This window comes from Myodes glareolus, chromosome X (assembly GCF_982192425.1).
Source record: "Myodes glareolus chromosome X, mMyoGla1.1, whole genome shotgun sequence".
Classification (NCBI taxonomy): Eukaryota; Metazoa; Chordata; class Mammalia; order Rodentia; family Cricetidae; genus Myodes; species Myodes glareolus.
The window spans coordinates 144504029-144648207 of NC_142053.1; the positions used below are offsets into that span (position 1 = coordinate 144504029).

At 38.6% G+C, this 144179-nt stretch overlaps 3 protein-coding genes and 1 pseudogene across 3 annotated transcripts; 1 reads left to right on the forward strand and 3 right to left on the reverse strand.

The window, feature by feature from the left end:
- Positions 1-3721: 3721 nt before the first annotated feature.
- On the reverse strand, positions 3722-79790 carry Znf182 (zinc finger protein 182). Its single transcript, XM_085685071.2, has 5 exons — positions 79625-79790; positions 78414-78468; positions 11754-11880; positions 11444-11578; positions 3722-6470 (listed from the first exon to the last, which is right to left on the reverse strand). The coding sequence occupies exons 1-5, from the start codon at positions 79636-79638 to the stop codon at positions 4828-4830; spliced, it is 1974 nt and encodes a 657-aa protein (XP_085541197.1). The 5' UTR covers positions 79639-79790; the 3' UTR covers positions 3722-4827.
- A 7100-nt stretch (positions 79791-86890) lies between these two features.
- Positions 86891-88768, forward strand: Spaca5 (sperm acrosome associated 5). The gene is made up of 4 exons (XM_048461330.1): positions 86891-87104; positions 87546-87704; positions 88406-88484; positions 88590-88768. Exons 1-4 carry the CDS (start codon positions 86960-86962, stop codon positions 88687-88689), a joined length of 483 nt encoding a protein of 160 aa, XP_048317287.1. The 5' UTR covers positions 86891-86959; the 3' UTR covers positions 88690-88768.
- A 538-nt stretch (positions 88769-89306) lies between these two features.
- Positions 89307-105513, reverse strand: LOC125417801 (uncharacterized). The gene is given in 6 exon segments (XM_085685072.2): positions 89307-91383; positions 91385-92348; positions 92933-93025; positions 93248-93374; positions 104443-104501; positions 104967-105513. Coding segments are annotated over 5 exon segments (1908 nt in total). The 5' UTR covers positions 104458-104501; positions 104967-105513; the 3' UTR covers positions 89307-90674.
- Positions 105514-107722: 2209 nt separating this feature from the next.
- On the reverse strand, positions 107723-108486 carry LOC125417833 (small ribosomal subunit protein eS6 pseudogene; annotated as a pseudogene).
- Between the last annotated feature and the right edge of the window lie 35693 nt (positions 108487-144179).

Here is a 144179-nt window from a genome sequence, read left to right on the forward strand (position 1 = left end):
GCTTGCTACAGGCAGGCTATTAGAACAAAGGGACTTCCTTCCCTTTGCACTCACCACCTGTCCTGACCCGCGGTGCCCACCCCAGCTGAGATGAAGGAATTTAAGCCCCGAAAAAGGGAGAGAGGATGGGAGGGGTTCGAGGCCGAAAGCTGGGATGGCGTAGCAGGAGAGAGGGATTAGCTGGGGGAAGCTGCCCCTTTGGAGTAGCCAGGGAGATAAGGATGGCGGGAATATTGTGTGTTCCCTAACCGGACTTGTATGGCGGTCAACACACTTACCCCTCCACAGGATCAGAGCCCCTTGCTGGTCAGAAGACTCCCTGCCTGCGGTCTTAGCTTGCTGCAGGCCGGCTATCAGAAGAAAGGGACTCCCGTCCCTTTGCACTCACCGCCTGCCCCGGCCCGCAGTCCCCACCCCGGCTGAGATGGAGGAATTTAAGCCCTGAAAAAGGGAGAGAGGAGGCGAGGGGTTCGAGGCCGAAAGCTGGGATGGCATAGCAGGAGAGAGGGATTAGCTGGGGGAAGCTGCCCCTTTGGAGTAGCCAGGGAGATAAGGATGGCGGGAATATTGTGTGTTCCCTAACTGGACTTGTATGGTGGTCAACACACTTACCCCTCCACAGGATCAGAGCCCCTTGCTGGTCAGAAGACTCCCTGCCTGCGGTCTTAGCTTGCTGCAGGCCGGCTATCAGAACAAAGGGACTCCCGTCCCTTTGCACTCACTGCCTGCCCCGGCCCCCGGAGCCCACCCTGGCTGAGATGGAGGAATTTAAGCCCCGAAGAAGGGAGAGAGGAGGGGAGGGGTTCGAGGCCGAAAGCTGGGATGGCGTAGCAGGAGAGAGGGATTAGCTGGGGGAAGCTGCCCCTTTGGAGTAGCCAGGAAGATAAGGATGGCGGGAATATTGTGTGTACCTAACCGGACTAGTATGGCGGTCAACACACTTACCCCTCCACAGGATCAGAGCCCCTTGCTGGTCAGAAGACTCTCTGCCTGCGGTCTTAGCTTGCTGCAGGCCGGCTATCAGAAGAAAGGGACTCCCGTCCCTTTGCACTCACCGCCTGCCCCGGCCCGCGGTGCCCACCCTGGCTGAGATGGAGGAATTTAAGCCCCGAAAAAGGGAGAGAGGAGGGGAGGGGTTCGAGGCCGAAAGCTGGGATGGCGTAGCAGGAGAGAGGGATTAGCTGGGGGAAGCTGCCCCTTTGGAGTAGCCAGGGAGATAAGGATGGCGGGAATATTGTGTGTACCTAACCGGACTTGTATGGCGGTCAACACACTTACCCCTCCACAGGATCAGAGCCCCTTGCTGGTCAGAAGACTCCCTGCCTGCGGTCTTAGCTTGCTGCAGGCCGGCTATCAGAACCACCATAGATCTTTGTTACCTATGAATATTCATCATTCTTCCACTCCAGTAGTCTGTCCATTTTGATGGGAACCACATCTAGCAAGATCATTTGCTATACCTTGCCTTCCATCACTTCAAATATAATCTACTTGTCCATTCACCTGATGTAGGTGGGTCTTCTGTATTTCTGTTGTTTTCATTGGTTAATCAATAAAGAAACTGTTTGGCCTGATAGGTCAGAACATAGGTGGGTGGAGCAGACAGAACAGAATGCTGGGAAGAAGGCAATGAGGCAGTTGCCATGACTCTCCTCTCCAAGATGGATGCAGGTTAAGATTCTTCCTGGTAAGCAACCACCTTGTGGTGCTACACAGATTACTAAATATGGGTTAAAGCAAGATGTGAGAACTAGCCAATAAGAGGCTGAAACTAATGGGCCAGGCAGTGTTTATATGAATAGTTTCCATGTAATTATTTCAGGGGCAAAGCTAGCCAGGTTGCCAGGAGCTGGGTGGGACGAAAAGCAGCCCGCCGTTCCTTCTACATTCACCCTCAAATACTACCTGTGTTTACGTATGCTCAACAATTCTCAAGTACCTTAGTCCATTGGTTATTTTACATTTACTCTCCTTTTCCCTATTTACTCCCCAACTCTGACTTTACTGGTGCTTCATTACCCTCCTCTCCCTCCCTCTAACTTCAGCACATTTGCATCCTGCAGTTCATCCTCATCCTATCCTCTTCAGTCTATGCCCTATTCACCTCAATTTGCCCACATGTAGCTGGAGCAAGCTGCCATCTTTGGCATAGAAAGTGTACATGATTCATAGGAACTGGTATAAGCTGAGCCCTAACTTTAATTCAGAATAACCTTTAATGGAGATGATTTTCTATTGGTTAAAAAAATCAAGTAGCTATTTCCAGTTCTCTTGGATATCTTTTCTGTAGACTGTACCAGGAACAAGCTAATCAGTGCTACATTTCCTCTACCTGCAATTGGACATGTCCATGTGATTTACAGAGCTAAGAAGATAAAGTAAGGATGAGGATGCACCAGAGTGTGAGAGTACTTCACATGTTTGAGCTCCAGCACTGAAATAACACCTCCATCCAACATAAGCCTACTGCTCACTTTTTTCAGAAATAAAAAAAAGAGGCTGGAAAGATAGCCCAGTTGTTAAGAACATTCTTACAGGGGACCCAAGCTTAGCAAATATTTATACATTAAATAGTGTTTGATTGGGTCTATGGAGTTTGAGCAACAATTATTGAAAGCAGTTGTAATGAAGTTTCTAAATGCAATTTAGAAATCTGTATCAAAGTAATTTAACTTCTAGGGTTTGACTCTGGAAAATAAATACAGACATGCATCAACAAAAATAATCTGGGTGACTCTCTGGCTTCAATATGCATACATATATGCAAATGAGCACATGCTTGCATGTATGTGCATGTGCACACATGTATACACACACACACACACACATACTTTTATTTATTTTTAGTGAGCTCTACATTTTTCTCTGCTCCCCTCCCCTTCAACCCTCTCCCAAGGTTCCCATGCTCCCAATTTACTCAGGCGATCTTGTCTTTTTCTACTTCTCATGTAGATTATATCTATGTATGTCTCTCTTAGGGTCCTCATTGTTGTCTAGGTTCTCTGGGATTGTGATTTCTGGGCTGGTTTTCTTTGATTTATGTCTAAAAACCACACACACTCTCTTAAAAAAGGTGATTAGAAAGGCACAGACAGACTCTCAAGTCTAATTCATCTGTTTTGATAAGTATAAACCCTGCTGGTCTCCAGGTTTTACATAGCTTGGGTTTCTTACTAATGCTACCAATGAATAGCCATATTAGCAAGAGGGCTACAAATACAGTAATTCACAAACAAGGTATCTTTTTCTGTAGTGAATGTTGTTATACTGCTGTCATGGATCTCAATTTCATTCTGATCTTGGAAAATCCATGTCGCTAGCACTAGTGACATATTTGGAGCAAGTTATTCTGCTTCCTATTGAATTGGTGTTTTATGCTTCTTGTAAAAAGTGTTTATATATGTGGTCATTTAAATAATTTTAAGATTTGAAAAAGTACCAATGAACTTTAATAAAGTAACTTCCCACGGGTGTTACTGTGTACCCTAAATATGTTCCAGTTTCAGTTATTTTAGGCTTATGTAATATGGTCTGGTGATCTTAGAATCACTTTACTTCATGTTTAGGAAAAAAAGGCCTACATATCTTGGGAATTGATTGAATAATTTGCTTCTTTGTTTTGTGGTTATTCAATTTATTCACTGAAAATAAACTTCATTGAGCTTATATACATTATGTGTTATGGATTCTGTATCTAGAGTTAACTATTAAAGGAACAAAATACAGTTTTCAAGATTTATTTTTCAAAAAGGTAGTATATCCTCACTGTACAACTTTCTAAAGCTATGAGAGAATACACAGGTGTCTCCATGTTTCATCTCCCTAGTCACCTACTGCCTCATTCCCTTCAATAAGATAATAATGGTAATCAGATTTTCATATTCCTTTCCAGAAACAGCTTACACATAAATCAGTTATGTACTTACCATTTTCTCATTTTTATATACAAACGGTAGAACATCATACTCACTGCACCCTGCTTTTCCTATCTAATGATGTAACTTGGTGACTACCCCAAATTTCTGCAGAAATAATATCTATGTTCTTTTTTCCTCTTGAGTTTGTGGTATGAATATGTCAGTTTCAGGAAGCAAAAATGCCATTTTGACAGCTTCTAATATTTTGTTTTCAAACAACACATCAACAAATAACATCTGTGTTTTGATCATTTTATACACGTGAGTAAAATGTATCCCTAGAAATGGAAATGCATTTGTAAATTTGATTGCTTTTAAATGCTTTTCTTTGAATGAGAACAGTTGGACTTGCTGTTTGCCAGAGGTTCTTAAGGTGGAATATGCCAGGGTCACACTCTACACAGAGCAGTTTTCTAAACAACTGAGATACCCCTTACCTTATGTTACTTCTTTCAGACTTTACTTTCCTTAAATCACCAAACAAGACCAACTATATCCCGTTATTTTCCTTCCCCATCTTCAGCTGTCCTTCAAATCTGTTAGATTACTTTCTGTAAATATAAACTCTGTCTCCCCGTTTCTCCCCAGCCCTCCTGTGGTCTTTGTCACAGCTGTCTCTGGTCATTCACCTTAGAGTGTATTTTAATTCTCAGAGGAGAGTTCTTAACTATGCTGACTCACTTCTGAAGCTCTGAAATCTCTTGCACTGGTGTCTTATTGCCTTTCATTCTAACAGCCCTATGGTTACAGTGGTTTCCAAAGAAATTACACATCTGCTTCTTTTTCCATGTGCATTAGGGTGAAAACAGATGAAAAGAAATGCTGAATTTATCCTAATGATTAGAGTAGAATTCAGGTACCATTTAAATATTAAATTAACACATCTTTCCTTTGGGGCATATGATAGACACTATTGCTTTGTTCCATATTGCATATTGAGTTTTGACTTGTGAGTGAGGCCTCTTCCATGGGGTTCCTTTCCTGTATGGGTTCTCTGATGTACAATAAGGTTGGATTTCTGGGTAAAGGCTTTCTCACATTCTGCACACTTATAAGGCTTCTCTCCAGTGTGAGTTCTTTGATGTACAGTGAATGTGGATTTTTCCCTGAATGCTTTGCCACATTCTGTGCATTCATAGGGCTTTTCTCCTGTATGTGTTCTCTGATGGATGATGAGCTGTGACTTCTGGCTAAAAGCTTTCCAGCACACAAGGCATTCATAGGGTTTCTCTCCTGTGTGGATCCTCTGATGGATAATGAGCTTTGATTTTTCTCGGAATGCTTTCCCACATTCATTACATTTATAGGGTTTTTCTTCAGTATGAGTTCTTTGATGTATAATGAGATAGGACTTCTGAGAAAATGCCTTTTCACATTCATTGCATTCATAGGGTTTCTCTCCAGTGTGACCTCGCTGATGTAGCATGAGATAGGATTTCTGAGAGAAGGCTTTCTCACATTCATTACATTCAAATGGTTTCTCTCCTGAATGAGTTCTTTGATGCACACCTAGATTTGACTTTTGGGTGAAAGTTTTCCCACACACATCACATTTGTAGGGCTTCTCACCAGTGTGAGTTCTTTGGTGCACAATAAGGGTTGACTTTTCATTGAAAGACTTCCCACATTCAGTACATTTATGAGGTTTCTCTCCAGTGTGTGTTCTTTGATGTATAATGAGGGCTGACTTATCACTGAATGTTTTCTTACACTCATTACATTCATGAGGCTTCTTTCCTGTGTGAGTGCTATGGTGTATTATTAGGTCAAGTTTCTGTATGAAAGATTCCCCACACTTGGTACATTCATAGGTTTTCTCTCCTGTGTGGGTTTTTTGATGGACAATGAGGTTTGACTTCTGAGTGAAGGCTTTCCCACACTCATTACATTCATAAGGTTTCTCTCCTGTATGAGTTCTATAATGTATGATGACAGTTGACTTTTCTCTGAAGGCTTTGCCACATTCTGGACATGCAAAGGGTCTTTCTCCTGTATGAGTTCTGAGGTGTATAATGAGCTGAGACTTTTGGCTAAAAGCTTTCCCACATTCGGTACATTCAAATGGTTTCTCTCCTGTATGAGTTCTCCAATGTACAATGAGGTGTGACTTTTTGCTGAAGGTTTTCTGACATGTAGTACACTCAAAAGGCTTCTCTCCATTTTTAATTCTCTGATGAAGGCTAAGACCTTTCTTTTGCCTGAGGGTTTTCTCATATTCTTCATATCCATAGGGTTTCACTATGAAATTAGGTTTTTCATATTCTGTATGGAAGAATAATTTTGCACATCCAGTATCATGTTTATTTTCTGTAGAGCTTCTACCAAGTAGGCTTAAATGGTCCATGATATTATTTCCAAATGATTCCAATTCAGGGGATTTTTGCATTGCAACACCAAGGTTTGTGTTCAGATGAAATGTGTTTCCAAATTCAGTATAGTTCTGGCAACTCTTGGTATCTATTTTATCATCAGGAAACCCAACTTGCATCAACAAATAATTATTTTGTTGATCCAGATATTGTCTCTCAAATGGTTCATTAACTTGGCAGACTTCTAGAAAAAAAGCACAGTAAAATATATACATATATACACACACACATACACACACACACATACACACACACACATACACACACACACATACACACACACATACATATACACACACTTGTCATTATGGGGATTAGACTTTTTCCAGAAATGCCATGACCTCAACTATTACTGCCATACTGCTACTGACCACCTGAGATGCAGATTTAGCAGATCCTAGGTTGGGCTTGACTCTAATTGTATCCTTTGTTTTTGAGACAGGGTTTCTCTGTTGCTTTGGAGCCTTTCTTGGAACTAGTTCTTGTAGATCAGTCTGTCTTCAAACTCACAGAGATCTGTCTGCCTCTGCCTCCAGAGTGCTGGTATTATGGGCATGAATCACCACCACTTGGCTTCTAAGTGTATCTTATAAGAGCTTTCCCCATGATTCAGATGAGACTGTCACATCATTTTATCAGAGTACCAATGGAGAGAGACCTTTTAGTCATGTCCTGCCTTTTTTATGATCAAGAAAAATTTCCCATAACATCTCTCATCATTAATTCTTAGTTATATGAACTTATTTTTGAGATAGGGTCTCCTTATGTAGACCTGGGTGGCCTGGAACCACCATGTAGACTAGGTTTACTTTGAACTCATAAAAATCCACATTTTTGTAACATTTTATATAATCAACAATCAATAGACCAAGATCTATACCAGTGCAAAGTATTCATATCTATATCATATCCCCCTTTAAATGTAAACAAACATCTATAAACAATATTTGGGAATTTGGATATAGTTCTCTCTAAACCGATTCCTGCTTTTTGTTAGATGAAGTATTGGGAGGGGGTTCATGGAGACATTCTGGGGGGGTCTTGAGCCATCAAACCACATTAGTCTGGAAGGAATCCACAGGTTCTCATCCTCTGTGGAAACAAATGTAATGTAGAACCTCTTTTCCAAAGTAAGATATACTTAGACCTAAATTTTGAAGTCAAGATACCTTTAATACATATATATTGGTTTAGCTTAACAGCTCATAAAATGAAATGTCTCTTTGTACTTAACTCATTCACAGTCAAAAATTTAAAGAAAACACAATAATAAACATAATCCAGACTCTCTGTATATATTCCATCTTTATGTGGCTTATTTTTTTCACTCTATTACTTGTTTTTACAAGTTTAATATTTATTTTATTATCTTTACTCCTTTAACCTATGACTGTTTCTACTCTTTTGTATTGTAACACTCTATTCTCCTTTTCCTCTCTCTCAAGTCTATGTACATTTATCTAACACTGTGACACATTCAGAGGATTATTTTTGTCTGAATCTGTCTTTATTGCATATCTGTAATTATTTTCTGACTAGGAGTGCTATTTTTTAAAGTGCTAAGCAGGCAAGTCTAGGACCAATTCCATGGTTTTAACTGTTGGCTCTGCTCAGTTCAACATGGCGGAGGTCCGTTCACAAGATGTGTCTCATTGTCATGAAAGTCCGTCCTTCATAAATAATAATAATAATAATAGATGCTATAGAGATTTGTATTTCTGTGGATCTTGCTCTGTTGATACAAATTTAAGGTCAATTTTGTTATATGTATATTTCTGTTCTTGATTAAGGTATTGTGTTTGTGCAGCTCATTTAAAAATGTAATGTATAATTAAGGAATACCGGTTAATAGATAGTCATCTATAATAGTCAAGCTTGTAGTCATGTTAGTTAGGTTTTCTAGATGTACAAAGATATATTTCAGTTGGATAGTCTTCAAATCTTTCAAAGACTAGCAGAATATGGCATTTAAAATGTTTTAAGAACTTGGGACTTTTCATGACAATGCAACACATCTGCTCCTGGTAGCACCAATCTACTTCAAGAGGAATACGGGCATTGAAGAGGCTCCTTATGGAATTTGCTAGCCGTTTTGGCAAGAAACTGCACTTGTCTGAACTGCTTTATAGTATGTTGTATGAACTGGACATGCAGGACCCATAGACAAATGACTGCTGAAGTTGCCTAAAAGAAGGTGAGACTGTCTTTCAGGGTTCCTGCTTCATAAAAGAGTCTGCCAGATATTCTGCAGGACACAAAAGAAAGTAACTGACAAACCGCCAATATAGGTGGACCTGTCTTTGAAATTTCCTGCTTTATAGAAAAGTCGGCCAGATAGTATGGGCCTGTAGGCTGAAGATGGGTGCCCCAATGTTACAGAAGAACCTTGGGTGTGACTGTCCAGGCAGCGAGAGGTCTCTGTCAATTCTAGAGTTTTGGAAGTTGCTTACAATGTACTTCCTGTTAACTTAGGTAATATTATATCCTTTTGGGGTCTTTGATGGAGATAGTTATAATTATAGTTTTCCTTAGTGGTGACAAAACATAAAGTAGATATAAATATTGTAACTGTAATTCTTGCCTGATAACTGTTTTATGTGATTTTACTATGTTAAAGTTAAAACCTTCCTTTTTATTTAGACAGAAAAAGGGAGGTTTTGTGGGATTCCCCTCTGTATGCTGTGAATGCCTTTGGCTAATAAAGAAACTGCTTGTCCTATGACAGAACAGAATAGAGCTAGGTGGGAAAACTAAACTGAATGCTGGGAGACAGAAGGCGGAGTTAATGAGATGCCATGTAACTGCCACAGGAGATAGACGCTGGAACTTTGCCCAGTAAGCCACAGCCATGTGACGATGCACAGATTAATAGAAGTGGATTAATTTAAGATATAAGAGCTAGCTAGCAATATGCTTAAGTGATTGGCCAAGCAGTGATTTCATTAATATATTCATTAATATAGTTTCTGAGTGATTATTTTGGGTCTGGGTAGCCGGAAAACAAACAAGCAGCCTCCGACTACAGTCCAGGAAGATGTCCTGTGGCCCTCTGGTTATTTCTGGTTAACTGGGGTAAAGTCACCAGTTGTTTTCTGGTCTGCCTTGTATCTGTGTTTTCACACCCTGTTGACACTGGGGACCAAGTCAAACTTGGGGTGGTCCAGCATCTTGGCACCGTCAGCAGGGCTCCAAAGCCTAGGATGCATAACAAAGCCTTATAGTACATTGGGTGCCCAACTTAGAGTTTGGAAAGGCCCGATATGTGAATGTTAGGTAGTCCAGAGGTTTTCAAAAAGGCAACTAAATCAGCCTTCTGTCTTTAAATTCTCTTGGTCAGACTGGTGAAACATCTGTGAGATATCAATTGTTACTGTTGTCTTTTTTATTTTTGTCTTGTGTTATGTGTCTGGTATTTCTGTATATTATGACTTGGGATGGGTGATGTGGAGCTTGGTGGCTAATTTGCAGCATTTCCACTAGTCAAAGCTGGAATAGTTCAACTCATAAAAATAGCAAGACACCTCACTGAAAACAGGAACAAGATAAGGTTGTCCACTCTCTACATATCTATTCAATATAGTACTTGAGGTTCTAGCTAGAGCAATAAGAGATACCATTTGGTATCTCAATCATACCACAAGAACATGTGCTCAACTATGTTCAAAGCAGCATTGTTTGTCACAGCTTGAACCTGGAACCAACCTAAATGCCCTTTGACTAAAAAATGGATAAAGAAAATGTGGTACATTTACACAGAGTACTACACAGTGGAGAAAAATGACATCCTGGAATTTGCAGGCAAGTGGATAGATCTAGAAAACATCATATTGAATGAGGTAACCCAGACCCAGAAAGACAAATATATGGCTTTTAGACAAAAAGCAAAGAAAACCAGCCTACAATTCAGAACCCCAGAGAACCTAGACAACAATGAGGACACTAAGAGAGACATACATGGATCTAATCTACATGGAAATTAGAAAAAGACAAGATCTTCTGAGAAAATTGGGAGCATGGGGATCATGGAAAAGGGTATAAAAGGAGGGGGGAAGGAAGGAGAGGAGTGGAGAAAAATATATAGCTCAATAAAAACAATAAAAAATATACCAAAGCAATTTCTTATGACAAAATGTTTGGCCTATCACAGTGAGTCATACCTATCATTAGCACTGTTGAGGCTGAGGCAGGAGGTTATAAGCTTGAAGCATACCTGGGCAAAACATTGAGCACCTGCCACAAAAGGGAATTAAGACTGCTTATATCTATAGAGCTATAAATGCTACACAGAAAAGTATTCAGATGCAGCTACATAGTTCTTGGGTATTTACCCAAAGAACTCCAAATCAACATATCATACATATCACAGAGATCTGTGGAATATTCCTTTACACTCTATGAATATATGTCACTGTGGCTGGTTTAATAAAGAAGTTGACTCTGCTGTAGCTAGGCAGGATGAGGTTAGGCAGGAGAACCAGACCAAGAAGAAGAGGAAGGGAGAAGTCTCGGGAGTCATGAGGAGATGCAGAGAAAACAGGATATGAACTTGCCATGTTGAGAAAATGTACCTAGTCATGTGGCAGATCAAAGATAAGAAATATGGGTTAATTTAAGTTATAAGAGCTAGTTATTGATAACTATTGGCTGAGCGTCTATAATTAATAAAGAATCTCGGTGTGGTTATTTGGGAAGTGATCGGCAGGACAGAAAATTTCCACCTACAGAGAGACTTGTACATCAATGTCTACTGTAGCACTACTTAAAATAGTTAAATTAAGTTAAATTAAAGAAAATTTACCTTGCCCAACATAGAAGTAGGTAAAGAAAATAATGGTATATATGCACAACAGATTTCTTTTCAGTTATAAACAATGAAATCTATCTCCATCCATCACCAGATGAGGGTTCTATGGTGATATGCAAGATATTGATCAGTGTGGCTATAGGATAGGGCCAGTTCAGGTGCCCTCTCCTCAGCTGTTCAAGGAGCAAGCTGGGGACATCTCCTTGGGCACCTGGGAACCTCTCTAAAACAGAGACAACTGTGCATGACAAACCTGATGGAAATAATTAGGAAGGAAAAAGAGAAGGAAGCCATTCCAGAATCTGATCTAGCTTACAAGAAAAACAGGATAGAGGGCTGCATTAAGATATTACCTGGAAAGCTCCAAACAGAAATTTTCCTGTCTTCTGGCTCTGGTTCTTCTACTTCCAGCTTAATAATGAGATCTGGTTTAGTAACCTGCTGTTCTGAGGTTGATAAATGATATATACCTCCTTGGTCTTCAGATCCTGAAACAGAAGAAGTTACACTTTGTGGTCAGTACAGGGGACCTACCACTTCACACAAACAATTCAACCAATATTTTTCCTTTCCTTTAAGGAAAGAAAATTTGAAATCAAGCAAGCAAAGTCCCCTACACTAGATACAATAACTATCAAAAATTACTTGAAGAAGTCATCTTACCCACAGAGACAAGGTTGCTGTAGGTCTCAAGCATCACATCTCTGTATAGGGTCCTCTGTGGATGGTTCAGGTATTGCCACTCCTCCTGGGTGAAATCCACAGCTACATCCTCAAATGTTACTAGTTCCTGTAATAGGAAGTTTCTTTTATTCTAAAATGCTGACCACTGGGGGATAAGGATATGAGGAAACTTGTAATTGAGCTCCTAGTTCATCAAGATGCCTCCTTCACAACACTCTAATAGCCTATTTTGAAGGAGAATCACAAATCATGAGAGAAAATGATTGCATTAAGTGATAAAATATTTAAGACAATACAATATTATCATAAGGATAGGTATCTAGGACAACAGAATCCAAGTGTGTACAGGGGTTAGAGAGATGGTTCAATATTTAAGAATGCTTGCTGCTCCTCCAGAAGACTTGAGTTTGGTTGTTAGCACAAAAATCAAATGGCTCATAATAGTCTATAACTAGCCATGTCTTCTTGTGGCCTCCATGGGTACCTTCACATACACGGCACACACAGACTACTCATAAGTTAAAAATAAATCTTTAAAAAAATTAAATATGTATAGACACCAGACTTAATGTTGGCACAATAACAGTAAGAAGGAGCTCTTCAATAAATGCAAGTGGATTATTGGATACTTATGTGAGACAAACAAAACTGAACTTCCCTTGCCTTCAGCTACAGATAAACCCCAAATTTAATGTGAGAAGTAGTAATGAGGTGTCTATAAAATGCCTGGAGGGCTTCTCATTTCCATTCTTCTGTCCATCTGTAACCACTTCATCTCCAACCACTTTTTCTGACCGAAAATCAGAGTACCCTGGCTGATCTGTAATCCAGTTAGCCAAAAGTTCTGCTCTGCAGGATTGAACCCAAGCTGAGGCCCTCAACATTAAAAGATATTGATAAATAATAATTAGATTATTGCCACAAACTCTGGAAGAACTTTACCTTAAATTCCTGAAACCCTCGTATAAATCCTGTACAATGACTCACTCAATGCAGATATACCCATTGGCTGTCTCTTTCTTTATCTTACTACCCACTGTGAAGGATTTCCTTAATAAATTATTGGGACAGATCACCTGCTTATCTGTCTCTTTAGTACTCTGATTTGTCTTATCTCCAAACACATTGGGAAATTCCCTTGTGGGAATTCCCCTGTTCAATTTTAGCTGGGGGTTTGGCAAGACAAAACAGTAATACAGGAAATTAAAAAAAAGCAACAAAATTTTCCAGAGGCCAAACTGTGAGACATGAAAAACTCTTCATAAAGAAAAAGATGTGCAAGTGTTATAAGATTTAAAGTATAACAGTGAAAAGGCAAGTCATATTCAGTTAAGTGAAAATTTAAGTCACACTGAGACATCACTATATACCATAATATATGTGTGCTGGTTAGGTTTTTCCAACGAGATACAAACTAGAGTCACCTATGGAGAGGAACCTCAATTGAGTAGTTACTGCCATATAATTTGACCTACAGGCACATCTGTGGTGTATTTTCTTAATTGCTAATTGATGCGGGAGGGCCCATACCACTGTGACAGCAACATCCCTAGGCAGTTGAGCCTGGGTATAAGAGAAAAGTAGCTGAGCAAAGCAGAAAGAGCAAGCCCATAAGGAATATTCTTTCATAGTCTCTGCTTCAGTTCATCCCTCCAGTTTCTTGAAAATTATTCCAACAAGTGATTTTAAAATAACTGCATCATAAAAAATACCCCATCAAAATGCATCACTGACCTAAAGGCAATATCTAAACCCGTAGTATTTGTAAGAAAGAAGTATGAGATAAAATCCCTTAAATCCTGATTAGCCAAGTATCACAAAAATTTCAGATACTCACTCTTAAAGATAATGAAAAGACAGGTCACAGAATAGAAGTAAATATTGCAGATCAGATATCTGATAACCTGAAAAGTACCATTAGACAATTGGAAAGTATACAACTCAAATAAGATATAAGAACAATCTGCAAATATAAAAGCAAGTATTAAAACAGAAGTGAAATATTTTACCAAACAAGACATATAAATGGCAAATAAATACATAAAAGGTTTCCAACATCATTAGTCATCAGGGAAATGCAAATTAAAACCACAATGAATGATATTCCATCACATATCTATTAGAATAGGAGACTTCACAATCAAGTAGTGTAGATATGGAGCCACTAGATCTCTGTTGTCACAGACATGAAGGTAGAAACAGTACAGGCCTTTGGGAACAGTTTTTCAACTGTCCATGAAATTAATAATAAACTATTAAACAACCCAGCAATAATGTTCCTAGGTATTTCACCCCAGTGAAATGAAAGCCACAAAGCCTCCAAAAGCTTATAAATGAACATTTATTTTTTAATCATCCAAACATGAAACAACCTAAGCACTTTTCAGTCAGCAAATGAACAAACTTGAATCCACATAATGTCAACAATAAAAATAAAGGAATTAATGATATAGGTGATAATACAGATAGCAAATGTACTGATATAAATGAAAGAAGCCAGGCTCAAGTAGCTATCTGTTGTATGATTCCACTTACATAACTAATGTGAATGTTAAAAAATGCAGAGACATAAAATATACCAGTGGTTAGAGGACCAGGTGCAGCAGAGGCTGACTACAAAGGGAGTAACAGAACTCTTGCCTCCATTGTGGTGGTGGTTATATAGCTATGGGTTAACAGAACTATACACTAAAAGGATCTATTTTGTTGTATGTAAATTATATCTTAGCTTATTAAAATTAAAAATAAAGAGCTTTCAAGTTGTCTAGAATAAATACGTTTGTATAAACCCAAATCTTTCCATATAGGGACTTAAGAAGTAGATCTGTAGCAGAGCACTAGTCTAGCATGTCCAAAGCATTGGGCTGAATCTTCAACATTTGGAAAAAAAACACAACTTATCAAAGATCCCTCAAATCTCTTCATAAACATACCAATAAACTTTACTGCTCATCAAAGCATACAGTACCACTCATAACCAACACTTTCAGTATAATGTATAAAACAAATTAGAGATTACTACAGAATGTTCTAATTACCTATAAACACCAAACTAACAAGCAAAAAAAAAAAATCAAAAAAACAAAAACAAAAAACCCCCAAACCTCCAGCTCAGTTGTCTTTTAGTATCTTTCCATGAACAGTTCAGGAGTACAAGAGGGGTCTGAAAAGCCAGAGTAGAGTGGGTAAATGAACTTAAGGTTCATCATTAAGAAAGATGCCCAGTGCCTTGCCATCTATGTACATGAGAAGTACCGAAAAACTGATCTACTATATAAAAAAAAACCCTGATAGTTGTAGGAAAAATGTGCAGGACCCAAGGTGACAATCATGAAAAGCATTACTTCTGAAGGTGAAAATGTAAACAAAGGAATAAAGAAGCATTTGACGTTTTGGTAGTGGCAGGACAAAAACAGAAGGGGAAAATTAGGGTCATGCACGTTATGGTTCAAATATGAAATGTACTTCATAATGCTCTGAACCTTTTTGCTCATTAGCTGGTGGCACTGTTTTGGGAGGTTTTGGGCTTTAGTAAATGGTTCATAGGGAAACTAGGTTACTAGCAAGTAGGGCTCTAATGGTTATGTGTGCTTCTGGTTCTGGTTCCTTGCCCAAAGACTAGTTTTGCCAAGAAGAAAACAAACTCCGAGTGGAGTGTCTTTGGTGCTCAACATTCTCTCAGGAATAGATCAGTGCTGTCAGGAACAGTCGTGTCTCATGCCAACAGAACCCCAAGTTATTTAAATGCTATATTCTCCAACTCTTTGAAGTGGTTGAAGATTACATATCTATGCAGAACGCAATCTCTATGTATCTAAAGAACATGATTAGTCTAACTATAAGTATGACAAACGTAGATGACTATTGACCTATAATTCTTAATACCTATATAATTTAAAGACTAAAACTTCATATTAGAATATTAAACAATCTTTAAACAACTGTGCAACAAATGAGGGAAATGACCTCAAAATATAAACAATGTATAAGTATCTTGATCAGAGGTAGAAATGAATATTGCAATATGATAAATATATCCTAAAATTATATCAATATACAAAATTATTTAAGTAGAGGTAGAAGTATGCATGCATACAATATGACAAAATAACTTTGCCTAGGTATATAAAAATTATAGATGAAAATAGGAACATATTCAATATTATTTAAGTTTTCATCAATATACAAGAATCTATACCAATATAAATGGCCTATAAATAATAGCTTACAAGTAGTTACTCTATTACTTATTATTAGTGTGAGTAAGCTCACACAAATCTATTATCCTATTCAATTTCCCTCCTCTTTTTCAAAGAGATTCCTGAGCTTAGATAATTTCCACACAACCCCAATCCTGTAACAGTTATAATCAATCCCTAAATGATGTCCCTAACCCTGAGGACAAACTTTATTGGGAGAGGTGATGTCACCTTCTAGAATTACTTCCAGCTGTCATGGAGTGATGTTCTCTCCATGGGATCCTGTGAAAGTAAAATGATGGTTAAGTTTCAAGATTACTATCTGACATAATTGCACATAATCTCTGAGTATTCAGTAGGGTTTTTCTGAGGTTCCTATTTGGAGTTCTGGCCAGAACGTTGTAAAAAATGTACCATTTCACCTAACCAAGTTGGAACCATCTTGAGCAGCTGGTACTCGAAACAGGTCTTATAGTAGCGCTATCAGTATCATGATGTCATATCAATCAGGTGGAGTTGCTGTGGGGCCCCATCTTCTTCCTGGAAACTTCAAAGATTATTGCAGGAAAATTAATTGTTCATTGTGGAAAACTGAAACATTATTTATACAGACATATATTCAATGAAAGGTATGCTAGAGACAAAAATAAGTATAAAGTAATTTTTTTCTAAATTATTTCTTCTTTCTGTCCCATACCATGTCTCCTGACATGAGACAGAAACTCTAAATTTTTATTTTAACAACATGTTTGGATTTAGAGAAGGAGAGAGCCATTGTCCAACTCCAAAGCCAGCTTTGATTTTTAAGTGAGTCATGACTATTATCTTAGTTAGTATTCAGAGATTCTTACCCTCAGATGACACGTCCTGACAAGTGATAATTCTCTTTGATTAGTGATCCTATCTGGATAATTATCTTTTTCTCTTTAGGGATCTAGATGTCCAGGGTCTCTTGACTTTCTGAAGATGAGTATTTTCCTGCCAAGACAAGAACAGAACCCTGCCCAAACACTTATGAGATTTCCTTACCACCTGATTGTTCGTCACCTCTGTGAGCCATCATTTCTCTTTCTCAAGAGATTTCTCCTTTTCAAAATGAATTTTTAGTAATTTTGATGGTATCCATAACTTTTCTTCTCCTGTTGAAATGAGAGCAAACCCCCCTTTCCAACGCAGTACATCTCCTGGTTTCCATTGTGAGGTCAACATATCCTTTAATTTAAATACACCGGCTGATTTAATTCAGAAGACTTTTCTATTATTGAATGTCTCTCTGCTGCTATTGTTCCTTTCTCATTAATGTTAAGAAAATTCAAGCTCAATAAAACATTATGTAATCTATTTCTGGGGGTGTTTTCCATCCCTTTCTGTTTGTTTAACATATCCTTTTTAGTTTGATTTTATCTTTCTGTAACTGTCTGACCTGTAGGATTGTGTGGTATACCTGTAATATGCTTTATATTATAATAAGCAAAAACCTGTTTCACTTTCCTAGAGACACATGCTGGACCATTATCTGTCTTTATTTGTGCAGGTATACCCAATGATGGCCATAATTTCTTTCTTTTTTTAAATTTTTTTTCTCAAAGTTTATTAAAATACAAAAGTCTCCATTTCCGCCCCTCCTCCCAACTCCCTCACACTCCCCCCACTCCCTACCCTCCTCCCTCTCCATCCCCAAGAGCAGTCAGGGTCTCCTGCCCTGTGGGTAGTTCAAGCTCCTCCCCCCTCCCTCTAGGTCCAGGCAGGTGAGCATCCAAACAGACTGGATCCCAGAAATCCAGTATATGCAGAGGAAACAAGTCCCAGTGTCATTGTCAATGGCTTTTCAGAAAGACTCCGGGCCAGCCACATTCAGAGAATCCGGCCTCATTCAGAGAATCTAGCTGGATCACGTGCTCGCTCAATCCCAGTCAACTGGCCTTGGTGAACTCTCATTAGATCAGTCCCCTTGTATCAGTGGGTGATCGCACCCCTCGCGGTCCTGATTTCCTTTTTCATGTTCTTCCTCCTTCTGCTCTTCATTTGGACCTTGGGGGACTCCGTCCGGTGCTCCAATGTGGGTCTCCGTCTGTATCGCCATCCATCGTCGGATGAAGGTTCCCTCTGATCTTGCCTTCCTTGCTCACGTTCTCTTTCCTTCTACTTCTCGTTTGGACCTAGGGAGTTAAGTCCAGTGTTCCAATGTGGGTCTCCGTCTCCATCTCCATCCATCGCCAGATGAAGTATCTATGGTGATAAGCAAAATAGTCATCAGTATGGTTATGGGCCAAGGCCAGTTCAGGCACCCTCTCCTCTGTCCAGAGAACAATCTGGGGATCTCTCCTTGGACCTGGGATCCCATTTACAGTCAAGTCTCTAGTAAACCCTAAACTGACTCCCTTAGTTGAGATATATTCTTCCCTGATCCCATATCTATCCTTCCTCCCTCCCCCCTTCCCAGCCCCCCGAGCATTCCCCCTTCCTCCCCTGCTCCCTTCTCTCTAACCCTTTCCCCTTCCAACTACCCTCCTACCCCCCCATACACCCAAGGTTACCTGGGACTCTTGTCTATTTCCAATCTCCAGGAGGAAAACTACCTGAATTTTCTTCAGGTTCACCCTCCTATCCAGCTTCTCTAGGATCACGAACAATAGGCTCAAAGACCTTTAATTATGATGGCCATAATTTCTAATAAATGTGTGATTACTGAATCAGCCTTTTCTGAGCTCAAAGCAGTTGTCCATTGAAAACCTGAATATGTGTCTATGCTGTGGTGCACATATTTTAATTTTCCAAATTCCTTAAAGTGGAACACATCCATCTACCAGATTTCATTCCTTTGAGTACCCTTTGGGTTTGTCCCTGCAGATATCAGTGTTTGGTTATAGAAAGAGCAAGTAGGGCATCTCTTTATAATCTTCTTAGCTTGTTACCATGTAATAGAAAACTCTTTTTTAAAAACCTTTGCTATTGACAAGATGTTTTTTTATAAAATTCTGAGGCCTTCAACAGATTTCCAATCAATAATCAATCAATTTCTGCATTACCTTGTGCTAGAGGACCTGGCAGACCCATACGGGATCAGACGTGTGTTATGTATATGGGACAGAGCCTATTCCTGATTATATCTTCATGATGTAGGAGGGTCATCTGTCTATGTGTTACTTTCATTGGTTAATAAAGAAACTGCTTTACCTGATAGGTCAGAACATAGGTGGGTGGAGTAGACAGAACAGAATGCTGGGAAGAAGGCAATGAGGCAGACACCATTGGTCTCCTCTCTGAGATGGACATGGGTTAGAATCTTCCCGGTAAGCCACGACCTTGTGGTGATATACAGATTATTAGAAATGGGTTAATTAAGATGTGAGAGGTAGCCAATAAGAGGCTAGATATAATGGGCCAGGCAGTGTTTAAAAGAATACAGCTTCCATGTAATTATTTCAGGTGTAAACTAGCTGGGAAGCTGGGATCCCGGCGGGAACACAGCCTGCTTCCCATTTTACTACATCTTAAACCTGCATAAATAATGAAATCAATTCTGTACCATCTGGTATATTTTCAGCAGTTTCAATATGCAAGACAACTCTTTTTGTGTATTGTGAATCAGTAAGTATAGTAAGAGGTTCTTTTTTTAAAAAATATTTTTTATGGTTTATTTAACTTTATTTTATGTGCATTGGTATGAAGGTGTCAGATCCCCTGCAACTGGATCTTCAGACAGTTGTGAGCTGCCATGTGGGTGCTGGAAATTGAACCCGGGTCCTCTGGAAGAGCAGTCAGTGCTCTTAACCACTGCGCCATCTCTCCAGCCCCCAAGAGGTTCTTTAAAATCCCTTAGTACTATGAGAATAGCATATAATTCTGCCTTTTGGACAGAATTATAAGGGCTTTGTCCCACCTTTCTTAAATCTTCTGATTTGTAATCTGCCTTTCCTGATTTACTTGTACCAGCACAGAATGTATGGGCCCAGTTATTGGTGCATCCCATATAATGTGGGGAAGTATCCAAGTAGTTCTCTTTATAAGGTTAATTCTATCACTTTTGAGATAATTGCTATTAATCTCTCCTAAAAAAATTAGCACAGGCTCTTTGCCAAGGTTCATTGTCTTCCCATAATTTTTAATTTCATCAGAAGTAAAAGGGACTATAATCTCTGCTGAGTATATACCTGTTAGTGAACAAAGTCTCAATTTTCCTTTTATAATTAATTAAGAGACTTTTTATCATAAGTTTTAAATTTTTTACTTCGTTTATGTGGTAATATTAAAAGATCCATTGTAAGATAATATCATCCCTTTATATTAAAATTCCTGTAGTGGATTCTGGAAGGCAATATGACATAAACGCAATTAAAATTTGAATTCACCCTATCCACATGTGCCTCCTGCAATTTTCTTCAATGACAATCAATTCCTTTTCCACTTAAACTGTTAATTCTCTGGGACTATTTAAGTCTTTGTCGCCATCTAAGGTTTTATTTAAATGAACTATTAGATCAGGTGTTATCGCAAGACCTGGTCATAGACTGGAAATGTCTCTTAACAATCTTTCAAAGTCATTAAGAGCCCACAATTGGTCTCTCCTAATTTGTGCCTTTTGTGTTCTAATTTTCTGTAAACCTATTTTATAACCTAGGTAATTGAAAGAACCTCCTCTGTATTTTTTCAGGAGTATTTGTAATCCCCATTTTGGCAAAACTTTCTTTATTTCTTCAAACATTCTTTCTAAAGTATCTATGTTTGAGTCAGATAGGAAAATGTCATCCATGTAACGGTAAATTATAGATTTAGATTTTTTTACATATTATTTATAATGGCTGACTTACAAAGTATTGGCATAGGGTGGGGCTAGTGAGCATTCCCTGAGAAAGGATGGTCCATTGGTATCTCCTAGTAGGCTGAAAATTATTATAAGTAGGCACTGTGAAGGCAAATTTTTCTCTGTCCTTTTCTTTTTAAAGGTAAAGAAACAATCTTTAAATCAATAAGTACAAGAGGCCATCCTTTTGGCAATAGAGAAGTCAGAGGAATTCCAGATTGTAGAGATTGAATTACATTGTTGATAGTTCTTAGATCTGTTACATTCTTCATTTACCAGATTTCTTTTCAACAACAAAAACAGGAGAATTCCAAGGGCTGGTTGATTCTTCAATATGATGAACATCTAATTGCTCTTCTATCAGCTGTTCTAGAGCCTACAGTTTGTCTTCTGTTAATGGCCACTGTTTAACCCATATTGGTTTCTCAGTTAATCATTTTAAAGGTAGTGCTGCTGTTGGTATCTCTAAAGGTTTGTTAGTTGCTTTGTGTTCTTGTACAGCCTGAATGTCTTGTGGCCTTTGTGTATAGTACCTTATAATATCTTTCCCAGAAATATAAGTTTCTGGGACTGCAGGAATGTTAATCTGGGTATTCTACTGATACAGCAGATCATGACCCCATAAATTCACTGAAAAATTAGCCACTATGGCCTCAGCCTTCCTCTCTGTCCTTCAGACCCTATGCATTCAACCCATCTCATGGTTTGTTTCACTTGAGATAGGGTTCCAATTTCTAGTAATTGAACATCTGTCTCTTGAAGAGGCCAATTTGGATGCCAAGGTTCTGAAATAATGGTACTCATGTGTGCACCTGTGTCTATCAAACTCACAATTACAGTGCCATTTATACACACTCTTAACTTTGGTCTTTGATCACTTATAGAAGTCTTCCAGAATGTATGTTTCCTATTTCCTATTGAAATTTTTGATTTATCCTCTATGTTTATCCATCATTCAGAACAGTATGGTTTTTTTTTTTTTTTTACAGAAGACTCTGGATTTTTTAATTTTCATGGTTAGACATGTCCTCTACAGTGACTGGGAATGACTGGACCACTTTTGACTTGGGGGCCTGTGAGAGGCCTCCCAAGGAGTTTTCCAATGGTATCGGGTTGCCTTGTTTGTCTTTTGTTGATCTGCATTCATTGGTCCAATGTCAGCCTTTGCCACACCCTCTACATATACCTGAAGACTGAGTCCTCCTATTCTGGCCATTCCCAGAGGAAATATTATTCCTAGGAATTCCTTGTCTACAACCCCTTCTCACATGTCCTATTCTACCACAATTAAAACATTCCGCATTTTGAGTCTTCTCATACCTTTGGAAATTGCTTATCCTACCCAAGTCTCAATGTTCATTGTAAGCAGGATCTATTTACCCAATTATCATTTTGCATTCCAAGTTGACATTTTCAAAAGCCAGTGATTCAATAAGTACTCGTCTAGCATCTGGGTCTGTTCCTCCTATTTGTACAGCCTTAGTTAATCTTTGTAAAAAAGTCAGTAAAGGGTTCTCTCTGACCCTGTTTAACCCTGGTATGTGATTCAATTAGTTTTCTTAGTTCTTGAATCCTGTCCCAAGCATTTAAGGCTGCTATGTGGCATAGGGACAAGATTTGTTAATTGTAAAAATCTTGAGTCTGTGGGTCAGCATAAGTGCCCTCACCAAGAATTTGATCTTGGTGCAAAGAGCAAATAATTATGTTTCTATCTGTTTGAGACTTTTGAGAGCTGAACTTAAAGGGGAAAATATGTATACATGTGATATTTTATGTATAATATAAATATATTTTGAATATTTGTATTTTTAAATCATGCTCATATATTGTTAAAAAACTACTAAAAATAAAGAGGAAAATGGACAGTGCAGATCACACATTTCGTTTATTTATTTATTTATTTAATTCATCTATTTCATTCTGGCCGCAGTCCTGGCTCCCACCTTCCTAATCCCCTCTTCTTCTGTCTCCATTCAGGAAAGGGCAGGTCTCCCATGAGTATCAATAAAACATGGCATATCAAGTTGTAGTAAGACTAAGTACTACACTATTTTTTTAAAATGAGGATTCTTTTACTACATTTGTTTGTCTATTTATTTAGGTTCAGAGTTAGATAAAATTTAAAGCCTCACAAGTGGCAGGCAAGCACCCTATCATTCATAGGCTCTGGACTTTATCATCAGCTCCAGTTACTTTTTTTTTTTTTGAGACAAGGTTTTTCTGTCCAGGCTATCCTGCAACTAGCTCTGTAGACCAGGCTGGCCTTGAACTCACAGAAATCCATCTGCCTCTGCCTCCTTAGTTCTGGGATTAAATGTGTGTGCCACCATTGCCCAACTTAGTTACTATTTTTTTTTTAAATTAAGAATGTGGACCTAGACAGTGAAGTACTGAGCTGAGCTCCCAAAGTCCAGTAGAAGAGAGATAATATGAGCAAAGGGATCAAGACCATGATGCGGACACCCACTGAAACAGTTTATCTGAGCAGTTTAATGAGCTCACTGACTCCGGACTGACAGCAGGAAAAACAGCATAGGATCAAACTAGCCTCTGAATGTGGGATGCAGTTGTGTGGTTGGAGCAATCTTTGGGGCCAGTGGCAGTGGGACCAGGATTTATCCCTACTGCTTGAACTGACTTTTTGGAGCCCATTCTCTTTGGAGGAATACCTTACTCAGTATATAGTGGGAGGGCCTTGACTCTGCTGAAAATGATGGGCTAGACTCTGTTGACTCCCTGTGGGAAGCCTCATCTTGAGGAGTGGACAGGGGTGGGGTAGGTTTCTGGAAGGTGGAGAGAGTGGGAGGAGGGGAGGGAGTGGGAACTGGGATTGGTATGTAGAATGAGAAAAGATTGTTTTTTTTTAAAAAATAAAGAATGTGAACTTAGAGCTGAGTAGCGTACATATAAACAACAACAACAACAACAACAACAAAAACAAAAAACAAACAAAAAAGAATTTGATCTTGGGAAGTCTCATGTCCTTTTGCTTATCCCTGTTGTTCTAAAATTTTTGCCTCTTCTCTGAAATAGCATTTCCATGTCAATTGAGGCCTGATATCCAAGACTGCTGAAACCAACTGAAGCCAATTGTGTGGTGTGGCTTTAATGCTAGAAGTCCATGTCTTTACCATCTCCCTAACATTGTGGAATGCAAGCCATAAGTTATTACCTATTGCTTAACTTCTTTTAGACCATTCATTCCTATAGTTATCCATCTACCTTCTTTGAATCCTTTTGGGCCTTTAGAACTTGATGCTTTGTTAGAGTAGATTACAGGGTAGGAAGCTAAAACCCTGGGTAAATCATCTCTGACAGCTACTGGCAATGTTGAATCCTGTCCTTGTACCTTCTTTACCTATTCATCAGCTCCAATAATTTCTTCAGTCATTTCAAATCTTTTTACTACTGTTTTTTGTAAAGCCTGAATCTCCTGGCCTCTGGAGATATATAGAAATATATAGAAAAATATATTTCTAGCGATTTCAATGAGGCACCTAGCCTCTGGTCTTTATTCTGCACATGTGATTCCAAGGTCTGAAGTTTTTCCTTTAAAGATAACATCTCATCCTTGGACTTTATTTGGATAGCATACAGATTGCCTTCCTGGAGAGATACTCTATCTGCTAACCTATCATAACATTTTAACAAGTTTGAATGTGAAATTCAACAGTATGGATTCTTTCAGATAATTTCTCAGTACCCTTTGACAAGGATTCAATTTTGTCTGTCAAATTAATGTTATCCTTTCCAATAGTATTATTATTTTTTAGGTAACTTTTGATTTTCGATGGTATTAATCCTGTCAGATAGCTGTTCATTGTTAGTCTGTAAAGAATGTATCATTTATAAAAGTCCCTCATACTTGGGTCTATTATCAAACCATTTTCTTAAGGACATAATATGAAGAAAAAAAACTGAGTTCCAATATACAATAAATGGATGTATCACAATAATCATATAAGCCTTGCAGAATAAAATCCATAGTATTAGCAAAAAGGTTACTAAAATTCTTTATGGTAATATTGTTTGCCATTATATAACTGTCAAGTTTATTGATTTACTAATTAATAAAATATTTACTTGTTATGAGGTCTGATAAATTGTTTTAAGTGTAATAATCTTTATTGTCCAGCAGGTGTCATGTTTGCAGAGTTGTGACTAGTGGCTGCACAAATGTTGGTGCCAGGAACAGTCCAGCACCACTTTGGTTTCCTGTCTTGGTGCTGGTTAAATACTGAGAAATATACTTTGCTCGACAAATTGAAAGCAATGAAATCAATTCTGTACACGGAGCAAGAAGCCCAGAACTCAGGAGCAAGGAGCACAAATCAGAAGCTGTGCAAATAGCCGCACAGCAGGGAATGCAGCAGGTTGGGGGGGTAAAATGTGTGTGAGCTTGGGAAATTTCCAAGTTGTCACGTGTACTGCTGTGGTGGGGACTTTATAAAAACTGCTTTAATAGGTGAAAATAAGCCAAGGAGGGGGGGAGACTTTCTGGGCTGTGGACCCTTTTAGGCCTTTAAGCCAGTTCACCCGGTAGTTGTGGAGTCTGGATCTACATGGGTGCCAGATGAAGACGAATGCGAAAAAGAAATCCCATACTAGCTCAGAATAAAGGGTTATTTATTTAGGGGTATACTCACAGATCATTGTCCTCTGTTCGAACGGGGAACAGCCACTGAATCCCGCAGCCGGGAGAGAGGCTGGACACATGCATTACACCAGCATTTATAGTATAAGAGGCCATCCCCAAGTGGGTGTGTAACTTAAAGTCTACTGGCTGTAGGAATTCCTACAGCACTGAACCCCTCTAAAAACATTCCAGGTGATAGGAAATTCAACCCACAATGATGAAATCAAAATAGTAAAGTAGGTAACTCTAAAATCTTATTTCCACAGATACAAACAAACAAAGAAACAAACAAGTAACAAGTGGCTCAGGAGATAAAGTTAAGTGGCTCAGGAGATAAAGGCCCTTAAAACCAAGACTAACAGTATGAGTTCTATTCCAGGACTCACTCATATGGTGGAAGAAGAGGATTGCCTCCCATAAATTGTCCTCTTACATCTATGCCTGGGGAAGGTGGCACACACATACACACACACACACACACACACACACACACACACACACACAGAGAGAGAGAGAGAGAGAGAGAGAGAGAGAGAGAGACCACACGCTGATTGAATGAATAAATGAATAAATAAATTCTTTAAGATTTTGAAAATAAGTAGAGACAAAACCAAATGTAACTCTGGAAAACAGTCACAAGTTTGCAGCAACCACACAAAGAGAGAATAAAGAAAAAAGCAACACAAAGGCTGTAGCAAAGCTTTACAGCATAGTTTATCTTTGTCCTTGCTCTACTTCTACTTATCAGTAAGAGTAGCATGTGCTTACCCAGCCCAGGTATTAGACGGAGCAGAGACAACTTTATTAATCAATGAATGTATCCATCCATAACTTATTTAGGGGCTACCAGAAGAATTGGTGCCAGGTAGTTGTCTCTGTTTTGCCTAACTTTAATTCAGAGTAGAAGAGTAAAACAAATAAAACAAAAAAACAAAGAGAGAGAGAGAGAGAGAGAGAGAGAGAGAGAGAGAGAGAGAAAGAGAGAGCGAGCAGTGGGCAATGCTCTAAAAGACTACAGGGTAAGGTAGGGAGATGGCTCAGTGGGTAAAGTGTTTGAATCTCTAGAACCCAAGTAAAAGAGTAGTATGTGTCTATAATCCCAGTGTTTCTATGATGAGATGGGAGACAGAGGGAAAAGAAATCTCTGGAAGCTTGTGGGCCAGTTAGACTATACCATATAGCAATGAACAACAAAGAAAGACCTTGACTGAAAGGCAGAAGTTGAGAACTGACAACTATGCCCTATGGCATGTATGTGCCTGCAATCATCCTCATAGAACATACACATACACATACATCACACAAACACACACACACACACATACACACACAAAGACACACAGGAAAAGATCAAAATACAAGATTATAAGGCAAATTAATAATGTGAAGAAAGGGCTTGAGTCAAAAATGACATTCAAACATACAACAGAATGCCTATAGCCAGAGGGAAACAACTGAGGGGAAGTTTTTGAAGTGCAGATATTAAAATACCTTTCATGTACAAAATAGAAAGCCAGTATGGCTAAGACTAGACATATATAAGTGACCTAAGGAGAGTCTAATTTCTTACTTGAGCCTAGCCCATAGAATCAGTGCAAGTATAGCTGAATGCTATAGTAGCATCCTAGTGCAGAAGCAATCTGGAAAGTCTAGCAGAAGTATTTTAGTTTTGGTTTGTTGCCTTCCTGTATTTTTTTGTTCTTAATGTTCAAGAAACTAATATCTGCCTCTCCCAACCTATAGCACCCTCAATGACCAGGTAGTATCAGCCTCTCTCATCCACTATCTCCCACCACTCCAGCAACCCTCATTGACCCCACATATACCTGGAAGGACATATGAGTGTCTGATACCCTGGTTGGAGAGTCCTCATCTCTAAGCCCTAGTCCCTACCCCTACCACCATAGTACCCCCAGCGACAAGGCAGCAGCATCCTTTTCCGCCAACCATCCCCCACTACAGAAGGGACCACAAGATTCACTGGCCCGACCTTCACCTGGAAGGACAGCAACCACAAAATACATCGGCCCCACCTGCACCTGAAGGGAGAGCAACCACTGGGACCACAGGACTGTACTTACTGGAGGAAGAAATGGGTAGATTGGCAGTGTAAAAATAGATTCAACAACATAAAGAAAAATATGGCAGCACCAGAAATTAGTGGTTCTAAAACAGCAAGACCTGAACATCCCAATGAAGATGAAGTGGAAGAAAACGATCTTGAAAATAACTTTATGAGGATAAAGAGGCCCTTAAGAGGAAATGAAAAATTCACTTAATTAAATGGAGAAAAAGACAAAAATTGGAAGGAATCAATAAATCTCTTAACGAAAACCAAGAAAACCAAGAAAATCAATCAAACAAGTGAAAGAAACAGTCCAAGATTTGAAAATTCAAATAGAGGCAATAAAGAAAACACAAACCTAGGAAATTCTGGAAATGGAAGATCTGGGCAAATGAACAAGAACTACAGATGCAAACATAACCAACAGAATACAAGAGATGGAAAAGACTCTCAGGTGTTAAAGATACAATAGAGGAAATAGATTCATTTGTCAAAGAAAATGTTAAATCTAACAAATCCTTAACACAAAACATCCAGGAAATCTGGGTCACCATGAAAAGACCAAACCTAAAAATATGGATAGAAGAAGGAGAAGAATTCCAACTCAAGGCACAGAAAATATTGTTAACAAAATTATAGAGAAAACTTTTCTAACCTAAGGAAGAATATGCCTATGAAGGTACAAGAAGCTTACAGAACACCAAATAGACTAGAATAAAAAAGTCCCCTAGCCATATAATAATCAAAACACTAAATGCACAGAATAAAAAAAGAATACTAAGAGCCACAAAGGAAAAAGGCCAAGTAACACATAAAGGCAGATCTATCACAATTACACCCGACTTCTCAATGGAGACAAAGAAAGTCAGAAGGTCCTGCATAGACGTTATGCATACACTAAGAGACCATGGATGCCAGCCCAGACTACTATACATGGCAAAACTCTCAATCACCACAGACAAAAGAAACAAGATATTCTATAACAAAACCAGATTTAAACAATACTTATTCATAAATCCAGTTCTACAGAAAGTACTAGAAGAAAAATTCCAGCCCAAGGAAATTAGCTGCATTCACAAAATCACAGGCAACAGATAACCTTACACCATCAAACCCTAAAGAAGAGGAAAACACAAACAATACCACCACCACCACCAAGGAACTAACAATCACTGGTTATTAATATCTCTCAATAGCAATAGTCTCAATTTGCCTAGAAAAAGACACAGGCTATCAGAATGGATACAAAAACAGTACCCATACTTCTGAGGATATAAGACACTCACCTCAACCTTAAAGACAGATATTACCTCAGAATAAAGGGTTGGGGAAAGATTTTCAAAACAAATGGACCTAATAAACAAGCATGTGTAGCTATCCTAATACCTAACAAAACAGACTTCAAACTAAAATTAATCAAAAGAGACAGAGAATCACATTTCATATTCATCCCAGGAAAAATCAATCAAGATGAAGTCTCAATTCTAAACATCTATGCACCAAATACAAGAGCACCCATATTTGTAAAAGAAATAATACTAAAGCATAAACCACCTATCAAATCCCACACACTAATAGTGGGAAATTTCAACACACCACTGTCACCAATGGACAGGTCAATCAGACAGAAATTTAACAGAGAAATAAGGGAACTAACAAATGTCATGACTCAAATGGACTTAATAGGCATCTATAGAACGCTCTACCCAAACACAAAAGAATATACCTTCTTCTCAGCACCTCATGGAACCGTCTCTAAAGCTGACCACATACTTGGTAATAAAGCAACCTCAACAGATACAAAAATTGGAATAACCCTCTATATCTTATTGGACCACTATGGCTTAAAATTAGAATTCAACAACAACACTAATTGCAGAAAGCCTACAAACTCATGGAAACTGAATACTATTCAACTGAATCATCACTGGGTCAAGGAAGAAATAAAGAAATAAATTAAAGACTTCCTAGAATTCAATGATAATAAAAGCACAAAATACCAAAACTCATGGGACACTATGAAAGCCTTAAAGGCATACCTGAAACCTCTAGAACAAATAGAAGGAAACTCACCCAAGAGGAATAGATGCCAGGAAATAATCAAATTGAGGGCAGAAATCAAGAAAATATAAACAAAGAGAACAATACAAAGAATCAATGAAACAGAGAGTTAACCCTTCAAGAAAACCATCAAGATTGATAAACCCTTATCAAAACTAACCAAATGGTAGAGAAAGAATATCTAAATTAACAAAATTAAAAAATGAAAAGGGGGACATAACAACAGACACTGAGGAAATCCTTAGGTCATACCTCGAAAAACTGTACTTCACAAAATTGGAAAATGTAAAAGAAATGGACAATTTTCTGGATAAGTACCACATATCAAAATTAAATCAAGACCAGATGAAATATTTAAATAGAACTGTAACCCTTAAGGAAATAGAAGCAATCATTAAAAGTCTCCCAACCCCCCCCCCCCCCCAAAAAAAAATCTCAGGGCCTGTAGCTACCAAAGTTTTTCCCTTCTCCTGGCGATTTGCAGGGCCGTGTGACCTCTGGCTCCCTGGAGACTCTGCACTAGCTCTGGCTTGAGGGGATATCTTAGCAAGAACCTGGTTCTCTTTGTTATGGTGATTCCACTTGTATTCAAGGTCTTAGCAATGGGCCCATAGCCTGGCTCCCCAGCTGACCCTGCCCGAGGTGCCGGGAAGACTTTGATCTTCTCCTCCTGCTCCTGGATGGGAGGAGGCCTTGCATTTTCGATCCTTCTAGCCCACTGGTATAAATACCTGACTTGAGTTTAATAAAGTGGCCATTTACTCTGGTGAATGAGCAAAGGTCTCTTTTGTGTGTGTCTCTTTTTCAACCCTCAGGACATCGCCCATTCTCGTGGGCCTGAGTTCGGGGAAGCGCGCAGCCTGAACCGGGTGTGGGTATCCATTGGAAAGTGCTGACTCTTACAAGGGCCAGATGGTTTCAGTGCAGAATTCTACCAGAATTTCACAGAAGAGTTAATATTTATACTCCTCAAATTGTTCCATACAACAGAACAGAAGGAACATTGCCAAACTAATTTTACAAGGCTTATCTTACCCTGATACCGAAACCACACAATGACGCAACTAAGAAGAAGAATTAAAGACCAATCTCCCTCATGAACATCAATGGAAAAATACGCAATAAAATACTGGCAAACTGAATTTAAGAACACATAAAAAATTATCCAACACAATGAAGTAGGTTTCATCTCAGAGATACAAGGATGGTTCAATATACAAAAATCCATCAATATAATCCATAATATAAGTAAAATGAAAGAAAGACTTGGTTATCTCATTAGATGTTTAAAAAAAGCCTTCAGCAACATCCAACTCCCTTCATGATAAAGGTCTTGGAGAGAACATGGATACAAGGAATATAAATAAACATAATAAAGGTAATATACAGGAATCCAACCATCAATATCAAACTAAATTGAGAGAAAATCAAAGTAATCCCACTAAAATCAGGAAGAAGACAAGGTTGTCCACTCTCTCCATATCTATTCAATACAGTACCTGAAGTTTTAGCTAAAGCAATACGACAACAAAAGAAGATCATGGGAATACAAATTCAAAGCAAAGAAGTCAAACTTTTGCAATTTGCAGATGATATGATAGTACACATAAGTGACACCAAAAATTCTACTAGGGAATTCCTACAAATGATAAACACCGTCAGTAATGTGGCAGAATACAAGATTAACTAAAAAATATCAGTAGCCCTCCTCTATATGAATGATAAAGCTGAGAAAAAAATCAAAAACATTACCCTTTACAATAGTCACAAATAACATAAGTATCTTGGGTATAGCTCTAACTAAACAAATTTGTACCACAAAAACTTTAAGCTTTGAAGAAATAAATTGAAGAAGACTTCAGAAAATGGAAAGATCTCACATGCTCTTAGATAGGTAGGATTAGCATAATAAAAGTGGTAATCCTACCAAAAGCAATCTACAGATTCAATGCAATCCCCATCAAATTCCAAAGCAATTCTTCACAGACATCAAAAGAACAATGCTCCACTTCATATGGAAAAAAAATCAGGCTAGCCAAAACAATCTTGTACAATAATAAAGGATGTTCTGGAGGCATCATCATTCCTGACTCCAAGCTCTGCTATAAAGTTACAGAAATAAAAACAGCTTGGTATTGGCATAAAAACAGACATGTGGTTCAATTTGATTTAATTGATGAACCTGATACTAATCCACACACCTATGAACACCTGGCTTTTGGCAAAGAAGACAAAAGTGTACAATGGAAAAAAGAAAGCATCTTCAACAAATTGTTCTGACATAAATTGATGTCAACATGTAGAAGAATGCATATAGATCCATATCTATCCCCATGCTCAAAACTCAAGTCCAAGTGGATCAAAGACCTCAACATGAATCTAGTTATACATAACCTGATAGAAGAGAAAATGGGAAGTAGCCTTGAATGCATGGGCACAGGAGACTACTTCCTAAATATAAAACCAGTAGCATAGATACTGAGAGCAACAATCAATAAATGGGATCTCATGAAACCGAGAAGTTTCTTATAAGACAAAGGATACAGTCAATAGGACAAAATGGCAGCCTACAGAATGAGAAAAGATCTTCACCAACCCCACATCTGACATAGGGTTGATATATATAAGAAACTAGGCAGCAAAACCCCACATCTGACATAGAGTTGATATATACAAGAAACTAGGCAGTAATCCAATTAGAAAATGGGGTATAGGTCTAAATGGACAACTCTCAAAAGAATAAACTCAAATGACTGAACGACATTTAAGGAATTGCTCAATATCCTTAGCCATCAAGGAAATGCAAATCAAAATCACTCTGAGATTTCATCTTACACCTGTCTGAATGGTTAAGATCAAAAACACTGATGGCAGCTTATGCCAGAAAGGATGTATAGTCAGGGAACACTTCTCTACTGCTGGTGGGAGTGCAAACTTGTACAGCTACTTTGGAAATCAGTATGGTGGTTTCCAAAATTGGGAGTCAATCTACCTCATGGTTCAGCAATATCTCTCCTGGGCATATACCCAAAGAATTCACAGTCATACCACAAAAATATTTGCTCAGGTATGTTCATAGCAGTATTCTTTGTAATAGCCAGAACGTGGAAACAACCTAGATGCCCCTCAAATAAGAATAAAGAAAATGTGGTATATTTGCACAATGGCTATTTACACAATATCTACTCAGCAGTGGACATCTTCAAATTTGCAGGCAAATAGATGGAAACAGAAAAAACTATCCTGTGTGAGGTAACCCAGACCTAGAAAGACAAACATGGTATGTATTCACTCATAAGTCAATATTAGATGTAAAGCAAAGGATAACCAAAGGGACACACATGGACTGCCCCAGGAAAGGGAAATAGTTAAATCTCCTGGTTCAATTTGGAAGTGGAGTAGAAGGGAGGGGATGGGGGATGGGAACATGAGCAATAGAGATGGCCAAGTTGAGGGAGGGATGGAGAGGGAGGAAAATGAGAGATATCTTGATAGAGGCAGCCATTATGGAGTTAGGGAAAAAAAACACGTGGTAGGGGAGTTCCCAGAAATCCACAAGGATGACCCCAACTATGACTCCTAGCAATAGTGGGGAGGATGCCTGAACTGTGGCCTTCTCTTATAGTCAGATTAGTGACTACCTTAATTGCCATCATAGAACCTACATCCAATAGCTGATGGAAGCAGATGCAGAGATGTACAGCCAAGCACAGGGCTAAGAACCTGGAGCTTCAGTTGAAGAGAGGGAGGAGGGATATGAGCAAGGGGAGTCAAGATTAGGATCGGGAAAACTACAGAGACAGCTGACCCAAGCTAGTGCAAGCTCATAGACTCTGAACTAACAGCTGGTGATCCTGAATGGACTGAACTAAGCCCTCTGAATGTAGGCAACAGTTATGTGGTTAGATCTGTTGGGTACCCTCAGCAGTGGGACCAACACGTATTCTGGCTTCATGAACTGGCTTTTTGCATTCTACTACCTATCGTGGTGTACCTTGCTCAGCCTTGATATGGAGGGGAGGGGCTTGATCCTGCCTCAATTTGGTATACTAGACTTTGATGACTCCTCAAGGGACACCTTACTTTCTCTGAGGAGTGGGTTGGTTGGAGAGGAGGTGGGGGGGGTAGTAGAAGAGAAGGGAGGGAGAACTGGGGTTAGTATGTAAAATTAAAAAAAAATTAAGTAAAAAATAAAAAAGAGTAATAAAGGGAAAATTTTGCAATTGAAAAAATTTAGGGAGAAACTCCCCACAAAAGCAAAAATCAAACTTAATAAAAGAACTAAGAGATGTAAGCAAAAGTTTAACAAAAACAGTATGTTAACAAAATGTAGCAATAATATAAAAGAACATCAAAATATAAATAAATCACTAGCTCATCTAAGGAGAAAAAAAGTACAAATATATACTATAAATATGAGAAGTGATGATGAAGAAAATAGAAAAGAAAATAAAAATCTTGTCATATATTTTCATGTATATGAAGAATTTGAGAATCTAGATGAAATAGTTATTTTTAAAAATACAAATGAACAAAAAATTCATTCTGTCAAAGAAAGTCATCTTAAGTGGATTAGAATCTCCTATAAAGTTATCAAGAAACTAACCTGCAAAGGTCTCATGTAAGAATCTTACCCAAACTTCAAAGACAATTCCAACAGTACCAAAAATTCTTCCTCAGAAAGGACAATAAAAAGCTTCCCCAATGTTTACATGAATCAAATTGATATGGAAATGAATTGAAGATAGAACTAAACAGGAAAATAGCAGACCAATTTCACCTAGGAATTTCACTTGTGAAACTTTTAGATAAACATAAATCACATTAACACAATAATAAAACACAACCAAATTAAATTCATTCTAAGAATACAATGATATTCAAAAAAAGGAAAAAAATTATTAGTATAATTCATCATTTAAATAGAAAGAGAAGTTTCTGAAAGTATAGCTCAAAGGTAGAGCACTTGCTTAGCATGTGTGTGGAGACTTAAATAAGAATGCCCCCTATAGGCGCATATATTTGAATTCTTGGTCATAAGGGAGTGTTATTACTTGAGAGAGATTAGGAGTGTGGCCTTGTTGGAACAGGCATGGCCTTGTTGGTGGAAGTATGTCACAGGATGTAGGCTTTGAAGTTTCAAAGGCTCAGTCAAGCAAGGCCCAGTGTCTCATCTCTCTTCCTGCTGCCTGTGGATCCAGATGTAGAACTCTCAGCTACTTCTCCAGCACTATGACTGCCTGTGTGCAGCCATGCTTCCCACCATGATGATAATGGACTAAACTTCTGAATCTTATTAAATGATTTCCTTTTAGGAGTGAAAGACCCCCGCCTGGCTGTTTAGTTGCTGTAACGCCATTATAAGCAAGGCTTGAACCAAACACTGGGGGCTTATAACAAGGTCTTGGGGCTCATAACAAAGGCACAGATGTTATCGTCAAGTCTGTATAACAGGATGCCTGTGGTTTGACACCAAGGGTTATGCCACTCGCATGAACAAGATTAAGGGGGAGGAATGGAAAGTCTCCAAACTGTCAGGCACCTAGTGGAACACTGACAGCTGTCTTAGACATGACCTCATGGCCTCATTAAAATTGACCTATGAGACCCCTGTAACTATGCATTTGCTTCTGTATGCTCGCTTCTGCCTGCCCCTTCCCTATATAATCTGCCCCCAAACCCAGCCCGGGGTGCTCAGTTCTCCAGGTGACTGCAGCACCCATAGGCCCTATGTGAGCAATAAAAAAATTGCCTCTTGCTTTTGCATCCAGTGGCTCGGACTCGGTTCTTGGGCGAGGGTCTCCATATGGTTAAGACCCTCAGGGTGGTCTTTCAGGAGTTGCCATGGTATTCTTCATAACAATCGAACAATGACTAAGACAACATATGCAAGGCTCTGGGTTTGATCTGCACCACCATAAATAGATAAAATTTGTAAGATTAATTTTAAAATCTTAGTACAAAAATGCTGAATTGGGGTTGAGAGAATAACATGTTTGTGAGAGAAACCTGGTGACATGAGTTCACTACCTGGAACCCATGTAAAGGTAGAAGGAGGGAGTTGAATCCAAAAGTTGTACTCTCACACATGTGTGCTGGGACATATGACCCTTCCCATAATAGTAATTCTTATTGTTTTAAGAAATGAAAAGATGATAAGATGGCTCAGTAGATAAAGGCTCTTGCCATCAAGCCTGATGATCTGACTTTAGCCCTAGGAACCACATTTAAGGAGAGACAAACCCCCACAATTTTTCCTCTGACCTCCAAACATATGCTATAGCATGTATACATGCCCCACTTTTTAAAAAGATTATTTTATTATATAAGTGCTCTATCTGCATGTACAACTGCATGCCAGAAAAGGGCACCAGACCTCATTACAGATGGTTGTGAGCCACCATGTGGTTGCTGGGAAATGAACTCGACCTCTGGAAGAGCAGCCAGTGCTCTTAACTTCTGAGCCATTCTTAGAGCTCCTTAGAAGTTTTTTTTTTTAAATGTACACTGGGGTTTTGCTTGCATGTATGTGTGAGGAGGCCACATTCCCTGAAACTGGAGTTACAGTTGTGAACTGCCATATAGGTGCAGGGAATTAAACCCAGGTTCTTTGGAAGAGCAGCCAGAATGGTCAGTGCTCTTAATTACTAAGCCCTTCCTTTTTAAAAAGAAAAACATTGAAACAAATTTACCAGCCGTTTTCTACTTTAAGAACATCCACCACAAATATTAGAATTGAGGGTAATTTGATTACTATAACCAAGGGTTATTTACACGTGTATTGGCTAGTTTCATGTCAGCTTGTCACAAGCTATAAACATCTGGAAAGAAGGAATCTCAATTGAGAAAATGCCTCCATAAGACTGGCCTGTAGGCAAACCTGTGTGTATTGTCTTGATTGATGCTTAACAACTGATGTGGGAGGACCTAGACCATTGTGGGTGGTGTCACCTCTGGGTTGGTGGTTCTGGGTGCTATAAGAAAGCAGGCTGAACAAACATTGGGGAACAAGAAAGAAAGCAATATCCCTCTAAGGCCTCTGCTTCAGTTCCTGCCTCCGGTTTTCTGCCTTGAATTCCTGCCCTAACTTCCTTTTGATGATAGAGTGATGGGGAAGTATAAGGTACAATAAACCCTTTCCCCCCTAAATTGTTTTTGGTCATGGCATTTTATCACAGCAATATAAGCCTTAAGACAAATTCAATCTATGAACTTTCAAGGAAGGTAGGCAGTTAATGATATGTCAATCCTGAAGTCAAGATTATATTTAATGGAAAAATTCTAGAGTGATTTTCACTGACATAAGAACAAAGCAAAATACACAGTCATCATTACTATGAAATATGGTATTGTGTAAATTAGTTAATGCAACTAGGTATGAGAAAACAAAAAAGAGTAGAACTAAAAATAAAACTCTACTTGCAAGCAGTATGAGAGTATATCTGAAAAACAAAGTATCATAGTAATATTAAACAATTATTTGAAGAATTTAGAAAAACATCATGTAAGTATAACCAGTAATTTTCATATATGCAAGTTAAATTATATTATCAGAAGAAAAACTGCAACAAGGAAAGAAAATATTTAGAGATTTTTCAAATAATGTGAAAAATCTGTATGAAGAAAACTTGATAAACACTTTAGATAAACACAAACAATGATGACATTCCTTTTCAAATAGTACATAGTAAAAATTATTTAATCTTTTCAAAACACTGTATGGCTTTGGTTTTTGGCTTTATGGAGGCAAATTTTTAAGGTTTCGAGGTATCTTTATATGAGAGTCCTGTCCACATCGGTAATGTATTATGATTTAGGCTGTTAGTTACCAAAGGGGCTGGAGGTGGAGACCAGCCACAGTCACATTATATAGGCATGCCTATATAATGAAGCCATAATAAAAATTTGAAACACTGAAACTCACCCAAGCTTTCCTAATGGACAATACTCCCAGAGTGTTATTATACAGTGATGTCAAAAGTAGTGTTCTGATTCCAGGAGAAGAAAATAGGAGCTCTGCATATGGTACTTCTTTAAACCCTGTCCTAAGTGCTTCTTGTCACAGATGATTCCAGTTAGTAAGCTTTTGTGCAATAAATCAGTACTGTGCATGTAACAGCTTCCTGTGAGTTCTGGCGTACCCAGTGAATTATCAAATCTAACAGTGGTTTTGGTACTCTTCAACTTTCAGTTTGAGAAATGAGGGTAGTCTCTTGTAGAAATTATCACCTCTAACATCATGACTGAGAAACACATCACACAATGACACAAAGTCACAAAAATGTAGTTATCCCTATGACAATTTATACATGTAATGAGGACCAAACAAGTAAGCATTAAGTCATTTACAAAATATAAAAGTTCGACGATTAGTGATGACACATACCTTTAGTCCCAGCACTCAGGAGGTAGAGGCAGGAGGATCTCTGTGAGTTCAAGGCCAGCCTGGTCTACAGAGATAGTTCCAGGACAGTCAGGGATACACAAAGAAATGCTTCCATTAAAAAACAAAAAACTGTGTAAAAAATAAGGGCAAGGCTCAGTATGGTGATATGCATCACAGCCCCAGCATTTGACAGACAAAGGCAGGATTATCTTGAGTTCCATGAAGCCTGGGCTACATATATGACACATATAGGCCAGACTGGTTTACAAAGACTGTCTTAAGAAAACAAAAACAAATTGCATAAGACTACTTAAAAAAATACTGGAAGAGAAAATAAATTGTATTAGACTGGTTAGAAAAATACTGGAGTAAAAATAAAATGACCAATCTTAAAACACTGACTCAAAAACCCACACTGGAGACTAGAGAGATGCCTCAGCAGTTAAGAGACATCTCTTTCAGAGGACCTGGGTTCAATTCTCAGCACACACATTCCAGTCTGTAATTCCAGTTCCAGGGGATCAGACACCCTCATGCATATACATGCAGGCAAAAACACCAATGTACCATAAAAGAAAAACAAATAATTTTTAAAAACCATATGGTTTTGGAGACACGGTCTTGTTATATAGCCCAGACTGGCCATGAACTCACTATATTCCTGCCTCAACTGTCTGAGTACTGGAGATTTACAGGCATGGACCACTGTGCCCAGCATATAAAAACCACTTTTTAATAAATGGTGCTAGAACTGGAGAATCATTTAGAAAAAGTTAAATTAGATCTGTATGTGATTCTATGTTCAAGAATAAACAAATAAAAAAAATCACATAAAAGTATTGAAGAGAACACACTTTAGTGCACTTATGACCTGAGTTTATGGACAGACATTCTAACCACAAATAAAAATCCACATGTAATAAAAGATTGACTAGATATAACACAAAAATTCTTTAAAAAATCTATTTCAAAGACTTAAATCCAAATAAAAAATTAGGAGAAAAAAATGCTGCAGCAAAAAGTTTATATCTAGCCACTAGGATGGCTCAGTAGGTAAAGGTGTTTCCTGACAAGCCTGGTGACCTGAATTTGATCCCTGGAATCCACATTGTAGAAGGAGAGAAGTGAGTCCCATAAGTTGTCCTTTGATATCCATGTGTATGCTGTAGTGCAAATGGCCATATGCATACACATAGGCACATGTGTACATTAAATAAACAAAGTTAACATTTTTTAAAAAGTCAATATTGTTATGTATAAGGAACCTTAAAGATCAAGAAAAAAGATCACATAACTGATATTTTGTTTTGTTTTTTTGAGATGGGGATTCACTATGTAGCTTTGGATGTCCTGGAACTCAGTATGTAGACAGGCTGGCCTTGAACTCACAGAGATCCTCCTGCCTCTGCTTTCTAAGTGCTGTGATTAAAGGTGTGTGCCATCATGTCTGGTCAAAAAAAATCAAAACTCTTTTAAGAGTTTATAAATATACAAAAAGATATTCAGTGGGCTGGAGAGATGGCTCAGTGGTTAAGAGCACTGGCTGCTCTTCTAGAGGTCCTGAGTTCATTTCCCAGCACCTAAACGGCAGCCCCCGACCATCTATAATGGGATCTGATGCCCTCTTTTGGCATGCAGGCTTATATGCAGACAAAAGCACTTAACAAAGATACTCAGCTCCACGTATAATCAGTCAATCAAAAAATGATGCCATTTTGTACCTATGAGATTAATTGCAAGTGGACAATGTACTGTGTTGGTGCAATGGTGACACTATCATGTATTGTTGGTGATAATGGAAATCAGGATAATCACTAACAGAAAAGAATGTGACAATAGCTAACCAAATAACAAACTTATTTATCACCCAGTATTGCCACTTAAAGGAGATACACCTACAGAAAAAGGCAACACAAACATATGCACAAGGTAATTTATTGTAATACCACTCTTTTTTTATTAAGAATTTTTAAATACAATCTTTTCTCATTTTACACAGCTATCTCCATTCCTACTCCCCTCTTCCTGCTCCACTCTTTACTCTACCCCACCATCCACTCCTCAGAAAGGTTAAGGCTTCCCATGGGGATTCAACAAAGTCTGATATTTTATTTTGAGGCAAGACCAATGCCCTCCCCTCTCTATCTAGACTGAGCAAGGCTGGTATTGCTCCAAAAATAATGTGCTCTTAGAAACCAGTTCCAGCTCTAGGGGATAAATCCTGGTCCTACTGCCAGTGGCCCCACAGACTGCATAAGCCTCACTACTGTCCCCCACATTCAGTGGGCCTAGTTTGGGCCTATTCAGATTCCTACACTATCAGTTCAGAGTCAGTGAGCTCTCACTAGCTCGGGTCAGCTGTTTCTGTGGGTATCACCATCATGGTCTTGACCCCTTTGCTCATATTATTGCTCCTCTCTCTCAGCTGGTCTCAGGTAGCTTGGCCCAGTATAGCAAAGGATAACCAGTCTATAGTCCATTATCCAGGAGAAGCTAGGTAACGAGGAGAACCCAAAGAGAGACATATATGAATCCCTATAGGAAGGGGAAACAGACAAGATCTCCTAAGAAAATTAGAATGGGAGAGGAGAGAGGATGGAAGAGAAGGGGGAGGGGAGTAGGGGAGGAAGGAGGAGAACATGAGGGAATGGGATACTCAAGAAGGGGTAAGAACAGTGAGGGAGAAAAAGGAAAGAGATATCTTGATTGAGGGAGCCATTAAAGGGCTAGTGAGAAACCTGGCACTAGGGAATTTTCCAGGAATCCACAAGGATGAGCCCAGCTAAGACTTCAAGCAACAGTGGAGACAATACCTTAAACCAGCCTCTCCTGCAATCAGATTGATGACTAACTTAAAGGTCATCATATAACCTTCAACCAGCAACTGATGGAAGCAGATACAGAGATCCATATCAAAGCATTGTTATACTACACTTAACTGAAAACTATTAGAAACAATTTAAATTTCCTCATACAGTGTTTAAACAAACGGGTGCATCCACTAATACAGTACTATGTAGCTATAAACATAAGATAGACATATATGAGCATCCATATATGAGCAAAGTACAAGTATACTACATATTATGTAAATTTAAATGCTTTTTAGGAAGCAGGGTGTTACAGTTATGATTTTTTATTGCTATGTTGAAACACTGTGACCAAAAATTAGTTGGGGGAGGAAAAGGTTTATTTGGTTTATACCTCCATAGCGCTGTTCATCAATGAAGGAAGTCAGGGCAGAAACTCAAACAGGGCAGGAATCTGGAAGCAGGAGTGAATGCAGAGGCCATGGAGGAGTGCTGCTTACTGGTTTGCTTCACCTGGCTTGCTTAGCCTGTTTTCTTACAGAACTTAGCTGATTTTGTGTCCTGCCACATCACTGAAGGTACTTAGCAGCTGTAGGAGTTCTCCGGTAGAGTTTTTGGGGTCACTTATGTACACTATCAAATCATCTGCAAATAATGAAAGGTTGATTTCTTCCTTTCCAGTTTGAATTCCCTTGATTGCCTTTTGTTGTCTTATTGCTATTGCTAGAACTTCAAGAACTATGTTGAAGAGATATGGAGAGAGTGGACAGCCTTATCTTGTTCCTGATTTTAGTGGAATCTCTTTCAATTTCTCGCCATTTAATTTGATGTTAGCTGTGAGCTTGCTGTATATTGCTTTTATTATATTTAGATATGATCCTTGTATCACTAAGCTCTCCAAGACCTTTATCATGAAGGGGTGTTGGACTTTGTCAAATGCTTTTTGGGCATCTAATGAAATGATCATTTTTTATTCTTTCAGTTTATTTATGTGGTGGATTACATAGAAGAATGAAAGTAGATCTATATCTATCGCCATGCACAAAACTCAAGTCCAAGTGGATTAAAGACTTCAATATAAACCTGACCACACCGAACATGATAGAAGAGAAAGTGGGAAGTAGTCTTCAATGCGTGGGCACAGGAGACCACTTCCTAAATATAACCCCAGTAGCACAGACACTGAGAGCAACAGTAAATAAACAGAACCTCCTATAACTGAGAAGCTTTTGTAAAGTAAAGGACACAGTCAATAAGACAAAAAGGCAGCCTACTGAATGGGAAAAGATCTTCACCAACTCCACATAAGACAAAGGACTGATCTCCAAAATATGTAAAAAACACAATAAATTAGACATTAAAATTCTAAATAAGTCAATTAAAAATGGTGTACTGAACTAAAGAGAGAATTCTCAACAGAAGTTCAAATGGCCAAAAGGTACTTAAGGTCATGTTCAACTTCCTTAGCGATCAGGAAAATGCAAATCAAAACAACTTTGTGATACCATCTTACACCTGTCAGAATGGCTAAAATCAAAACCACCAATGATAGTCTATGCTGAAGAGGATGTGGAGTGAGGGGAACACTCATCCATTGTTGGTGGAAATGGAAACTTATGCAACCACTTTGGAAATCAACATAGTGGTTTCTCAGGAAACTGGGAGTCAACCTACCTCAGGATCCATCAATTCCACTCTTGGTAATATACCCAAGAGATGCCCAATAATACTCCAAAAGCATTTGTTCAACTATGTTCATAGCTGCATTATTTGTAATAGCCAGAACCTGGAAACAACCTAGATGCCCCTCAGTGGAAGAATGGATAAAGAAGGTGTGGCCCATCTACACATTAGAGTACTACTCAGCAGTAAAAAACAATTATATCTTGAATTCTCCATGCAAATGGATGGAATTAGAAAACACTATTCTTATTGAGGTAACCCAGACGCCCCCAAAATGAATATCGTATCTACTCACTCATAAGTGGATACTAGCTATAAACAAAGGACATTGAGTTCATGATCCTAGAGAAACTAAGTAATACGGTGAACCCAAAGAAAAACATATATAGACTCACCTGGAAATTGGAAGCTGACAAGATCACCTGACAAAATTGGGAACATGGGGGTGGGGAGTAGAAGGAAGGAGTGAAGGGGAGGAGAAAGGGAGGAGGGGAGGGTTGAGGAGAACTTGAGGGAATGGGATAGTTGAGATGGAGGAAGGACAGAGATGAGAGCAAGGAAAGAGATATCTTGATTGAGGGAGCCTTTCTGGGGTTAGCAAGAAACCTGGCTCTAGAAAAATGCTCAGGTATCCACAAGAATGACCCCAGATAAGACCCTAAGCAATAGAGGAGAGGGTGCCTGAAATGGCCTTGCCCTGTAGTCAGACTGATGATTATCTTAAATGTCACCATAGAACCTTCATCCAACAACAGATGGAAATAGAGGCAGAGATCCACATCGGTGCACTGGACTCAGCTCCCAAAGTCCAGTTGAAGAGTTGAAGGAATGAGAATTCGAGCAAAGAGGTCAAGACCATGAAGGGTACATCCAATGAAAGTGTTTACCTAAGCTAATAGGAGCCCACCAACTCCAGCTGGACTGGGAAGGAACAAGCATAAGACCAAACTAGTCCCTCTGAATGTGGTTGACAGTTGTTTGGCTGGGGCAGACTGAGGGGCCACTGGAAGTGGCACTGAAATTTATCTCTACTAAATGTACTGGCTTTTTGGGATCCTTTTCTATTTCTATGTATACCTTGTTCAGACTAGATATAGTAGGGAGGGTCTTGGACCTTCCACAAAGCAAAGTGCCTTACCCTTTCTTAGGATTAGAGGGGAGTGGGGTGGGAGGGTGTGTGGAGGGAATGGGAGGAGGGGAGGAAGTGGGAATTTGAATTGGTATTTTTTTAAAAAAAAATCTAATAAATTAAAAAAAAACTTAGGATCACCAGCCCAGGGATGGCACCACCCACAATGTGCTGGACCCTCCCCCACTAATTATGAAGGCATTTTCTCAATTGAGGTTCCCTCCTTTCAGATAACTCTAGCTTGTGTCAAACTGACATACAACTAGACAGCAAAATTGACTCCTTGTCAACTTGACACACAAACTTCATTGTTAAGTCATAACTTTTCCTTTCTTGTTCTTCCTCTAAATCACACATTACCAATAATATTATGATATAAACATTCCAAATTTTAAAAATCCTAGTCTTTAAGTATTGAAACACTTAAAAATTCAGCCTCTTTAAAAAATCTTTTAAAATTCAAAGTTTCTCAATTGTAGGTTCCTGTAAAATCAAAACTAAATTTAAATACTTTATTACTTCAAGAGGGAAGAACCAGTGCACAGACACAATCTGAACATAGTAGAACCAAACCCCCAAAGTGTAAATAATCTAATGTCTAATTAAATGGAATTCACTCACGATCTTCTGGGCTTTTCTAAGAGCTTGGGCCAGTTCTTTGTCTCCACTCCCTGTAGCATGCACAGCTTGACTTTTAGGCTTTGGCTGGTTCCACTCTGTTGTTGTTGCTGCTGCTGTTCTTAGTGATCGCCATAGGCACTGGCATTTCCAAATAGCGGGAGTCTTCTGCTACAAATGGGCTGCACTTTCACCAATGTCTCTCTTGACTTTCTTCGGGGTCTTCAGCCCTGCCACACAGTGCCAAGCTTCAGTTGCTCACCATGATCCCTTCACACCTTCTAAACCTGAGTGACTCTTACACTGTCAAGTTCGACTGCCACCACAAGGTACAACTTTGGCCATGCCTGGAACACAGCTTCTGTGTGCTGACTCTCAGGAAACACTTTCCCAGAAGATTTCACCTCAATGATGCTGGTCTCCTCTTAATCACTGCTAATTTCTCAGCTCCATCTGAGCAGCAGCAAGTATTTCAGCATAGCCAAGGCTTCACTTCAGTAGCTCTGGTGTCCTTGTTAATCATAGCTGATTCTTCAGCTCCAGCTAACCAGATCACAGAATCTTTTTTTTTAAATTTTTAAAAATATTTATTTATTTATTATGTATACAATATTCTGTCTGTTGTATGACTGCAGGCCAGAAGAGGGCACCAGAACCCATTACAGATGGTTATGAGTCACCATGTGGTTGCTGGGAATTGAACTCAGGACCTTTGGAAGAGCAGGCAATGCTCTTAACCTCTGAGTCATCTCCCCAGCCCCCCAGATCACGGAATCTTAATTCAAAATAACAATGGCCCTGATAAGTATTTAAACTTCCCTCAGAAACTTCACAAGTCAGGTATCCATTGTCTTCATCACCCTCACATTCTTTTTTTTTCCATTTTTTCCCTTATTTATTTATTGATTTATTTATTTAAAGAATTTCCACTTCCTCCCCTCCTCCCAATACCCTCCCGCTCCCCCCACTCCCTCTCCTCCTCCCTCACCATTCCCAAGAGCAGTCAGGGTTTCCTGCCCTGTAGGAAATCCAAGTCCCCCCCCCCCCCCCCGGCCACCAGGTCCAGGAAGGTGAGCATCCAAACAGATCAGGATCCCAAAAAGCCAGTCCATGCAGATGAAACAAGACCCAGTGCCATTGTCAATGGCTTCTTAGTCAGCCCCCATGTCAGCCACACTCAGAGAATCTGGTTTGATCACATGCTCGTTCAGTCCCAGTCCAGCTGGCCTTGGTGAGCTCTCATTCGATCAGTCCCCTTGTATCAGTGTCACCCTCACATTCTTATCTTCCAAGCCCACTGAGCTCTCAACACAGAGACTAAAAGACATTTTTAGTTCAAAGTTCCAAAATCCTCCCACAATCTTTCCCAAAACACATGATCTAATCTGTTATGGCAATACCCCACTGTCTTGGAAGCAACTTCTGTCCTACTTACGGTTTCTAGTGCTGTGAAGAAACATTATGACCAAAAGCAAGTTGGGGAGGAAAGGATTTGTTAGGCTTACACTTCAGCATTGCTGTTCATCACTGAAAAAAGTCAGGACAGGAACTCAAACAGGACAGGTCCTGGAGGCAGGAGCTGATGCAGAAGCCATGGAAGGGTGCTGCTTACTAGCTTGCTTCCCCTGGCTTGCTCAAGCTGCTTTCTTATAGAATCCAGGACCATCAGCCCAGGGATGGCACCACCCACAATGAGCTGCACTTGACCCTTTCCCATCAATCACTAATTAAGATAATGCCTTACAGCTGGATCTTATGGCTGCCTTTTCACAACTGAGGTTTCCTCCTATCAGATAACTCTAGCTTGTATCAAGGTCACATGAAACTAGCCAATACACAGGGTCTTAATGTATCCAATGCTGGCCTCAAACTCACTATGTAGCTGAGGCTTGCCTTGAACTCCCGATCCTCCCATCTCTACCTCCCAAGGGCTGATATGTGCCATCATGGCCCATTTTATCTGGTGCTGGGATTGAACCCAGGTCTTTGTGGATAATTAGGCAAGCACTCTACTCACAGTCATATCCATTACTACCTGATTTCCGTGAGTGTGTGTTTGTATGTATACATGTGTATCATATACATGTGTGCATGCACATGTGTGTGTAGAGGCCAGAAGCCAACTTTGGGCTTCTTCCTAAATTTCTGTCTATTCCATTTATTATTTATTTGTATTTCTGTGTTGATAGATTTTTATGAAAATATCTCTTGACTACAAAATGACTGTTGATTTTACAGTCAAGTTAAAAATTGAGATAACTTCAGACTATGTACTGAATCTTTTATCTCACTGTGCACTCAGCCTATTTTAAGTTTAACCAGCCTTTATGAGAACAATGTAACTAACCTTATTGTGCCTTGGGTTTCCCACGTAGTAAGCTTTTACAACCTGCATGTTGTATGTTTACATACATGTTACAACCATGCATGTTTTAAATGCATAGTTTTATCTTTTTAAAAAGATTTATCTATCACATATACAGTGTTCTGCATGTAGGAATGCCTGCATGTCAGAAGAGGGTAACAGACCTCATTATAGATGGTTGTGAGCCACCATGTGGTTGTTGGGAATTGAACTCAGGACCAATGGAAGAGCAGGCAGTCACCTATCCAGCCCCATAGGTTTAATCTTAAATTAAATACTTTTCCATGCTCCTGACCCAGAGTAATTTATGTATGTGTGTGTTGTGGTAAAAACAAAGTGAAAAGGTTGGAAACAACCTTAAACAAAACAATTATCTGCTGTAAATGTTGAAAGCAATGTATAGATATAGGTTGGTAATGTCTGTCTATAGTGTTGAGTGCTATCTGGGGTCAGCTGGAGTTAGTAAATTATGCCCTTTGTGAACTTCTGTTAAAGATTTTTTTAATACAGAATTCCTTGTTCTTTTACATACCACATTTACTGTGCTGTCCAATAAATACTGAGCAAAGTCATTTGCTCAGAAAAAAATGCAACAGGGACAGACAGACAGATAAGACACACAAAACAAATAGGCAGGCCAGTAACCACAAACTACACACTCCTGAGCTGACTCTATAGTTCCAAGTCTCATATTGACAGAGCCTGTCACCGAATCTCGAACTTGTGATTCATCTGGCCCAAACCCTTGCTTATCTGCTTGTTTTCTTGATACTAGGGCTACAGATATGCACCACAATGCTTGACTTTTACATGGGTGCTGGGGATCAGGTCCTTAACCTTATAAAGCAAACTTTTATCTATCAAGCCATCTCTCTAGATTGTCCTTAAAAACAAAATAAACATTATGTAAAAAAATTTGAAGATTAACAGAACTGGGTGTCTCAAATGCAGAGTGAAATGGAACAGAAGAGATGGAAGAAAAGTGAGAATTATTCATCTTTTTTATAATTTTTACCTTTTAACAAATACATCAAGGGGCTGGAGAGATAGCTTAACTGTTAAGAACACCAGCTACTCTTGCAGAGGACCTGGGTTCCAGTCCTGGAATCCACATGGTGGCTTAAACTGTCTGTAACTGTAGTTCTAGTAGATTCAATGCCCTCTTCTGGTCTCCTTAGGCACCAGGCACACATGTAGTAAACACACACACACACACACACACACACGGAAACAAAACACCCATGCACATGAAAAATTAAAAATTCTATTAATATTTTATATACAAAATTATAAATAAAATTAAATTGATGCTGGGAATAAATAAAATCTAAACAGAATACAAACTAAAATTTGAATCCAACAATATAATAAATAACTTAAGGACAAGGAGTAGAAAAAAATGAAAAAAACTTGCAAAAGTAACTTTGGAACTCAATACTTTAGCTATCTTCTTTGAAGACAAAAGGCATGCAGAGAAATTGTACTAAGTTGTCTTTCCTCAGTGATACAGGTGCAGAAATTCTGACTCTAGTTTTTGTATAATGCTGATCAAGTGACTCAAAATACTGATGCTAGGAGTCAATTCTCTCACTGCTAGAGAGGGAGCAGTGAGAAATAAACATGGAACAAAGGGTAACCAGAAAGATTAATGCAATACCACATGAACTCAAGGAACATATGTACGTATGTGCAGTATGTGTATATGCATATGCATATACATATAATCAGGAAACAAACATACACACACACATGATTTTACTACTGATGAGTATACCTTGAAGTCATATTCATAACTATCCACTGAATAGCTCCATTGCTGTAGTGCCTAAAGGTGAAAGATATAGGCTCAGATATCTAGTGCAAGAAAGTAACTTGGTGCTCAGAAAATGACAAGGATGTGTCAAAAGGGCATAAAAGTCAGCTTAAAGGGGGCTTTCATTAGCCAATTCAGAGACAACAAATATCAAAAGAGTGACAGTAAGTCACTGATAAAAACTTGGTAAATTAAAAACTATTACTCATAGAAGTAAATAAGGAAAAAAGAGGAAACATAGTAAAAAGATATTAATATGGAAGAAATGATAAGAGGAATGTGCCATCTGCAACTGTCACAACAGGTTATTCAGGTATGATTCATCAATGGATATTAATACTAAAGATAAAAAGTCTAATGAAGAACTACATCTACATAGCCTCAAAGAATAATACCATAAATTATTAATGTCAAAGGAAAAATAGTAACTTTACGATGGATAAATCTGGCAACTAAGAGAAACTAAGATTAATCAATCTAAGCCTAGGTCATCAGAATGAGACAAACTGAGAGGATGTGTTCCCTGTCATGATGCAATAACAACACAATATCACTTACATATTTTCCAATTCAGAAAAGCATAATTCAATGTAACCATGAAGATAGAAAAACCTAAAATGAGGCATATTTTACAATATACCCAGCCTGTATACTTTAAAAATGTCCAGACATGGGGATGTGGGGTAGGGAGAGACTGAGAGAAGGGAGGGAAGGGAAACTGAAGTAGGGATGTAATATATGAGAGAAGAATAAAATGTCTTAAAATAATAAAACTATAATAAAATTTTCAAAAAAGAAAAAATCCAGACATAAAAATAAAGAAATGTTCAGGCATTTAACCTATAAAATTAAAATAGAAAGATTACATGTTAAACATAATAGTATTATATTTGTATTAACTATAACTTAATTAGAATTCTTAAATTTTTATTTATTTATTTATCATCATTATTATTAGCAGTGTACAGATGTTTGAAGACAGCAACATAGCAGACATTACCAAGCCAAGGAGGAGGCCTCAGCTGAAAACAACCCTGACGGCACCTTGATTTTGGTCTTCTAGTCTACAGAACTGTGGAAAAATAAATTGCTATTTACATCACAATCTGTGGTACTGTTATTACAGTCTGAATTAATGCTGGTTGATGACCATTATAGGAAATGATTGGGATAACAAGAATTTTAGATTTTTATATTTGGATATCTTGGAATATTTTCTCATACATAATGATATCTTGAGGATGAGACCCAAGTCTAAGTATAAAATTCTGAAACACACACACACACTATGTTATAAGTAACTATCCTCAAAGCCAAGTAATCCCAGTGGCTGGACTGTTTGATGGTTTATACCTCCACACAGAGATTCAGGACATGAGAGAGATTCTTGCCCCTATTACCTGAGGACTCTGCCTAGGGCCTGGGGGAACGGATAGAAAATATAAAAGGTGAAGACTAGAGCTGAGTGGGCATCCATCTATCTACCTAGCCTACCAGGAAGCCCTCACCCTTGCTGAGCAAGGTTTTCCAGGCACGGTCAACAGGGGAAAGAGTGTTCACATCCCTGACAAGTAAAGTCTCCCCTATGTCCTGTAAGTAAGCCTAATAAATTCCTTGGTTACCCAAGAGTGAACTTGGAATTGTTCCTGGGTTTGTTGTAAACTTGGGAGAAAGAGTAGATTTTGATTTTGATTTCCCCCGGGGAAGGAATTTTAATGACACATACATGTATGTCTTAATATAAAAGTAAATTTCTGTTATATTTTAGTGTACATGCATTTTGATTTTGAGCCATTATATCACAAGATCAAATATGAAATTTTCTACTTCTATAATACTGGCACACAAAAATGTTAGATTTTGGAGCATTTCAGACATCAGGTTTTTGGTTAGGGATGTTCAGTCTGTTTGCTAATCACATGCAGTTAAGAAGAAAAAGGTAGGCTTCCCCACCCCCACCAACCAAGCCCTGGAGACCCCTAGCAGACTCCACACACCATCTATTATCCTTCACCACATCTGTGAAGTCTTATCCCAGACTGTCCCTGGAGAGGCAAGCCTCTGGGTTCCCGGTTGGAAGGCTCTGATCTCTTGGTCCTTTCCCTGGGAGGAACATCCCTTTGCCCCATCCTCACCCACCAAGCCTGGGAGACCCTGAGCAGCCTCCACATGCCTGCTACAATCCTCCATCACATCTGTGATTGTTGGAGCCTTGCTCTAGGCTGCCCCTGGACAAAGCCCAGCTTGACAATGAAGAGAGCTTTGGCACAGACTGCCCCTGGATAGGAGCCCCAGAGCCTTATCAGCATCCTCTAGAGGCACTGAAATGCCTGTACCTGGAGGAAAAGTGACCACCTAAGGCACAGGCCCTACCTGTACCAATTGGAGGAAGAGGGACCCCCTAAAGAACAGGCCTCACCCATACCGACTGGAGAAAGAGGTGGGCCGACAGCAGTGCATGAACACATCCAACAACATAAAGACTAATATGGCACCATGAAAACCTAGTGATCCTACAACAGGAAGACCTGAACATCCTAACCCAGAAGTAGAAGAAAATGATTTTCAATATAAATATATGAAGATGATAAAGACCCTTAAAGAGGAAATACAAAATTTCCGTAAAGAAATGGATGAAAAGACAAAAATTGGAAGAAATCAATAAATCATCAATAATTCCCCTAAAGAAACCCAAGAAAAAACAATCAAACAGGTGAAGCAAATAGTTCAAGACTTGAAAATTGAAATAGAAACAATAAAGAAAACACAAATTGAGGGAATTCTGGAAATGAAAATCTGGGCAAATGAACAGGAACTACAGATGCAAGCATAATAAATAGATTATAAGAGATGAAAGAGGGAATCTCAGGAGTTGAAGATACAGTAGAAGATTAGATTAATCAGTCAAAGAAAATGTTAACTCCAACAAATCCTTAACACAAAACATCCAGGAAATCTGGGTCACCATGAAAAGACCAAACCTAAGAATAATAGGGATAGAAGAAGAAAAACTCCAGCTCAAAGGCATATAAAATATACTCAACAAAATCATAGAGAAAACTTTCCTTACCTCAAGAAGGATATACCTATGAAGGTTCAAGAAGCTTACAGAACACCAAATAGACTGGATCAAAAAAGAAAGATCCCTTAATCAAACACTAAACATACAGAATAAAGAAAGAATATTAAGAGCTGCAAAAGAAAAACATGAAGTAACATATAAAAGTAGACCCAGCAGAATTATACCTGACTTCTCAGTGGAAACTCTGAAAGCCAGAAGGTCCTGGTCAGATATGCTGCAGACATTAATAGATCATGGATGCAAGCCCAGACTACTATGCCTAGAAAAACTTTCAATCACCATAGATGGAAAAAACAAGATATTCCATGACAGAACCCAAGTTAAACATTACTTACCCAAAAATCCAGCATTACAGAAAGTACTAGAAGGAAAAATCTAACCCAAGAAACTTAGCTGCATCCATGAAAACACAGACAACAAGAAAACTCACACCTCACACTAGCAAACCCCAAAGAAGGGAAACACATAAATGCTACCACTGAAAAATAACAGGAACAAACCATCACTGGTAATTAATATCTCTTAATATCAATGGATTCAATTCACCTATAAAAAGACACAGGTTAACAGAATGGATACGAAAACAGGATCCATCCTTCTGGGGCATACAAGAAACACATCTCAACTTCAAAGACCAAAGACAGACACTACCTCAGAATAGGGGCTGGGAAAAGATTTTCCATTCAAATGGACCTAAGAAACAAGCAGGTATAACTATGCTAATATCTAACAAAATAGACTTCAAACTAAAGTCAATCAAAGATATGGAGAAGGATACTTCATTCTCATCACAAGAACAATCCATCGAGATGAAGTCTCAATCCTGAACATCTATGCCCCCAATAGAAGAGCACCCACATATGTAAAAGAAACATTACTGAAGCTTAAATCAGACATCAAACTGCACAACTAATAGTAGGAGACTTCAACACACCACTCTCATCAATAGACAAGTCAAGCAGACAGAAATTTAACAGAAAAATAAGAGAACAGATGTAATGACTCAAATGAACTTAAAAGACAACATTTTGCCCAAACACAAAAGAATATGCCTTCTTCTCAGTACCTCATGGAACAGTCTCTAAAACTGACCACATCCTTGGTCACAAAGTAAACCTAAACAGATACAAAAAATTTTCAATAACCTCTTGTATCTTATGGGATTACCATGGCTTAAAGTTAGAATCCAAGAACAACACTAATTGCAGAAAGCCCACAAATACATGGAAATTGAACAGTGCTCAACTAAATCAGCCCTGGATCAAGGAAGCAATAAAGAAAGAAATTAAAGACTTCCTAGAATTTAATGAAAATGAATGCACAGCACACTCAAACTTATGGGACACTTTGAAAGCAGTGCTAAGAGGAAAGTTTATAGCACTAAGTGTCTACATAAGGAATGTGGAGAAGTCTAACCCAAGCAATTTAACAACACATCTGAAAGTTCTAGAACAAAAGCAGCAAGCTCACCCAGGAGGATTAGACAACAGGAAATAATAAAATTGAGCACAGAAACCAATAAGATAGAAACAAAGAAACCAATACAAAGAATCAATGAGACAAAGAGTTGGTTCTTTGAGAAAATCAGCGAGATAGACAAACCCTTTCGCAAACTAACCAAAGCAGAGAGGGAATATGCAAATGGACAAAAATCAAAAATGAAAAGGGGGACATAACAAGAGACACAAAAGAAATCCAGAGAATCATCAAGTCATATTTCAAAAACTAGTACTGCATAAAATTGGAAAGTTTAAAGGAAATGAACATTTTTTGGATAGATAATACATGTCAAAATTAAATCAAAAACAGGTAAACAATTTAAGTAGACCTATAACCCCTAAGGAAATAGAAGTAGTCATTAAAATCTTCCATTCCAGCCACCTAGGACATAGAGGGCCTGAAGAAACAAGCTCCACTGAGAGCAGAAGCGAGAAGCAAATCCAGTCCTGGGAGCCAACACAGTCCTGAGACATTGGCAGATCAGGACTGAGCCAGCAACCAGATCAAGAGTCAGCAAACTTTACCAGAGCAGGTACAGGTACACTGGTAGATCAGGACTGAATCAGCGACTGGACTCAGAGTCAATCTCCACTGGAACCGGAGTGGAACTGAATCAGCTATCTAGGACAGAGAGGGCCTGAGGAAGTAAGCTCCACAGGGAGCAGAAGCCAGAAGCAAATCCAGTCCCAGAAACCAACTCAGTCCTGAGACACTGGCAGATCAGGACTGAGCCAGCAACCAGATCAAGAGTCAGCAAACTCTACCAGAGCAGATACAGGGGAACAACCACTGAGCGAGTGAGCCAGAGCCAGAGACTGCTGAGGGTCTGGACATGAATCTAGGACCTCCAAGGGAGTAGACCTAAGCCAGGAACCCTGTGGGTCTGGGTGTGAGTCTAGGACCTCCCAGGAACTAGGCCTGACCCAGGACCTCTGTCATTCTGGGCATGAGTGAACCTAGGACCTCTGAGGGAATAGGCAGAAACCAGAGATCTCTGCAGGGGCAGGTGTGAGTCTGGGACCTCAGAGGGATTAGGCCTGAGCCAGGACCTCTGTGGGTCCAGGCATTGGTCTGGGACATCAAAGGGAATAGGCAGGACCTGGAACCTCTGCTGGTCTGAGCATGAGTCTGCGACCTCTTGAGGGAGTAAGCCTGAGCCAGGTCCTCTGCTGTTCTGGGCACACTTAAGCCTGGGAACTCCAAGGCGGTAGACCAGAGCCAGAAACCTTTCCAGGTTCAACTCCAAGCCAGGGACTTCTGCAGGAGGGGATCTAGATCAGGATTTACAGAAACAGGGCAAAGCTGGCAACCTTGGCCAAAGTAGGCCTGAGACAGCAAACTCCAAGGGAGCAGAGCAAATTTGGCACAGGAGCACTGAGCTATCTCTCTAGGAACACGGAGTAACCAATGGTATAACTGGAACTGTGGACTGACTGTACCACGAGGAACAACCATCTAAGCTTTGAATTCACTGGTACCTAGAAGATTATTCAACAGAATCTCAGACAGCTCCAACCACACCTATTAGGGAAAAAGATAAGAAGAAAAGGTAAGAGCACATGTAACACCACAGAGAGCAACATAATACCAGTAAAACCTAAAGACCCTACAACAGCAAGACCTGAACAACCCAAAAAGGATGAAGCAGAAGAAAATGACCTAAAAATAACTTCAAGAGAATGTTTGAAACTCTTAAAGAAAAAAATGAGAAATTCCCTTAAAGAAATGAAGGAAAACATAAACAAAAAATTGGAAGACATCAGCAAATCACTTAAAAAAAAACAAGAAAAAGAAATCAAACATTTAAAAGAAACTATTCAGGACTTGAAAACTGAAATAGAGACAATAAAAAAAACACATGTTGAGGAAATTGTAGAAACAGAAATCATGAGAAAACAATCAGGAACAACAAACACAAGCATGAACAGTAGAATAAAAGAGATGGAAGAGAGAATCTGAAGTGCTGAAGAAGTAGAGGAAATAGAACATCAGTAAAAGAAAACATTAAATCTAACAAAAGCTTAACACAAAATATCCAGGAAATATGGGACATCATGAAAAGGTCAAACCTAAGAATAATAGGTATAGAAGAAGGAAAAGAATTTCAACTCAAAAGCACAGAAAATATACTTAGCAAAAAATCATAGAAGAAGATTTTCCCAACCTAAAAAAAGATATACCTATGAAGATACAAGAAGCTTACAAAACACCAAATAGACTGGATCCAAAAAAAAGTCCTCTCGCCACATAATAATAAAAAAACTAAGCATGTAGAGTAAAGAAAAATATTAAGAGCTGCAAAGGAAAAAGGCCAAGTGACATATAAAAGGTAGACTTATAAGAATTACACCTAACTTCTTATTGGAGACAATGAAAGCCAGAAGGTTGTGGTGAAGCCTTATGCAGACATTAAGAGATCACGGATGCCAGCCCAGACTACTATACTCAGCAAAATTTTCAATCACCATAGAAGGGCAAAACAAGATATTTCATGCCAAAACTAGATTTCACCAATACCTAGCCACAAACCCAGCCCTACACAAAATACTAGAAGGAAAACACCCACCCAAGGAAGATGGTTACACCACCAACAACAGAGACGATAGATGGCCTCAAAGCAGCAAATCCCAAAGAAGGGAAAAAAGTACAAATTAACATCACAAACAATGAAAACTAAATTAACAGGAGATAGCAATCACTAGTCATTATTATCCCTTAATGTAAATGGACTCAAATCACCTATAAAAAGGTACAGTCTAACATGTTGGATATGAAAACAGAATCCATCCTTCTGCATACAAGAAACACATCTCAACCTCAAAGACAGCCATCATCTCAGGGGGTTGGGGAAAATATACTAATCAAATGGACCTCAGAAACAAGCAGATGTAGCTATCCTAATATCTAAAAAAAATAGACTTCAAGCTAAAATCAGTCAAAAGAGACAAAGGTCATTTCATATTAGTCACAGGAAAAATCCACCAAGAGGAAATTTCAATATGGAACATCTATGCCCCAAATACAAGGGTACACTTATATGTAAAAGAAGCATATCTAAAGTTTCATAAATTAAACCCCACACACTATTATTAAACCCCACACACTCCCATTATTAAGTGGGAGACTTCAACATTCCTCTCTCACCACTGGACAGGTCAGTCAGACAAAAAGTGAACAGAAACATAAGGGAACTAACAGATGTTATTACTCAAATGGACTTAACAGACATCTATACAATATCCCATCCAAACAGAAAAGAATATACCTTCTTCTCAGAACCTCATGGAACCTTTTCAAAGCAATTTTTACCACATACTCGGTAACAAAACAAACCTCTACAAATACAAAAAATTGGAATAACTCAATGTACCTTATCAGATCACCATGGTTTAAAATTAGAAGTCAACAGCAATACTAATTTCAGAAAAGCTACAAACACATGGAAATTAAACAATGCTAACCTGAATCATCAATGGGTCAAGGAAGAAATAAAGGGAAAAATTAAAGATTTCCTAAAATTCAGGGAAAATGACTACACAACATACCCAAATTTATGGGACACAATGAAAGCAGTGTTAAGAGGAAAGTTCAAAGCACTAAACGCCTACAAAAAGAAGCTGGGAATATCCCACACGAGTGAATTAACAGAATATTTGAAAACTTTAGAACAAAAAGAAGCAAACTCATCTAAGAGAACTAGACAGCAGGAAATAACCAAATTGAGAACTGAAATCAACAAAATAGCAACAAAGAAATCAATACAACGAATCAATGAGACAAAGAGTTAGTTCTTCAAGAAAATCAACAAAATAGACAAACCTTTATCCAAACTAACAAAAAGGCAGAGAGAGAATATTCAAATTAACAATATCAGAAATGAAAAGGGGACATAACAATGGATACAGAGGAAATACAGAGACTCATCATATTTTGAGAACCTGTACTCCACATAATTGGAAAAATTAAAGGAAATGGACAACTTTCTAGATAAATATCACTTACCAAAATTAAATCAAGACCAGACAAACAAATTAAACAGATCTGCAACAGCTGAAGAAATAGAAACAGTCATCAAAAGTCTCCCAAACAAAAAAAGCCCAGTACCAGATGGTTTCAGGTCAGAATTCTACAAGACTTTCAAAAAAGAATACCACTACTCCTCAAATTATTCTACACAATAGAAACAGAAGGAACATTGCCAAACTATTTTTATGAGGCTACAATTACCCAAACCACAGAAAGACATTACTAAAAAAGAGAATTATAGACCAATCTCACTCATGAACATTGATGCAAAATTACTAAATAAAATACTGGCAAATCTAATCCAAGAACCATCAGAACCATCATCCACCATGATCAAGTTGGCTTCATTCCAGAGATTCAGGGATGGCTCAACATATGAAAATCTGTCAATGTAATCCATCATATATACAAGCTGAAAAATGAAAACCACAGGATCATCTCATTAGATGCTGAAAAAACTTTGACAAAATACAACATTCCTTCTTGATAAAGGTCTTGGAGAGAGCAGGGATACAAGGAACATACCTAAACATAATAAGTGCAATATATAGCAAGCCAACAGCCAACATCAAACTAAATGGAGACAAACTCCCAGTGATTCCACTGAAATCAAGAACAAGACAAGGTTGTTCACTCTCTGCATATCTATAAGATATAGTTCTTGAGGTCATAGCTACAGCAATAAGACACCAAAAGGAGATCAAGGGGATACAAATCGGAAAACAGTAAGTTAAACTCTCACTGTTTGCTGATGATATGATAGTTTACATAACCGATCCCAAACATTCTACCAAGGAACTTGTACAACTCATAAACACTTTCAATAATGTAGCAGGATACAAGATTAACTCAAAAACATCAGTAGCCCTCCTGTACAGAGATAATAAAAGATCTGGGAAAGAAATCAAAGAAACAACACCATTTACAATAGCCACAAATAGCATAAAATATCTTGGTGCAACTCTAACCAAACAAGTGGAAGACTTGTATGACAAGAACTTTAAATCTTTGAAGAAAGAAATTGAAGAAGACACCAGAAAGTGGAAAGATCTCCCATGTTTTTGGGTAGGTAGAATTAACATAGTAAAAATGGCAATCTTACCAAAAGCAATGTAAAAATTCAACGCAATTCCCAGCAAAATCCCAGCAAAATTCTTCACAGACCTCGAAAGAATGGTACTCAACTTCATATGGAAAAGCAAAAAACCTAGGATAGCCAAAACAATCCTGGGCAATAAAAGAACTTCTGGAGGCATCACAATCCCTGATATCAATCTCTATTACAGAGCTACAGTACTGAAAACATCCTAGTATTGGCATAACAATAGACAGGAGGACCAATGGAACCAAACAGAAGACCCAGATATCAATTCACACATCTTCGAACACCTGATTTCTGACAAAGAAGCAAAAAAATATCAAATGGAAAAAAGAAAGCATATTCAACAAGTGGTGCTGGCATAACTGGATATGAACATGTAGAAGAGCAAAAATAGACCCATATTTATTACCATGCACAAAACTCAAGTCCAAATGGATCAAAGACCTCAACACAAAGCCAGTAACACTGAACCTTATAGAAGAGAAAGGAGGAAGTATACTTGAAAGCATTGGCACAGGAAACCACTTCCTAAGTATAACCCCAGTAGCACAGACACTGAAAGAAACAATTAATAGATGGGACCTCCTGAAACTGAAAAGCTTCTTTAAAGCAAAGGACATGGTCAACAAGACAAAACAACAGCTTACAGAATGGGAAAAGATCTTCACTAACCCTACATCAGACAGAGATCTGATCTCCAAAATATACAAATAACTCAAGAACTTGGTCACCAAAAGAACAAATAATCCATTAAAAAAAATGGGAGTACAGACCTAATTAGAGAACTTCAACAGAGGAATCTAAAATGGCTGAAAAACACTTAAGGAAATGCTCAACATTCTTAGTCATCACAAAATGCAAATCAAAACAACTCTGAGATTCCATCTTACACCTGCAAGAATGGCCAAATTAAAAACACTGATGACAACTTATGCTGGAGATGTTGTAGAGAAAAGGGAACACTCTGGCATTTCTGGTGGGAATGCAAGCTGAACAGCCCTTTTGGATATCACTTTGATGATTTCTCAGAAAATTAGGAAACAATCTTCCTCAAGATCCAGTATTACTACTTTTGGGTATATATCCAAAGGATGCTCAATCATACCACAAGGACAAGTGCTCAACTATGTTCATAGCAGCTTTGTTTGTCATAGCCAGAATCTGGAAACAACTTAAATGCCCCTCAACCGAAGAATGGATAAGGAAAATGTGGTATATTTACACAATGGAGTACTATACAGCAGAAAAAATAATGACATCTTGAATTTTGCAGGCAAATGGATGGAGCTAGAAAACATTATTTTGAGTGAGGTAACTCAGACACAGAAAGACAATTATTACATGTACTCACTCAAAGGTGGTTTTTAAACATAAAGCAAAGAAAACCAGCCTACAAACCACAATCCCAGAGAATTTAGACAACAAGAGGACACTAAGAGAGACTTACATAGATTTAATCTACATGAGAAGTAGTAAAAGACAAGATCTCCTGAGTAAACTGGGATCATGGGGACCTTGGGGGAGAATTGAAAGGGGGAGGGGTGAGGCAGGGTGGGGAGCAGAGGAAAATGTAGAGCTCAATAAAAATAAATAAATAAATGGAAATTGAAAAAAAAGTCTTCCAATCAAATAAAGCCCAAGTATGAATGGCTTCAGTGCAAAATTCTATTATAATTTCAAAGAAGAGTTAATAGCAACACTCCTCAAGTTATTCATACACTAGAAACAGAAGAGACATCGGCAAACTCTTTTTATGAGGCAACAGTTGCCTTGTTACCCAAACCACCAAAAGGTACAACTAAGAAAGAAAATTATAGACCAATCTCCTTCATGAACATTGATGTAAAAGTTCTCAATAAAATACTGGCAAAGTGGGTCCAGAACATATAAAAAAAATCATCCACTATGATCAAGTTGGCTTCATCTCAGAGATGCAGGGATGGTTCAACATACAAAAGTCTATCAACATAATCCAGTATATAAATAAACTAAAAAAATGTATGATCATCTCATTAGATGCTGAAAAGCCTTCAAGAAATCCCAACACCCCTTTGTGATAAAGGTCTTGGAGAGATCAGGAATACAAGAAACACATCCAAACAAAATAAAAGCAATATATAGGAAGCTGACAGTCAACATCAAATTAAATGGAGAGAAACCCAAATGATTCCGCTAAAATCAGGAAGAAAACAAGGCTGTCTACCCTCTCCATATCGATTCAACATAGGACTCGAAGTTGTAGCTAGAGTACTAAGACAACAAAAGGAGATCAAAGGGATACAAATTGGAAAGGAAGAAGTCAAACTTTTTCTATTTACAGATGATACGAAAGTATGCTTAAGTGACCCCAAAAATTCTACCAGAAAACTGCTAAAACTTATAAACACCTTCAGTAATGTGGCAGGATACAAGATAAACTCAAAAAAGTCAGTAGTGCTCCTATATACAAATGATAACGGGACTGAGAAGGAAATCTGAAAAATATCAACATTTACAATAGCCACAATAAACATAAAATGTCTTGCAGTAACACTAACCAAAGAACTGAAAGACCTGTACAAAAAGTCTTTAAAGAAATAAATTGTGGAAATATATCAGAAAACAGAAAGATCTCCCAGACTCTTGCATAGGAAGGCAGTAACATAAATAAGGTAAAATGGCAATCCTATCAAATCAATCTACAGATTCGATGAAATCCTCATCAAAATCCCAGTACAATTCTTCACAGACCTTGAAAGAACAATATTCAACTTTTCATATGGAAAAACATAAAAAATTGCCAAAGTAGTTGTCTTCAACAAAGGAACTTTCACAGGCAACACCATCTTTGACATCAAGCTCTATTATAGAGCTACCATAATGAAAAGTACTTGGTATTGCCATAAAAACAGACAGGTAGACCAATCGAATTGAATCAAAGACCCTCATATTAACCTACATACCTATGAACATCTGATTTTTAACAAAGAAGCTACAATTATACAGTGGGAAAAAAAAGAAAGCACCTTCACCAAATGGTGCTGGCATAACTAGATGTCAATGTAGAAGAACACAAATAGGTCCATATTTCTCCCCATGCACAAAAGTCAAGTCTAAATGGATCAAAGACATCAACATAAAGCCAACCACACTGAACCTCATAAAAGTGAAAGTGGGAAGTACACTTGAATATATTGTCACAGGAGACCACTTCCTAAATATAACCCCAGTAGCACAGACACTGTGCTAAGACAAGACAGTAGCCTATTGAATGGGAAAAGATCTTCCATGACCTGATCCCACATTGGACAGAGGACTGATCTCCAAAATCCATAAAGAACTCAAGAAACTATATACCAAATTACCAAATAATCCAATCCAAAAATGGGGGTACAGATCTAAACAGAGAATTCTCAACAGAAGAATTACAAAAGGCCAAAAGACACTTAAGGAATTGTTCGACATCTTTTTTCCTTTATCTTCCTTCCTTTCTTTTCTTTATCTTTTTAAAAAAGAAAACAATCTTCTTTCATTTTACATACCAATCCCAGTAACCACTCTATCCCCTTCTCCCATTCCCTTCACTTAACTTCCCCACCCCACCTGCCCATCCACTCCTCAGAGAAGGTAAGGCACATTGCTTTGGGGAAGATCCAAGACCCTCCCTAATATATCTAGGTTGACCAAGGTATCCATCCAAAGAGAATAGGTTCCAAAAAAGTCAGTATAAGCAGTAGGGATAAATCCTGGTGCCACTTCCAGTGGCCACACAGTCTGCCCCAGCCATACAACTGCCACCCACAATTAGAGGGACTAGTTTAGACCTATGCTGGTTCCTTCCCTGACCAGCTGGAGTTGGTGAGCTTCCATTAGCTCAGGTAAACTGTTCTAGTGGGTGTACCCATCATGGCCTTGACCTCTTTGCTCATATTCTCAATCTTCCCACTCTTCAACTGGACTTTGGGAGCTCAGTCCAGTGCTATGCTATGGGTCTCTGCCTCTGTTTCTATCAGTTGCTGGATGAAGGTTCTATGGTGATATTTAAGATATTTATCAGTCTGACTATAGAGCAAGGCCAGTTCAGGAACTTTCTCCTCTATTGCTTAGGGTCTTAGCAGGGGTCATCCTTGTGAGTTCCTGGTAATTTCTCTAGTGCCAGGTTTCTTGCTAGACCCATAAGGGCTCTCTCAATCAAAATATCACTTTCCTTGCTCTCATCTCTGACCTTCCTCCATCTCAACTATCCTATTTCCTCAAGTTCTCCTTTCTTTTCTCTTTTCCCCTTGTCTTCCCCTTCCATCCTCCCTACTCTCCCCAACCCCATGGTCCCAATTTTGTCAGGTTCAGTCATCAAGGAAATGCAAGTCAAAATGACTCTAAGATACCATCTTACACCAGTCAGAATGGGTAAGATCAAAACCACCAAAGATAGCTTTTGCTGGAGAGGATTCAGAGCAAGGGGAACACTCCTCCATTGCCAGTAAGAGTGCAAACTTCTACAGACACTTTGGAAATGAGTGTGGTGGTTTCTCAGAAAATTGGGAATCAATCTACCTCAGGACCCAGCAATACCACTCTTGGGCATATACCCAAAGTGTGCATACTCATACTGCAAGGACATTTGCTCAACTGTGTTCATAGCAGCATTATTCATAGCAGCCAGAACCTGGAAACAATTTAGGTGACCCTCAACTGAAGAATGGATAAAGAAAATGTGGTACATTTACAAAACGGAATACTACTCAGCAGTAAAAAAAATGACATCTTGAAATTTGCATGGAAATGGATGGAACAAGAAAATACAACATAAGTGAGGTAACCAAGACCAAGATAGAAAACATGGTATGTGCTCACCACAAATGGATATAAGATATAAAGCAAAGGATAACCAGCCTATAGTCCACAATCCCAGAGAAGCTAGGCAACAAGGAGAACCCCGAGAGAGATATACATGGGTCCCCATGGAAAGGGAAAACAGACAAGATCTCCTGAAAAAAACTGGGAGTATGGGGGAGGAGGGAGGGTGGAAGAGGAGGGGGAGGGGAAAAAAAGGAGGAAGGAGAAGAACATGAGGGAATGGGATGCTCAAGAAGGGAAAGGACAGAGAGGGAGGGCAAGCAAAGAGATATCTTGATTGAGGGAGTCATCAAGATTGAGGGATATCAAGAACCATGGCATTAGGAAAATTCTCAGGAATTCACAAAGATGACCCCAGCTAAGACTCTAAGCAACAGTATAGAGAATGTCATATGGACACAGATAAAGATCTCTAAAAGAGATCTTGTCTGGTTTTAATAGAGGACATTTAATGTTCATCCACTCATTGTTCTCCATCTTTTTTCTCATACATCAAGCAGCAGAAAGCCCAGCAGCTTCATTTACAAAAAACAGACCCAGCCGCAGTGGAATCTGGTACAGACACCTAAAATCCAGAGAAGGAGCCAGCAAGACGGTCCAGCAGAAAAAGGCACTTGCCAACAAGCCTGACAACTTGAATTCAAGCCCAGAACTCACATGATTTAAGAAAAGCAGAGATTCCCACAGGCTGTCCTCTGACCTTTACGTAAGTGCCACGGCACATGTGTCCCTCTCTTCACCCCCACTAAATGTAATGATTTTAAAAGAGGGGAGAATCTCCCTCTCTGGGGACACTGCAGTGCCAGAGAGCTCTTCTTGTTCCACAGAGAGTAGTAAAGAGAGGTTGTAGGTGGACTAAAAACTACATGGGAAATTATAAGTAGAAGGAATTTAGGAACATAACCGTAAAAAATCACTATCAGCTCCGGGTTCAATCTGCTGTGCATGTGTGCAGCTTATCTGAAACAAAAACAAACATTTTAAGAAATTAACTAAGAAGGAATGGCCACATGATGGAATAGGATATTGGGCATACACAATAGATACAAATGAAATCGCTAAAGTTTGAAAACTGAACCACAGAGGGCAGATTACAACTTGCAGCCTAAACTCAATTGTGTTAACTGCCTATCAAAACCAGAAAAATCAACATTCTCTTTAGGATTCACAAAAAATCCTGGAATTTCATAAAACTCATGGAAAAAAAACCCCAAATTACATAGGATATATACAAGAAACCAGGAAAATCTTAACTCATATGAGAGGACAGAGAATAAAAACATCTAAGAAGGACAAGAGCTCAGGGTCTCAGCAAAGAAACAAAAGATCTAGTGAAGAACAAAATGAATCTTTTAAAATTGAAAAGGAAAATAGCTAAAGAAAGTTACCATTGGAAGGGCACAATAGCACAATGGCAATAATATAAAAAGAGAAGGATAACAAAGCTTCCAGGCAAACAGAAATTGTCCAATCTGAAAAAATGGGGAAGCATTAGGGTGGGCAAGGGAAAGAACAGCATCTCTGGGATCATGAAGGACAATACCAGTTCCACATCATCAGAGTTCCAGAAGCACAAGAGGGTAATTCAGAAATGTATTTGAAGAAATAATTCCTCATTGTGTCTCAAATTTGACAAAAGATAGGGGTTTGAATGTTCAGGAGGTAGAGCAGATTTGAAACAGGATAAAAAAAAAACAAAGGATTCCATACCTAGAAACATTATCATAAACTGCTGAAAACTAAAGACAAAGGAAAAATAATACATACAGGGGAATTAACTATTCAAATGTGTAGTAGAAGGGGAATGGGTTGTGTCCCGCCACCCGGATAGCTTAACCCCCAAAATAACCACACAGAAACAGTATTCATTTAAACACTGCTTGGCCCATTAGCTCTAGCCTCTTTTTGGCTAACTCTCACATCTTGATTAACCCATTTCCATTAATGTGTATCGCCACTTGACTGTGGCTTACCGTCATGAGTCTAAACAGTGTCCGTCTCGGGCAGGAGAATCATGGCATCTGCCACAGTGCCCTTCTTCCCAAAATTCTGTTCTTTCTTCTCCATCCACCTAAGGGTTGCCCTATCAAAAGGCCAAGACAGTTTCTTTATTCAATCAATGAAAGCAACACAAATACAGAAAGACCTCCTACACCATTTCCCCCTTTCTGTCTAAACAAAAAGGCTTTAACTTTAACATAGTAAAATTACATATAACAAAACAGTTATCAAGCAAGAATTACAGTTACATTATTTATATCTATTTATCTTTTAGCACAACAAAGGAAAACTATAACTATCTATTCTTCAACTCCATCAAAGATTTCAGAAGGATATAATATTACCTAAGTAAACAGGAAGTAAGCAACTTCCAAAACTCTAGAAATGACAGAGACATCTCACTGCCTAGACAGTCACCAAAGCTTTTTTGTATCGTTGGGGCATCCATCTTCAGCCTACAGGCCCATAGTATCCAGCAGACATTTCCATGAAGCAAGAAAATTCAAAGACAGTTCAGTCATTTTCTTCTGTATCCTGCAGAATGTCTAGCAGATTCTTTCATGAATCAGGAACCCTGAAGGACCATCTCACCTTTAGGCAAGTTAAGCAGTCTTCTCTCTGCGGGTTCTTTATGTCCAGTTTATGCAACAGTCCAGGCAAGAGTAGTTTTTTACCTAAGTGGCTAACCAACTCCATAAGGAGCCTCTTCGATGCCCATCTTTCTCTGAAGTAGCTTGGTGCTGCCAGGAGCAGACGTGTCTCATTGTCATGAAAAGCCCTAAGTTATTAAAACATTTTAAAAGCCATATTCTGTAGTCTTCGAAAGATATGAAGAATTTCTAACTGAAATATATATCTATATATCTAGAAAATCTAACTAACATGACTACAAGCTTGACTATTATTGATCTATTAACAACCTATATTTCCTAATTATACTTTACATTTTTAAATGAACTACACAATCACAATACCTTAATGAAGAGCAGAAATACATATACATATAACAAAATTGTCCTTAAATTTCTATCAATAAACCAAGATCTATACCAAAGCAAATTATTCATATCTATATCATATCCTCCTTTAAATATAAACAATATTTGGGAATATGGGCACAGTTTTTTCTCTCCAAACTTCTTCATGCTGTATGGGGCTGCTGTTAATCAGGTCTTTCATGGTATATCTGGTTTGTTGGTTAATCTCAGTCAGCAGTTTAGTAATTTTTTGAGGGTGTTCACAGCAACCTTTTAGGAGGACGTGGTATATCATACCATATTGGTCTAGAAGCAATCCACAGGGTCTCATCTTCTGTGAAAGAAAAAGAAGAACCTCTTTTCCAAAGCATCATATCCTTAGATCCAAATTCTGAAGTCAAGATACCTTTATAATATACATCCTGGTTTATCTTAGCAGCCCACACAATGAGATGTGCCTTTATACTTAGTTCCTTCACAGTCAAAAAATTCAATGAAAACACAATAATACAAGGAATCCAGAATCTCTGTGAACTTTCCATTTTTACGTGGCTTATTTTTTTACCCTATTACTTTACTCTGTCTCTTTAACAACTTTACTCGTTTTTTTTTAAAGCATTAACTTTATTTTATGGCCTTTTATACTCCTTGTATTTTCTCTTTCAAGTCTATGTACGTTTATTTAACACTATGTCCCATTTAGAGGTCTTTTATGTCTGAATCTGTTCTATTGCATTGTCTTTAATTCTCTACTGTCTTGAAGAGCTTTTAAAATGCTAATCAGCTAGGTTGCAACTGCTCTGGATGTTAGCTCCACCTCTCTTCAATTTCAAAATGGTGGATGTACCAATTTTGCTAGCTCTGGGGTCACCAGGTAGAAGCTGCACTCAGCATTTTAACTCTGAGACTGAGCGTGTGGTACATAAACTCTTTCTTTCTGAGTTACAGCCAAATCTTCCATGCAGAGCACTGTGCAGCCTGGAAACATCTGTGTGTATGGCATCAGGAATCTGCCATGCTCCCCTGCTTGTGCACACCTAGTAGACCTGATCCTGCCACTTGCCCAGGCAGGAAGCACCAAGCCACAGGCATAGTCTCAGGTACTTTGTTTCCGACCCTGAGTGGGCACACAAACATCCAGGCCCACACGTGTCATTGAAATGCTCTATAGCCAGAGTTTTCACTGGCGGCACAGCTCAGGAAGCCACATTTTAAAATGGCATGTCTTTTTTTTTTGGGGGGGGGGACAGCTGCTGAGTCAGGAAATTCTCTCTGCGGCATGCCACCAGCAAACAGCAAAAAACTGTGTTAAACTCTTTCTCTTTCCTTTTTAAGCCCTCTTGGGTATTTAAATGGATTTAGTCTATCACGTTGGGCGCCACACCATTCTGTAGTAGAAGGGAAACAGGCTGCGTCCCACTGCCCGGCTAGCTTAACCCCTGAAATAACCACACAGAAACCATATTCATTTAAACGCTGCCTGTCCCATTAGCTCTAGCCTCTTTTTGGCTAACTCTCACATCTTGATTAAACCATTTCCATTAATCTGTATTACCACTTGACTGTGGCTTACCAGCAGCATGAGTCTAACCAGTATCTGTCTCAGGCAGGAGAATCATGGCGTCTACCATATTGCCCTTCTTTCCAGAATTCTGTTCTGTCTTCTCCATCCACCTAGGGGCTGCCCTATCAAAAGGCCAAGGCAGTTTCTTTATTCAACCAATGAAAGCAACACAAATACAGAAGGACCTCCTACACCACAAATGACTGCATATTTCTCATCAGAAGTCAGAGTGCAGATGGAAGTAAAACAACATGTTGAAGTGACAAAAAAAGAATGATAGTTTAGTAAAGTGAGATAGCTCAGCAGGTAAGCAAGCTTGTCTCTCTCTGGGCCTGACAGCCTGAATTTAATCCCTAAAAACTACATGGTTGAAGGAGAGAACTGAATTCTGTAAATTGTGTTCTTGACTCCACAAGCACAATGTATATTCACATAAAAACATAAATAAATATAAAAAATGATGGTACATTGAAAAATCTATATGTTATATGGAAATTTCCTTTAGGAATAAAAGTGAAATAAAGATATTCAAATAAAGTAAAATTATGTTGTCAGTAGTCTTAATCTGAAAATAATTACTTGCACTGGCTCACTTTCTCAGCCTGTTTAGTAGCAATGGAGAAAGCAAAGATGTTGGCCTTGTGTTTGAGTCTAAGTTTGTATCATTCAATTTGATGTTTTCTCTAGAAGTTTTAAAGATTTTCTTTTTAAATCAAGCCCAGAAAATTTCTTCTTTCTCTATTTTTGAGAATTTTTTTATTATGAATCACTCTTGAAGTTTTCAAAGCTTTTTCTGCATTTGCTGATAAAATCATGGTTATTCTCTGAGTATCTTTAAATGGTTTTTCAGGGGGAGGGGCTAATGAGATCAATTCCTCTCTAAGGATAAATAGGCAGGTAATGGTTGCTAAGGGGAGGGAGAGGCATTTTCTTCAGTGGTGTAGCTACTGATAAGGTGTTCATTATGCTCCAGTAAATAACCTCTCACCTATGGTCTTATAAATAAACCCTAATGAAACTCACTGGGTGACAAAAAAAAAAGACATCAAAGTAGGGGGACTCTCTGAGCAAAGTAAGAACATTGTGAGACACGAACAAAAGATGGCAAAGAGTGAAAATGATCAAAATACATCATATACATGTATGGAAAGATCATAATTTCACTACAAAGTATATGTGCTAATAAAACTATTAAAAGATACATCATTATGGACTGAATAGGGCTCAGGCGAGGATTAAGGAGATAAGTAGGGTTAAATGAAGTCATAATTGTCGGTCCTTCACCTGATAGGAGTGAGTCCATAGTGGAAGGACAGCAAATGAAGTTCTCTGCACTCCTTTTCCCCTATGGTGTGCACACAAGAAAGACCACATAAGGATAAGCAAAAAAGCAGCCACCAGCAAGTCAGGAAGATATGGCACCAAAGACCAGCCCTATAGGCACCTGATCTTGTATTTCCAATCTCTAGAGTTGTGAGAAGATAAGTTTATATTGTTTAAGCCACCCAAAATGAGGTGTTTAGTTTCTTTAAATCACTTTTATGGACTTATGACAGAACTGTACTGTTATCAACTGTGGTATCTTCTCCTGGTAGCCTAAGCAGAACAAAATACATGCATAGGATCTGAATGCTGAAAACAACAACATTTCAATGAGATAATTACAGATCTAAATAAATGGAAAGCTATACTGTATTCATGGATGTTAATCCTCCTATAATTACTTTCAATGTTACTTAATTCATATAATAGTCCTAGCAAGATATTTTAAACCATATAAGCAAGATTATCCTAAAATCTATGCAGAAAAACAAAAGACAAGGAACACACACAGCCAAATGATTTGGCAAGGTAATATATAGTTAGAGACATTACCTAATTTTAAGATTTGTTATAAAGTTTCATTAATGAAGGCACTGTAGTACTGATAGAAGACAGAAACATAAATCAACAGAACAAAATAGACAGAAAACTCTTAGAAGAAACTAGGAACTAGCCATGGTGATGCATGTCCATCATCATAACACCCAAATGCTGAAAGGCAGGAGGATCAGAGGCAGACAGGGCATTACAGTCAGTTTCAGGCTGACCTGGATTTTTAATTAGGGTCTCTATTGCTGTGAAAAGACACAGTGGCCATGGCAACTCTTACAAAGGAAAATATTTAACTGGGACTGGTTTGCAGTCTCAAAGGTTTAGCCCATTATGGTCACAACAGGAAGCATGGTGGTGTGTAGGCAGACATGGTGCTGAAAGTTCTACATTTGGATCTTCAAGCAACAGGAAGTGACTGAGACACACTAGGCCTGGCTTGGGTTTCTGAGATCTCAAAGCCCACCCACAGTGACACACTTCCTCCAAGAAGATCACATGTACTCAGAGAAGGCCACAACTCCACATAGTACCAGTCCCTATAAGCCTATGGGGCTATTTTCTTCTTTTTTTCTGATTTATGTCATCTTTATTTGTTTTTAAAATTTTTTTTATTGAGCTATATATTTTTCTCCACTCCCCTCCCTTCCTCTCCCAAGGTCCCCATGCTCCCAATTTACTCAAGAGATCTTGTCTTTTTCTACTTCCCATGTAAACCTCTTAGAGTCCTCATTATGGTCTAGGTTCTCTGGGATTGTGATTTGCAGGCTGGTTTTCTTTGCTTTATGTCTAAAAGCCACTTATTAGTGAGTACATATTATATTTGTCTTTCTGGGTCTGGGTTACTATTTAGTCAGGAGCTTCAACCTAGCCCTCTGGCATCCATTTTTTAAATGCTGGGCAGAAAATTCCATTCCAAGCTCCCTCCCCTGGGAGTTGTCTCAGTCCAAACTCCACCTCTGAGAAAGCCTGACAAATGGTGACCCCTCCCCAGGGAGGGTCAAGAAGCCTGCCAAATGGTAATCTCTCCCAAGGAAAAGTCAAGACCATTCCCACAGGCTATTTCAACTGCCCCCCAGAGAATAAAACGTGGTCTCCCCTTTTCCCTCTTTCCCTTTCCCAGTATAGTCCACCTGGGAGTATTGGCAGCCATTTAACATGGGCATCTTCTAATTTTGTCTGATTGGGATTCTTGCGTCGGCAGAGAGGTTTGTCGTTTAAGAAAAAATACTTAACATTTGGAGTCTCACTCAATATTATGTTTTCTAGATCCATCCATTTTCTGGCAGATTTCAAGATGTTATTTTTTTCTGTTGTGTAGTACTCCATTCTGTAAATGTACCACACTTTCCGTATCCATTCTTCAGTTGAGGGGCATTTAGGTTGTTGCCAAGTTTTGGGTATGACAAACAATGCTGCTATGAACATGTCCTTGTGGTATGATTGAGCATCCTTTGGGTATATACTGAAAAGTAGCATTGCTGGATCTTGAGGTAGGGTATATCCTAATTTTCTGAGAAATTGCCATACTGATATCCAAAGCAGCTATACCAGTTTGCACTACAACCAGCAACGGAGGAGTGCTTCCTTTACCCCATATCCTCTCCAGCACAAGTTGTCATCAGTGTTTTTGATCTTGGCCATTCTTATAGGTATAAGATAGAATCTCAGAGTTGTTTTGATTTGCATTTATCTGATGACTAAGGATGTTGAACATTTCCTTAAGTGTCTTTCAGCCATTTTAGATTAATCTGTTGAGAGTTCTCTGTTTAGGTCTTTACCCCATTTTTTTTTACTGGATTATTTGTCCTTTTGAGATCAGTCCTCTGTCAGATGTGGGATTAGTGAAGATCTTTTCCCATTCTGTAGGCTGCTGCTTTGTCTTGACCATGTCCTTTGCTTTACAGAAGCTTTTCAGTTTCAGGAGGTCCCGTTTATTAATTGTTTCTCTCAGTGTCTGTGCTGCTGGGGTTATATTTAGAAAGTGGTCTCTTGTTCCAATGCATTCAAGTGTACTTCCCACTTTCTCTTCTAAGAGGTTCAATGTGGTTAGCTTTACATTGAGGTCTTTGATCCATTTGGACTTGAGCTTTGTGCATGGTGATAGATATGGGTCTATTTTCATTCTTCTACATGTTGATATCCAGTTACGTCAGCACCATTTGTTAAATATGTTTTCTTTTTTCCATTTGATATTTTTTGCTTCTTAGTCAAAAACAGGTGTTTGTAGGTGTGTGGATTGATATCTGGGTCTTTGATTTGGTTCCATTGGTCCTCCTGTCTGCTCATATATCAATACCAGGCTGTTTTCAGTACTGTAGCTCTATAGTAGAGTTTGAAGTCAGAGATGGTGATGCTTCCAGAAGTTCCATTATTGTACAGGATTGTTTTGGCTATCCTGGGTTTTTTGATTTTTTCCATATGAAGTTGAGTACAATTCTTTTGAGGTCTGTAAAGAATTTCCTGGGATTTTGATGGGCATTGCATTGAATCTGTAGATTGCTTTAGGTAAGATTGCCATTTTTACTATGTTAATTCTACATACCCAAGAGCATAGGAGATCTTTCTATTTTCTGGTATCTTCTTCAATTTACTTCTACAAAGATTTAAAGTTGTCATATAGGTTCTCCACTTGCTTGATTAGAGTTACCAAGATATTTTATGTTATTTGCAGCTATTGTGAAGGATGATGTTTCTCTGTTTTCTTTTGCAGCCTATGGGGCCATTTTCATTCAAACTACCATATTGGGTTACATTTTAAGACCTTAATTTTTAAAAATTAAGAAACAAAGGTGTAAAACTACACAACATCTGTCTGGGAAATAATTGGTTTGGGATTTAACCTCTAAGGTTCAACAACAATAATGATAGGTATGTAGGATTAAATGAAAAAACTTCTGCATTAGGAAAGAAATAATTAACTGAGTGAAGAGGCAATCCTGTGGATTGGAAAAAATATTTAAAATTATATTTAAATTATTTAAAAGCAATTATTTCTGATAAAGTATTAATAACCAAAAAATATTAGGAACTCAACCCAATAGCAAGCAAACAACTCCACTTGAAAATGAGTAAGTAATCTGTACATATATTTCTATGATAAAAGATACAGGCAAGCATGGTGACACACACCTCTAAACCACCACTTTGGAGGCCAGTTAAATGATAGCCTGGGATACTGTCTTAAAAAAAGACAAAAAAAAGACACACAAATGGTCAACAGATAATGTGAAAAATACTCAATATCACTCATCTTTACAGAAATATAAATTAAAATCATGAATTAACAGAATAGCTGCTATCAAAAATATTACAAGGGTTACCTGGGATATAAACAAAAGACAACTGTTGTTCATGGTCAGTAGGAATGGAACTTAGTACAGCCACTATAGAAATTAATGTAAAGATTTCTAAAAATAAACCCTGAAAATAGAATTTTCATGCAATCCAGTAATTTGACTTATATATGTAGACAAAATATTTAATTATGTTTAGGACACATCTACATTCCCAAGTTTATGGCAGCACTAGTCACAATACCAAAATAGGGCACATGCCTTTAATCACAACATGATGGAGGAGGGTTATCTGTCTATTGTGTTATTTTCATTGGTCAATAAAGAGACTGCCTTGGCCCTTTGATAGGACAGAAAATTAGGTAGGCGGAGTAAACAGAACAGAATGCTGGGAAGAGGGCTGTGAGGCAGACGCCATGGAGCCAGCCACCAGGTCAGACATGCTGAATCTTTCCCGGTAAGCCACACCTCGTGGTGCTATACAGATTATTAGAAATGGGTTAATATCAAGATATGAGAGTTAGTCAGTAACTAACTCTCTAGAGATAATGGGCCAGGCAGTGCTTAAATGAATACAATTTGTGTGTTGTTATTTCTGGGACTAAGCTAGCTGTGCGGGAGCCGGGTGAGGCGAAAAGCAGGCCTGCCCCGCAGCCCCTCACTACAGATGGCGCCCAGACGTGGATAACTAAATCCACAAAAAGCCTGACAAAGCTTGGAAAAGAATAGAGTAAAGCATGTTTTCTTGGTATGGTAGCAGCAATTTCTCATGTCTGCTCTGCTTGCTAGAGGCAAGCAAATGTTCTCATCTAAGAGAGGCTTCCTGACTCAGCTTTAGCTGCAAAACCCTGCAGCTCTTTTAAAAGGTCCTGCCACAAAATACTTAAATAGTATTGATGAAAAGCTGAACGCATGCTTTTCGGTTATCAGTCGTAGCAGGAAAAAAGCTATGCTGTTTTAAAGGGCTGGCTTTCTGGGCTGTCCTGCCAGGGCAAACTCTGACTCTTTCAGACTGAGTGTGGTCTGTGAGCAGAATGCTGCAGTTTGCTGGCAAGGACCTTGAAACGCCATAGAGTTGTGGCAATGAACACAGCTCTGGCTGGTACCTCAGCCACGAGGATTTAGCCGTCAAAGCCACGTCTTTCATCCTCTCCTTAAAGACTCCTGGTAGTCAGAAAAAGAGAGATATATAGTAAAAGAAAGATTCAAAGTTAAAGAAAACCTCTAAATGGCTTACAATGTGTTAAAAATGTATACAGGCTAAAAGTTAAAGTTCTTAATGTAAAAAAAAAAGAAAAAAATAGTTGGGTGTGGTGGCACACACCTTTAATCCCAATGCCTGGGAGGCAAAGATATAATGACTTTTGTGACTTCAAGGGACAGAGGTAGATTGACCTCTATGACTTCAAGGTGTGGTAGTGCACACCTTTAATCCCAATGCCTGGAAGGCAGGGACAGACAGATCTCTGTGAGTTCAAGGTGTGGTAGCACACACCTTTAATCCCAGTGCTGGGGAGGCTGAGACAGTGGGATCTCTGAGTTCAAGGACAGCCTGGTCTACAGAGTTATTCCAGGACAAAGGTATACAGAGAACCAGTCTCAAAAAGTAAAAGTAAAAATAAAAGAAATAGAGGTTAAAATAAAGTCATCATAAAGATGGAAAATACACAGAGAATCTTGATACTGTATGCTATTATGCTCTCTTTTAATTGTTTAAATGCTGAGGAAGGAGCAACAGTTGCCAAAAGACATTTGCTTATAAATGCTACAGAATTAATCCAAGATAGATATTTTGAAAATACCTTGACTTCAGAATTTGGGTCTAAGAATATGATACTTTGGAAAGGAGGTTCTTCTTTTGTTTTCACAGAGAATGAGACCCTGTGGATTGTTTCTATCCCAATATGGTATGATAGACCACGCCCTCCTGAAAGGTTTCTGTGAACACCCTCAAAAAATTTCTTCACTCAACTGCTGACTGAGATGAACCTGGCAGACAGGTTTTACCATGAAAGACCTGATTAAGTGCGCCCCTATACAGCAGGAAGAAGTTTGGAGAAAAATAACTACGTCCATATTCCCAAATATTGCTTATAAATGTTCTTTTACCTTTAAAGGGGGATAGGATATAGATATGAATAATTTGCATTGGTGTGGATTTTAAGGACAATTTTGTTATGTGTATATTTCTGGTCTTGATTAAGGTATTGTGATTGTGTAGTTTATTTAAAAATGCAATGTATAATTAAAAATATAGGTTGTTAATGGATAATATCGATAATAGTCAAGCTTGTAGTAATGTTAGTCTGATTTTCTAGAAGTACATAGATATATTTCAGATAGACATTCATATCTTTCAAAGACTACAGAACATGGCATTTAATGTTTTAATAACTTAGGACGTTTCATGACAATGAGACACGTCTGCTCCTGGCAGCACCAATCTACTTCAAGAGGAAGATGGGCATCGAAGAGGCTCCTTATGGAGTTGGTTAGCTATTTGGGCAAGAAACTGCTCTTGCCTGGACTGTTGTATAAACTGGACACAGAGAATTCGCAGAGAGAGGACTGCTGAACTTGCCTAAAGGTGAGATGATCTTTCGGGGTTCCTGATTCATGAAAGAGTTTGCGAGACATTCTGCAGGACACAGCAGATAGTGACTGAATTGCCTTTGAAATTTCCTGCTTCATGGAAATGTCTCTGGATATTATGGGCCTGAAGGCTGAAGATGGGTGCCCCAACGATACAGAGGAACTTTGGGTGACTGTCCAGGCAGTGAGATGTCTCTGTCATTTCTAGAGTTTTGGAAGTTGCTTACTTCTTGTTTACTTATGTAATATTATATCCTTCTGGAGTCTTTGATGGAGTTAAAGAATGGATAGTCGTAGTTATCGTTTTCCATTATTATGATAAAGATATAGTTATAAATATTGTGACTGTAATTCTTGCTTGATAACTTTTTTGTTATGTGTAATTTTACTATGTTAAAATGAAAGCCTTTCTTTTTTGTTTAAACAGAAAAAGGGGAAATGATGGAGGAGGGTTATCTGTCTATTGTGTTATTTTCATTGGTCAATAAAGAGACTGCCTTGGCCCTTTGATAGGACAGAAAATTAGGTAGGCGGAGTAAACAGAACAGAATGCTGGGAAGAGGGCTGTGAGGCAGACGCCATGGAGCCAGCCACCAGGTCAGACATGCTGAATCTTTCCCGGTAAGCCACACCTCGTGGTGCTATACAGATTATTAGAAATGGGTTAATATCAAAATGTGAGAGTTAGTCAGTAACTAACTCTCTAGAGATAATGGGCCAGGCAGTGCTTAAATGAATACAATTTGTGTGTTGTTATTTCTGGGACTAAGCTAGCCGTGCGGGAGCCAGGTGAGGTGAAAAGCAGGCCTGCCCCACAGCTCCATCACTACAACAACACTTTGGCAAAGGCAGACAGTTTTCTGTGAGTTTGAGGATACCCTGGTCTACATATGGAATTACAGATTAGCCAAGGTTACACAGCAAGACCCTGTCTCATAAAAAGTCAGGAAATTGTGTCATTATTACAATGTGGATGAACCTGGAGGGTGCTATGCTAAATGAAATAAAACAAATGGACAGAAAAAGACTATATATTATCACTTACATGTAGAATCTAAAATAATTGAACTGAATACTAGCAGAAAGTAGAATGGTAAATACTAGAGGTTGGGGGGGATTGGGAGATATTGGTCAAATTATAGACTATGTTCTGTTAGACAGAATTAAATGAAAAATATTTGAGGTGATAGATGTGCTAGGTTTGATGCGAGCATTTCACAATATGTAAGTAGCATCATTTTGTATCTGTTTCCTAACACCTTGCTTTCTCATATATCCCAGGACCATCTACCTAGGAGTGGCACCATCCCTTGTGGGCTGGAATTTCACACATCAGTCATTAATCAAGAAAATGCCCCATAAGGCCAATCAGATGGAGACATTTCCTCAATTAAGCCTTCTTCTTCTTAGATGACTCTAGCTTGTATCAAGTTAAAAAAAAAACACACTAGCCAGAACAGTATCCAGTAAAAATATACAACTATGCTCAATATTCTTTTTAAAAATTCAGAACAGAGATAGATAACCACCAATAATTTTTTGTAGTGTTGAGAATTGAGCCCAGGGTCTTGGTCATTATAGATAGGTATTCTACAATAGGGCTACATCCTCAGTATTTGTATTTTGGAACAAAATCCTGCTATGTAGCTCAGAGGAGCCCAGAACTCATGACCCTCTTGTCTCAGCCTTCTAAATGCTATGATCACGGTTATATGTCATCCTGTCCAGAAGATAACTGATTTGGAGTGAGAGGTCAGTCAGGACTTTGTATATCCTGAGTTTTTGTTAACAGATGATCTCATTTACATCATATTCATGAAATAATGAAAGCCCTGAAATAGAGATCAGATAGGAGTTTCAAACAGTCCAGGCCTTGGGTTGGCATTAGGGAGTAGTGAATGTGGCCTTGAAGGAGTCTTAAGGAGATGCAATATTTTGGGCCTGATCATGTCAATGTCAATATCCTGTCTGTGATATTGTACTATAGTTCCAAAAGATGTAATGATGGGGTATAGAGGCCCTCTCTGCATTATCCTTGTTCATATTCTTCAAACTGTATGTAAATCAATCATCTTAAAAGCAAATATGTAATTTCAAAATAAGATTATAAATACATGTCCCCACTTTATATGACACACTTGAGAAAACAAAATGGCACAGAATAGATCTACAGTTTCCTGAGTTTACCAGATAGGAGATGATATAACTGTAAGAGAACAGCATCAGATAGCTTTTGGGGCAGATAAAATTACCCTCCATCTCACTGATCAGTTAGCTATACCAATCTACATTTGTTAGCATTTATGAACTTGTACAGGAGTAAAATTTCACTGTAATTAAAAAAAGGAACTGAACACTGAAAATAAAAGATGGTAGGTTGTAAATATCTTGAGGAATTTGTTTTCTGGATACAAGAGAATTGAAAATCCCACTAAGGAAGTTATTTCAGGAAAATCATTTGAAAGAGAAGCAACTCTCCTAAGAGATTTCACTTCTAAACTATTCTGTCTTTATTCTCTCTAGGGAATGTCGTGGGAAATAATTGCAGGAAACCAGGGACACATTTATTACCAGTCTATTATTGAAGACAATTCCACATGAAAATACTGCAAAGAAATGCCCCAAAATACAATTCCAAAAAGCTTTGGTTGAGGCCTTGGTATGCTCTATCCCAGTGAATAAAACAACAAAGGTACTGGTTACAATTCCATATAGCATCAGGAAGCTCAAAGGTAGACTGGAAACTCACAGTTAATCTTAACAAAATAAATAAGTTTTTAAAAAACTTTACAATGGTGAAAAATAGTATGCATTAAACAGAAACTGTATTTGTAGTTAAAGATAAGCAATACTCTACTCTCTCATGAGTTGTGAGGCAGCAGCATTGAGCAACAGCTCCCAGTAAGCAATGTGATCACTAGGAAACAACCTATACATACCACTATTCCATGTTGCCATGATGTTTAGTGGGATAAGAGTATTAAATAAATTTTCAATTATGAGTTGACATAACTCCAGGACATAAAACCATTATAAGTTAAGAAGCATCTATATCTGTTACCTTTAAATACTCAATGCATCAACAATCTAACTTGTCCTTAATTGGCTATTTTTCATTTTCTCTGATCCCAATAATTTATAGTTTCCCAGTTTGTGGTATTGGTTCATATATAACTAATCACGCCTATGAAAAATATAGGAACAGATAAACAACAAACTTACCTGGAATTTGGCCATTTTCTGCTTTTCTTGGGAAACCAGATATATGAAAGTTGAGCTGGAATGGGTAGAGTAGAATATAAGAGTAGACAATGAGAATTATAGCACTTACAATCATCTACCAGAAATCACCTCACATGAGAAGGTCACTCTCTGGAAGAGTATGAGCAATTATAAGTTGTTTTTCAAATGATAGGGTCTCTTTACATAGCCCTGGCACTGGTCTTGAACTTAGAGATCTGCCTGCCTCTGCATCTCAAATGCTAGAATTAAAGGGGTGCATCACCATGTCCAGTAATTATAAGTTCTAATAATAACCTGTATAGTTTCATTATGTCACATGAGCAAAAAGGCATATGTGTGTGTTTGTTTCCTTGTAGTACTGAGGATAGAACCTAGTACTAGGTCCTTGTGCATGCTAAGTCAGTACTATACCACAGAGATACATAGAACTGAATTTATTAATGCCAAACATAAGAAATGCTATCTATATAACTTACAATATCATAATAGGTAGAAATTCAGGATGAAATGCTACACAGGTGCTAAAATAATGTGTGGAACTGTACGCTTATTATCTACATGTTTTGTGGTATACAAAGTTCAAGTTAAAGTTTAGAAAATTTTATAGAAAATATTTTAAGATGAATTAATTTTCTAAATGAAAAAAGTTTATAAAATCGCGGGAATACATCTTAAATGTACAAGAATGTTAACTATTAAGTAAGACACAGCCCCCTCTACTTTCCAATTAATTTATAACTCAAATGTTACTTTATTAGACGCTAAAAACTACCTATTATCCAAAAACTACCTATTATCCAAATGGTACCTCAATTCACAAACTTTAGTCCCTGTCTATCCCTCTCATACCTCAAACTAGTCAAAGCCTGCTAAGGTTTTATAGATGCTTTTATTCTTCTCCCTCACCTCACTGGGGCTGTCTAGCTCAGACTACAAAGAAATCTTTAGATGCTGATGCAGCATCCTTCCCTGCAATTCCCACCCTGGCGGACGGAGATGTGGGGGCGCGTCTAAAGAACGGATATCGCTGTGCTGCAAAATGTGTAAAAGCCAAAGTTTAATAAGATTTACCTAATTCTAACTAGCTTAATAACTTTGTCCCCTATTAAGTCCATAGACCCTGATTCACTGTTCTTTCAAGACCCCATCATTCCTCATCCCAGTCGCTCACATCAATGACACTCACGAACCTCCCCTCATTCATCCTTTAGAACTCCCCACCATTCAGCTCGCGACCCCAGGTGCTAGACCCTCGACCTTACTCAACCAGATTTTCTGCGGGATGTTGAGAAGATCTTTAGGAGAACAGTCCAGAGAAACACTTCCGCCTTGGACCTATTAGCCGTCCCAGTAGCCTAAACAGGAACCGCGGCTTGTTACAGGCATGCTCAGTAATGCCTTTGAGACAACATCCGCCAATAGTCAACATGGCGCCTCAAAGGCGCCCAGCCCCCAACGCAGGCGCAGAGCGTAGCGGACAGTGTCGGTGACGTAACTGAAGGGAAAAAAAAAACCATAATCTTTCTCTGTTTGTCTCTTCTACCCTCCCTGGGCGATGTGGCAGAGCTCGTGTTTATTATGCAGAGATTAGCATTTCTAAGACTCCAGGCACCATTTCTTTTTGTGACAGGGTGGAGAAAGGGAGTGTCCAATTAAGAAAAGGGGGAATTTCGTGTGGTGAATTCAGAGAGCAGCCACGGGGTGGCAGATGTAATTATAAGGAAGACAATGTGGGCAGAATGCTTTACACACTAGAGTTTAGGGAAAAACCCCTGGCTCCATCTAGAAGTTTGCATCTAGTGAGTTTGCATTCTAGCATACAAAGAACCATAGGAGTCTGTAGACAACAAGCTCAAAAATTAACAGCTACATGGGGCCACAAACACACACTGAGTAGAGTATGATAGTGTATTAAGTGGTGGCTGACAATGCCTCTGCCTCTTCAGAGAAAGCAGTCTGTTATTGGGAATGGGGAGGAGGTATGGGCATTGACTACATGGTGTAGAACTTTCGCAGTCAGGGACAGGGCTTTCATATTTTATTCTGGACATCATGGGGAACTTAAGAGAGATGAAGAAATCTAATATTGTATATTGAGCTTAAAATTCATATAAAGCTGCAAGCAGTTACTTACTGCCCACTTCACTGCTCCCTTGCAGTGTACTCAATAAACTATTCTTTTAAAATGGTGCTGGACAGTTCAAAGGAAACCATCACATCTTAGTATTACCCATGAGCTGTCTGGGAGCCCTTTACCAGACAGAAATAATGGACAGGCTTGAAGATTTTCAATCACTGGTCTTTGAAAATATTTACTTTACCTCTGTGTTTGGTGGCAAGTCAGCTGGTGGTTGCAGCAAGTGGTGGCACAACTTCAAACAGGCTTGCTTGAGATGTTTTTTTCTATAGCTTTTGCTATCACAAAACTTGGAGAACTCAAAAACACCCTACAACTTGAAGTGGAACATTTCCCCAATTTGCCTAGCAGAGGGTTTGCTATGAGTGGTGTTAAAGAGGCAAGGCTGCAATTGGTTCAAACACAAGCCGCAATAGCTATGATTGGTGCTAAGAGGCAAGACTATGATTATGTAAAGCAAATGGCTGTGATTAGTGCAAATACTTGTAGAGCTAAGGGTTCATATACCAGAAGCCTGCACAAAGACTACGCCACTAAAGGGTACCACCTGCTGCCACTGCCATCTATCTATTCCTGCTAAACAATGAGGTAAAGAAAATCTTCCAAAGAATAGTGTTTGAAGAGATTCTTTTCACCCACTCAAAATTTCCCTATGTTTTTTGTACATTATTAGTTTTAACTTTTATTAGTAGGTCTAAGTATAAAAGGACACTTATAACAGTATGGAATAGTTGTAATAGATGGGTTTTTATCATATCTATATGTATATAATATTCCATATGCATATAAATGTGCTTAGGTCCTTTCCTAGCACAGTAACATCCACTTCACTCTGGGACCAGCCTGACATATCTTCATTCATTCACATCATTTAATTAGCACTGGTTCTAATGGTCTTTTCATCCTATCCAAGATTTCTATCTGGGTAGAGCAAAAAGCACTCCAGCTAGCTGTTTAACATATGGTACAGCTCTTAATTTCTCTGTGCTGTTTCCTCATCTATAAAATAGGAATACCAACATCTGCTTCATTAATGTGGTGGTGTCAAATAAGTAGGTAATTGTAGAGAACGTAGAACAATATCTGCTACATGGAGGTGCTAAGTGAATTTTTGATCATTATTTAAAGAAAATCAAACACACAAACACCTTTTTCCAGAAAAGGCTGTTTGAAGCTTGCTTGGAGGTCAATAATGTGGCAGACTAGCAGTCATACTGTAGGAAGGTGGGAAGGGAGGCCTTGGAGAAAAAAATAAGGAAGCCCAAAAAGCTGAGGGTGGGAAGAGACCAAAGTGTTCAGAAACACATGCTTGGAGAAGAGGCAGAGGAAAGGGAAAAGTTACAGTTTTCTGAATAATTCAGAAAAGTGAGTAGACTTATGATCCCTGCATAGCTACAGCCTATAAGCTGCTACTCATATAGAACTTTCTAATGAAAAGGAAAAATTGCAATTAAGAAATGAATTGCAGTCTGGTTTTGAGAAGAACTTATCTTAAAGGAAAAGGAAAGTCAGTGAAAGGTTCTGGCAACAGGCACAGGAAGAGATATAAATGTGTCCTGTGTGCCATATACTGTGTGATGAATAAACTGAACTGCTTCAAATAGTCATTACCATAGTCCCATTGCTTTCATCTGTTAGATAAAGATATTGTGTTCCAGAGATCAGTACTTGTTAAGGTCACAAGTTCCCAAAGTTGGATATCTATAACTTCCACTCTATAATACTCTTTATTTATTTATTATTATACAGAAATTCTGGAAGGGATCTGAGTACATTAGCATTTTCTTTCTTAAAAATGTGAATGAAGGCAAACGGTAGAGGTGTTTAATAGTGATGAGTACAGTCCAAATTTGGAGTGAAGGAGCACAAAGAGAAACAAAAAGTGATAGAATGGAGATGAGTGAGCAGTGGAATGAAGGGAATGCAGGAGGATGTGTGGCAGAGCGATGGAATGACTGTTTGGTTTATATTTTAAGAGCCCCACAAAGCTTGTTGAAAAGATTGGTCCTCAATGTAGCAGTGTTCAGAGGTGTGCTTTTGGGAGTGGAGTGGATTGTGGAGATTCTGACATCATAAAATGATTTGTATTTATATTTTATTTCTTTCTCTTCCTCCCTCCCTCTCCATCTCCCTCACATACCTATAAATAAAATGTTGAAAAAAATTCTGCGTGCCTGAAATCGTGTGGGAAGTCCTTCTGTATATGTGATGCTTTTATTGATTAAAGCTGTTTTTGCCAGGGGTTTAGCAGAATAGAAGCTAGGTGGGAAAACTAAACTGCTGGGAGAAAGAAGGTGGAGTCAATGGGAAACCATGTAGCTGCTGGAGGAGACAGACACTGAAACTTTGTCTGGTAAGCCACAGCCTATTCTGGCAATACACACATTAATAGACATGGGTTAATTTAAAATATAAGAGCAAGCTAGAAAGACACTTAAGCTATTGGTCAAATATGATTGAAAATAATATAGTTTCTGTGTGTTTATTTCAGGTCTGACAACTGGGGAACAAACGAGTGACCTCCACCAACAGATAGGAGCCAATGTGGTGGACTATATCCATGTAAAACCTGAGAAAGCTTGGATAACAATTCTAAACACAAAATGACAGAGCTAAGCATGGCTTCTTGGTAACCAGCATTTTTTTTGAATGGGCTCTGATGCAGCTCTGTTTAGAGAGGTCTTCCTGATTCAGCATTAGCAACAAAAAACATGCAGTGGCTTCCTGGTTCGCCAGAACAAACGGCTCTGACTCTTTTGAGAGGTCTGGCTATGGAGCACTTAAATAGGGTTTGTGGGTCTGGGTGCTTTTATGCCCACTCCAGGTTATGAGGAAAGTAGCTGAGACCATACCCATGGTTCAGCACCCCCCCACCCACCTGGGCAGGTGACAGGACTGTGAATTCCCACTGCCATACACAGAGATATTTCCAGGATGTGCAGTGTGCTGAATGACAGATTTAGCTTTGGCTCACTAAAAGAGGTTTATATGCCACACAGTGCTACCTGGAATGGAGGTGGTGAGAACAGCTCCCACCCAGCAGTCTCAGAGGCAGTGAGTATGCCTCAGCCATGTTGGACTGGGCAAAGCAAGCAGGCAGGACTGCAGAGTTGGTCCTACTCAAGCTTACTTAGCATTTAAAAGAAAAAAGCGCTCCTAGTCAAAAAATAATTACAGATATGCATACAATAAAGAAAAATCCAAATGGAAAAGACCTCTAAATGAGTCACAGTGTTGAATAAATGTACATAGGCTTGAGAGAGAGAAAAAAGTGTGTAGACAGTTACAATATAAAAGAGTATAGACAGTCACAGGTTAAAAGACTAAAGATAATAAAATAAATATTAAATTTGTAGGGAAAGTAATAGAATAAGAAAAATAAGTCATGTAATAATGGAATATACACAGAGAGTTTGGATTATGTAAACTATTGTGTTATATTTGAATTTTTTCAATGCAGGGAGACGTTTGATTCTGGGAACTGTTAAGCCAAACCAAAATATATATTTTAAAGGTATCTTGACTTCTAAATTTGGGTCTAAGAATATATTGCTTTGGAAAAGAGGTTCTGCTTTTGTTTCTACAGAGGATGACAATCTGTGTATTCCTTCCAGACTAATGTGGTTTTATGGATCAAGACCACCCAAAAGGTGTTCGTGAAAGCTCCCAAATAGAAAATACTTTGCCCAACAAAAAACAGGAAGCAGTTTGGAGAGAATTCCATCCAAATTCCCAAATATTGTCTATAAATGTTTGTTTACATTAAAGGGGAATATGCTATAGAGATTTGTATTGGTATGGATCTTGGTTTATTGATACAAATTTAAGGTCAGTTTTGTTTTATATATATACTTCTGCTCTTGATTATGGTATTGTGTTTGTGCAATTCATTTAAAAATGTAATGTATAGTTAAGAAATAGAGGTTAATAGATAACCATCTATAATAGTCAAGCTTGTAGTCATGTTAGGTGTTCTAGAGATATAGAGATATATTTCAGTTATATAGATAATCTTCAAGCCTTTCAAAGACCTACTTAATATGGCATTTAAAATGTTTTAGGAACTTAAGACTTTTCATGACAATGAGACACATCTGCTCCTGGCAGCACCAATCTACTTCAAGAGGATGATGGGCATGGAAGAGCCTCCTTATGAAGTTTGTTAGTCATTTGGGCAAGAAAATGTTCTTGCCTGGACTGCTTGATGTTATGCTGCATGAACTGGACATGCAGAACCCATAGAAAAATGACTGCTGAACTTGCCTAAATGTGAGACGGTCCTTTGTGGTTCCTGCTTCATGAAAGAACTGCCAGAAAATTTTCATGACTCAGTAAAAAGCAACTGATTAATTTTACCATTACTAGGCAAAACAGATCTTCAAATTTCCTGCTTTGCAGAAAAGTCTGCTGGATACTATGAGCCTATTGGCTTAAGATTGGCTAACGATACAGAGGAACTTTGGGTGACTGACCAGACGTTGAGATGTCTCTGTCAATTCTAGAATTTTGTAAGTTGCTTACAATGCATTTCCTGTTTACTTAGGTAGTATTATATCTTTCTGGAGTCTTTGATAGAATTGAAGAATAGATAGTTATAGTTTTCCTTAGTTATGATAAAAAATAAAGGAAATAGAAATATTGTAACTGTAATTCTTGCTTGATACCTGTTTTGTTATATGTAGTTTTACTATGTTAAAGTTAAAACCTTCCTTTTCATTTGGATAGAAAAGGAGAAATGGTATGGGAATTCCTTTAGTATATGTGTTGCTTTTATTGGTTGATGAATAAAGCTGTGTCAGTCAGTGGCTTAGCAGAATAGATCTAGGTGGGAAAACTCAACTGAATGTTGGGAAAAGGAGACAGAATCAATGGGAAGCCATGTAGCTGATGGAGGAGACAAATGCTGGAACTTTGCCTGGTAAGCCACAGCCACGTGGCAATCACAGGTTAATAGAAACGGGTTAATTTAGATATAAATGCTAGCTAAAAAGATGCTTAAGCTATTGGCTAAACATATTGCAACTAATATAGTTTCTGTGTGTTTATTTCAGGTCGGAGTGGCTAGGGAACAAATGAGTGGTCTCTGCCAACACAGAAATAAAATCCTCAATGCCTTGGATGATGGGAAATTTGGAGAGGTGTTTAGGCCATGACGGATTTACCTTCATGAATAAATTAATGTGGGTAGTGTGCTGGATAGTTTAATGCCAAATTGACACAAGTCAAAGTCATCTAAGAGGAGGAAACATCAATTAAGAAATTGCCTTCATAGGATTGGACTTACATGAATCCTGTAAGCCTGTAAGGAGTTTTCTTAATTAGTGATTGATGGGGAAGGGCCCAACCCATAGTGTGTGGTGCCATCACTGGGTTGGTGGCCCTGGATTCTATAAAAAAAGCAGGCTGAACAAGCCATGGAAGCAAGTCAATAAGCAGTGCCCCTCCATGCCCTTTGTATCATCTTCTGCCTCCAGTATTCTACCATGTTTGAGTTCCTGTCCTATTTTTGATGATGAACTATTAAATGGAACTGTGATAAAAATAAACCCTTTCCTCCCCAAGTTTTATTTGTCATAGTGCTTCATCACAACACTAGTAAACCTAAGATATCTATCAAAAGACTTTGCAGAAATGGATTCTCTCTCTTGTCCTTTTGCCTTCCACCATGTGAGAATAAGGCAAGAAAGCACTCATCAAATGTCATCATTGGAATCTTGGCCTTACTGGCCCCCAGGACTATGAAGAAATGTATTTATGTTCTTAATGAATTACATAGTCGTGGGTATCCTGCTATAGCAGTACAAACAGACTGAGACTATGGAGTAAATAAAGGTAATGAGGGGTAAAGGGAGGGCATGATGGTCATGTTCTGCAGAGCATAAGGAACCAGGAGTGACAGAAAACACAGTGTAGAAGACAGAACTAACCACTCAGCAGAGGAGGTAATAGGGGAACCAAGTAGCAGAGTGAGTAGAAAATGAGGTAGCCATACATCAAAGTAGGATTAGCAAGGTAGGGCAGTATTAAAAAATGTAGAGAAATGTGGGCCTGCTCTGAGGACAAGTACCCAAGTTCTGCACATCTTTTGTATATACCTAAGCCTTCTCTCCCTGTATCTTTCTGACATTTTGAGTTTCTCCCTGTCTTTATATCCTTTTATTTTTGCATATATGTTAATGTTTGATTTTTCTCTTATGTCTCTTGGTATCTGAAAGATTTGGCATTAAGGAAAGTGGTATAGTCAGCTCCCAACCCTCTAGCTTCTGTGTTCCAGAATCTATAGTTCAGACTAGTGCTCATAGAGCTTAGAGTTCTGGAATGTTCCAATTTTTGATGATCACAGGATGAGTCTGAGGCAAGGAATCAGATAGAAGGGCTTTTGGGTGTCATGCAGACCTGGGGTACTATGATAGTGATCTTGGCCACACTGATGGTTGCTACTGTGGATGCCAAGATTTATGAACGCTGTGAGCTAGCAAGGAAGCTGCTGAAGGCTGGACTCAATGGCTTCAGAGGCTACACTATTGGAGACTGTAAGATTTCCATTGCCCCAAGTCTTATCCATACTCCAATTTGCCCACTTTCCTCAGACCCATGCCCCCTTTGTAATTTTTCATCATTTTTGGGCAGACACAATCTTTTCAGTCACCACCTGGTTATGATGAGTAGTTTAATTGTAAAGTTGTCATCATCATTGTCTTTACAATCTTTGTATCTACCATTAACACCATCATTACCATCAATAACATCACAACTATCACCATTCACCACCAGCATCAATGATAGGTCACCAGAATCAACAATCTACAACCAAAGCATCATTGATAGTCACCAGAATCAATAATCCACAACCAATCTAAGACCACCAGCTTCACGACTAAGATGACAAATATATTTGTATTCTCTCCTCTTCTCTTAGCCTTTCTTATTCTTATGTGTATGCCCACTCCCTAACTATGCTCCCTCTATCCCAGGGATGTGTGTGGCACACTATGAAAGTGGCTTTGACACCTCCTTTGTGAACCACAATCCAGATGGTAGCAGTGAATATGGCATTTTCCAGCTGAACTCCGCCTGGTGGTGTAACAATGGTGTCACACCCACCCAGAACCTCTGCCACATGAATTGTAATGGTAAGACATCCCTGGGGGTACAGAGAAGCCCTATCTGGCCCCATGTCATACACAGAAAGCAATGTCTTTTGTTCTTGGTTTTGTTTGTTTGTTTTGAGATAGATTCTGTCTCTAGGCTGGCCTCAAGCTCAGAGATTCTCCTGCCTCTGCCTCCTGAATGCTAGGATGAAAAGCATGTACTGCCACATTTGGCAGGAATGCCTTTTAAATCTTAATGTTTTGTTGAGGCAGAAAAATAATAGAAAATGAAGAAATCATCTGGGATAGAGGATGCTTCCCGAATCTTTAACCAGTCCATACTAAGAGACTGTTTACATCAGAAATAATGCAAATACCCATTACCTCTCTAACCTCATTTAAAATGCAAGCTGAAATTTTCTTGATATTTGGGGAACAGGAAACTTTGGTCCTTATGAAATAAAGGTGCCTCATTGTGGTGGTTGGAGTTATTCATAACCAGTCAACATGATAGTCAAAGTCAAACAGGATCATTCAACATGAGTTAAGATTGTATAACACCAGTCAACATGGCAGGTGAAGCAGTTTATGACTACCTAGCAAAAATGAAAGTCATCTACAATTTGCTAACATCATAGATAAGGTTATTTAGGCCCTAAGAAATTCAGAAACCTTAGGGCCCTCAAACACTTTACTATGTCCCTAGTGCACCAGGTCATCCTATTCTTCCCTCCTTCAATCAGACCTCCTCAACCGCCATATTCTGGATGACATCATGTGTGCCAAGCGGGTTGTAACCTTACATAAGAGTATGAAAGCCTGGTAAGTTCATGGGAATGGTCTGGATTTTGGACAGCCACAAATAATGATGCTACTGCTTCATCAACTTGTCCACTTCATTTTTCCCTTCCTCTTTTTGTTTCCTAGGGATTCTTGGAGCCGACACTGTGCTGGTCATGATACGTCTGAATGGCTCAAGGGATGTGATGTGCATCTGAAAACTGACTCAAGCAATACTGAGTGGTGACTCAGATTTCATAAGAACAGAGATCCCATTTTTTCTTTTGTGCATTTAATAAAAAAGCATCTATAAATAATGCAAGATCTATTGCCTGTCACATGCTTTGGTTTTCTTCATGTTTTCTAGTGCCTGATAGTACTCCCATTCATTCTTTTCCTCCATAACTTAATAGCTATAATCTGGAGATACAAGATCACTTTGGAGTGTGGAACAATGGTATAGTAATCAAGAACATAGATTCTCTTTGGTTTAAATATCTTATTTACCACTTACTGGTTGCGCTTCCTTTAAAGAGTCACTGAATTGTTTTCTGCCTGTTTTTCCAAATCTGAAAAATGAGGAGGATGACAAGAACAATAACTTATGGGGTTCATTTGAAGGATTCAGCAAACTGATGTTTAGAAAACACATATAGTGCTTAGATAAAAAATTCTATTACAGATCTGCATGTGGTAGTACATGCTCGTACTATCAGCACTGAAGTTTCAAAGGCAGGAAGATGACAAGCATAAGGTCAGCATGGCCTGCATAGTGAGACCCTGCCTCAAAAAAAGTCAGTTACAGATTTGGATAGAGGGGTTGGGTGCAAGGATATGAAAGATGTTTTAAATTAAAAAGCATAATTTTCAGATGAGATCACTAGAAGGTCTTTATTTAAAACATTTATCTCATTTACTTTATTTAAGACATTATTCTTCAGGGGAGAATGAAATTAAATATAGCTTGCACAGTGTGAACTGAGAATTTAAAATATTCACATTTTCCACATGTGCCCACATACTACCATTCTAAGCTCCAACCTCCCATTACTTCTTTCATAATCAAAATCCAAAGTTTCAAATGACAGATTTGGAATTTATGCGAGAAATTCAATGGAAGAACAAAGTAATAATTTTGTTTTACAGAACCTGGGTTTCAGGTTGTATATTGAAAGCCATTAAGAACTTGCCACTTGCTCTCATTTCCCTGGGCAGTCCCATTGGAAGTAGCTATTCTCATGAAGTAGTTGGTCATGTGCTTTGTAGTCTATGGTCAGGGGAGTGGCTACTCAGCTATGTAAAGCCTTGCTTTCAATGTTCATCAAAAATATACAGGGATGATCATTAAAAACTGCTAGTTGTCATTTCAAAACAAGGAGAGTTTCAAGATTCTTTCCTTAAGGTCAACTGGAATTTGCCCCAATTAGTATAGATAATCAACTTTCACATCTCTATGGGTGTCTTAAAGGGTGACATCATTCTGAGTATTGATAGAGTTCTGAATGTGGTAGGCATTTATAAAAAGAAGCAGAAATAAACTCTGATGAATTTGTATATTAAATAGGTCGTCTAAAGCCTACTAGGCAGTTTATAGTTCTGCTTGGAAGCTTATAGTCTTCCCAGATCAGGCTAGGGTAGAAACATTGGCATTATCAACTGTTATTACTGTTTAAAACTGGAATGTGATATTCTAGTTGCATCTTCTTTACATTGTTCTAACTGTTATAATAATTTGGAATTTTATAATATTTTCTTTAACTGTTGCTCCTTTAATGATAATATTTAAATTTTTAACATAAAATTGATATTAAATTTGGAAACATGTATACTTCCCTTACTTCACTTCTGAGGAGATATGCTTATTGAAATTAATTAATTGAATTTCCATTGATACTTATGTCCACATTTATGATAAGGTTTGTCTTCCATCTGACAGCTTTCATACATTCAAGATTTCTAATGATTTCATCATTGAGCAACCTCTTTGATGGGAAATGATCATTCAATAGATCTATAATGCAAAAGTACAAAGGCCAAGGTTTCACTCTAAGAAAGAGGATATTCCTATTCCTTTTACTGAGAATAACCTTCACCCAAAAATGGCTGGTGATGAACTTTAAGCTCAATTGACATATCCCCAGAAAAGCACCCTAGCTACAGCACAACTTCCCATCACCATTTACACTTTTATTTTTATTTATTTTTTATTTTCCTATGACAGATTTTCCATTTTCACTTCTTGTTTTCTCTTATCTGTAAATTCTCTAATCCATGATGAACTTTGACCTCTGGAAAGTTTTTTTCCAATTCAGAGCAGTCATAGAGTTTCTCTCCTGTGTGAGTTCTCTGATGCACAGTGAGTCTGGATTTCTCTCTGAATGCTTTGCTACACTTATCACATTGATAGGGTTTCTTTCCTGTATGGGTTCTTTGATGAATAATGAGGTATGATTTTTGGGAGAAAGATTTCTCACATATATTACACTCAAAGGGTTTTTCCCCTTTGTGAACTCTCTGATGAATAATGAGATAGGATTTCTGGAAGAATGCTTTATCACATTCATTACATTCATATGATTTTTCCAATTTTTCTCTTGTATGAGCTCTCTGATGTAACATGAGGTATGATTTTCTGGAGAAGACTTTTCCACATACAGTACATCCATCTATTTTTTTCCCTGTATGAATTCTCTGATGAGCACTGAGGCTCAGCTTAAGGGTAAAGGCTCTTCCACATTCTGAACACACGTAAGGTTTTTCTCCTGTATGAATTCTTTGATGTCTACTCAGTGTTGATTTTTCTCTGAAAGCTTTGCCACATTCATTGCATTCAAAAGGTTTCTCTCCTGTGTGTGTTCTCTGATGTACACTGAGGTGTGCTTTTTGGTTGAAGGCTCTCCCACATTCGGAACATTCATAGGGTTTTTCTCCTGTGTTGTATAATGAGTTTTGTCTTTTCTCTGAAGGCTTTGCCACATTCATTGCATACATATGGTTTCTCTCCTGTATGGGTTCTTTGATGTATATTCAGTGTTGATTTCTCTCTGAAGTATTTGCCACAATCAGCACATTCAAAAGGTTTTTCTCCTGTGTGTGTCCTCTGATGTACATTTAGATGTGCCTTTTGGTTGAAGGTTTTCTCACAATCTGTACATTTATAGGGTTTTTCTCCTTTGTGAGTTCTCCGATGTATAATGAGATTTGTCTTTTCTTGGAATGCACTACCACACTCATTGCATACAAATGGTTTTTCACCTGTATGTGTTCTTTGATGTATATGCAGTGTTGATTCCTCTCTGAAGGATTTGCCACATTCATTACACTCAAATAGCTGGTCTCCTGCGTGGATTTTTTGATGTAGTCTGAGGTGTGCTGTGTTGTTGAATGCTTCTCTGCATCCTTCCCATTCATAAGGCTTTTCTCCTAAGTTACTGATCTGATGAACAATAAAGAATGAACATGGGCTGGGGATTATTCTACACTCAGGACACTCATAGCTTCTGGTTCCAAGTTGAGTCAAGTCATGCTGAACAAAGTTATAAATTTGATCTTTACCATACATATTATGGTCATGGAATTTCATTCTATCATTTGTCTCATGTTTGCCAGGAATTAATAATTTCCTACATCTATTGCATTCATAACATTTCTGAGTTGTAAAACTCAGACTACTAGGATTGAGTAAACCTAAACTATTATTAACACTTTTCCCAAATGAGTTATTCATATAGGGTGTGGGTCCTGAAGAAACTATCCATGTGTTCTGAGGAAGTGGGTTAATAAATTCATCATATTCATAGCTTCTTTCTTCAGTCACATTTTTCTCAATAACGGATATAGCCTGGTCCAAGTGTATATTTTCGTTTTCCTGATGCCATGCCAGGTAGTCTTCAGCTTGCCCAACTTCTAAAAAGAAGAATAATAAACCAGACTCTGTAAATACACCCAATCAGAAGCAGGCTTCTGATGGTGTTGATTTTTAATTTCTTCTAAGTCTATGTACTGCTTAGAAAGAGAGTCTAAGCATGTATCTCTCTTATATTCAGAGATTGAGGAAAGAAAACCCAAGATGATCCAACAGACATTGGAACAGAAAATAACAATAAATTTAAGTGATATAACTTATTTTAAAACTGAGGAAACTAAAAACAGGTTCGGAGAGCCATGAATTGGAAAAGTCATACTGGAAAGACAGTAAATCCAGGTTTGGGGTCAGGGACATCTAGGTTGCAAAGATCCTTTCAGAAAGGCTGGAGATGATTTAAGTGGATGAAAAAAGAAGCAAAATGAATAAACCAAATGGGGTCCAGTTTCTTAACAGCTCATTCAAAGGTTACCATGAGACAAACCTAGTAAACTAAGAATTTGGAATGAGTAGCAACAGTATATATATAACATTTAAGAAGATAGTTTTGAGATTTTAAAGATGTAAATCCTTCACCTAGCATCTAAGGTCTTGTTCTCACCATCTTCCAAATCTCCATTCTTACCTTTGCAACTTGAACTTGGGATCTCTCTCTTTATGATACCAAGGGTTCCTTGCTCCAAAGAGGTAATCACTTCTGGTTTGGTAATAGGATACCCTGCAGTGGGAAATCATACAAGACTAGGGTACTTTGTATGACACTCATCTCAAAAAATTAGTAAGGTGTGTTTTATTAAGGGTATGTTTTACATTGATAATTAACATCTTGTTTAAGAGAAAATAAGAATTTAATCTGTAGAACCAAAAGTATAGAAATACTTTAGAGACAGAAAATTACATAATTGGGGACATTGTGAATTACTCAACAAGCCATCCTTACCCAGTGAGACAAGATGGCTATAATTCTCTAGCATCACATCTCTGTATAGGCTTCTCTGAATAGGATCCAGTTGATTCCACTCTTCCTGGGAGAAGTCCACAGACACATCCTCGAATGACACTGATCCCTGTAATTGCATACTTTTATTCAATTAGTTTGGTAAAAATTAGTGATACCATTTCTCTCAAAATATTAGTAAATATTTGCTTTAATAGTCTTTTAAAAATTGAAACATTAAAACTATACATATTTACAGAAAGTAAATATGTGTGTGTGTGAGAGAGAGGAGGGAAGGAGAGAGAGAGGGAGTAAGAGAGAAAGAGAGAAAGGGAGGGAGAGAGAGAGAGAGGAGAGATCAGATCAGGCTAATTGAAGTGATAATGCTCTTTATGATAAACCAAATATTCCTCAAGGAGAAGATATTGTTTTACAATTTTAAAAATTGTTAGGGACTAGGGGTGTAGCTCAGTGGTAGAATACTTGACCAGCATGCACAGGCCCCAAGCTCCAACGTCATCACTGCAACAGCTTCCTTCAAGATTTGCAATATCTAATCAAAGATAAGGGCCCACATACTATAGAATCTATTAAGAACTCATAAGATAAATATTGACAATCCAATAGGAAAAAATATTTAAAATGTTAAATAGATATTTTACAAAAGACAGTGTCCAAATAGTGAATAAACATTCAAAAAGATGCTTAAGATCATTAGTTATCAGAGAAACACACATTTAAGCCATATGAGATAATAATATCTTCCAACGGAACAGTTAAAATTAAGACTAACAACCTAAATGTTGGTAGTGATGTGGAACAACACAAATTTTCACACCTTGCTGGTAGGAGTAAAATGGTACAGACAGTTTGTAAAATGGTTTTGTAGAATTGCTTCATTAGTTAACTTATGAAGTTGCAACTTCACTCTTTGGAATCTATCTAATGGAAATGTGCACACAGGTTCATTTTGTAGAATTGCTTCATTAGTTAACTTATGAAGTTGCAACTTCACTCTTTGGAATCTATCTAATGGAAATGTGCACACAGGTTCGCTAATACATAAGCAAACTATTCACAGAAATATTGTTTATAATAGCCAAAATGGAAACATCCATCAGCAGTGGATTTGAAGAGTAACTGTGAAGTATTTATGCAATATAATGGTATTCAATAACAGAAATAGAACAAACTACTGATACCTAAAATAACAAGGATGTGACTGCCTCTCTTTTCCTATCCCATCCCAGCTTGCTCCCAGGCACCCTTTCCCTTCTTCGAGGGCATAAGGTCCACAGCTCAGCCTGTTTTGGAGCTGGGACAGGGTGATGAGTGCAACCGGATAGAGTTCCTTTGTTTCACTAAGTCTGCAAGGAGCAAGCTAGTCCTTTTGTCTGCGAGGTCCCTGGCTAGCAAGGGGCCATGATCCTATACCAGAAGATCCATCCGAGGAGTGAGTGTGTTCCTGACTGGCCTGCAGAAGCCCTGGAAAAGGAGCACAGACATTTCTCAACCCCCTAAACTTCTCTGGTAATTCTGCAGGGGCTTCTCTCCCCAGCTACTGCCTCTCTCTTCCTATCCCATCCCAGTTTGTTCCCAGGCACCCCTTCCCTTCTTTGTGGGGGAATAAGATCCCCCAGCTCAGCCTGTTTGAGGGCTGGGATGGGGTGGTGAGTGCAACCAGGAAGGAGTTCTTTGTTTCACAAAGACTGCATGCAGCAAGCTAGTCCTTTTATCTGCAAGGTCCCTAGCCAGCAACTGGCCCTGATTCTGTACCAGGAGATCCATCGGAGAGCATTTGAAGGAAGAGATGGGCAGGCTCCAATGAAAGAATCCTCCAACAATTTGAAAAACAACATGATAACACCAGAATCCAATGAACATACAACAGGAAGACTTGAACACCCTAATCCAGAAGAAGTAGAAAAAATAGGCATTATGAAAGTGATAGAGTCCCTTAAGCAGGATGTGAAAAACTCCCTTAAAGAAATGGATGAGAAGAATAACAAAAAGTTTGAAGAAATGAATAAATTCCTAAAAGATACTCTAGGAAACCAATAAAAAACACTCAAACAGATAATGGAATCAATTCAAGACTTGAAAACTGAAATGGAAGCAATGAAGAAAACACAAACCGAAGGCCGGCTGGATATGGAAAATCTAGGTGAATGAACAGAGATGACAGAGACAAGCATAACCAACAGAATACAAGAGATAGAAGAAAGAATCTCAGATTCTGAAGACACTATAGAGAAAATAAACACACTGATCAAAGAAAACAGAAAATCCAACAAATTCTCATCACAAAACATCCAGGAAATCTGGGACACAATAAAAAGACCAAACCTAAGAATAATAGAAGGAGAAGGAGAAGAATTACAGCTGAAAGGCCCAGAAAATATATTCCACAAAATTATAGAAAAAAAAAACTTTCCCAACCTAAAGAAGGATATTCCTATGAAGGCTCAAGAAGAATAGAGAACACCAAAGAGCTAGATCAAAACAAACAAACAAACAAAAAAAACCAAAAGCAAAACAAAAAACAAAACCATCCACTCGCCATAAAATAAGCAAAACACAAAACATACAGATAAAAGAACGAATATTAAACTCTGCAAAGGAAAAAGGTCAAGTAACTTATAAAGGTCAACCTATCAGACTTACACCTGACTTCTCAATGGAAACCATGAGAGCCAGAAGGTCTTGGATAGATGTGCTGCAGAAACTAAGAGACCATGGATGCAAGCCCAGACTACTCTACCCAGGCAAGCTTTCTTTCACAATCAATGGAGAAAACAAAATATTCCAGGAAAAAACAAATTTAAACAATACAGAGCCACAAATCCGGCCTTACAGAAAGTAATAGAAGGAAAATCACAACCCAAGGAATCCAACAATGTCCACAATAACTCAAACATCTAGCGACCCTTCACCAGCACAACTCAAAGAAGGGAAACAAACAATCTCTACTACCAAAAAAAAATAATAACCAGAGTTAACAACCACTGGTCACTAATATTACTTAATATCAATGGACTCAATTCACTTAAAAAAAGGCACAGGCTAAGAGATTGGGTGTGAAAACAGGATTCAACACTCTGCTGCTTACAAGAAACACACCTCAACCACAAATACAGACATCTACTCAGAGTAAAGGGTTGTGAAAAGGTTTTCCAAGCAAATGGACCTAAGAAACAAGCAGGTGAGGCTATACTAATTTCTGACAAAATTGACTTCAAACTAAAATCAATCAGAAGAGATGGAGATGGACATTTGATACTCATAACAGAAATGAACAGATACTCATCAGGATGAAGTCTCAATCCTGAATATCTATGCCACTAATATAAAAGCACCCACTTATGTAAAAGAAACATTATTAGAACTCAAGAGAGACATCAAACTCAACACACTAATAGTAGGAGACTTCAACACACCTCTCTCACCAATGGACAGGTCAATCAGATAGAATCCTAACAAAGAAATAAGAGAATTAATGGAGGTAAAGAATCAAATGGACTTAAAAGACATCTATAGAACATTCCACACAAATAGGAAAGGCTATACCTTCTTCACAGCGTCTCATGGAACCTTCTTGAAAATTGACCACATACTCGGTAACAAAGCAAACTTCCACAGATACAAAAAAAATTTTAGTAACCACCTGTGTCTTACCGGATCACCATGGAATAAAATTAAAATTTAGTAAAAATAATTCTACCCCCAGGAAGCCTAGAAACTCATCGAAGCTGAACAGTCAACTACTGAACCACTCCTGGGTCAGAGAAGAAATAAAGAAAGAAATTAAAGTCTTCCTTGAATTCAACGAAAATAAAGACACAACATACCCAAACCTATGGGACACAACAGAAGCAGTGCTAAGAGAAAAGTTCATACCTCTAAGTGCCCACAGAAAAAAAAGGAGAAAGCACACATTGGAGACTTAACAGCACAGCTGAAAGCTCAAGAAAAAAATAAGCAGACTCACCCAGGAGGAATAGAAGACTAGAAATAATCAAACTAAGGGCTGAAATCAACAAAACAGAAACACAGAAAAAACAATCCAAAGAATCAATGAAACAAATAGTTGGTTCTTTGAGAAAGTCAACAAGATTGACAAACCTTTATCCAAACTAATCAAAAGACAGAGAGAGAACATGCAAATTAACAAGATCAGAAATGAAAAGGGGGACATTACAACAGACACTGAGGAAATTTAGAGAATCATTAGGTCTTACTACAAAAGCCACAAAGTTGGAAAATGTAAAAGAAGTGGACATTTTTTTTAGATAAGTACCATTTACCAAAATTAAATCAAGACCAGGTGAATAATTTAAATAGACCTATAAGTCGTGAGGAAATAGAAGCTGTCATAAAAAAACACCCCAACAAAAAAACCCCCAGGACATGATGGTTTTAATGCAGAATTTTATCAGAACTTCCAAGAAGAACTGATACCTATACTCCTTAATGTGTTTCAAATAATAGATTCAGAAGAGTCATTGCCAAACTCTTTTTATGAAGTTACAGTCACCCTGACTCCAAAACCCCACAAAGACCCAACCACGAGAGAAAATTATAGACCAATCTCACTCATGAACATCGATGCAAAAATTCTCAATAAAATTCTGGGAAACAAAATCCAAGAACACATTAAAAAAATTATCCATTACGATCAAGTAGGCTTCATCACAGAGATGCAGGGCTGGTTCAACATATGAAAATCTATCAATGTAATCCATCATATAAATAAACTGAAAGAAAAAAAGCATATGATCATTTCATTAGCTGCGGAAAAAGCATTTGAAAAATTCAACACCCCTTTATGATAAAGGTTTAGGAAATGTTAGGGATATAAGGATCATACCTAAATATAATAAAAGCAATATATAGCAAGCCAACAGCTAATATCAAATTAAATGGAGAGAAACTCAAAGCCATTCCACTAAAATGAGGAACAAGACAAGGCTGTCCAATCTTGCCATATCTCTTCAACATAGTTCTTGAAGTTCTAACAATAGAAATAAGACAACATGAAGAGATCAAGGGGATTCGAATCGGAAAGGAAGAAGTCAAACTTTCATTATTTGCGGATGATATGATAGTATACATTAGTGACCCCAAAATCTCTACCAGAGAACTACTACAGCTGATAAATACCTTCAGTGATGTGGCAGGTTACAAGAGCAACTCAAAAAAATCAGTAGCCCTCCTATACACAAAGGATAGAGAAGCAAAGAGGGAAATCAGAGAAACATCACCTTTCAAGATAGCCACAAATAGCATAAAGTATCTTGGGGTAACTCTAACCAAGGAAGTGAAAGATCTATTTGACAAGAACTTTAAGGCTTTGAAGAAAGAAATTGAAGAGTACACCAGAAAAAGGAAGGATCTCCCATGTTCTTGGATGGGTAGGATCAACATAGTAAAAATGGCAATTCTACCAAACGCAATCTGTAAATTCAACACAAACCCCATTAAAATCCCAACAAATTTTTTCACAGACCTTGAGAGAACAATAATCAACGTTCCATGGAAAAACAAAAAACCCAGGATAGCCAAAACAATTCTATACAATAAAGGTACTTCTGGAGGCAATACCATCTCTGTGTTCAAACTCTATTACAGAGCTACAGTAATGAAAACAGCTTGGTATTGGCATAAAAACAGAGAAGTCGACCTATGGAATCGAATAGAAGACCTGGATATTAACCTACAAACCTATAAACACCAGATTTTCAACAAAGGAGCTAAAAGTATACAATGGAAGAAAGAAAGCATCTTCAACAAATGGTGTTTGCATAACTGGATGTCAACCTGTAGAAGAATGAAAATAGATCCACATCTATTACCATGCACAAAACTCAAGTACAAATGGATTAAAGACAAGAATATTAATCTGAACATACTGAACCTGATAGAAGAGAAAGTGGGAAGTAGTCTACAACACATGGGCACAGGAGATCACTTCCTATGTATAACCCCAATACCACAGACTATAAGGGAAACAATGAATAAGTGGGACCTCCTAAAACTGAGAAGTTTCTGTAAATCAAAGGACACTGTCATTAAGGCAAAAAGACAACCTACTGGTTAGGAGAAGATCTTCACCAACCCTGCAACAGACAAAGGTCTGATCTCCAAAATATTTAAAGAAATCAAGAAACAAGACTTTAAAATGCTATTTAACCCAATTAAAAAATGGGGCACTGAACTGAACAGAGAATTCGAAACAGAAGAAGTTCGAATGGCCAAAAGACACTTAAGGTCATGCTCAACCTCCTTAGTGATCAGGGAAATGCAAATAAAAATAACTTTGAGATACCATCTTACACCTGTTAGTATGGCTAAAATAAAAAACAACAGTGATAACCTTTGCTGGAGAGGATGTGGATGTGCAAACACTTTGGAAATCAGTATGGCAGTTTCTCAGGAAATTCGGGATCAACCTACCCCAGGATCCAGCAATACCACTCTTGGGAATATACCCAAGAGATGCCCTATCATACTACAAAAGCATTTCTTCAACTATGTTCATAGCAGCATTATTTGTAATAGACAGAACCTGGAAACAACCTAGATGCCCCTCAATGGAAGAATGGATAAAGAAAGTGTGGAATATATACACATTAGAGTACTACCCAGCAGTAAAAAAAAATGACATCTTGAATTTTGCATGCAAATGGGTAGAAATAGAAAACACTATCCTGAGTGAGGTAACCCAGGCCCAAAAATATGAATATGGTATGTACTCACTCATAAGTGGTTTCTAGCCATAAATAAAGGACATTGAGTCTATAATTCCGGATCCCAGAGAAGCCAAATAAGAAGGTGAACCAAACGAAAAACATATAGTTATCCTCCTGGATATTGGACTTAGACAAGATTGCCATGCAAAAATTGGAAGTTGGGGGTGGGGTTGGGGTGGGGATAAGGGGAGATGGGTAGAGAGAAGGGTAAAGGGGAGGATGGGGAGAGCTTGGGGAAATGGGATGGTTGATATGGAGGAAGGATGGATATGGGAGCAGAGAAATAGATTTCTTTATTAAGGGAGCCATTTTAGGGTTGGCAAGAGACTTGACTCTAGAGGGGTTTCCAGGTGTCCAAGGAGATGTCCCCAGCTTGTTCCTTGGGTAGCTGAGGAGAGGGCACCTGAACTGGCCCTATCCTATAGCCACTCTGATGAATATCTTGCATATCATCATAGAACCTTCATCTGGCAATGGAGGGAGATAAAGACAGAGACCCACAATGGAGCACTGAACTTAGCTCCCAAGGTCCAAATGAGGAGCGGAAGGAGGAAGAACATGAGGAAGAAGTCAGGACTGCGATGGGTGCACCCACCCACTGAGACGGTGGGGCTGATCTAATGGGAGCTCACCAAGACCAGCTGGACTGGGATTGATGGAGCAGATGATCAAACCGGACTCTCTGAATGTGGCTGACAATGAGGGCTGACTGAGAAGCCAAGGACAATGGCACTGGGTTTTGATTCTACTGCATGTATTGGTTTTGTGGGAGCCTAGTCTGTTTGGATGCTCACCTTCCTAGACCTGGGTGGATGGGAGAGGACCTTGGATTTCCCACAAGGCAGGGAACCCTGACTGCTCTTTAGATGGGAGAAGGAGGGGGAGGGAGAAGGAGGAAGGGAGAAGGAAATGGGAGGATGGGAGGAGGTGGAAATTTTTAATAATAAAAAAATAAAAATAAGTAACAAGGATGTATATCTAAAACATGGTGGGCTCGAGATACAGCTCAGTGGAAAAGTGCTGACCTAACATTTGTGCCCTGGGTTCCATTCCCAGCCGCAAAAAAAAAAAAAAAATCATGACAAGTGAAAGAAGTCAGATTCAAAATAATAATATGTATATTTCTATTTATGTGAAATACAATAAGAGAGAAAATAAATTATGATGATGAAATAAGAAAGTGGTTACTATAAACAAGAGCTAATGTTTGGAAATGGCATGGAAGCTTTTGGAAGGCATGTCATTTCTTCCTCCTTTTTGTTCCAAGTATTGCTTATATAAGTGTTTTTAATCTGTAGACGTTCATAAAACTGTACACTTTATATACTTTTCTACTTACGTTATATTTCAGTAAATCTACCTCATAATTTTTTGGTCTAGGTCATATTCCACAAAATGTTTAAAAATACGAAGACAAGCATTTTAAACCCCCAGTGGAAAAAGAAAACAGCAAGTGAAAAAAATCACAAGAGAAATATAAAAATAGAAAAACTTAAAGTTATTAAAACATATTGATAAACACAAGCCAAAACATAAGATATTTCCAGCTATCATATTGCAAATCTTTAAACTATGACAAGAGTATTATTCACAAGTGTCTTTTCACTCTTTATTAGAGAAGCTATCAGCTTGTATTAACATTTCAAACTGCAGTTTGTCAATATCTGTGCAAGTTCACAACATACTCACTTTTTTAAACAGACACTTTAGAAATGCTTATGTCTGAAAACACATGACAAAAGATCACCACCACACTAAAAAAAATTACTCAGAGGTCCTTCAACACAAAGTTCATCAATAAATCATGATGTGTGAATGCAAGAGAAAAATACAGCAGTTCAAAATTTTCCTATGTGAACCAGTTTTGGTGGCATTTCCCAATAATCTTAGCACTCAGGAGGCTGAGGCAGGCTAATCCCAAATTCAAATCTGGTCTACATGTGTGAAACTCTATCTCAAAACAAAAAAAAATGAAGAAAACAAAATAAAACCTCAATTAGCTAGGTGTGTAACTCAGTAGTAGGGCACTTGCCTAGCACATAGGCGGCCTTGTGTTTCATCCTCTGCACTGATTTTAAAAACCACAAAAAACTAAAACCTTCTGTGAAGCATCTGTAAAGAAGTATTTATTTAGTAGGAACTATCTTATCCTAGCTGTGCCAGTGATCAGCTGTGAAAATTTATGTCACTTGCTAATCTACTCTGTTCCTCACCTGGAAAATGTGAATGATAACTGTGTCTATTTCATAGTGCTATTATGAGTATTAAAGCTGCCTATGTATATGAAGTATTTAAATATAGTGTTGTGCATAGTATAAGCTGTCATTCCTATTACCATCAGCTTATATGTTTTGTTTTGTTTTGTTTTTTGTTTTTTGAGACATGGTTTCACCGTAGTTTTAGAGTCTATCCTGGAACTAGCTCTTATAGACCAGGCTGGCCTTGAACTCACAGAGATCCTCCTGCCTCTGCCTCCTGAGTGCTGGGATTGAAGGCATGAGCCACCACCGCCCCGCTAGCAACATGGGTTTTATCATTCTCATTACTACTACAGACTGAGTACTCCTTATCTAAGATACTTGAGACAAAGAAGTAGTTTGGGATGTTTTGAATATTTGTATATCTTCACATAATAAGATTTTAGGGATGAGATTCAAATGTACACATGAAATTCATTTGTCCATATACATACTGTTTAAGGTAATTTTGCAAAATATTTTCTGTATGCCTGCATTTTTGGCCAAGACACATCGTCACATAAGGTCAGTTGTGGAATTTTCTACTTGAGGCATCATGTCCACAAAGGACAAATTTGAATATTTTGTAACTTTGAAGAATTTAGATTTTCCAATTAGGGATGCTGTGACAATGTTACAATGCAAAGGGAAGACAAAGAGGTGCAAAAGTTTTATTTATAGAGTAAATTTTAACAAGAGGAATGCATGTTAACTATTTAGAAAGAAAGAATAAGGCAGATAAGGTACAGAGTGCAGAAGTTAACCAAAGTCAAATGATCTGCAGTGATTGGTGATATGACATCATGAGATACTTTCTCTTTTATTTTTAATTTACTTTTATTTTATTTATTATTTTTTTTCCTGGGAGAAGAACAAAGGTCCTCTTGACCATGCTAGTACTCTGCCTAATGAACTACATACAAGTCCTAATTTCCTCTTCTATACTGCAAAGTCCTTGAAGATTGAATCCAAGGCCCACTGCATGCTAGAAAAACTACCACTGTGCTACACCCTAAGCACTCCACCCCCCCCCCCCCCGCCGTGTCTGTCTGTCTGTCTCTCACACTCTATGGGGGGGTTTGAATTAACCCTTCATATTTTTATACAATCTTGTTACATAATTTGGGTTGGTCTGGAACTCACTAGGTAAACTAGGATACCCTCAAATTCTTGATCATCCTGCCCCCACCTCCTGAAAATTGTGACTATGTGTGACTATGCTCACTAGAGCAGTTTAAATTTTTAGTGCCATTCTTATCTCACTTTTGTGCAAAGATGAAACAATGCTGACTTGTAAAATAAGGGTAGAAGGGAAAGAAGGTAAAATGGTCAGCAATTTAATTCTGAGATTAAAAGTAAAAGGACAATCCTATTGGTTTCTCAATGCTCTCTTTAGATAATAAAAACAAAAAACCTACTGGGAAATAATTTGAAAGACATATGGCTTATATCATCTTCCTGACTATCAAGATATTATTCGCATGTAGTCCAGAACATGTTTGTGTAGGCTTGGCTTGTTTTTCCTGAACAGTCACATTTCTTTCAGTTTTGTTCTAGCAAGACACCTTTGGTTGACAGGAAGATAATTTAAGTCACAACAGAATAATATTAACCCTGTGTTTATCATACGTTTTCTAGTAAGGACTTGAAAGGACCCATCAGAGGACTGTCTGATTAACATTAGGAAATCGAAGCATCTATGAAAGTTGCTCACTGTCTGTAAGGATGAGACAAAACAAGTGAATATGTTTGGTTCCCTTTATGTTGTGGCTTACAGAAAGCTCAGAAAAATAACTATACCTTACACAAATATATAAAATCCTATGATACACACACAGATACATATTTCACACTTGTGCTGGTCTTGTTTTATATCCTTAAACTTTGGGTTTATACATATCTACTGTATAGAATAAATATAAATACACTAATTCATATACTCATATATAAGATTTATTATGTATGCATCAAGACATTATTCTAAATGTATTAACACAATTGACCTTCACAATCACCATACAAGTTAAGTAATATTATTATTATTATCCTAACGATTCCCATTTTACAGTTAAGGAAGCTATGGAACAGATAGCATTGGTAAGCTCCTAAATCTGGTTAGGGCAATTTTGCTGCAGATTCTATCCTCTTTTAAAACCATACAATATTGCTAATATAGGCAGAGGCTAACTGGCAGAAGCAAGTAAGAACTTACCCAGAACTCAGCCATGACTGACTGTGGTGGAGAGAAGGCAAAGGCCTAAAAAGGCAGAACTGTTAAGAGGGAGAAGAAACGAGAAGAGCTTCAGATGGCAAGGATACTCAGATTGAAAATTCACCAAATCACCAGGTCAGAAATCCACAATGCCAGGTGGCAAAATGGTAATAACATTGCTAAGTAAAAAGGGAAAGGACATTTGTTTTCCCCCATGGATTCCTGTCTAACCCAACAACACAGCTCTATGATGGACCTCATAGGCCATTGTGTATTATCACAGATTCCCCCACGCTAACTTAAAATCCCCAATCATATATTCCACAGAGCCCCACATCACTTATCACTCATTCTACAGCCTGATCATCACAAACCCCAAATATTCCCATCATTCACTCCACAGCCCGCCTCGAGCAAAGCTTCCACAGACCATATCACTCATTCAACGTATCTCTATCATTCTGCTTGCAGCCTCTTGCCCAGATTCTCAATACTCATCTTTGAGCCCCTCCCCAAGTACTCACCCTGTAAATTCGCGTCTTTGCAGAGTCCTCACTCGCCTGTCTCCCTCTGCCTGTCAGAGTACCAACCCTCTCACTTCCGTTCTGAGTGAACTCTGCTCTCCTTCACTCTCTTCCCCGATCTTAAAATCTGAATTCTTGTGCTGGCAAAGTCTCTCTAAGGTTTTTCCAAAACAGTCATAACTTCCTGAGACGGTCATTTTTAAGTCTTTTACCCCGCCTAGGTTACTGTCAGTCACTAAATTTGCTCATGCGCAGTAGCCCTTCCTGAAGCCTCCAACGCTAACAGTCCTAAATATTTTGATTACGAAAAGGATTGAACTTGCCGGCAGGAAAAATGGATGCACCAATAAGCCATGTTTTCAAGGGAGCGGGCATCTTTATAGCCTTTGCCATTTCAACAGCGGAGAAAAAATCTACCTCTTAATGTTTAAAAGAGATGAGATTTTTGAGGAATTTGAACACTTGGCGTCAAGAATAGGCATTTTGTATAAAGGCACACTAATGATTGACAGCTTTTAGAGCCCAGGGCTACAGCCCCTGTCTGCATTTCCCCACCCCCACTCTCGGCAGGGAGATACCACTGCAGAGATGGGGGGTAGCTGGAAAGCCGTCACCTTTCTTGGGAACTATTCGGAGTAAAAGGGAATCAGAGCAGAGAAAAATGCATTTCCACCACTGTGGAGATTGGGAGAGATCATGGAGTTGTGGATTCCTTTGAGGAACTATAGAGGTAGGTACTATTAGGCTAGCTGTGAAGAAGACTCAGATTGGTATGATCTTTGGGAAATACCAGGTTGCAGATGTATGCAAAAACAGGGGTAGTAAGATTCTGTGCTGAAAGAAAGAGATGGGGGAAGAAAGTGACATCCGTAAACATGGGTGTTGGGAGAGTCAGGGACAGAAACTCAGGGAAGGAGGGACCCTAATGATGTTGTGTCTTAGATGAGAGAATCCACAAAGTCCTGACAATGACCTTACCCCCTTGCCCCTGCATGCCCTCATTCCTGGGAACCTGTTGTTGGGTCTAGGGGGGTCGTGCAAAGATGAGAACACCACCAAATCTAATAAACCAGAAGCAAACTTTATTCCAGAAACCAGATCCTAGGAAAACCAGAAGCAAACTTAAAAATAAAAAATAAAAATAAAACACCGTGGGGCACAGAAGCTTATCAGCTAGCTGAGACCACAGCCAGAGATGGTGTTTGTTAGGCTGTGGTAAAAGGCAGGTTTCTGAACCCATTTTTTATAGTAGGGGCACCAGGCATTATCTCTCAACAAAAGAAGTTTTACAACCTTGCCCTGACCCTTGGGTTGGTCAGCGGAGACCCTAAAGAAGGGAGTGAGTGCTAATGTCAATAGGTAACTAGGCAGCCATCATGAAATATGTTTCAGAAAAGATTACAGCGAAGGTCACTAATTGTGAGAAAACAGATGTCTTTAGCAATTAGTCAGAAAGGGACTGCTAGTAATACTAGAAGGTTAATAAATTAGGATTAACTGGTTCTTAGGCTGAGAACTTAGGAGATATCAGAAAGCTTTTCACATTATCTCAAGGTAAAACTCAGATACTGACTGCCATACTTTACAACCTCCATTATCAGAGCTCATTAATTAAACCATTGTATTTGTCCACTGTCTCCTGGTACCTCCAAGTGTAAACTGGAATCTTATGCCTCTCCTCTGGTGGCATCAGTTTTCCATAATGGAGACAGTGTCTAACCCAGAGGTCACATATCTCTATCTCCTAAAGGTTAACTCAGTTCATATCTGTCGTTTATCAGGGATGGCCAGGACACTACTCTCAATTTGTAGAGAGACACTCTGGCCTTGTAAATAAAACAGCCAGTTGTAAAATGACCTACGCTTCCCAAGCATCTGAGAAAATTGCTCACGGTGAATGAATGAGCCTTGATCTGCTGAGAAAGCTGTTAATAGTCTGTTCTCATTCTTCTAGACTTATAACTTTATATTTCATTATTTCTACATTCTTATTTTTGGAATCTACTTTTTATTTTCTTATTCCTGGACTCTTCACTGTGGCCTAAGAGATTTGGGAAAGTACATTTGACAGGCTCTGGGTTCTTTTTTTTTAAAATTTATTTATTTTATTACTTTATAAATAATACCAATCAAAATTTCCACTTCCTCCCCTCCTCCCACTTCCCACCCACTCCCCCACCCCTCCCCCATTCCCTCCAGTCCTAAGAGAGGGCAAGGCACTCTGCCCTGTGGGAAGTTCAAGGCCCTCCCCGCCCCTATATCCAGGCTTAGGAAGGTGTGCATCCAAAGAGAAAAGGATCCCAAAAAGCCAGTATATGCAGTAGAGACAAATCCCAGTGCCATTATCTCAGTCTGCCCCAATTGTCAGCCACATTCAGAGGGTCCAGTTTGATCCCATGCTCGTTCAGTTGCAGTCCAGCTGGACTACTACACTAATGAGTACACTAATGAGTGAGTACATATCATATTCATATTTTTGAGTCTGGGTTACCCAGAACAGGCTCTGGGTTCTATGGAATCCACCTCAAGATCTTCTAGAGTCCTAGAGGAACCAACAGGAGACTGTTTCAGCTCTGAATTTCAGACACACTATACTATCATGCAAGAGAAAACTAAGGAGGTGATTTCTTAGTGGCTTAGTGGGAAAACTTAAAACTTTTATTAATGAGGACTATATTAAAGACAAGGAAGAAGGAGTAGGGTTTTTTTTTAAAGGTGACTCAAGGTCTCATCATTTATTTGCTACCCTTATAGACTTATTTTTGACTGGACTCAGACTTAAGTAGAAGCTCTCAGTGAGGACAGCCTTCGCCTCTTGGCACTTTTCTTTGGCTTCCTTCATTCTCTTGGCCAAAAGTTTAGCATATTCTGCAGCCTCCTCCTTGTTCTTCTTTGTTCGTTGCTTCTTCAGAGCAATACGCCGACGTTTGTGTTGCAGGACACGTGGAGTCACAAGACGCTGAATCTTGGGTGCCTTGGTCCTTGACTTCTTACCTTCTTTGTTTATAGGCTTTCTGACAACGTACTGGTGGACATCATCTTCTTTAGAAAGATTAAAAAGCTTTCGGATTCTGCTAGCTCTTTTAGGCCCCAACCGACGAGGAACAGTAGTATCTGTCAGTCCAAGAATATCCTTTTCTCCTTTTTTTACAATAACCAAGTTGAGAACACTCAGATTGGCATCCACAATGCATCCTCGGACAGACTTGCGCTTCCTCTCTCCAGTTCTCCTTGGTCGATAACAAGAATGCCCCTTACTCAACAGCAGACGCACTCTGCCATGGGTCAGGACACCTTGTTTCATGGGAAAACCTTGTTTGTCATTGCCGCCACTGATTCGAACCACGTAACCCTTCCACTCTTCACCCAGGGCATCGGCAGCCACTTCCGTGGCCATGCGCTTCTCATAGAAGGTCCGAAGCTTGCGTTCATTGTCCACTTCGATGAGTTTCTGGCAGCCGGTGGCAGGGAAGGAGATATTCAGCTTCATCTTCGCACAGTCGACTGCCTAGGAGGTGCCACGAAAAAGAGCAGGAGTAGGGTTTTTATAGAGACACATCAACAAAGCAATCATCCTTGAGTCATGAGGATGGATGGACTTGGGTCTTACTTCAGAATATGGAAAAAGCACTGGAGAGAGCTATGGATTTGTGTGCCCTCCCAAAATTAAGGTGTTGAAACCTTAACTATCAATGCAGTATTATTTGGAGATGAAATCTTTGGGAAGTAATTAGAGTTAGACCTTATTAGGATGAAATTTGGTCTAATGGATTTGGTGCCCCCAATAAAAGGCACTCAGGAGCTTGCTTATTTTTAATTTGAACAAAAATTAAGTCACGTGAGCATACACTAATAAGCAGCTGTCTGCAAGCAAGCAAGCAAGCGAACTCTTTCCTAAAACCAAATAAGCTGACTTTGATCTTGCTCTTCCCAGCACCCAGAATTGTGAGAAAGCAAATTTCTGATGTTTAAGCTAGAATTTTGTTATGGCAGCCAGAGCTGGAAAAGACTTGTTCAATTAGCCAGGGATTATTACAAAGGGTTTAAATATGAAGTCACTCTAATGAGGATGCCTGGGGAAAATGGCAAACTTCTTTTATTTGAAAAGACACATATAGCATAAAATTTACTATGTTATCCATTTTAAAATATGCAGTTCAGTGCCATTTACTGTCTCCAAAATGCTGCACAAACAGTTTTACTATCTAGGTCTAGAACATCTTCATCACCCAAGACAAAATCCCATAGTCCTTAAACAATCATTTTCTACCCCTTCCTCATCCCAGATCCTAGCCACTATGTATTTTTTTGCTCTCACTATGGATTTGCTTATTGTGAATATTTTATAAAATAGAATCACACACTCGCTTTTTTAAAAGATCAAATGTGTTTATTTTTAGTCATTTTTATTTTAATTTTTTCCATCCACAGTGCCTCCCACCTCCCCCCATCCCACCTCCATCTATTCCTCAGAGGAGCTAACCCCCCCCCCACCTTGAGGAGTCAACAAAATATTGGTAGTTGAGGCAGGACCAAGCCCCTCCCCACTGTATCAAGGTATTCCACTATAAGGAACGGACTCCAAAAAGTCAGTTCATGCAACCAGGGTACGTCCTGATCCCACTGCAGACCCCTCAACAGATCAAGTCACATAATTGTCACTCTCATTCAGTCCCATGCAGGTTCCCTAGCTCTCAGTCCATATTCTGTGAGCTCCTATTAGCTCAGACCAGCTTTCTCTGTTGTTTTCCCTATCATGATCTTGACCCACCTTGCTCATATGATCCCTCCTCTCTCTCTTCAACTGAACTCCAGGAGCTCAGTCCAGTGCTTGGCTGTGGGTCACTACATCTGCTTCCATCAGTTACTAGGTGTAGGTTCTATGATGACAACTAGGGTAGTCACAAATCTGATTATAGGGGAAGACCATTTTAGGAACCCTCTCCATTATTGCTAGGAGTCTTAGCTGGGGTCATCCTTGTGAATTCCTGGGAATTTCCCTAGTGCCAGGTTTCTTTCTAACCCCATAATGGCTCCCTCTATCAAGATTTCTCTTTCATTGCTCTCTCTCTCTGTCCCTCCCCCAATTAGGTCATCTTGATCATTCATGTTCCCACCCACCATTCCCTCTCTTCTAGTTCCTCCCAGTTTACCCAGGAGATCTTAACCATTTTCCTTTTGTGGAGCCCTCCATGTGTGTCTCTCCTAGGGTCTTCCTTTTTACCTAGCTTCTCTGGGGTTGTGGATTGTGGCTGTGGACTTGAGTTTTGTGTAGAATGATAGATATCAATCCATTCGCATTGTTCTGCATGTCGTCATCCCAGTTATGTCAGCACCATTTGTTAAAGATACTTTCTTTTTTCCATTGCTTATTTTTGGTTTCTTTGTAAAAATTCAGGTGTCATAGGTGTGAGGGTTTATGTCAGACTTTTCAATTCAATTCCATTGGTCCACTTGTCCGTTTTACGCCAATACCAAGCTGTTTTCATGACTATGGTGATATCTGCAGAAATTCCTTTTTTTGTACAGAATTGTTTTAGCTGTTCTGGGATTACTTTTTCCCACATGAAGCTGAATATCGTTCTTTCAAGGTCTATAGATTGCTTTTGGTAGTGTTGCCATTTTTAATATGTTAATCCTACCTATCCAAAACCTTGGAAGATATTTTCATTTTCTGATATCTTCTTAAACTTCCTTCTTCAAAGACTTAAAGTTCTTGTCATTCAAATCTTTTACTGATTTGATTAGAGTTACCCCAAGATATTTAAGTTATTTGTGTCTATTCTGAAGGATGATGTTTCTATTTCTTTCTCAGCCCATTTATCAATTAATATAGGAGGGCTACTGATTTTTTGAGTAAATCTTGTATCTTGCCACATTACTGAAGGTGTTTATCAGGTGTAGGAGTTCCATGGTAGATTTGTTTTGGATCTCAATATATTTTTATTAAATAACTTAATTAACAACATTGAAAAATCATGGGTAATTTTTATTTGTTTCAATAAAGGAACAGTTCTAGTCTATGACTATTAATTGAAAATTATCTTTTTATTATGTTTTAAAAATTATTCATGCATAGCATATGTTGTTATGATATTCAGGGCTGTACAGAACCAGTATAAGTTTATTATTGCACTGTATTTGGGGCTTGTTATCCATGAACTTTCAGCTGCCTGCAGAAATTCTCTTTTGAAAGTCTAGAGGAAGTAGATGGGCGTATACAGACAAAGTAGATTAGGAGAAAAAAGCAGATACCTAAGACTTTTTCAGAAAATTATTCTCCAAAGGATTCCTAATGCTTGTGTTCTACTCTACTCAAAACCTACAGGAAATGTAATGTTCTGATGAAATCCAATTGGATCTTTCATTGTTCATTATAGGTTTCTATTAACTGTTACAATTAACAGAATTTACACTCACTCTCTGTATAGATCCCGGGGAAAGATAAATTTTAGTTCAGTTAGCAGGTGATTGTGTACCCTGTGAGAGAATGAGCTTCCCTGGCATGGGAAGGATTTGAACAAATACTCCAGAATCAAACAGAAACTTGGGTTTCATGCTCATTTTTTTCAGAAATAATTACACACAAGATAAACACAACAATATAACACAAAAATAAAGATGAAAACATGTTCTCACTGCCTTAAAGGGGCTTGTGAAGGAGAGCATCCTCTAAGTTCCAGTGTGTGCAAATCTTAATGGAGATTGTATAAGTCATTGCTCATTTACTGAAAAAAAAAAACTACTAATGAATTTACCCAATTGTTTTGCTACTCAGCATGTGTTGGAGCTGCAAGCTCTTTCCATCATTTGATCTGACATATATTTATTTCGTCAGTCCACACATTGTTTTATGTATATGGAGGAAAAGTGCATATACATGGGTACTGTCCTAAAAGCTCTACCATATATTTAATTGTTTAAAAGCTAATTTCAGATATTTACATTTATTCTTATCTTTTTGATTCATAAAATGTAGGTACCCAAAGATGCAATGCAATGCTAAGCTTAGAATGCATTTTCTCTGAAAGCTGGAAAACATTTAATGGTGTTTCCGTTAACCATTGCTAAACTGGACACTAAGAGACCTGGAGGCACCGAGCTGTCTCTTCTGTTAACAGTGAATTTGAGCTTATTCTTGGAATGAAACTACAATTAAATGCCAGAAATATAAACCAAGCCAAGGCAGCAAGTATTTCATTAGTGCATCTGTACATTGTGAGCCTAATCCAAGCCATAGAAATGAGTGTTTGAATTCAAAATGAACAGTGAATAGCCAGCTTTGTTTTTCATTTTTTTCTTTTTCTTTTCTTTAATTAAAAAATTCCACCTCCTCCCATCCTCCATGTCCCTACCCTCTCCCCACTCCCCCTCCTTCTCCCTCTCCAGTCTAAAGAGCAGTCAGGGTTCCCTGCCCTTTGGGAAGTCCAAGGTCCTCCACCCTCCATCCAGGCCTAGGAAGGTGATCATCCAAACAGACTAGGCTCTCACAAAGCCAGTACATGCAGTAGAATCAAAACCCAGTGCCATTGTCCTTGGCTTCTCAGTCAGCCCTCATTGTCAGCCACATTCAGAGTGTCCAGTTTGATCACATGCTCCATCAATCCCAGTCCAGCTGGCCTTGGTGAGCTCCCATTAAATCAGCCACCACTCAGTGGGCGGGCGCACCACTCCTGGTCCTGACTTCCTTGCTCATGTTCTTCCTCCTTCTGCTCCTCATTTGGACTTTGGGAACTAAGTCCAGTGCTCCAATGTGGGTCTCTGTCTCTATCTCCATCCACTGCCAGATGAAGGTTCTATGGTGATATGCAAGATATTCATCAGTGTGGGTATAGGATAGAGCCAGCTCAGGCACTCTCTCCTCTGCTATCCAAGGAACAAGCTGGGGACATCTCCTTGGACAATTGGGAACCCCTCTAGAGTCAAGTCTCTTGCAAACCCTAAAATGGCTCCCTTAATAAAGATATTTATTTCCCTGCTCCCATATCCACCCTTCCTCCATACCAACCGTCTGATTCCCCCAAGCTCTCCCCATCCTCCCCTTCTCCCTTCTCTCTACCCACCTCCTCTTACCCCCACCCCAACCCCACTCCCAAGCTCCCAATTTTTGCATGGCAATCTTGTCTACTTCCAATTTCCAGGAGGATAACTATATGATTTTCATTGGGTTCACCTTCTTATTTAGCGTCTCTAGGATCCCGAATTATAGGTTCAATGTCCTTTATTTATGGCTAGAATCCTCTTATGAGCGAGTACCTACCATATTCATATTTTTGGATCTGAGTTACCTCACTCAGTAACACGTTTTCTATTTCTATTCATTTGCATGCAAAATTCAAGATGTCATTGTTTTTTACCGCTGGATAGTACTCTAATGTGTATATATTCCACACTTTCTCTATCCATTCTTCCATTGAGGGGCATCTAGGTTGTTTCCAGGTTCTGTCTATTACAAATAATGCTGTTATGAACATAGTTGAAGAAATGCTTTTGTAGAATGATAGGGCATCACTTGGGTATATTCCCAAGAGTGGTATTGCTGGATCCTGGGGTAGGTTGATCCCTAATTTCCTGAGAAACCACCACACTTATTTCCAAAGTGGTTGCACAAATTTGCATTACCACCAGCAATGGATGAGTGTTCCCCCTACTAAACATCCTCTCCAACAAAGAGTATCATTGGTGTTTTTGATTTTAGCCATTCTGACAGGTGTAAGATGGTATCTCAAAGTTGTTTTGATTTGCATTTCCCTGATCGCTAAGGAGGTTGAGCATGACCTTAAGTGTCTTTTGGTCATTCGAACTTCTTCTGTTTTGAATTCTCTGTTCAGTTCAGTACCCCATTTTTTAATTGGGTTAATTAGCATTTTAAAGACTAGTTTCTAAAGTTCTTTAAATATTTTGGAGATCAGACCTTTGTCTGTTGCGGAGTTGGTGAAGATCTTCCTCTAATCAGTAGGTTGCCTTTTTGTCTTAATGACAGTGTTCTTTGCTTTACAGAAGCTTCTCAGGTTTAAGAGGTCCCATTTATTCATTGTTGCCCTTATTGTCTGTGCTATTGGAGTTATACATAGGAAGTGGTCTCCTGTGCCCATGTGTTGTAGACTACTTTCCACTTTCTCATCTATCAGGTTCAGTGTGTTCAGATTAATATTCTTGTCTTTAATCCATTCGGACTTGAGTTTTGTGCATGGTAATAGATATGGATCTATTTTCATTCTTCTACTGGTTGACATCCAGTTATGCTAGCACCATTTGTTAAAGATGCTTCGTTTCTTCCATTGTATAATTTTAGCTCCTTTGTCAAAAATCAGGTGTTCACAGGTTTGTGGATTATTATCTTGGTCTTTGATTTGATTCCATTGGTCAACATCTCTGTTTTTGTGCTAATACCAAGGAATTTTCATTACTGTAGCTCTGTAATAGAGTTTGAAGTCAGGGATGGTAATGCCTCCGGAATTACTTTTGTTATATAGGATTCTTTAGGCAAACCTGGGATTTTTGTTTTTCCATATAAAGTTGATTATTGTTATCTCAAGGTCTGTGAAGAATTTTGTTGGGATTTTAATGGAGAGTACATTGAATTTACAGATTGCGTTTGGTAGAATTGCCATTTTTACTATGTTGATCCTACCCATCCAAGAACATGGGAGATCCTTCCTTTTTCTGGTGTCCTCTTCAATTTCTTTCTTCAAAGCCTTAAAGTTCTTGTCAAATAGATCTTTCACTTCCTTGGTTAGAGTTACCCCTAAGATACTTTATGCTATTTGTGGCTATCTTGAAAGGTGATGTTTCTCTGATTTCCCTCTTTGCTTCTCTATCCTTTGTGTATAGGAGGGCTACTGATTTTTTTGAGTTGCTCTTGTAACCTGCCACATCACTGAAGGTATTTATCAGCTGTAGTAGTTCTCTGGTAGAGATTTTGGGGTCACTAATGTATACTATCATATCATCCGCAAATAATGAAAGTTTGACTTCTTCCTTTCCGATTTGAATCCCCTTGATTTTCTTATGTTGTCTTATTTCTATTGTTAGAACTTCAAGAACTATGTTGAAGAGATATGGTGAGAGTGGAAAGCCTTGTCTTGTTCCTCATTTTAGTGGAATGGCTTTGAGTTTCTCTCCATTTAATTTGATATTAGCTGTAGGTTGCTATATATTGCTTTTATTATATTTAGGTATGATCCTTGTATTTCTAACCTCTCCTAAACTTTTATCATAAAGGGGTGTTGAATTTTGTCAAATGCCTTTTCCGCAGCTAAGGGAATGATCATATGTTTTTTTTTCTTTCAGTTTATTTATATGATGGAGTACATTGATAGTTTTTCGTATGTTGAACCCGCCCTGCATCTCTGGGATGAAGCCTACTTGATCGTAATGGATAATTTTTTTTAATGTGTTCTTGGATTTTGTTTCCCAGAATTTTATTGAGAATTTTTGCATCGATGTTCATGAGTGAGATTGGTCTATAATTCTCTCTCTTGGTTGGGTCTTTGTGGGGTTTTGGAGTCAGGGTGACTGTAACTTCATAAAAAGAGTTTGGCAATGACTCTTCTGATTCCATTATTTGAAACACATTAAGGAGCATAGGTATCAGCTCTTCTTGGAAGTTCTGATAAAATTCTGCATTAAAACCATCAGGTCCTGGGCTTTTTATGGTTGGTTTTTTTTTTATGACAGCTTCTATTTCCTCACGAATTATAGGTCTATTTAAATTGTTCATCCGGTCGTGATTTAACTTTGTAAATGGTACTTATCTAAGAAAAAGTCTACTTCTTTTACATTTTCCAACTTTGTGGCATATAAGCTTTTGTAGTAAGACATAATGATTCTCCAAATTTCCTCAGTGTCTGTTGTAATGTCCCCCTTTTCATTTCTGATCTTGTTAATTTGTGTGTTCTCTTTCTGGTGTTTGATTAGTTTGGATAGGGATTTGTCAATCTTGTTGATTTTCTCCAGGAACCAGCTTTTTGTTTCATTTATTCTTTGGATTTTTTTATCTGTATTTATATTTTGTTGATTTCTACCCTCATTTTGATTATTTCCAATTTTCTACTCCTCCTGGGTGAGTCTGCTTATTTTTTTCTAGAGCTTTCAGCTGTGCTGTTAAGTCTCTAATGTGAGCTTTCTCCTTTTTTTTTTAAAAATGTGTGCACTTAGAGCTATGAACTTTTCTCTTAGCACTGCTTTCATAGTGCCCCATATGGGTATGTTGTGCCCTTATTTTCGTTGAATTCAAGGAAGACTTTAATTTCTTTCTTTATTTCTTCCCTGACCCAGGGGTGGTTCAGTAGTTGACTGTTCAGCTTCGATGAGTTTGTAGGCTTTCTGGGGGTTGAATTATTGTTAAATTTTAACTTTATTCTATGGTGATCTGATAAGACACAGGTGGTTGCAATTTTTTTTTTGTAACTGTGGAAGTTTGCTTTGTTACTGAGTATGTGGTCAATTTTCAAGAAGGTTCCAAGAGATGCTGCAAAGAAGGCATATTCTTTCCTATTTGTGTGGAATGTTCTATAGATGTCTTTTAAGTCCATTTGATTCTTTACCTCCATTAATTCTCTTATTTCTTTGTTAGGATTCTGTCTGATTGACCTGTCCATTGGTGAGAGAGGTGTATTGAAGTCTCCTACTATTAGTGTGTGGGGTTTGATGTCTGCCTTGAGTTCTAATAATGTTTCTTTTACATAAGTGAGTGCTTTTATATTAGTGGCATAGATATTCAGGATTGAGACTTCATTCTGATGAATTGTTCCTGTTATGAGTATCAAATGTCCATCTCCATCTCTTCTGATTGATTTTAGTTTGAAGTCAATTTTGTTAGAAATTAGTATGGCCATGCCCCCTTTTTCTTAGGTCCATTTGATTGAAAAACCTTTTTCCAACCCTTTACTCTGAGTAAATATCTGTCTTTGTGGTTGAGGTGTTTTTCTTGTAAACAGCAGAATGTTGGATCTTGTTTTCTCATCCAGTCTCTTAGCCTGTGCCTTTCTATAGGTGAATTGAGTCCATTGATATTAAGTGATACTAATGACCAGTGGTTGTTAACCTTGGTTATTATTATTCTTTTTTGGTGGCAGAGATTGTGTGTTTCCCTTCTTTGAGTTGTGCTGGTGAAGGGTCGCTAGATGTCTGAGTTATTGTGAGCATTGTTGGATTCCTTGGGTTGTGATTTTCCTTCTATTACCTTCTGTAAGGCCGAGTTGTGGCTATGTATTCTTTAAATTTGCTTTTATCCTGCAATATTTTGTTTTCTCCATTGAAGGTGAACGAAAGTTTGACTGGGTAGAGTAGTCTGGGCTTACATTTATTGTCTCTTAGTTTCTGTAGCACATCTATCCAAGACCTTGCTTTCATGGTTTCTATTGAGAAATCAGGTGTAAGTCTGATAGGTTTACCTTTATATGTTACTTGACTTTTTCTCTTGTGGCTCTTAATATTCGTTCTTTATTCTGTGTGTTTTGTGTTTTGATTATTATATGGTGAGGGATGCTTTTTTTTATTCCAGTCTATTTGGTGTTCTTTATGCTTCTTGTACCTTCATAGGAATATCCTTTTTTAGGTTGGTAATGTTTTCTCTTATAATTTTGTTGACTATATTTTCTGGGCATTTGAGCTGTAATTCTTCTGCTTCTTTTACCCCTATTATTCTTAGGTTTGGTCTTTTTATTGTGTCCCAGATTTCCTGGATGTTTTGTGATGAGAATTTGTTGGATTTGCTGTTTTCTTTGATCAGTGTTTTTTTTTCTCTATGGTGTCTTCAGAATCTGAGATTCTTTCTTCTATCTCTTGTATTCTGTTGGTTATGCTTGTCTCTGTCATCTCTGTTCATTTACCTAGATTTTCCATATTCAGCCAGCCCTCGGTTTGTGTTTTCTTCATTGCTTCCAGTTCAGTTTTCAAGTCTTGAACTGATTCTATTATCTGTTTGACTATTTTTTCTTGGTTTCCTAGGTTATCTTTTAGGAATTTATTCATTTCTTCAAACTTTTTGTTATTCTTCTCATAAATTTCTTTAAGGGAGTTTTTACATCCTGTTTAAGGGACTCTATCACTTTCATAATGTCATTTTTTTCTACTTCTTCTGGATTAGGGTGTTCAAGTCTTCCTGTTGTATGTTCAATGGATTCTGGTGATATCATGTTGTTTATCAGATTGTTGGAGGAATTCTTTCATTGGAGCCTGCCCATCTCTTCCTTCAAATGCTCTCCGATGGATCTTCTGATATAGAATCAGGCCCACTTGCTGGCCAGGGACCTTGCAGACAAAAGGCATAGCTTAATTCCTACAGGCTTTGTGAAAGAAAGGAACTCCTGCCGGGTTGCACTCACCACCCCTCCCAGCCCCAAATCAGGCTGAGCTGGGGGGTCTTATGGCCCCGAAGAAGTGAAGGTGTGCTTGGGCACAAGTTGGGATGGGGTAGGAAGAGAGAGGCAGTAGCCGGGGAGAGAAGCACCTGCAGAATGACCAGAAAGATTTGGGGATCGAGGACTGTCTATGCTCTGTTTCCGGGGCTTCTGTCACTGTTCAGGAACACACTCACCCCTCCAATGGATCTTCTGCTACAAGATCAGGGCCCCTTGCTGGCCAGGGACTTCGCAGACCAGATTGTATCATTCTTAAGAGTGCCATATTCTTCCTTAATGATAGAATATGGAAAAGAAAACTGAAACCTAGTAACCAGTAAATTAAGGTATCCCCATAGTCATATAAACCTCACATGATATAAACCATTGTATTAGTGAAGAAAGAAGTAAAATTTGCGTTGGAAATGAATACTGTCATATTGCCTATTATCCAGCAGGTGGCACTGTTGCCAAGTCACGACTAAAACCACTGCAAAGTTGTTTCAGTGTCTGCCTTAGTATTTGAGAAATATGAGTTGCTCAACAAAGTAAATGTAATTAAATCAATTCCATACATTGAACCAGAAACCCAGAATCCAGGGGTAGAGAAGAGCAACCCAGAAGCTGTGTATACCTCCATGTGACAGTCACCCCAAGGGGCTGCAGCTTTCGGCAATCACTTGCACTCTGATTCATGCCACTTAAGTGCTGCACTTGCAAGGGAGATTTAAAAATGATTCAGAAAAACCAAACCTGGTTTGGTTCTGCAAACCAGGTGGGCAGAGACTGTCTGGGCCTGTGGAGCCTGGGAGGTGTGGAGTTTAAATCCACGTGGGGAGGCAAACGATAGGGTGCGTGGGGACTTGAAACCAATCTGAGGCATGTAAAGAGAAAATATAAAGAATTGTAGCAAGAAAAGCCACTGTGTGATAATTATTTTGAACTGCTGGCTCCAAGCAGAGGGCACAGGCCGTGGCTGAGGGAGGGCTCATTCCAAGCCGAGCAGGCGGCAGGCAGCCGAGCTGGGGGAAGGAAGGTTTCTAAAACCAAATATGTGGGTGCCAGATGAAGGCATAATTCTCAAACAATCCCACACCAGTTTGGAATTATGATTAATAGAATGGTTATTTATTTAAAGGGAAAAACTTAGAGATCACCATCCCAGACAACAGCCCTCTATACAATCTGGAAAGGAGTCTAGTAGCCAGATGCAGAGTTAGAAGCAAGAGAGCCAACACATGACTGCTGCTGCTTTTTAAAGCAAACGAGACCACACCCAAGTGGGCTGGTATCTTAGTCTATTGCCTGAAGGAACTGAGGCAGCTCCTGCAGCAGGCATTCTTTCTTTAATCTTATCAATTTTATCATCAGCTACACAGGAGTTGTCACGAAGGGTGGATTTTTCTCTATTTCTAATTCCCAGCATAAAGACAGATAAACAAGTGTTCTGGAGTGTGGAACTATGCATCAACATGGAATGATGATCCTTGTGTCATAAGGGTACTTTCCCAGCCATTCAGGTCAAAGGTGGAAGATTTAAATCTCTCTTATTTATAGTGACATATATCCTAGTTATCCCAATGTGTAAGGGATGCATAAAATAACATTGCAATGTATGATGAAATATTATTCAAAACGGCAAATCAACTGTCACCTTAGGAATAAAAGACATGTGTGATTTTCATTTGGTCCCAGATGGTGGTTAATAGTCCCCTTGTACAGGTGAGTGACATCTATGGTCACATTGCTGTTTTTGTATACATATTTTGTATTTTGTATTTTCACATACAATAAATTCCAACCACGAGGTACTGAGAAGAACGGATATTCTTTTGTGTTTGGATGGAAAAGTCCATGACCCTAGAGAAGCTAAGTAACAATGTGAACCCTATGAAAAAAACATATATAGATCCACCTGAAAATTAAAAATAGACAATATCACCTGACAAAATTGGGAACATAGGAGTAGTGGTAGAAAAGAGGGTAAAAGGGGAAGAGGATGAGAGAAGGGAAAGTGTGAGAAGAACTTGAGGGATAAGGATAGTTGAAATGGAGGAAGAACAGAGATGAGAGGAAGGAGAAAGATATCTTGATTGAGGGAGTCATTCTGGGGCTAGCAAGAAACCTGGCTCTAGAGAAATTGCCAGGAATCCATGAGGATGACCTCAGCTAAGACCCTAAGCAATAGAGGAGAGGGTGTCTGAACTGACCTTGCCCTGTAGTTAGATTGATGATTATCTTAAATATCACCATAGAACCTTCATTCAGCAACTGATGGAAACAGAGGCAGAGAAATATACATATAAGTTTTGACTAATATTTGGCTGAGGGTCTCTGCATCTGTACCTCTTCACTGCTGGATGAAGTCTCTCTTATTATGCTAGTCTCCAGTCTACAAGTATAGCAGAATATCCTTAGGAATCATCTCATTGATATTTTCTTTTGGTCATTGTTACTTGGTTCTGTCCTAGGTTTCTAGAATTTCTCTCAGTCTGCATCTTTTTAGTTGGATGTTGAATTCATTGTTATTGAGAGATATCAATAACCAATGACTGTTACTTTCTGGGTTTTGTTGTTCATGATGGTGGTAAGTGCATGAGAGTATGTGTGAGTATGCTTCCCTTCTTTTGGTTTTGCTGTTGTGATATTATTTATTTCCCGTGTTTTCATGAGTGTAGCTGACCTCGTTTGGTTCATGTTTTCCTTTTGGTACCTTTTGTAGGACTGAATTTGTGGTTTAATTTGACTTTATCATAGAATACCTTGTTTCCTCCTTTTAAGATGGTTGAATGTTCTGCTGGGTATAGTACTCTGGGATAACATCTGTGGTCTCTTATAGACTAGCAGACATATGTCTAGACTGTTCTGACTTTTTGAGTCTCCACTGAGAAGTCAGATGTTCGTCTAATAGGTATGCCTTTATACATTACTTGGTCCTTTTCCCTTGAATATTTTACTATTCTTTATTCTGTATGTTTGTGTTTTGATTATCTTTGGTCATGAGCCTAGCCTTTAATGGCTGAGTCATCTCTCAAGACCTATGTTTTGATTATTATATGTCGAGGGAACTTTCTTCCATGATTCAATCTCTTTGGTTTTTTGTAAGCTTCTTATGCCTAAATATGCATCTCCTCCTTTTGGTTAGGAAGTTTTTCTTCCGTGATTTTTCATTGACAATATTTTATGGGCCTTTGAGATGGGATTCTTCTATTCCAATTATTTTTAAGTTTGGTATTTTCTTAGTATTCCAGATTTCCTGGATGTTTAGTATAGTCAGATACTATTTATATTTACCATTATTTTGACCAATATACTCTTTTCTATCTCTTCCATTTCTTATATTCTGTTGCTGATACTTGCATCTGTAGTTCCCGTTAGCATACCAAGATTATTAACTTCCAGAATCCTCAATATTTGTGTTTTGTTTACTGTTTCTAGTAGTAGTTTAAGATCTTGAACAGTTTTATTTATTCCCTTCAACTCTTTTTTTCCCCTGGGCTTTCATTAAGGGATTTGTTCATGTCCTACATTTTTTTTTGCTTGCTTTTCCTCAATTTTCTGCATCTTGTACCCAACCCTGGCCTGGGGACCCCTCCTTGATTGTTACAGGGACAAACCTTGAAGAAATGTCCAGGCTGACTACACCCAAAATAGTTCCTGCTTCCCCTCCATCTGACTAGCCCTGGCCGTTCTAGAGAGCAGCCGCCATAACCTGTCCAGAGTGATATGCCCCATCAATGTCTCTGCAAATGCGGATGTAATCATTTAAAATTTTATTCTTGTGATGCCATATAACCTCATTGCAATATTTATTTACATTTTTAATGCCAATTGTGTTATGATGGGCATTGCATGATCTGCAACTCTAAAAAGTTTACCAGCTAGTTGTAATAGCCAGGAAGCAAAGTCCTGGAAGGGCTCAGAGGGTCCTTGCAATATCTGGGATAATTTATCTCCCTCTGCCTTATTAGGTAATGCCTTCCAGACCTGGACAGCAGCAGCTGCAATTTGTGCATAAAACCCAGGATCATATCCTATTCGTGCCCCAAGGCCGGCATAAGCTCCAGCCCCATTCAACATATCCAGATTTCTTTGAGGGAAGTCAGTCTGGGCATTAAGTCCGGCAGTCTGTATGCATTTTTCTTGATACTCTCACCTCCATAGCAAGTAATCTCCACCTGATAGGGCAGAGCTGTTGTCACTCACTAGGTGTTAAATTCAGGGTCACATGGGATTCAAACATGGAGACAGGGGCTAATGGTTCATAAGAGCTAATAGCCTCCTTTAACTACTTTAGCTCCTTAAAAGTCATAGGTACATGTTGTCAGACGATCTGCCCTGGATTATTGGGATCAGGTGGCTCAATGACAGGGTAAGCCTGAACCCCTGTCAGCATGTGTGGTCATTGAAAAATAACTCCCTTGGATTGACAATACATAACATCGTCCTCATAGGCGGGAGGTACAGAGGGCCATGCCCACTCTCGGTCTAACTCCTGCTCCTTAGATGATTCTTGGTAAATTTTCTGTGGACTTGGCAGAGACACAACCTGTGCTGCAGCTCTGCAATCTCTTTCTCTAGATGCTCATCCTCAGATTCCTCTCCCCCTGAGCTTTTGCTCTCTGAAATTTCTTCACTAGGAATCTGACTAACCGTAATCTCTTTCATGTCCTTATTCTCTATGCCCACCGAGCGTCTAGTTCTTGCATCTCTGTAAATGCTCTGCTAACCTCCTTTAGCTATTCCTGACTTTCACTTTCCCCATGAGCAGGGTGTCCCTCAGCAGCCTCCATAAGGAAAATGTCACCACAGGCAAGGTGACAGGTCCCTCTTTCTGTAACTTTCTTTGTAAGTCTGACTTAACTTGTTCCCATTCGGGAACATTTCACCCTCCCCCTTCAAGAAACCAGGGGCTGGTATCTGCTATGGTGCAGACAAAATTGGAGGCTGTCTTCCTCTTAACTTCTGTGTCTTGCTGTTTCAAGAGTTCCAGTATCTGGTTTGTCATTTCTACCTTAATCGTATATGACCCCATTTTAAGCATTTGTTACCTTTCCCAATGTGCTCCTCCATTTAGCCAGTGGACAGAGCACCCAGTTCATATATCCCCACTTTCCAGATCTTGGTGGAACTTCCATCTGCTGGTGCCAGCACAGCTTGGATAACAAAACTGGCAGGGGTTGCTGGGATTCAGACACAGAGGCTTTGATGCAGGAGGAAGAACAACAACTTTTATTTTGCTCAAGCTAAAGCCTTTTATATCTTTAGACAGCTGGCCAGAGACATGCTGAGCAGCCAGAACCAGAGGTCATGATCAGGATATCGTGTACTGAGAATGCTTCTGCCAAAAACCACACACCAGAAAGAACACAAACATCCATGTTGACTTAACCTCAAGTACAGAGTAGAAGGAAGTTTAGTTGGTGGTGGTGGGGAGTGAGAGCAGCCAAGCCATCTGGGTGCAGCCAGATCACAACACTTAAGTAATGTTATATCCTTTGGGAGTCATTGATGGAATTTAGGAATAGATAGTTCTGATTATAGTTTTTTTAGTTATGATAAAAGATAAAATAAATATAAATGTTGTAACTGTAATTCTTGCTTGATACCTATTTTGTTATATATAATATGGCTATGTTAAAGTCAGAGCCTTCATTTTTATTTAGAGAAAAAGGAGGGGGTTATATGGGAGGTGATGTATGCTGTGGATGTGTTTTCTTGCCATTGATTCATGAAGAAGCTTATTTTGGAAAATGGCTTAACAGAGTAAAGCCAGGCTGAAAGAGATATATAGAGAGTGTAGGCAGAGTCAGAGAGAATCTTGTAGCCCCACCAGAGACAGATGCTGGATACCAGATGTAACTTTAGGTGGTAAACCACAACCACGTGACAATACACAGATTAATAGAAATGTGTTAATTTAAGATATAAGAGTTAGCCAGAAAGATACTTAAACTGTTGACCAAACAGCATTGCAATTAATATAGTTTCTCTGTGTCTTTTTTCTTTGATTCTGGGCACCAAGAGAATGAAAAAACAGCCTCCAAAAATAGTTGAGTGTCATCTAGGTTGTTTCCAGGTTCTGGTTATTACAAATAATGCTGCTATGAACATAACTGAACAAATATCCTTGCAGTATGGTTGAACAGCCATTGGGCATATGGTCAAGAGTGGTATTGCTGGGTCCTGAAGTTGGTTGATTCCCAATTATCAGAGCAACTGACATACTGATTCCCACAATAGTTGCACAAGCTTGCATTCCCACCAGCAATGGAGGAATTTTTCCCTTACTCCATACCCTCTCCAGCATGATCTATCATTGGTGTTTTTGATCTTAGCCATTCTGACTGGAAGTGATCAGAGTCGCTTTCATTTGCATTTCCCTGAGGGATGTTATATATTTCCTTAAATGTCTTTTGGCCATTTGAGATTCTTCTGTTGAGAACTCTCTGTTTAGTTCTGTACCCCATTTTTAAATTGGATAATTTGGAATTCTGATGTATATTTTCTTGAGTTCTTCCTATTTTTTGGAGATCAGTCCTCTGACTGATGTGGAATTGGTAAAGATATTTTGCTACTCAATAAGATGCCTTTTTGGTCTTATTTATCATATCATTTGATTTACAGAAGCTTCTCAGTTTCAGGAGGTCCCATTTATTTATTTTTGATCTCAGAGTCTGTGCTACTGGTATTATGTTTAGGAAGTGGTTTCCTGTGCCCATGCATTGAAGGCTACTTCCCACTTTCTCTTATTTCAGGTACAGTCTAGTTGAATTTATATTAAAGTCTTTGATCTATTTGGACTTGAGTTGTGTGCATGGAGATACATATGATATATTTTCATTTTTCTACATATTGACATCCAGTTATGCCAACACCATTTATTGAAAATGCTTTCTTTTTTCCATTGTATTATTTTAGTTTCCTTGTCAAAATCAGGTGTTCATAGGTGTGTGGATTTATATCTGTGTCTTTGACTTTATTCCATTGGTCAATCTCTCTGTTTTCATGCTAATACCAAGTTGTTTTCATTACAGTAGCTCAATAATAGAGCTTGATGTCAGGGAAGATGATGGCTCTGGAAGTTCCTTTATTGTACAGAATTGTTTTGGTTATCCTGTTTTTTTTCCATATGAACCTGATTATTGTTCTTTTAAGGTCTGTGAAGAATTGTGTTGGGATTTCGATTGGGATTGCTTTGAATCTATAGATTGCTTTTGGTAGGATTGCTATTTTTATTTATGTTGACACTTCCTATCCAAGATCATGGGAGATCCTTACACTTTCTGGTATCTTCTTCAGTTTTTTTCTTCAAAGACTTAAAGTTCTTGTTGACCAGGTCTTTCACTTCTTTGGTTATTGTTACCCCAAGATATTTTATTTTATTTGTGGCTATTATGAAGGGTGATGTTTCTCTGATTTCTTTCTCAGCTTTTTTATCATTTGTATATAGGAGGGTTACTGATTTTTTAGTTGATCTTGTATCCTGCCTTGTTACTGAAGGTATTAATCAGCTGTAGGAGTTCTCTTGTAGAATGTTTGGGGTCACTTATGCATACTATCATATCAACTGCAAATAGCAAAAGTTTGACTTCTTCCCTTCCAATTTGAATTTCCTTGATCTCATTTCGTTGTCTTATTACTATAGCCAGAACTTCAAGAACTATGTTGAATAGATATGGAGAGAGTAGACAGCCTTGTCTTGTTCCTGGTTTTAGTGGAATCACTTTGAGTTTCTCTCCACTTAATTTGATGTATATTGCTTTTATTATGTTTAGATACATTTCTTGTATCCCCGATCACTCCAAGACCTTTATCATGAAGGTGTTTTGGATTTTGTTGAATGCTTTTTCAGCACCTAATGAAATAATCTCATTGTTCTTTTTGTTTCATGATATTTAGATGGTGGATTACATTGATAGATTTTCATATGTTGAGCCATCACTGTATCTCTGGGAAGAAGCTGACTTGATCATGGTGGGTGACTTTTTTGATTGATTCGGTTTGCCTGTATTTTGTTGAGTATTTTTGCATCCATGTTCATGAGTGAAATTCGTCTGTAATTCTCTTTCGTGGTTGAGTCTCTGTGTGGTTACAGTATCAGGATAACTGTAGCCTCAGAAAAATAATTTGATAATGCTGTTTCTATTATGTGGAACACTTTGAGGAGTATAGGTATCAACTCTTCTTAAAAGTTCTGGTAGAATTCTGTCCTGAAACCATCTGGGGCCCTGGACCTTTTCTTGTAAGAAGACTTTCTTTTTTATATTTTAAAGTTAAATTTTAATTACAAATAGAATAGAGTGTATGCCACTTACTTGTATTCTGTTTGCTAGACTTGTAAATTTCTCCCTTGTTTTGTTTGTGAATTCAGGGTCAGAATTCATCCTGTAAAGGCATTTGCTCCACACTAATGAACATCACTGCAGTTTGCTTTGATTTCTTTCCCCCCAGAATTAACCTACAAATGGATCCAGGAGCCCAGCTGAGAACAAAGGGATTTCAGAGATGTCACAGGATTGAGCAGCAGAAAAGCAAAATTTTCAATTTCAAAAAAAATCTGAAAATCAAACCTAACTTGATTCTCAAAGTGGGCTATGGGGTATTTGTCTTTGCAGTGACAGAATGAAAATCATTACATGTGGCAGATCAACAGCTTTGAGTATTGTATTCATAGGGATACTATGATATAGGTATATTATATATGCACATTTATAGTATGTGTATATATTTGTGTTCGCAAAAACACAAAAATTTTACAACATCTAGGGTGAAATGCCACAGTTTATGAGTTTCTTCTGTTTTCCTTTTTTTAATTTTATTTTTTATTTATTCATTTATTTATAAAAATTTCCACATCCTCCCAATACCCTCCCATTGCCCCCACTCCTGCTCCTCCTCCCTCTCCAGTCCTAAGAGCAGTCAGGGTTTCCTGCCATGTGGGAAGTTCAAGTTCCTCCCTCCTCCCTCCAGGTCTAGGAAGGTGAGCATCCAAACAGTTAGGATCCCCAAAAGCCAGTACATGCAGATGAAACAAGATCCAGTGTCATTGTCAATGGCTTCTCAGTCAGCCCCCATGTCAGTCACATTCAGAGAATCCAGTTTGATCACATGCTTGTTGAGTCCCAGTCCAGCTGGCCTTGGTGAGCTCTCATTAGATCAGTCCCCTTGTATCCGTGGGTGAACGCACCCCTCGCGGTCCTGATTTCCTTTTTCACGTTCTCCCTCCTTCTGCTCCTCATTTGGACCTTGGGGGCTCAGTCCAGTGCTCCAATGTGGGTCTCCGTATCTATCTCCATCCTACGTCGGATGAAGGTTCCCTCTGATCCTGCCTTCCTTGCTCACGTTCTCCCTCCTACTGCTTCTCATTTGGACATAGGGAGTTAAGTCCAGTGTTTGAATGTGGGTCTCCGTCTCTATCTCCATCTATCGTGAGATGAAGTTTCCCTCTGATCCTGCCTTTCTTGCTCACGTTCTCCCTCCTTCTGCTTCTCATTTGGACATAGGGAGTTAAGTCCAGTGTTCCAATGTGGGTCTCTGTCTCTATCTCTATCCATCACCAGATGAAGGTTCTATGGTGATAAGCAAAATATTCATCAGTATGGTTATGGGCCAAGGCCAGTTAAGGCACCCTCTCCTCTGCTGCCCAGGGAACAATCTGGGCACCTCTCCTTGGGCCTGGGAACCCCTCCAGAATCAAGTCTCTAGCAAACACTAAAATGGCTCCCTTAGTTGAGATATATACCTACCTCCTCACATTTCCATCCTTCCTCCCATTCCCCCATCCCATTCCCCCAAGCCATCCCCAATCCGCCCTCTCTCCCTTATCTCTAACCATCTCCCCTTACTTCCACTCCCCTACTCCCTGTGCACCCAATTTTTCCTGGCAATCTTCTCTACTTCCAATATCCAGGAGGATAACTATATGATTTTCTTCAGGTTCACCTTCTTATTTAGCTTCTCTAGGATCACGAATTATAGGCTCAAAGACCTTTAATTAAGGCTAGAATCCACTTATGAGTGAGTACATACCATATTCCTCTTTTTGGGTCTGGCTTACCTCACTCAGTAAAGCGTTTTCTATTTCCATCCATTTGCGTGCAAAATTCAAGATGTCATTGTTTTTTACCACTGAGTAAAACTCTAATGTATATATGTTCCACACCTTCTTTAACCATTCTTCTATTGAAGGGCACTCAGGTTGTTTCCAGGTTCTGGCTATTACAAATAGTGCAGCTATGAACATGGTTGAACAAATGCTTTTGTAGTATGATAGGGCCTCTCTTGGGTATATTCCCAAGAGTGGAATTGCTGGGTCCTGAGAAAGGTTGACTTCCAGTTTCGTGAGAAACTGCCACACTGATTTCCACAGTGACTGCACAAGTTTGCATTCCCACCAACAATGGATGAGTGTTCCCCTCACGCCACATCCTCTCCAGCATAAGCTATCATTGGTGTTTTTGAGTTTAGCTATCCTGACAGGTGTAAGATGGTATATCAAAGTGGTTTTGATTTGCATTTCCCTGATCACTAAGGAGGTTGAGCATGACCTTAAGTGTCTTTTGGCCATTCGAAGTTCTTCTGTTGTGAATTCTCTGTTCAGTTCAGTGCCTCATTTTTTAATTGGGTTAATTCGAGTTTTAGTGTCTAGTTTCTTGAGTTCTTTGTATATTTTGGAGATCAGACCTTTGTCTGATGAGGGGTTGGTGAAGATCTTCTCCCAGTCAGAAGGTAGCCTTTTTGTCTTCCTGACAGTGTCCTTTGCTTTACAGAAGCTTCTCAGTTTCAGTAGGTCCCATTTATTCATTGATTCTCTTATTGTCTGTGCTACTGAGGTTCTACTTAGGAAGTGATCTCCTGTGCCTAAGTCTTATAGACTACTTCCCACTTTCTCTTCTATCAGGTTCAAAGTGGACGGATTAATGTTGATGTCTTTAATCCATTTGGACTTGAGTTTTGTGCATGATGATAGATATGGATCTACTTTCATTCTTCTACAGGTTGACATCCAGTTATGCCAGCACCATTTGTTAAAGATGCTTTCCTTCTTCCATTGTATACCTTTAGCTCCCTTGTCAAAAATCAGATGTTCATAGGTTTGTGGGTTAATATCTGGGTCTTCTATTCGATTCTATAGGTAGACTTCTCTGTTCTTATGCCAATACCAAACTGTTTTCAATATTGTCGCTCTGTAATAGAGTTTGAAGTCAGGGATGGTAATGGCTCCAGAAGTTCTTTTATTGTATAAGATTGTTTTGGCTATCCTGGGTTTTTTTTTTGCCATATAAACTTGATTATTGTTTTCTCAAGGTCTGTGAAGAAGTTTGATGGGATTTTGATGGGGATTGCATTGAATCTATAGATTGCTTTTGGTAGAATTGCCATTTTTACTATGTTGATCCTCCCAATCCAAGAGCAGGGGAGGTCTTTCCATTTTCTGGTATCCTCCTCAATTTCTTTCTTCAAAGACTTAAAGTTTTTGTCAAATAGGTCTTTCACTTCCTTGGTTAGAGTAACCCCAAGATATTTTATGCTCTTTGTGGCTATCATGAAAGGTGATGTTTCTCTGATTTCCCTCTCTGCTTCTTTATCCTTTGTGTATAGGAGGGCAATCGATTTTTTTGGAGTTGATCTTGTATGCTGCCACATTACTAAAGGTGTTTATCAGCTGTAGGAGTTCTTTTTTAGAGTTTTTGGGGTCGCTTATGCACATTATCATATCGTCTGCAAATAACAAAAGTTTAACTTCATTCTTTCCAATTAGAATCCCCTTGATTCCCTTATGTTGTCTTATTGCTATTGCTAGAACTTCAAGCACTATATTGAAGAGATATGGAGAGAGTGGAGAGCCTTGTCGTGTTCCTGAGTTTAGTGGAATGGCTTTGAGTTTCTCTCCATTCCCTTTGATGTTAGCTGTTGGCTTGCTGTAAATAGCTTTTATTATATTTAGGCATGATCCTCGTATCCCCAATCGCTCCAACACCTTTATCATAAAGGGGTATTGAATTTTGTCAAATGCTTTTTCAGTATCCAATGAAATGATCATATTTTTTTCAGTTTATTTATATGATAGATTACCTTGATAGATTTGCGTATATTGAACCAGCCCTGCATATCTGGGATAAAGCCTACTTGATCATAATGGATAATTTTTCTAATGTGTTCTTGGATTCGGTGTGCCAGTATTTTGTTGAGAATTTTCACGTCGATGTTCATGAGTGAGATTAGCCTGTGATTCTCTTTCTTGGTTGTGTCTTTGTGTGGTTTTTGTATCAGAGTAAGTATAGCTTCATAAAAGGAGTCTGGCAATGACTCTTCTGTTTCTATATTGTGAAGTACATTAAGGAGTGTAGATATTAGCTCTTCCTGGAATTTCTGGTGAAATTCTGTATTAAAACCATCTGGTCCTGGGTTTTTTTGGTAGGGAGATTTTTGATAACAGCTTCTAATTTTTCACGACTAACAGGTCCATTTAGATTGTTCACTTGTTCTTGGTTCAACTTTGGTATATGGTACTTATCTAAAAAATGTCCATTTCTTTTACATTCTCCAATTTTGTGGCATACAGGCTTTTGTAGTAAGATCTAATGATTCTCTGGATTTCCGCTGTGTCTGTGGTTATGTCCCCCTTTTCATTTCTGATCTTATTAATTTGCATGTTCTCTCTCTGCTGTTTGATTAGTTTGGAGAGGGGTTTGTTGATCATGTTGATTTTCTCCAAGAACCAGCTTTTTATTTCATTGATTTTTTGGATTGTTTTCTGTGTTTCTATTTTGTTGATTTCAGCCTTCAGTCTGATTATTTCCAGTCCTCTACTCCTCCTGGATGAATCTGTTTCTTTTTTTTTTCTAGAGCTTTTAGGTGTGCTGTTAAGTCTCCAATATATGCTTTCTCCATTTTCTTTAATTGGGCACTTAGTGCTATGAACTTTCTTCTTAGCACTGCTTTCATAGTGTCCCATAGGTTTGAGTATGTTGTGTCTTTATTTTCATTAAATTCAAGGAAGACTTTAATTTCTTTCTTTATTTCTTCCTTGACCCAGGGGTGATTTTTTTTGAGTAAATTTTATTAAATTATAAAAGTTTCCATTTCCGCCCCTCTTCCCAACACCCTCCCACTCCCCCCACTCCCTCTCCTCCTCCCTCTTCGTCCCTTAGGGCAGTCAGGGTTTCCTGCCCTGTGGGAAGTTCAAGTTCCTCCCCCCTCCTTCCAGGTCCAGGCAGGTGAGTATCCAAACAGACTGGAACCCCAAAATCCAGTATATGCAGAGGAAACAAGTCCCAGTATCATAGTCAATGGCTTTTCAGAAAGACTTCGGGCCAGCCACATTCAGAGAATCCGGCCAAATTCCGAGAATCTGGTTAGATCACGTCCTCGTTCAGTTCCAGTCCAACTGGCCTTGGTAAACTCTCATTAGATACCCCATGTATCAGTGGGTGATAGCATCCCTCGCAGTCCTGATTTCCTTTTTCATGTTCTTCCTCCTTCTGTTCCTCATTTGGACCTTGGGGGGCTCAGTCCGGTGCTCCAATGTGGGTCTCCGTCTGTATCGCCGTCCTTCGCCAGATGAAGGATCTATGGTGAAAAGCAAAATATACATCAGTATGGTTATGGGCCACGGCTGGTTCAGGCACCCTCTCCTTTGTCCAGAGAACAATCTGGGGGACCTCTCCTTGGACCTGGGATCCCATATATAAACAAGTCTCCTGTAAACCATAAAATGACTGACTTAGTTGAAATATATTCTTCCCTGATCCCATATTCATCCTTCCTCCCTCCCCCGCCATCCCAGGCCACCGAGCTTTCCCCATTCCTCCCCTACTCCCTTCTCTCTAACCCTCTCCCCTTCCAACAACCCTCCCACCCCCCCATGCACCCGAGGTTACCTGGGACTCTTGACTATTTCCTACCTCCTGGAGGATAGCTAAATAATATTCATCAGGTTCATCTTCCTTTTTAGCTTCTCTAGGATCACGAATAATAGGCTCAAAGACCTTTAATTATGGTTAGAATCCACTTATGAGTGAATACATACCATGTTCCTCTTTTTGGGTCTGGCTTACCTCACTCAGTAAAGCGTTTTCTATTTCCATCCATTTGCATGCAAAATTCAAGATGTCATTGTTTTTTACCGCTGAGTAAAACTCTAATGTGTATATGTTCCACACCTTTTTTAACCATTCTTCTATTGAGGGGCACCTAGGCTGTTTCCAGGTTCTGGCTATTACAAATAGTGCTGCTATGAACATAGTAGAACAAATGCTTTTGTAGTATGTTAGGGAATCTCCAGGGTATATTCCCAAGAGTGGAATTGCTGGGTCCTGAGGGAGGTTGACTCCCAGTTTCCTGAGAAACCGCCACACTGATTTCCACAGTGGCTGCACGAGTTTGCATTCCCACCAACAATGGATGAGTGTTCCCCTCATTCCACATCCTCTCCAGCATAAGCTATCATTGGTGTTTTTGACTTTAGCTATTCTGACAGGTGTAAGATGGTATCTCAAAGTGGTTTTGATTTGCATTTCCCTGATCACTAAGGAGGTTGAGCATGACCTTAAGTGTCTTCTGGCCATTCGAAGTTCATCTGTTGTGAATTCTCTGTTAAGTTCAGTACCCCATTTTTTAATTGGGTTAATTCGGGTTTTAGTGTCTAGTTTCTTGAGTTCTTTGTATATTTTGGAGATCAGACCTTTGTCTGATGAGGGGTTGGTGAAGATCTTCTCCCAGTCAGAAGGTAGCCTTTTTGTCTTCCTGACAGTGTCCTTTGCTTTACAGAAGCTTCTCAGTTTCAGTAGATCCCATTTTTTCATTGTTTCTCTTATTGTCTGTGCTACTGGGGTCCTACTTAGGAAGAGGCCTCCTGTGCCTAAATCTTGTAGACTACTTCCCACTTTCTCTTCTATCAGGTTCAAAGTGGACGGATTAATATTGATGTCTTTAATCCATTTGGACTTGATTTTTGTGCATGGTGATAGATATGGATCTACTTTCATCCTTCTACAACTTGACATCCAGTTATGCCAGCACCATTTGTTAAAGATGCTTTCCTTCTTCCATTGTATACCTTTAGCTCCCTTGTCAAAAATTAGGTGCTCATAGGTTTGTGGGTTAATATCCGGGTCTTCTATTCGATTCCAAAGGTCGATTTCTCTGTTCTTATGCCAATACCAAGCTGTTTTCAATACTGTAGCTCTGTAATAGAGTTTGAAGTCAGGGATGGTAATGCCTCCTGAAGTTCCTTTATTGTATAAGATTGTTTTGGCTATCCTGGGTTTTTTGCTTTTCCATATAAACTTGATTATTGTTCTCTCAAGGTCTGTGAAGAAATTTGATGGGATTTTGATGGGGATTGCATTGAATCTATAGATTGCTTTTGGTAGAATTGCCATTTTTACTATGTTGATTCTCCCAATCCAAGAGCAGGGGAGGTCTTTCCATTTTCTGGTATCCTCCTCAATTTCTCTTTTCAAAGGCTTAAAGTTCTTGTCAAATAGGTCTTTCACTTCCTTGGTTAGAGTAACCCCAAGATATTTTATGCTACTTGTGGCTATCATGAAAGGTGATGTTTCTCTGATTTCCCTCTCCGTTTCTTTATCCTTTGTGTATAGGAGGGCCACTGATTTTTTGGAGTTGATCTTGTATCCTGCCACGTTACTAAAGGTGTTTATCAGCTGTAGGAGTTCTTTGGTAGAGTTTTTGGGGTCTCTTATGTACATTATCATATCGTCAGCAAATAACGAAAGTTTAACTTCATCCTTTCCAATTCGAATCCCCTTGATCTCGTTATGTTGTCTTATTGCTATTGCTAGAACTTCAAGCACTTTATTGAAGAGGTATGGAGAGAGTAGACAGCCTTGTCGTGTTCCTGATTTTAGTGGAAAGGCTTTGAGTTTCTCTCCATTCAATTTGATGTTAGCTGTCGGCTTGCTGTATATTGCTTTTATTATATTTAGGTATAATCCTTGTATCCCCAGTCTCTCCAACACCTTTATCATAAATGGGTGTTGAATTTTGTCAAATGCTTTTTCAGCATCTAGTGAGATGATCATATGGTTTTTTTCTTTCAGTTTATTAATATGATGGATTACATTGATAGATTTGCGTATGTTGAACCAGCCCTGCATCTCTGGAATGAAGCCTACTTGATCATAATGGATAATTTTTCTAATGTGTTCTTGGATTCGGTTTGCCTGTATTTTATTGAGAATTTTCACGTCGATGTTCATGAGTGAGATTGGCCTGTAATTCTCTTTCTTGGTTGTGTCTTTGTGTGGTTTTGATATTAGGGTAACTGTAGCTTCATAAAAGGAATTAGGTAATGACTCTTCTGTTTCTATATTGTGGAATATGTTAAGGAGTATAGCTATTAGCTCTTCCTGGAAGTTCTGGTAGAATTCTGCATTGAAACCATCTGGTCCTCGGCTTTTTTTTGGTGGGGAGATTTTTGATAACAGCTTCTAATTCTTCGCGACTAACAGGTCTATTTAGATTGTTCACCTGTTCTTGGTTAAACTTTGGTATATGGTACTTATCTAAAAAAATGTCCATTTCTTTTACATTTTCCAACTTTGTGGCATATAAACTTTCATAGTAAGATCTAATGATTCTCTGAATTTCCTCTGTGTCTGTGGTTATGTCCCCCTTTTCATTTCTGATCTTATTAATTTGCATGTTCTCTCTCTGCCGTTTGATTAATTTGGATAGGGGTTTGTCAATCTTGTTGATTTTCTCCAAGAACCAGCTTTTTGATTCATTGATTCTTTGGATTGTTTTCTGTGTTTTTATTTTGTTGATTTCAGCCCTCAGTTTGATTATTTCCAGTCTTCTACTCCTCCTGGGTGAATCAGCTTCTTTTTTTTCTAGATCTTTCAAGTGTGCTGTTAAGTTTCCAATGTGTGCTTTCTCTGCTTTCTTTAATTGGGCACTTAGTGCTATGAACTTTCCTCTTAGCACTGCTTTCATAGTGTCCCATAGGTTTGAGTATGTTGTGTCTTTATTTTCATTAAATTCAAGGAAGACTTTAATTTCTTTCTTTATTTCTTCCTTGACCCAGGGGTGATTTAGTAGTTGACTGTTCAGCTTCCATGAGTTTGTTGGCTTCCTGGGGGAAGCATTGTTGTTGAATTCTAATTTTAGTCCATGGTGATCTGACAAGACACAGGTACTTACTAATATTTTTTTGTATCTGTGGAAGTTTGCTTTGTTACCGAGTATGTGGTCAGTTTTCGAGAAGGTTCCATAAGCTGCAGAGAAGAAGGTACATTCTTTCCTATTTGTGTGGAGTGTTCTATAGATGTCTGTTAAGTCCATTTGATTCAATACCTCCAATAAATCTCTCAATTCTCTGTTTGGTTTCTGTCTGATTGACCTGTCCATTGGTGAGAGAGGAGTGTTAAAGTCTCCTACTATTAGTGTGTGTGGTTTGATGACTGCCTTGAGTTCTAGAAGAGTTTCTTTTACATATGTGGGTGCCTTTATATTAGGAGCATAGATATTCAGGATTGAGACTTCCTCCTGATGAATTGTTCCTGTTATGAGTATGAAATGTCCATCTCCATTTCTTCTGATTGATTTTAGTTTGAAGTCGATTTTGTTAGATATTAGAATGGCCACACCCGCTTGTTTCTTAGGTCCATTTGCTTGGAAAACCTTTTCCCAACCCTTTACTCTGAGTAGGTGTCTGTCTTTGTGGTTGAGGTGTGTTTCTTGTAAACAGCAGAATGTTGGATCCTGTTTTCGTATCCAATCTCTAAGTCTGTGCCTCTTTATAGGTGAATTGAGTCCATTGATATTAAGTGATATTAATGACCAGTGGTTGTTGACTCCGGTCATTTTTTTTTTTAGGTAGTAAAGTGTATGTGTTTTTCCTCTTTGATTTGTGCTTGTGAATTGTCGCTAGATGTTCGAGTTATTGTAGGCCGTGTTGGGAATGTTGGATTCCTTTCGGTAATGATTTTCCTTCCAATATTCTCTGTAAGGTTGGATTAGTAGCTACATATTGTTTAAATTTGTTTTTATCCTGGAATATTTTGTTTTCTCCGTTGATAGTGAACAATAGCTTGGCTGGGTATAGTAGTCTGGGTTCGCATCCATGGTCTCTTAGTTTCTGCAGTACCTCTATCCAGGATCTTCTGACTTTCATGGTTTCCTTAGAGAAATCCGGTGTAAGCCTGATAGGTTTACCTTTATAAGTTACTTGACCTTTTTCCTTTGCAGCTCTTAAAATTTTTTCTTTAATATGTATGTTTTGTGTTTTGATTATTATATGGCCAGGGGATATTTTTTTCTGATCCAGTCTATTCGGTGTTCTGTATGCTTCTTGAACCTTCATAGGAATATCGTTATTTAGGTTGGGAAAGTTTTCTTCTATAATTTTGTTGAATATATTTTCTGGGCCTTTGATCTGCAGTTCTTCTCCTTCTTCAATTCCTATTATTCTTAGATTTGTTTTTTTTTATTGTGTCCCAGATTTCCTGAATGTTTTGTGAAGAGAATTTGTTGGATTTGCTGTTTTCTTTGACCAGAGCATTTATTTTCTCTATGGTATCTTCAGAATCTGAGATTCGTTCTTCTATCTCTTGTATTCTATTGGTTATGCTTGATTCTGTAGTCTCCGTTCATTTACCTAGGTTTTCCATATCCAGCCGGTTCTCGGTTTGTGTTTTCTTCATTGCCTCCATTTCAGTTTTCAATTCTTGGACTGTTTCCTTTACTTGTTTGTTTGTTTTTTCTTGGTTTCCCAGGGTCTCATTCACGGATTTACTTATTTCTTCAAACTTTTGTTATATTTCTCATCTAATTCTATAGTCATTTCTTCAAACTTTTTGTTATATTTCTCATCCAATTCTTTAAGGGAGTTATTCATATCCTGTTTAAGGGACTCTATTGCTTTCATAATGGCACATTTTTCCACTTCTTCTGGGTTAAGGTGTTCAAGTCCTTCTGTTGTAGGGTCCTTGGGATCTGGTGTTTTCATGTTGTTTTTCAGATTGTTGGATGAGGTCCTGCCTTGGCGTCTGCCCATCTCTTACTTCAAATGTTCTCTATTGGAACTTCTGTTACCGGGTCAGGTTCCCTTCTTGGGCAGGGACTTCACTGACAGAATGCCCACCTTTCCTCAGGCAGGTTATTGAAGCACAGGCACTCCCTCTTTCTGGGATGTGCTTAAAATGCAGGCCCAGTGTGCAAGGCAGCTGAGCTGGGGAAATTTTATGGCCCCAGGGGGAAGGGAGAAATACAGGAATTCATACCTGGATGGGAGCTGGGATGGCAGGCGGGAGGGGATAGCCCCCAGGGGTGATTTAGTAGTTGACTGTTCAACTTCCATGAGTTTGTTGGCTTCCTGGGGGTAGCATTGTTGTTGAATTCTAATTTTAATCCATGGTGATCTGACAAGACACAGGTGGTAACTAATATTTTTTTGTATCTGTGGAAGTTTGCTTTGTTACCGAGTATGTGGTCAATTTTTGAGAAGGTTCTATGAGCTGCAGAGAAGAAGGTATATTGTTTCCTATTTGGGTGGAATGTTCTACAGATGTCTGTTAAGTCCATTTGATTCAATACCTCCAATAATTCTCTTATTTCTCTGTTAGGTTTCTGTCTGATTCACCTGTCTATTGGTGAGAGAGGTGTGTTGAAGTCTCCTACTATTAGTGTGTGTGGTTTGATGACTGCCTTGAGTTCTAGAAGTGTTTCTTTTACATAAGTGGGTGGCTTTATATTAGGGGAATAGATATTCCGGATTGCGACTTCCTCCTGATGGATTACTCCTGTTATGAGTATGAAATGTCCATCTCCATCTCTACTGATTGATTTTAGTTTGAAGTCAATTTTGTTAGATATTAGAATGGCCACACCCGCTTGTTTCTTAGAGCGGGGGCTGTACTCTCTTCCGGGACAGTCCGCCCCGACTACCACCCACTCACCTCTCTGGATAGAGCTCCTCAGCACTAAAATAGGGACAGGTGGTATTCCGAGGACACTGGAGACAAAAGGGCAACAGTGGGGGCAGGGAAGCATCCCATAGAACACCGAAGACCCTGCTGCAGAAGATGGGGGGGTGGGCTGTGCTCTCTTCTGGGACAGTCCTTCCCGGCTACCACCCACTCACCTCTCTGGATAGAACTTCTCAGTCGATTTAATTTTTTTAATTTAATTTTGGTATGTGATACCTATACTGAAAATTTTCCATTTCTTTTCCATTTTCCAATTTGGTGGAGTACAGTCTTTTGTAATATGATCTGATGATTTTCTGGATATCCTCTGTATCAGTTGTTATGTCCCAATTGTCATTTCTGAATTTGTTAATTTGGATATTCTCTCTCTGCCTTTTGATTAGTTTGGATAAGGGTTCTTCTATCTCTTGGATTTTCTCAAAGGACCAGCTCTTTGTTTTATTGATTCTTTGTTTTGCTTTTTTTGTTTCTATTTCATTGATTTCAGCCCTCAATTTGATCATTTCTTGTTGACTACTTCTCCTGGTAGAGTCTGCTTCTTTTTGTTCTAGGGTTTTCAGGTATGCTGTTAGGCTACTAGTGTGAGATTTCTCCACTTCCTTTGTTTGAGCACTTAGTGCTATGAACTTTACTCTTAGCACTGCTTTCATAGTGTCTCATAGTTTTGGTACATTGTGCCTTCATTTTTGTTGAATTCTGGGAAGTCTTTAATTTCTTTCTTTAGTTCTTCCTTGACCCAGAGGTGGTCAAATTGAGCACTGTTAAGTTTTCATGAGTTTTTAGGCATTCTGCAATTTGTGCTGTTAAATTCTAACTTTAAACCATGTGATTTGGTAAGAAACAGGGGTTATTTTTAATTTTTTTGTATCTATTGAGTTTTGCTTTGTTACTGAGTATGTCTTCAATTTTACAGAAGGTTCTATTAGGTGTTGAGAAGAAGTTATATTCTTTTGTGTTTGGGTGGAATGTTCTGGAGATGTCCGTTAAATCCATTTGATTTATGACATCTGCTAGTTCTCTTATTTCTCTGTTAAGTTTCTGTCTGTTTGACCTGTCCATTGGTGAGAGTGGAGTGTTGAAGTTTCCTACTATTAGTGTGTGGGCTTTGATGTATTATCTAAGCTTTAGTATGTTTCTTTTACATATGTAGGTGTTCTTGTATTTGGGGCATCGATGTTGAGAATTGAGACTTCATCTTGATGTATTGTTCCTTGTATGAATATAACATGTGCTTCTCCTGATTGATTTTAGTTTGAATTCTATTTTGGGAGTTATTAGGATAGCAGAAACCACTTGTTTCTTAGATCCATTTGATTGGAAAACCTTTTCTCAACCTTTTACTCTGTTTGTAAAAGTTGTGTCTTTGTTTGAGGTTGAGGTGTGTTTCTTTTATACAACAGAAGGCTGGATCCTGCTTTAACACTGGTTCTATGGACTGTGTCCTTTTATAGGTGAATTGAGTCCATTAATATTAAGAAATATTAATGACCAGTTATTGTTAATTCCTGTTATTTTCAGTGGGTGTTGTGTGTTTCCCTTCTTTTGGGCTTGCTGGTATGAGATTTTCTGTTGCCTGTCTTTTTTTTTTCATTCATTAGCTGTTTAATATTGCTTCCTTTTTTTTTACATTTTTCCAAAATAAACGTGTGTGGATCATCTTGCGAGCTCATAAATAGCACACTTCACAAGTGAGATAAAAATAGACAGTGAAAATAACCTATTATGTCTGGGAATAGGTCTACTTAGCAAAAGATTCTTTGATAATTAGGGAGGAAATTAAAATTCCATATTTAGCAAACAGGCATTAACAAAAAATAAAGTATTGAGTCACCCCTAGCAAGTGTTGTCTTCTTTTTATTTCCTCCTCAAGTTAATTACTATGGACAGCAGAGCTTTGTTGTTATTCTATGTTAGTGATAAGGAGCCCTACTGCAAATGATTAAATATAGCCCAGATCGGTTTTTAAGAAAGTACCATTTCAAAATGACATATGACACCACTGTATGTGGCCATGCTAATAAAGTCCTGGTTGCTTCTTTGCTTGGTGACCTAACATAATCTTATGCAATGTTAATTATGGTACTCTGATTTTTTTTAGAAGTCAACAAAATATAAGAGCAAAATTAAAAACTGTAGTCCAAATATGATTTTGAATTACCATCCAACTTCCTTAGCTGACCTGATAGTGTTTAGGTGAAGACACCAGTCTCATACTGAGGTGCCGGATGTTCTGCTATTGCCTCACGTGTGAGGACAAACATGCATCATTTGGGCGAAGGATTACCCCCGATAATGAAAACCCAGCACAGCTATAGAATGGCTGCTTTGCTCTCTACATCTCAGTGGTGTCATATGTCATGTTGCCTGTCTTTTTGTGATGCAGTTAGCTTCCTTGGGTTGGAGTTTTCCTTACATTACTTTCTGTAGGGCTGGATTTGTGGGTAGGTATTGTTTAAATCTGGTTTTGTCATGGAATATCCTGTTTTCTCTATTGATGATAATCAAAAGTTTTGCTGTGTATAGTAGTCTAGGGTGGCATCTGTGGTCTCTGAATGTCTGCAGTACATTTGCCTAGAGCCTTCTGGCTTTCATTGTTTCCATTGAGAAGTTGGCTGTAATTCTGATAGGTCAGCCTTCATATCTTTCTTGACCTTCTTTCTTTGCAGCTCTTATATTCTTTCTTTATTCTGTGTATTTTGCATTTTCTTATATGTCAAGGGTACTTTTTTGGTTCAGTCTATTTGGAGTTCTGTAAGCTTCTTGTACCATCAGAGGGATATCCTCCTTTTCAGATAGTTAAGTTTTCTTCTATGATTTTGTTGAATATATTTTCTGTGCCTTTGAGCAGAAGTTCTTCTTCTTCTATCTCTATTATTCTTAGTTTTGATCTCTTCATGGTGTCCCAGATTTTCTGGATGTTTGTATTAAGAATTTGTTGGATTTAATGTTGCCTTTAACTGTAGAATCTATTTCCTCTATAGTATCTTCAACATCTGAGATTCTCTCTTCCATCTCTTGTTTTCTGTTGGTTATGCTTGCCTCTGTAGCTCACATTTGTTACCCAGATATTTCATATCCACAATTCTCTCGATTTATGTTTTCTTTATTGCCTCTATTTCACTCTTCTATTCTTGAACTGTTTGCTTCACCTGTTAGATGGCTTTTTCTTTGTTTTCTTGGAGTACTTTCAGAGATTCATTGATTTTCTTTCCATTTTATGTTTGTCTTTTTCTCTAATTCTTTAAGGGAATTTTTCACTTCAGTTTTAAAGGTCTCCATCATCCTCATAAAGTTCCATTTAAAATCGTTTTCTTCTGCTTCTTCTGGGTTAGGATGATTAAGTCTTCCTGTTGTATGACCACTAGCTTATAGTATTACCATGCTCTGTTGAAGGATGTTGAATGAATTCTTGCATTGGCACCTATCCATCTCTTCCTCCATTTGGTTTTAACAATGTCTTCCTCTTTGTCCATTCTTTACAGTGGCTATTTTTGTCTTTGGAAACTGTTCTTGTTCTGCTCTGTACCGTCGCTGTCTGTGTTTCAGGGAGATACTGAGGTCTCTCATGGCCCACTCTCTTGGCCCACTGTTTTAGCATGATCTCTTGGTTAGTTCACACTCTTGATCCTCTATGTGTAGTCACAGCCTGTGCTTCAGAGTTTCGCCTTGATCTTCTTTGTGTAGTTGCAGCTCTTGGTCCTCTCATTTGCTCTTCTCTGTGTAGTTGCAGTTTGTGATTCAAAGTTCCCCTGAGGTTGTGGGAGGATAGGAGGGCTTGAGTGCCTAGTGGACTTGTAGTTTGCAGGGCCTGAATCATTGGGTTGAGGGTGCTGGAACAACATACCTGTAGGACGCATACCTGCTTGCTGGCTACAGAAGTTTAAGCAGATGCAAGATTGTCCCATGGTTTATTTATTTTATAAAGATTATTTCATTTACTTTTTATACCGACCAGTTTCACTTTACTCTTCTCCTCCCATACCTTCCCCAGAGTCCCATCTAACCCTTCCACATTAATCTCTGTCTCCATTCATAAAGGGACAGGCAACTGTGTGTACTCTTAAGGGCTCCAGTATCCCCTGCCTGAAACACAAGTCTTATAGTTCATTGGTAGTGTGGGAGAATTGTCTGTATTCTGTCAATCATGTTTTAAATAAATGCTGATTGGCCAGGCAGGAAGTATAGGTGAGAAAACTAGACAGGAAGTAGAGGTGGAGCAAAGAGAACAGGAGTATTCTGGGAAGAAGGAATCTCTTCCTGCAGTTCTGCCCAGACCACCGGAGAGGCAAGATGCAAGCATGCCCCACTGAAAAAGGTATTCAGCTGTGTGGCTAACATAGATAAAAAATAATGGGCTAACATAAATTATAAGAGCTAATAAGTAGCTTGAGCTAATGGGCCAATCAGTTTATAACCTTATGGAGTCCTCTGTGTGATTTTCTTTGGGGCTTGCCAGCTGTGGGGTACCAGGTGGGACAGAGATCCCAACAAACAGGCCCCTTCATGTTACAGATGGAGCCTAACATGGATAACTGCACCCACAGAAAGCCTGAGAAAGCTTGTGAAAGAATAAAACATGTTTTCTTAGTAGCAGCAATTTCTTGGGTCTGCTCTGCTTGCTAGAGGCAAGCAAGCGCTCTCATCTAAGAGAAGCGTCCTGACTCAGCTTTAGCTGCAAAACCCTGCAACTCTTTAAGAGGTCCTGCCCTGAAACACTTACATTGTGTTGATAAAAAGCTAACCACATGCTTTTTGGTTTTCAGCTGTAGCAGGAAAAAAGCTGTGCCATTGTAAAATGCCAGCTTTCTGGGCCATCCTGCCAGGGCAAACTCTGACTCTTTCAGGCAGGCAATCTGTGTTGTTAAGCACAATGATGCAGCTTGCTTGCTGGCAGGGACCATGAAATGCCACAGAGTTGTGGCAATAAAAATTGCTCCAGAGGTACCTCTGCCATGAGGCCAGAAATCTAAGAAATGGGCTAGATCTAGCCATCAAAGCCATGACTTTAATCCTCTCCATAAAACTCATGTGGTCAGAAAAAGACAGATATACAGTAAAGAAATATTCAAAGATGAAGAAAACCTCTAGATGGTTTACAGTGTGTTAAAAATATATGCAGGCTAAAGGTTAAAGTCCTTAATAATAAAAAAAGAGAGTAGTAGGGTGTGGTGGTACACACCTTTAATCCCAGTGCCTGGGAGGCAGAGGCAGACAGACCTCTGTGAATTCAAGGTATAGTGTCAGACATCTTTAATCCCAGCACTTGGGAAGCAGAGGCAAGTGGTTCAAGGACAGCATGTTCTACAGAGTTATTCCAGGACAAAGATATACAGAGAACCTGTCTCAAAAAGAAAAGTAAAAATAAAAGAAAAGGAGGTTAAAATAAAGCCACGAAAAGATGGAAAATATATAGAGATTCTTGATACTGTAGGCTATTACGCTTTCTTTGAATTGTTTGAATGCTGAGGAAGGAGCAACAGCTGCTAAAAGATATTTGTTTATAAATGCTGCTGAACTAATCCAAGATAGGTATTATGAAAGTACCTTGACTTTAAAATTGAAGGCAAAAGGTATGTTACTTTGGAGATGAGACTTTGTTTTTGTTTTCATAGAAAATCAGAGGCTGTGGATTCATTTTGAGTTAAGAAAAATCCAGTTTGATCAAGGAAGACCACCTGAGAAATCTATGGTAGAAACAGATGTCATGGATGTCTGAGTTCTACATCCAGAACAGATTCAAGATGCTGCCTGAGATGATCAAGACTCACAGGATACTCCAGTCAGGACTTGGTTATAACTCTAAATTTTCTTTAGGTCCCCATAAGATTATCAATGCCCCCAACCAGCCAGAAGTAGCCTGGAATACTATGCCCACATTCCCCCAAAATGAACTATGGGTATTTTCTTTTTTG

Excerpts from the sequence above, each read along its gene's own strand:
- Znf182 (XM_085685071.2), bottom strand. Across the intron at positions 11,881-78,413 it reads AGAAAATGGCCAAATTCCAG|GAACTAGTAACATTTGAGGA; the intron begins GTAAGTTTGTTG and ends TTCCTATTACAG. Across the intron at positions 6,471-11,443 it reads TTCTGTTTGGAGCTTTCCAG|AAGTCTGCCAAGTTAATGAA; the intron begins GTAATATCTTAA and ends CTTTTTTTCTAG.
- Spaca5 (XM_048461330.1), top strand. The coding sequence starts at position 86,960 with ATGCAGACCTGGGGTACTATGATAGTGATCTTGGCCACACTGATGGTT. Across the intron at positions 87,105-87,545 it reads AGGCTACACTATTGGAGACT|GGATGTGTGTGGCACACTAT; the intron begins GTAAGATTTCCA and ends CCTCTATCCCAG. Across the intron at positions 88,485-88,589 it reads CATAAGAGTATGAAAGCCTG|GGATTCTTGGAGCCGACACT; the intron begins GTAAGTTCATGG and ends TTTGTTTCCTAG.